Source organism: Eleutherodactylus coqui, chromosome 6 (genome assembly GCF_035609145.1).
Source record: "Eleutherodactylus coqui strain aEleCoq1 chromosome 6, aEleCoq1.hap1, whole genome shotgun sequence".
NCBI classification, from domain to species: Eukaryota; Metazoa; Chordata; class Amphibia; order Anura; family Eleutherodactylidae; genus Eleutherodactylus; species Eleutherodactylus coqui.
In genome coordinates, this window is record NC_089842.1 from 14,413,905 (window position 1) to 14,518,129 (window position 104,225).

A 104,225-nucleotide genomic window follows, 5' to 3' on the forward strand; every position below is an offset into this window, starting at 1 on the left:
AAATTACTGTTCTGAAAGCCACCGGTTTCTCCTTTCATTTTGGGCCCCGTTGTGCATCCAGACGTAAGATTAGGGCCACAATGGGTATGTTTCTGAGCACAGGACAAACAGGGGTATCCATTCTGGGGTGCAAATCCTCATTTTCATGTGTACTATAGAAAAAAGTCCTGTCTTTAAAATGACATATTTGCAAAAATATGAAATTTTAGTTTTTCTCTTCTAAATTGCATTGACTCCTGAAAAAAAAACTGTGGGGTTAAAATACTCATGGCACCCCTCAGTGAATACGTTAAAGGGTGTAGTTTTTAAAATTGGGTCACTTGTGGAGGTATCTATCATTTTGACTCCTATGAGCCTTTCCAATCTTGGATTGGTGTAGGAAAACAAAGTGTTCCTCAAAATGCTGAAAAGTAATGTTTAAATTTGTACGTCTCCTAAATGGTTAAAAAAAAACGAAAGTTTTTCCAATGTATGCGCCCAAAATAAAGTAAATGGATGGAAATATAAATCTTAGCAAAAATTTCTATATTATGTTTGCACATATTTGAGATATTGCAGTTGGAAATGTGAAAAAAATGCCGATTTTTTTTTTTATTTTTTTTTATTTTTTTCAAAATTTTCCCAATTTTGGCGCTTTTAATAAATAAACACATCCTATCGGTCTTTTTTTTCCACCTAAATGAAGTACAACATGTGGCGAAAAAACAATGTCAGAATCGCTTGGATATGCAAAACCTTTCTGGTGTTTTTCCATGCTAAAGTGACACATGTCAGATTTGCAAAATTTGGCCTGGTCATTAAGGCGCAAACAGGCTTGGTCACTAAGGGGTTAAATGCTGAAAATTCAACATGTGTGATTTTTGCGTGTGCAATGACTAAGTATGGTCTCTAGGGAATGTCCAGATCCCGCGACTTGTTATGACAGCGGCGTCAGGTCTGCGCTGCTGTAAACTGTTTACACTGGTCATTCATGGGTTAATACAACTTTAACAATCACAAATGCCAGCACTGACTCGCTGGCACATTGCATTACTCACAGATGGTGGCGGCACTACTTACTGATCGGCCCGCAGGAGACATAGAAGTGACTGAAATTAAAGTGAATTGTTCAGAACTTCAATTCTCCGCGTTTTGTCTAATTTCCAGCCTTCCTTCGCGGCGCGGCGTCTTCGCTGTCCGGCAGTCTACTTTTTCTCGTTTTAAAGGGCGTTTGTCTTTAAAAAAACGCTAGCCGAACATAACTCCCTGCAGCCACCAATTCCTTCGTGTATCCCGATTTTCCATTTTGCTTCGCTTCTTTTGATTCCAGTGCTTGTCACATGATCCGCTGCAACGCGTTTTTACCGTTCACACAGACCTCTCATACATTTCTCAGCTTTTAGCTTCGGCCCAGGCACGAATGCTACGTCACTAATGACCACGCGTTCACAGCCCAGGACGGAGAGCAGAGCTCGCGGCCGTGTTCTACTGTGCGCACATTTGCGTGACCAATCACAGGGGACTTCACTGGCCGGATCCAGAAGTGCCGCCGCACCATTAATGGGGACCAAAGTAAATATACAGCGCGGATCAGTGATATACGGTAAGTGCCACCGAGCTGAGATCCATGTAATTGGGAACATACCTACCTCCTTGAATGTAGGCAGTGCGAGCGCTCCCTTGTGGTGGCGCCGCCGCCCGTTATGTTGCACTCGTGGTTTTGGCGTATAAATACTGATGCAGAATAATGACCAAATCCTGCAGTGTAAAAGGGGCCTTCATTTTTCACAATCCTTGTGTTGGCCGCTCTCATATGTGCTTTTTACCCCGATTACCGTAGCGTAATTGTGGTATAACGCTCTAATTGATTTCAATGGAGTCTCGTAGACCTGCGCTTGATCGCGGCATTTTATAACGCTGCCTTTTCTCTTTTACTGCGTTTAGCGCACCTAGTCCCCCATCACAATGATGGGGTGTGCTACATCCCGCTGTTGGAGGCACGAGTTCCAAAACGAAAGTAAAATAGCGGCGTTTTGCCGCCCGCATGTGTAAGAGTGACCTTAAGCTAACTTCACACTAGCGAGCGTGTTTTCGGGGCGTGAACCCCGCCTCCATATTGCGCTTGCCATCCATGTGAAATCATGTGATAACGGCCGTGTATCATGTAGAGATCCTCCGCTGCGGCTGTCAGCCATGGTGGAGGTCCACTGAGTCTCCCATTCTTTTCATAGGAAGACCTAGCCTGTGGCGCGATGCTGCCGCCAGCCCCATTGCCAAGAATGGGCGGTGTGATGCGAGGGCACGCAGGATGACAGAACGTGCCACGATTTGTTTCCCGCAGCACGGTGCCATGCAGGAAAACATCGCTGTGAACGGGGTCCATATTTGTGCGTCTCACTATGCACAAACCTCATGCAAGTCTATTGCCTGCGTGAAACCGAGCGGGGATTCTGTTATCAGGTTCGCGCTGACTGAACCGCGAGCGGCGCGGCCCCCCCGGACAGGGACGCCTTTTAACTCCGTGTTTTGTTCTGGAATGCTGCTGCATTTCAAAATATACCTGGAAGTTTGAGTCTAGTCATGGCGGCGGCCTCACCCCGCCCACTGCGTGCAGACTGACAGCTCTCTCCCTATACACAAGCAGGGGAAGGAGCTGTCAGTCTTGCAGTGGGCGGGGAGAGGCTGGCACAGCCGGCGGGTCAGGGGGGCAGTGCCAACCCGATGACAGAAGTCCTTGTAAGGTGGTCCTTCAGTTCTGAGACCACATTCGGTTCCAGAATCGTCACGTTGCTGTTCTGTCCGTTGCTGCAGGCTTTTTCAGAAGGCGCCCCGCAGGTAAAATTCTGCAACAGCTCTGCTGTGTATGAACTCGCCCTGAGGCCGGCCTCTCACGGGCATAAGCGTATTTACACGCGCGTTCATGCGGTTTTTACTGCCTATGTGTGCATGCCCCGCCTATAAAAACACGCAAACATGGTGCCATTGATTTCAATGGGCAATTACGTTTAATTTTTGCTGTTTTTGTTTACAACGTGCATGAAAATAGGGCATACTGGGGTTTTTACCTGAACAACGCAAATTTTTGCATCGGGTACGTAAAATACAGAAGCACAATGCATTGGTGTGAATTAGCCCCTAGGCGTATGTTCACACAGCGGGATTCGCAGCGGTAAACTCCGGAGTTGTTTACTGCCGCCAGGAGCAGCGCTTATCTCCACAGATCACTCAGGACTTGTGGTCACCTGCCGCTCTGCCAGCAGTTCCGGGAGGAGCCGCTAGGTGGCGAATTGCAGCGTGATGCCATGAAGGACGCTCTTGCTTGCCTTGTTACCACAGAGAGAGGTGGCAGTCAGGGTGTAGTAAGATGGCGGACGGTGATTACGAGTCGGTGCTGTGTGTGAAGCCGGAAGTTCACGTTTACCGGATCCCACCCCGAGCGTCTAACCGGGGGTACAGGTAAGTGGGGCGCAGGGAGTGCGGCGGAGGCTCTTGGACCGAGGTAACCGGTCTCCTACCTCCACAGAGCGGCGGAATGGCAGCTGGACCAGCCGGCCTGGAGCGGCCGCCTCCGCATCACGGCCCTGGGGAAGATGGCGTACATAAAGCTGGAAGACAAGAACTCAGGTGATGAGAAGACCCCCTGCGGGGTGTAACAATGTCAGCGACACCCCCATGGGTGATAGAGGGGGAGGGGCAGCAGGACCCCCTGCAGGGTATAATATCAGAGGGGGAGGGGCAGCAGGACCCCCTGCAGGGCGTAATATTAGAGGGGGACGGGCAGTAGGACCCCCTGCAGGGTGTAATATCAGAGGGGGACGGGCAGCAGGCCCCCCTGCAGGGTGTAATATCGGGCGGGGGGCAGCAGGACCCCCTGCAGGGTGTAATATCAGAGGGGGACGGGCAGCAGGACCCCCTGCAGGGTGTAATATCGGGCGGGGGGCAGCAGGACCCCCTGCAGGGTGTAATATCAGAGGGGGACGGGCAGCAGACCCCCTGCAGGGTGTAATATCTGAGGGGCAGCAGGACCCCCTGCAGGGTGTAATATCGGAGGGGGAGGGGCAGTAGGACCCTGTATATTATATGGTATAATGCCTGCAGACCGCCGCATCACCCTAATGCGTGTTATCTGGGCACAGACACCGTTGCATCTCCTGAATGAGGTAAAGATGGCGGCTCGGGGTGTGTATACTTTTGCACATTCTCACCTTTCTTCGTCTAGTTGCTTCTTATAAGGATGCAGCCTTAATCTCCGATGTTGGCGTTGTGGTTCCTGATTTCCCCGCTCAGCGCTCCGCGACTCATTAAAATTGTAGGAGGGGCGCCATTTTTTCTGCCCCTGAGCCGAGTCACAGCCGCTTGTTTCTTGATGATATATGGGGGTCAGCGCCCCCTTCAGGCAACAGTCAGCCCTCAGACCCTGATAGTGACACTCAAGGACCTGGGGGCGTATGTAAAGGGGCCCTCCTATAGGACCCCCAGTTACCAGAAGTTAGCGGTGCAGGAAGGGGGAGCACATGGCACCGCGGCGGTGAGACTTGTAATTGCAGGGTTAGCTGGGCAGCATGAGGGCGCACCTGGCACCACAGCAGTGAGATGTGTAATCACAGGGATAGCTGGGCATAAGGAGGGCGCACCTGGCATTGCAGCAGTGAGATGTGTAATCGCAGGGATACGGGGCATGAAAAGGGCGCACCTGGTACCGTAGCGGTGAGACGTGTAATTGCAGGGATAGCGGGGCATGAAGAGTGCACCCCTTTTCCCTCTCTCTGAGCGCTGCCCACTGCCTCGTCCCTCTCTCTGAGCGCTGCCTCGTCCATCTCGCTGCGCGCTGCCCACACTCCATCCAAGTGTCTGTAGTTCTCACCCCGGCCTCTGTCTGCAGGGGAGCTCTTCGCTCAGGCCCCAGTGGAGCAGTTTCCAGGAATCGCTGTGGAAAGTGTCGTTGATTCGAGCCGCTACTTTGTGATCTGCATTGAGGATGAGAACGGTGAGTGCGCGGTGGGCGTTACTTCGTACAGCGATTCTCTTCCATGTCCTATCTGCTCTTTTCCCTTCATCAGGGCGGCGGGCATTCATCGGAGTGGGATTTGCTGATCGCGGAGACGCGTTTGACTTCAATGTGGCTCTACAGGATCACTTCAAGTGAGTCTCAAAGGGGAAATCTATATAATGTTCTTTAATCTGATAGTCTGACAGTCTCTCCAGCACAGAACTGCACCAGAATGAGGAATATCACAACAGGAAAGAAACCAGAGCAGAGATTAATGAGGAAATCCCAGAATATGTGACGATGCGGCACTTGTCAGTTTCCTGCGCTGCAGTGTATAATATATAGCGTCTCTGGATCTTGTATAGTTATTGGACTGATGTGAGATAAAGGAGCCTCTGGAGGGTCCGTGCTTCCCCCTGGCTTCTTGAGTTGTTCTTCTTGTTACATTGTAATCCTTGTAGCAGGATTCTTTGATTTAATCCTGTCCGGGTTTTTCTCCTCCAGGTGGGTGAAGCAGCAGACAGAATTTGCAAAACAAGCTCAGAACCCGGATACTACACCGAAACTGGACCTCGGCTTCAAGGAGGGACAGACCATTAAGATCAACATAGCAGTACGTCTTATAGCGCTCCTACTGGTGTTCTATCAGCTAGGAAAGGCCTTTATCACTTGTCCTCATAGACTCTGAACAGAGAGGCACAAGCTCGATCACCGCTCCGTGCAAGCTCCTCCTCAGCACACAACTATTCGGATCCCCCTGGTCCAGTGATTGGTTGGGGTACTGGCGGTCGGGCTTCCATCATCTATGGGATAGGTGATGTGTATTCTGGGAAAAGTGCCAGCGTCCAGCAGTTTCCTTTTTGGGCTATATAATGCTAAGTCCTCAGCAGGGTCCTTTTTTTTCCCCAAATCAGTTTCGGTATAATGTGATCACTCTGTGATCTCCTGGGTGGCTGGTTTCCCGTGAACTACAGGATTACTTCAGATCCCATCTCCCACCAGGTTCCGCCCTTCTCATTCCTCTGTATGCCTTCCCCTAACGTATACAGTGCCACTGAATATATAACGTCTGCCTTGTGTAAATGACAAGAGCTGCAGTTATAAAGCTTCCCCCGACTCTGTCTATACTGTCTGTGTGTCTCCCATGTATGCCTATGGGATGCAGCATATAATAGATGGGTTTCTTCCTGTCCGTTCTCGCAGGCAGGAAAGCACACGATGAAACAGCATCTCGCAGATGTATGCTGGGGAGTCTGGGATTTAACATAATAGGTGCAGTGTGATGAGACTTCTCCTGTGCGGCAGGAAGCAGACAGCCCTTTAAATCGCACAGTGACACAGGGTAGTACTGCATGCTGAGTCCTATTAAAATGAATGGTTCTCAGCCTGCAGTTCCAATCTGGGCCCGAGCTTTCTAGAGCACAACAGCTAGAAGAGGGACAACACCTTTAATGACTCTAGGTTATTGCATTTCTTCAATTACCTATCTTCGCAGTGTTAGGACGCAGCCTTCCTTCTGGAGTCCATCTTTCATAGTTTCCATTTAACCCTTTGAGTGCCAGCTCTGACAGCTTGTTCCATCTCTTCCCTCAGAACATGAAGAAAAAAGAGGGCGTCCCTGTAGCTGCTAAACCGCGACCTCTGAGCAGTGGACCCAGCCTGCTGCCCCCACCACCAGGCACCAAAGCATCTCACCAGAGCACCTCTCAGCCGGCTGCTGACCCAGGTACTTCGCTTAATGTTGTGCCATAGAGCAACACAGAGAAGATTGACGGTGGAAAGAAACTCCAGTGTCCATATAATAGACCCCTATATCTGTTCTGAGAGAAAACAGAAATATATGATTGTGGCCGGGTTCACATCGAAACTACCGGCCAGAGGTTCCGTCATAGATCCAGTTCAAAATACCGGAAGAAAACGCACCGCATCAGCTCTTTTTCTTTCGTCCAAAAGCTGGTCGGAAAGCTGACGGGACCCCATTATAGCCAATGGGGTCCGTCCGACGCTGCTCATTTCTGTCCAGAGACGGAGCTGTTTGGCCACGGAGAGCTCCCTGAACGGAGCAGGAAAGCAGAACGCCAGGCGTAGTTGTGAAACCACCCTATCCCAGACTTAAAGGGGTATTCTGGGCTTTTACTGTGGATCAACAGTCTGCCACTTGGGATCCCTACTGATTGCGAGGCCTGTTGTTAGTGTAGTGAGCGCTGGAAGCAGATGGCGCTGTCCATTTTGCAACGGCCTGGTTTGGTACTGCAGACATGGCTCCCATAGAATTCAGTTGCAGCTGTCCTGTAGTACCAAACCAGACTGCTCCAATGTTGACAGCTCTACCTGCTTCTAGTGCTGTCTGCACTTACAGCGGGCCCAGTGATCAGCGGGAATCCTGAGCAGCAGACCCCTCCGATCACTTATTGATTACCTATTCTGCGTATGGATCATCAATAGTAGAAGTCTCAGAGAACCCTTTTTAAGTCTAATGCTCAGTATGAGCTCTTTATGTGGAACCTGGCTTCTTCTCTACTGCTTTTCTTGTGGATGGGTACAATATTAGCTGTTCTCCAATGATCTGGAGAATAACCTGTTAGGCCCTTTCACATGGACAGACCAATTGTTTAGATTGCTGCGGTTAGCGAGAATCTGAATGAATGATTGTTTTTCAGTTTGTGCATGCTTTTACACTAAACGATGAATGATAATTCGTTTGTTGTGCAGTTTATGCATGCCTAAAAACTGAACTACCAATCTGCCTATGTAAACGGGCAGTAGTTTATCTATAAACAACTGCTTGTTTTCCGTGAATGGAGGCAGGCGGGGCGGAACGATCCTCGGCCCGCTCCACCTCCATTCACTGAGTGATCGTTGTTCCTGTGTGAAAGTACAGGAACTATCATCGCTAAGATAACCTGTCAAGTATTTACACCTGACAGGTTATACCGTGTAAAAGGACCCTTAGAAGGCACTTGTTAAATAAATCGACATGTGGGCAGCTGGGGTGTACCCGTATGTCTGCTGTGAGGAGAAATCTGGAGTGGACCGTTTGGTTTATGACCCGTCCCATCCTTTGTTCTTCTGGAGATAAGCGGCATCACAGATGTTTGTCAGTAACTTGTTTGATTTACTCTGCTGTAGAGATGTTCATTCTTGTTTCTTCCACTACAGGGCTGCTCTTTGATTTTGGGAGTTTTTCTTCCAGCACAGAACAAGCGTCTTCTACAGACGCTTGGGGAGATTTCACAACGGCTTCAGGGTGAGTTGGATTCACAGTGGATTTACTTTTCAGTCAGTTCTTATCGCCCTTTTACATGTGCAGAGCGTTTACACAAAGACTTTACCACTAGATCGCGGGATTCTCCTCTGCTTCTCGCTCAGCACTTCACCTTCTATGGGAAGCGCTAAGCGGGGAGCATTTACACGGGACAAGAGGCCAGCAATCCAACAATGGCTTTTAAGCTGACTGAAAAGCTTAACAAACTGGACAAATAGTGAGCGATTATCACTCAAATTTGTTCATCTGAACGGACTTTGAGTGATCATCGTTACGTGTAAATGGGGCGTTATACTTGGGATCTGTGACACTGTGGGAGGGGCACTGTACTACTCATTCTTTTGGCCTGGGGCTTCATTATGGTTCCTGATTGGCTCTTCATGTTGGAGGATCTCCTTCTCTTTTCTTTGTAATGCGATTTTTCTCTGTTTTGTTCTCCACAGTTCAGCACCCAGTCAGCCGAGCTCTGGGTGGGTTCAGTTCTGATGGTTCATTCTGGACCTTTGTGCTATCCCTCTGTCGTGGGGGTCATTATCTGATGGGCGAGAGCAGCATTGGAGAATCTTGGATTTTGTGGACATAAGTAATGGTGTAGAGGCTGCACAGCTTCTGGCATCGCTCCTCTGGATTCAGTGATGGATGGCGTCTGATACAGATGGGAGGTTTTCTGTTCACTAACTTCTCTGGGTCGGTATCTCCCATGAAATGCTGCGTCTTCTCTACTCAGATATTGGTGTCTTCTGCTGCTGGGATCAGAATTTGTTTGGGAACCACATGGACCCTACTGGAGGAATGGTGCTCGCTTCTCCTGAGCTGGTGCTCCCGTCTTCTGGACAATCGCATGAGCCCTTTAAACTGTTTACTTAAAAATGGCACAACTCTGGACACAGAACAACCCCTAATCTCATGTGTGACCGGACTCATTCTAGTTTTATTTGGAAGACCTAATCATCTTATTCAGAGGCTATAAGTAGTCGCTGACTAAAACTGCCAGCAGAGAGTTAATCCCCAAAAAAGCAGTAAATGGTATCTCCAGTCTGAAGTTGGGTTTACGCGGTTAGTCGGCCTCTTTTGCTAATATTCTGTTTAGCCTATTAGATCTATCTGTATATGGGAAAGCTGGGTGAAATCCTATATTGTTGCCCTTGTGGATTCTTAATGGGCTGTCACTTCACCTCCCGTGTCTTGGGTTGCAGGAGTACATCCTCAGTTTCTGTATCCCAGGATACTTGGTAATAGCGGCCATGTTGGTAGGCACCCAGCGTTTTTAGAACCCTGAGGAATGACTGGATAGAACTTTTACCAGCTTGACAGTCGCTCTGTATTTTCTGCTGATGGTCCCTCCAGGGGTCTTTTGGCCAGTTGCTGTATCTAGAGTTGTGTACCCCCTGACCTAAGTGCTTGATGTTGGTGCCCCCACATCGCTTTCTGATCCTAGTGCCTTTTTCACCATGTTTGAATGTAGATTGGGGGCTTCTGCCGTCACCCTCCTGATGTGGACACACATGCCCTCCCCGCCGCTCCATGCACGCCTTCACATTTGTATATATTTCCACTCCTCTTCATAGCTTTTGGTGCAATGAAAATTTCCAAAGATTTTAAATGACTTTATGTTTTATTAGAGAATCAGATTATAAAGAGATTTATTTATAGTGAGAGGGTTGGTATAATGTTCCGGGACAGGACAGAAAGGATTTGAGTTTGATGCTGGCAAATCTATGTATTCTTTGCTTCCATCTGGCTTCATTTAGAGTATCGTTTTAGAGGTAAAATCTACAAATGAGTTGCACCATATCTTATACTCTAGTCACATCCAGAGCTGCACTTGTCATTTTGCTATCTCTTTCAGACTGCAAATCCCAGTGCTGTCCCCCTGCTGGTTGACTGTACACGGCTCTCAGCTGTGGGAAATGGTAAAATTTAAAGGGAACCTGTCATAAACTACAAGCAGCATATAGTAAGTTACTGTGCTTTATAGTTCAGGTGACGTGGAGTCCGGAGAGCACTCGCACGGTCCCCCACCCCGTTCTGTAGTGTCGCTCGGCGAAGTTAGCATGCACAGCCAGCATGACTCTCTATGGCGCTGTATGCGTTGACACCCCAGGAACGGGGGACCGGGTGAGTATGAAAAGAGGCTCTCCAGACTCCGTCACCTAAACTATAAGCACAATGACTAAAGGCCCATTTAGGCACAACGATTATCGCTCAAAAGACATCGTTGTCATTTACATCGCAAGATGATCACTCAAACGTTGGGCTCCGGAGGATGCAGAAGACAAGCTGGGGGCCGCTTGTTCTCTGCATACAGCTGTTCCCCGCTCCGAGCGCCCGGCTGTTATACTGGACCGCTCTGTTCTTCATACCCAGCCTGTCATCAGGGAACGGGATACAGTTATAACAATAGTATCAGCTGTATCCCGCTGTGAATCCCTGATAAGGCTTATGGTTGTCATGCTGAAAGACCATGATGAGCGGCGGATTAATGAAAACGGCACAGTGTCAGTGCAGTTACACATAACGATTATCGTTCAAAAGATGGCTTTTGATCGATAATTGTTATGTCTAAATGGGCCTTTAATTTATGGTGCTAATAGTTGACAGGTTTCCTTTAAGTAGGAACCACATGTATGGCCGTTGGGGGTCTCCCTTCCCTCTGACTTGCTCTCCATTGCCTGTTCTATGAAGTCCATCCCTAGTAACAGAGGCCCCAAAACAGAACACAGGAAATGCGTGGGTGCTGTCTAATGCTGCTCATAGAAGTCTACGAAGAGAGACTCTCAGTGATATTCTAGTGTTTGTCATGCAGCTACTGGAATCGCACCTACACTGCTCGGCCCTGGATGTGAGTGCAGTAGAAGACCTGTCACTCAGAATCGGCATTATCAAAGGAAATCAAAAGCCTTCCAAAGTGACTGGAGTAAAGGGCTGTCTGAGAGTTTCCAAAAGGGAAGAGACTGCAGTAAATGTTATAAAGTAAAGAAAAAAAACAATAACTCGCCCATTAAAGGGATTGTCTAGGATTAGAAAATCACGGCTCCTGTCTTCCAGAAACAGAGCTACACCTTTCCATGCGCTGGGTGTGGTGTTGCACATCAGCTCCACTGAAGAGTATAGGTTGAGTTGCACTACCGCACACAACCCACAGCAAGGAGTGGCGCTGCTTTCGGAAGAAAATAGTCATGTTTTTTTCAATTCTAGCCAACCCCTTTAAATTCCCCGCCAGTCTGTTTGCTTCAGGAATGATGTGGCACCTCTTGAGGCCAGTAATTATGTAGAGTGGTAACGTGGATATACGGTCCGACATCACTACAGCAAACTAAACAGACCAGCGGGGGGCAGTGGGGGTCCACAAGTGAGTAACACTTTTTTTTTTTTTTTTTTAATTCTTTGATATTTATTGCAGCTTGTTCCATTGTGTAAACTCCGACACCCCCTCTAACTTGTGATGTGATCATCACAGAAGCCATGTTTGTTGCCCCGGCTGAAGAGCTGACTATCTCTGGAGCGTTCAGTGTCCTCCCTTCTCTTATGTATAACATTCCCATCTTGTATATGGACCATTAATACCAGATCTTCCTTCAGACCAATGAAGTGTCGTTTTTCTGTAGCTGCAGTGATCTCTACTTTCGTGCTTTTACTAATAATCGGGTGATGTTCTGGATTTGCTGATTTTTAGGGCTTTTATCTCTTTTTAATATTTTTGTGAAATTTTATGAAGATTTTCTAATGTTGGAATAAAGTTTTATTTCAGTAACCCTAAGAAGCTGCATCGTCTTTCTCCATTCCTGTGTCAGATTTTCCCTAATGTCGTCTGAGTCATTATCTGGGTGGTTCGGGTGCCGGGTGACCACCACGAAGCGCCAATCCATTGCCCACACATCCTGATTGGCATATACACCTAATATTTATGTGCCTGTGTTTTCTTGTTCCCTCTCTTCAGCTGATCGCCCAGTGTGTCAGTATTCACTGGCATTCTGTATGGGAAGCAGAAAGCTCTGGATGAACAGGCAGAGAATTTCACAAATAAAAACAGAATGTAATAAGAGTTTATATGATGCCGAGGTTCCGTTTAGTTTTTTTTTTACATAACTCTACGAGTTTGTTGTTTGCGCCATCTAGTGTGTTTTATTTTTTTTTGTCTTGCTGTTATTTGTAGTGCTTGTATGATGTGATTCTCTACTAATAAACTGAATCAGCTGTTTATTGGGGGTTACGTAATTCTAAAAATGGCCCATTGAGGGAATATGCCTAATATTATTTAAAGGGGGTTTGCAGGACTAAGGCCTCCTGCACACTGGCGGGTCGGACCCCGCATGCAGGATTCCTGCAGCAGAGTTCGACCCAGTGCCCAGTCGGTGACCCCTGCATACCTGTCCGACGTCTGCTGCGGATGTGCCTGCCGCCACTGGGGAGTGCTGCGTATCCCACTATATTTCTGCAGTGCTCATTGCGGAAGTACTGCGGGACGGACGGCTTCCATTGACTTCATTGGAAGCCGGCCGTGTGTAACCTGCACAAAATCACAGCATGCTGTGATTTCTTCTCCGCGAGCGGAAAAATCGCAATCTATTTCTGCTCGTGGAGATGAAATGGTGTTTTGCCATTGAATGCTATGGGCAGTATTTGCTGCGGAGTCTGGAGGCGTAAGCCTGCCTCCGAGTCTGCAATGCATATACGCCCATGTGCAGGAAGCCTAAGATACTGATGGTTACGAATATAAGATCGGTGGGGTGCGTGGCTCGGGACCCCTGCCAATCAGCTGCTGCACCTGGATGAGCACCACAGCCTCTTCCCTGCATACCGGGCACAGTGCCGTACATCTTGTAGCGTCTGTACCTGATATAGAAGCTCAATCTCATTAACCTGAATGGGACTGAGTTGCTCTCACACCATGGGATGAATGAACAGAAGAGGCCGGTGTGCTTCTTCAATCTGCTGTTTGGCGGGGTTTTGAGGGATTGGCCCCCATCGATCTGATATTGATTCTATGATCAGGGGGGGTCATCAATATCTTAGACCCAGAGAAGGAGAATCTATACAAACCTTAAGGCTGCTCTCACACAGCCCACGGTTTACCACGGCTCCACGCTTACTGCGGTACAACGCCTCCCTTGATTTCAATGGGGCTTTGCAGACCAGAGCTCGAACACCGTTTCTAATGCTGCGATTTTCAAGCGCTGTCTGCTCTGTTTTCCCCCTTTTTAACGCTTCTCTTCACCCATCACAATAATGGGATGTGTTTAAAAAACAAAACAAAACACTGTAACGTGTTCAAACACGGGCGGTTTCGGACGCAGCGTTTTGTGAAAGCACGTGATTTTACTTAAAGCCTTAACGTGCTTTTACTCATAACGATGTGTCATTCCCACAAACGAACAGCGTCTAGGTTCGCTCGTGCAGCCGGTTGTATACAGGCAGATCGTTTAGTCGTTCATTCACTGTACTAGTTAATGACAACAGCTGGTATTTAAACCGAATGATTAATGAGTATAGATGATCGAGTATACTCGCTAAAGGCAATTTCTCGAGCGAGCATTGCCTTTAGCGAGTACCTGCCCGCTCGAGACTGCAGGTTCGGGTGCCGGCAGTGGGCACGGAGCTGCGGGTGAGAGCGGGGCGGAACGGAGGGCAGATCTCTCCCTCCCGCTGACTGCCTCTACTCACCGCTCCCCCACGCCGGCACCCGAACCTTCTGTCTCGAGCGGGGGAGATACTCGCTAAAGGCAATGCTCGCTCGAGCAATTGCCTTTAGAGAGTATACTCGCTCATCTCTATTAATGAGCCAATGATGATTTTTCTGCTTACATGAAATGAACAATAAGTGAATGAATTATCATTCATTGTTCGGTTGTTGGCCGTGAATGATTAGCGTTCAAATTTGAACAATTCAGTGATTTATTTAACTTTTTTTTTAATGATACTCGTTCCATTTAAACGCACCTTAAATCTCGCTATGTAATGTGAATTCTGGGGGTCACTGTCTGGAGGCAGATGATGGATCCTCCTGTTAGTGGGGAGCAATTTTACTTTTATGCAGGTGTTGTGGGGGGCGCTGTTCACCTGGGACTAGTATCTGGCATGCTGGATACTGGGACGCAGACCCGGATCGGTGGCTGGAGAAAGCTAATGTAGTGGTATGACATGAGGCTCCCTGCATCGTTACACATATGTTCTGGGTGATGAACGCTGTAAAGATGGTCAGATTGGGTATCACCCAGCTTTCCTGAATGGATATAAAAAAGAAACACCTTTTTGTAAATACGTTCCCCCAACCTCTTTTTAGAACTAGTTTGGCATTGTATGATAGACGACTGCAGCGTCTGCGCCTTCGGTGCCCTCGGGGTCCATCCTTCAGCGCCGCACCTCCTGCTCGCTGAGTTGAGCAGTTACTTCTCAGGTGTAATGGAGACAATGGAGCGGCGACCGCGTCTGTGACTTAAATTCATGAAGTTCTCTCCTGGCAACATCCTCCACCCCGTCAAACACAGGTTGTGCTGCTGCGGTTGTGTTTACCAGCCGCACAGGGCTCCATGTTAATAAGCTTAGATCCCAGGGATTACTGGGCTTCACTACCTGGTAACCAGGGCGCAGAACAAAAGACCTTAAATTGATTGATTGTGTGCGGGGTGGGGATGACAGCCACCTGCTTCCAAGGAAAGTGACCTGGCCAGACGCACAGAAGCCACCGACTGGCAGGGACCGGGCAGCTGAGATTCCTGCACACAGGTGAGTGGGCTATCGCTGCTGCCCAGAGGGGGCACATGGTTTCACACATCTGCGTTCACAGCACATATAGACGCTTTACTGCAGCATGATGCTGTTATTTGGACACTCTTAAATCATAGACAAAAACTAAAATCGCTGTTCCCATCTATTCAGTGATGAGTTCAGGCCATTGGGGCCAGTATATGTCATCCTAAGCCTCCTAAGTGTAAATGTTGGGAATATTGCTTGACATATGCCACTGTATAGGCAGGCACGTTGCCCATAGACTCCTATGGAAAAAAACAGCACAGTATATAGGTTTTTTCAGGGTGCATGTGCATATATGGCCGGATGCTAGTTGCCCCCGTGCAAAAACCACCGCGCAGCGCTCCTTCGTGAGAACGGACGAGAATAGGAGCGCAGCAATTTTTTCTTTCCAGTTGGATCATTCATCTGCGTGGAAAAAAAAATCTGCTATTATGGAAACACAGCAAATGGCGCTAAAATACAGTCATATAAAGAGGCCCAACGAGCGGCTGCATCTTTCTCATACAGTTCAAAAATACATATATTAGCCCGATGGAGGCCAAAATGACACTTTTTTTTGTCTCCATTGAATGAAAGGAGTCTTATAGATTAGTGTATAAGTGAGGCGCTGTTCTCTTCGTACACGCGACGTAGTGCCTGGTCTACATTCACACTTGGCATCTGTTGGCGGTTTTAGAAGAGTTTCTGAACCGCAAAAAAAACCATCTTTTAGAAACTGGAGTTTTAATGCAGTTTTCTTTTGATAGAGTTCAGAAATGCACCAAAAAATGGCAGGTGTGAGTGTAGCCTTAGACTAGATTCACATGAACATATAGGCATGCGAAAAATAAAACCCATTGTTCGGTCACGCAAAAAAAAAAAACGCAGCATGCTGTATTTTCCTGCGCATTTATGCGGAGGATGAGAGCATTTTGAACTCTTGAAACTATTGGCGATCTCAATGGCTGTTCGCATCGGCGCATGTTTTTTTTTTAAGCACGACTTGAATGAGCAAAATACAGTAAAATACGTTGATGCGTGCAAAAATAGGCAATGCCTATTCTGCAAAAATCCGCACAAATATGCTTATGCTGGTGTGAATCCGGCCTTACTGTGATGTAAACAGGGCCATATTGATGAATTCATGCAGTTCTTGATGTAGCCGCCATGTTGGCTCGCGCAGCCTCCGGCGTTTTACTACATTGATTTCTTTCAGGTTGCACCTTGTCAGAGCGACTTGGCGTAAAGAAACATGGCGGCCGCTCAGAGAACTCGTCCTCCTGTCTGAAGGTTTATCATATGCTCCCAGCAGCTTTAATCTTCACATGACCTATGGCTGCTGGGACTTCTGGTTCAACCCGTCTGTAGTTGAGGGTGACTTGTGCACGGACGCGGCGCTGGATTTAAGGATCTTTTCATTCTGTGCCAGGACAAATAGTAGGATCATGGGTGGGAGGCCATTAAACCTTCCGAGAACAGAGACAACGGCTCTGTTTGCGAACACAATTAGCTGAAGGTTGTCAGTCGTCGCGCTGCTTAGATGTGGCGCAGGGAGGGTTAATAGGGAGCATATAGCACTTCTGTTCCTGTAAGTGGAGGATTAGCGGGTGCGCTGACCGGTCACTGTGGCGTCTGAGCCGCTGCAAGCTCTGATGCTGACGACTCCTTACTGTAACCTCCTGAGTCAAGGTCAAGAGTGCAGTCTAAGGCCACGTTTACGTGGGTGATAAAAGCGGGCAAGTTCTGCGCGCTTGTGAGACGCACAGAGCCCGCGTGTTGTAATTAACCAGAATTTACAAGGGCTGATTTTGCATGAGTGGTTTTTCTCGTAGCAATGTTGCAAGATAGAAACGTCGCAGCGTGCCCTGTATTTGTTTTGGTTGATGGCGTTCATTTTTTCTATGGCTGTAAAAAATAAAATTGCTTCTTCCTCGCATGCTGATGAGCTCTCCCTGCGACCGCGATGCAACCTTTTTTTTTTTTACGGGATGCAGCGATGCAATGCGTTTTTCTTGTCAAACACATCATAATCGCAGGGGGATTACAAGTTTAGAAGCGTGATATCGGTCTCGGGTTTCTTGGATGGATATATCGCGCTCCCTCGTGTAAATTCAGCAAAGTCGCACATGCGCGGTTTATTCATTTCTGTATAGTCCCTTAAGCGGACTATATACAGCCAGCATACGCAGCCATATTATCCCAGGGTGCAGCACACACTGCCGAGTTTTTACATGCAGACACGGACTGTGTGAAAAACTCATGGCGTGCGTTACTCTGATCCGTTTAGCGATTCCAGTCAACAAGGAGAGGAAAAAATGGACGTTGCACACATGCAAAAAACCCAACAAGAATTTGGTTTGGTTCAGTTTGTTTTTTATGCGGATGTGAGAAATGGAGAACGTACAGAGGAAAGAAAAACGGACACGGGCGGAATATGGAGGGCACACAGTGCTGCACATGTATGAAAATGTCTGCTTTTTGCGCATTTTTTTTTTTAATAGGCTGTTTTGAGTGGTACGCTGACTCTCAGGGTCTTGGTGGCCACTGTGCTCTCTGGGTGAGGTCACACGGTGGTGGGACACTGTTCCCCTTGTGTTTGCGGTTGCCATGGTGATGGTTCCCGCCTGTGTTTACAGGTGCTGTTTATCAGATAACAGAATGGCACCTTGTGCTGCACCCAATACAGCCGCCCATCACTACCGACTGGTGACCAACTGGCAGCGCTGACTGCTCTGCTCACAGTGAGCGGCTGCACTCTGCCTGCAGGGGGCACTTGGTCTGTGCATAAAATATTAAAAAACTTGGTGATATACCGTTGCGTTGTGTGCGCCAATATATATATATTAGAAGATATACCGCTGCGCTGCATGGCCACTTTATGCAGTCCTGGAATATATGGTCGCGGCACCGCACTGCTCTGAAAGCTGTCCAAGAAAATCTGTTGCCCATAGCAACCAATCACAGCGCAGCTTTCATTTTACTTCAGCGATTCTTTTTTTCCGTGCGAATGATCTGTTGTGCATCCGTGCGGAAAAACCATTGAATCCGCGATCTCCTGCATTTAAAATTCATTTACGCAATGAAAATTCTGCAGTGGAAATTCACATGCGGAATCGGCGCGGGCCGCGTGATGTGAACGGGCCCAACTGTGCAAAACGTACAGCAAGCAGCGCAGGTAGAACATGTGATAGCGCTCCATTCACAGTGCAGACACGCGATGCTTTTGCGAGCGTTTATACGCCTCCGCTCGTGTACAGGCGCCCTGGCTGCGGGGGCTGATGCCGACTTGCAGGCAGGTTTTAAGCTATTTTCAATTCCGTGACAAAATCGTCCGCCAGTCTGCAGAGTTTACCGCGGCTTGTGATGCATCGTGAGGCCTACGCCGTCCCATGGGAAAGGCCTCTTTGGGGCTCCTGCACGCTGGCGAGGGCGATATCGGGCCCTGATATCGCAGTCCTTCTGAACCCCCTGGATGCGAGGCGTTTTCACATGAAAGCATCCCTGCAGGGGGTCCCGGGGGATCGCCATGTCCTGCCATTCTTTTCAATGCAGTCGGCGCTGCTGCCATTGGCCCCACTGATAACAATAGACGATATCGCAAAAAGGAACAACATGCTGCGATTGTTTTTCACGCAGCGTCGCAGAAGTGAAAACATTGCAAATGAGAATAAAAACCCTGAAAATCATTGGTTTCATAATCATGTGTTTTTCACTTATTCACTCGTTGCGCGGTTTTCCTCGCCAGTGTGAAGGAGCCCTCCTGCAATGTGCCAGTCGGCAGCCATGCAGAATCCGTGGTAGGGAGCCACTTTTTTTTCTCCCACAGTTCTGTAATGGCCGTGCGGCGTACATTCCCACGGGCAGTAATAGGATGCGGGTTCCATGTTGTCTCTGACGTTACGCCGGAGCTGCGATTTACCAGTTTTGCGCCGTGGTAAATGGCCGTGATGTTCTTACAGGTGAAGATAACTATGTAACGCCCCAAAACCGCGTGGCGTGAGCGCTCCCCTGCGGTTGTCGCGTGGGGTGAGCGCTCCCCCGCGGTTGTTGCGCGGGGTGAGCGCTCCCCTGCGGTTGTCGCGCGGGGTGAGCGCTCCCCTGCGGTTGTCGCGCGGGGTGAGCGCTCCCCTGCGGTTGTCACGCGGCGTGAACGCTCGGCTGCGGTTGTCGCGCGGCGTGAACGCTCCCCTGCGGTTTTCGCGCGGCGTGAGCGCTCCCCTGCGGTTGTCGCGCGGCGTGAGCGCTCCCCTGCGGTTGTCGCGCGCTGTGAACGCTCCCCTGCGGTTGTCGCGCGCCGTGAACGCTCCCCTGCGGTTGTCGCGCGCCGTGAACGCTCCCCTGCGGTTGTCGCGCGCCGTGAACGCTCCCCTGCGGTTGTCGCGCGCTGTGAACGCTCCCCTGCGGTTGTCGCGCGCCGTGAACGCTCCCCTGCGGTTGTCGCGCGGCGCCTTGAGGGTTTTTAGCAAAATCGCCGCACAACCGCAGCCGCGATCCAACGGGTTATTGCGGTAAAAATCCGCTATTTGGCCGCATATTCTGAATGGCGCTCAGCCGCGCACAGTTAGGACGGCGCCCCCTTCTGTCACGTCACCGCCGACCCTCCTCCGTGCAGCCGGGCTGGGCGGGCCGCATCCAAGCCGCGGACTTTCCTGGAGCCGCTGCCGGGCAGCATGTGAGGCTGGCGGCCGGTCCGGGGCGAGAACTGCAGGCAGCGGGATGGAGATGTCGGAGCCTGGAAGGTGAGAAGCCGCGGCTCAGACCCCCGGGTACCCCAACATATCTGAGCCCTGGGTACCCCAACATGAGTCCTCAGCAGCTCCTGTACCCTGATATGTCACCCCCCCCCCATGCACCCCGAAATATCCGAGTCCTCAGCAGCTCCATGTACCCTGAAATATCTGATACCCCTTGTGTATCCCAATATACCTGAACCCTTACACCCCTAAATATCGAGCTCCCCTTCTGCACCCCACAATATCTGAGCCCCTCAAGGCCCCCCTTTGTACTACAGTAAGTAGAGGCTGCGTACCCCAGATATGACATGAGGACCCCCAGATCTCTGATCCAATATCAGTGTCAGATCATTGCCCCCCCCCCCCCCCCCCCCCAAGACACCCGGCGCTCCCCCAAACACTGTTACTCTAGAGCCCCCTCGCTCAGCTCCAGGTACCCCAACCTATGAGGAGTGCCGGCTCTATCCCATAGGATTGTAGAGCTGAACCCCAACTCCCTGAGTACCCCAAATTTCCAATTTAATGAATACATCTGCTTCCCCTTCATGCCTTTTAATTGGCTGTTCCACCCTCCAGCAGTAGGGGGCTCCCCGTAGCAGTCTACAGAGGGGCTGCTGGGTGATGGTTGTACCACCTTCCAGCAGTACGGGGCTCCCCATAGCAGTCTACAGAGGGGCTGCTGGGTGATTGTTGTACCACCTTCCAGCAGTAGGGGGCTCCCCATAGCAGTCTACAGAGGGGCTGCTGGGTGATGGTTGTACCACCTTCCAGCAGTAGGGGGCTCCCCATAGCAGTCTACAGATGGGCTGCTGGGTGATGGTTGTACCACCCTCAAGCAGTAAGGGGCTCCCCGTAGCAGTCCACAGATGGGTTGCTGGGTGATGGTTGTACCACCTACCCGCAGTAGGGGGCTCCCCATAGCAGTCCACAGATGGGTTGCTGGGTGATGGTTGTACCACCTACCCGCAGTAGGGGGCTCCCCATAGCAGTCCACAGATGGGCTGCTGGGTGATGGTTGTACCACCTTCCAGCAGTAGGGGGCTCCCCATAGCAGTCCACAGATGGGCTGCTGGGTGATGGTTGTACCACCCTCAAGCAGTAAGGGGCTCCCCGTAGCAGTCCACAGATGGGTTGCTGGGTGATGGTTGTACCACCTACCCGCAGTAGGGGGCTCCCCATAGCAGTCTACAGATGGGTTGCTGGGTGATGGTTGTACCACCTACCCGCAGTAGGGGGCTCCCCATAGCAGTCCACAGATGGGCTGCTAGGTGATGGTTGTTCCATCTGTGGATCGCTTCTCCTGCTGGGATTTGCGCCTTCGCTTGAAGACGATCATTTGAGGCTCAAAATTAGTTTTTGTCATCGGCTAATTCTTTGATTGCAGCATTCACCGTTCTCCCTGTAAAATCTGCAAGAGGAGGGGGGCAGGATTGGGAGAATAGAGAATTAGGGGGCAGGATTGGGAGGATACAGGATTGGGGGTACGAGAGGAGGGGGACAGGATTGGGAGATATGGGATAAGGAGAGGCAGGATTGGGGGGGATATAGGTTTGGGGGGTACAGGAGAAGGGGGACAGGAATAGGGGATACAGGAGAAGGGGGGGCAGGATTGGGAGGCCATAGGAGTGGGGGTACAAGAGGAGGGGAGACAGGATTGGGGGGTACAGGAGGAGGCGGGTCAGGAGTGGGGGATATGGGAAGAGGGGGGACAGGATTGAAGAGTATGGATGGAGGTTAGGCGGGTCAGGAATGGGGGGTACAGGAGGAGGGGGGACAGGAGTGGGGGGTACGGGAAGAGTGCGGAATACGGGAAGAGGGGGGACAGGATTGGGGTGGATGCAACAGATCTTCCCTTATAAAGACAGCACAAAGTCTCCCTGATGATAAGTGAATTCACTGACTTGCGTTAGGACTGATGACTTCCTTTTATAATCCTGACCCCCCTCGGTATTGCCCACTACAGTCACACGTGACCCTAGATGTTTGGAGTTTCCATGGCTACAGTCTCTGGGGGTAACAATGATTCCCCCCAGCTCCTGCAATGTCTCCATTCATTGTGCCCATTGTCTTGGTGTGGAGGGCTCTGGGAGGGGCCGGCCTGACAATCCGGGGGATGAACGAGGAAGGGCCTAAGCAGATTTACTGCTAATCTGAGTGGCTGCACTGTGCACAGGGGGCAGCGAGCCGTGCTGCCCATGGGCGCCTGCTGCCACCTTACTAGGACTTCACTGCAGGACCGCAGCTTCCATCCTTGGAGGCACCTTAGGAGTTGTGGCATCAATGAGTGCAGCAGTAGAGGAAGAGGAGACTCGAGACTCCACTGAGCAGAGGCTGGAGGCTGTGATAGAGGTTGGTGCCCCCTGAGTTATAGGACCACATTGTGGGTGGACATAGTGCCCACCGCCCGCTCTGCTGACAAGCCGTATGGCTGATTCACTTCTGTGCTGTTACGCCCACTTGGGGGTTCATTCTTCTGTAAATGGGGTGCAGTGTGCAGGGGTTTAGTGTAGTACTAATCAGAATTAGTTGTCTTATAAACTGGAGCATAAGATGTGAGGAGTTTTCTTCTGACTGATTGAGCAGCCATGTTGATTTTACATCTCTGGCGCCAAAATGATCGGATCCAATCACACAAAATGTTCTGATTTATAGACAGAATGTATCAGAGGAGTCTTGAGGATGGAGGCGTACCGGACAGGTTAGAGCACTCTGCGCCATCTGTGTACTGGATATATCCGTGTGGACTGTAGGGGATCCGGCTGGACGTTCACTTCAGATCCCCCTATCCAACCGCCGGGAAATGAGAGATAAATGTCCTTAGAAATACACAGGGAACCCCACACTGTCCGCAGCTCGTCATTCAAAGCATTCATCCACAGTCACAGTTCTTATTTCTCCTCCCTCATGTAGGCGCTGTCTGCCCGGGTGCTCGGATCCTCAGAAGAGAAGACTCTCATTCTCCGTGGAGACCCTACTGACCCCCTGCCTACCCGTCTACCAGCTCGTATCCGTAAGATCGTTACCAGGAACCTGAGCCCACCACCCGGCCCTGGTGAGTACCCTGTACCCCTCTCCGAGTCTTGGGGTTACTTCCCTTCTCATACTGTTACGCAGAAGTGATGACTGACACAAAGACACCTTGAATTTGTGGGGTTCAGGGGCATATGAATCAGATCTTATTATATACTGCTATGTATATAGGAAAACATGCTGGACTGGACACATACATGTAGACTACAACTCCCAGCATCCACATACAACTGCTTGCAGTGCATGCTGGAAACTCTAGTGTTAGTTATCTCTTGATACATCATTGAGACCCAGCAGAGATAAGATTATCGGGTTTCATGAGCTGAAACCCCTACTGGTTCTCAGTTCCAGAGACCTCATCTAATACGTAGGGTGGTCCTTCAAGCAGAGCACTACTTCTGGGAGGTGTGTGGTGGTGCCGGGACATTACTGGTTAGTGTAGGTGTTTGACAGCTAGAGTAGTCTTCAGATAGTTCTGCCCTATGTGAAGGTAATGCCGTTTTGACCTGTTGTGTTAAAAAGTAGAAACCCGCATCACAAACTTCAAAATGCCAATAAGGCTCCTGTCCACGGGCGAATTTTCATTGCGTTCCCTGCGGTGATAATCCGGCCGCGGGGAACGCAGTGAACGCTTTCTATAGCGTTGCTATGGAAAGCGTAGCCCCCCTGTCCACGAGCGGAGAATCATAGCGTAGCATGCTGCGATTTGCCACGATTCTCCGCGGTGAGCCTATCTGTCAGATAGGCTCAGTGCGAAGAACCATTAGCTGTCTCCTGCTCCCCGGCGGTGGCTCCTGCAGCGGAGATTCGTCACGGAATATCGCTACGCCTGTGGACAGGCAGCCTAAGTGTTATTCTTTATCTTATATAAATTAAGAGGGATTCCATATATTAAATACATGTAGCGACGTTTTGGACTCAGTTGTCCCTTGTGGAGCTAGAGGAACAGTAGAGGATGATTACACATATCCGTTATCCATGAAGGGGATTCCAATCCCCAGAGGAGCCCACCAGGCATGTATATCAAACATTTCAGGAAATAGTATATATGACTATATGTAATTATCCTCTACTGTTTATCTAGCAAGATAAAAGGACAACAGTTTGAAACATTGCTATATGTCCTCCACATATGGAATCCCTTTTAATAACACTTATTGGCATCTCAATGAAGTCCATATTGCATTTTTCTCCTTCTTCACACGATATATTGCAATTGAGTCTTTAAGAAAGTAAAAGTCCTAAATCCACACAGCAAGTACTAAACAATGACGCTGTAAGTAACAGGTGTGACACTATATTAATGCTGTTGTGATCCTTAGCATTCGCTCTTATCGCTGTGTTCTTGGCTTGCGCAGGTCTCGCTGCAGACATGTCGTCACTTCTCTCTCTACAAGAGGAAAACCGCATCCTACAACAAGAGCTGTCGCGGGTGGAGGATCTCCTGGCGCAGAGTCGGGCAGAGAGAGATGAGTTAGCCATTAAGTACAATGCAATAAGTGAGAGGGTAAGATTGAATTCTGCAGCCATAATATCAGATCTAAATGTTTTCTGCTCGATACTGTGGCTGAAATTTTATTTCTTTAATAACGCTGCAGGATGTATAGTTACATCCTGCATATTCAGGGTGTGTATAGAGGGAGATCGCGGGGCGATCCCGCTCCATACAACGTGGGTACCAGCTGTTTCTTAAAGCCGACATCCGCTCGCAACAGCTCCAATAAGCCGCACCACTTATCGGAGCTGTTAACCTTTTAAATGCTGACGTCAATTCTGACAGTGGCATTTAAATGCCCCGACTGATGTACAGGGGTCCCATACGACTCCTCACGATGAAATCTCGGGTTGTTCTGGCAGCCAGGGGCTTTCTGAAGAGCCCCAGAGCTGCCATTGTAGAGTGCCTATCAAATCGTGATATGATGTAACCCTATGGAATTACATCATACTGCAGGAGCGATCAAAGCATTGCACATTTATAACCACTATGGCTTCTAAAGATGACTAAAGAGATTTAAATGATTTAATGAGATTAAAATTGGTGGCTACGAAACTGACAACACATAAACATACAAGTGCACAAACCGTAATATCCAATGACTTAACTGGTGGAAGCTTGATATAGTAAGTGGAGATCCTCAGCACTCAAGCAGTTCCCTTTTAGGCGAGGTGGAATAAGATGCAAAGCCACTCGACAGGCTTGAACTAAAAAACAAACAAACAATAGTCAAGAGATTTGTAGCAGAGATGTGGCAGGATGAGTGGTGAAATTTTAATAAAACAAAATTTTATTCTTCTGTGAAAAAGGCTGCTTGAGGCCGAAAACATAGTTTTTTTGTTTTTTTTTAAGATCATGGAAGAATAAAATTTTGTTTTATTGAAATTTCACCACTTATGCTGCCACATCTCTGCTACAAATCTCTTAACTGGTGGAAGGTGATTAACTCGAGACAGAACCAATACTTGACCAACAGTTGGGTTTATTACAGTTTTTACTCATCAGAGGAGCAGATTGCATTTGTGACCTCCAAGTATTGGTGAAGTATTTGTTCTGTCTCGAGCTAAACATCTTAGCTGGAAATTGAAACTGCCTTCCAGTATTTTATGTGAAGGTCTTTCCGTTAATTTTCAGACTTCTCTGCCCCAGTGACTTATGTCCCCTATGGAAAAGTCAAAATAAGTTTAAAAAAGTTTTACTAATCATTAAAAAAAATAAAAGGTAATAAAAGTTTTTTGAAAAACTTTTGCCATATTTATAATAAAAATCAAAATAATAAAAAAAAATACATATTAGGTATTGCTGCGTCCATAAAAGTCTGATCTAGCAAAATAACTCATTATTTACCCCGCACGGTGAACATCAGAAAAAAAAAGCGCCAAAATTGCGCTTTTTTTTTTTTTTTGGGGTCACCCTGTCTCCAAGATAAGGTGCAATAAAAAGCAATCAAAAAATCGTATGTATTCAAAAATGGTACGAATAGAAACCAGAGGACATCCTGCAAAAAAATAGCCCTCACACGACAGCGATGGAAAAAGAAAAAAGTTATGGCTGTCAGAAGATGGCGGCAGAAAATATTTAAAAAAAAATTAAATATCTTTGAAAAAAATAAAAGTAGTATATAAATATATATTTGGTATCGTAGTAATTGTACCGACCCATAGAATAAAGTTATCATGTTATTTTTGTTGCAGTGTGTACGCCGTAGCAAAAAGACGCACCCAAGGATGGCAGAATTTTGGGGTTTTTTTTCCATTTCACCCCACTTAGAATTTTTAAAAAGTTTTTCAGTAGATTATATTAGAGATGAGCGAGCATACTCGTCCGAGCTTGATGCTCGTTCGAGTATTAGGGTGCTCGAGATGCTCGTTACTCGAGACGAGCACCACGCGGTACTCGTCTCGATTAAACGAGCACTGACCATTGAATTCAATGGAGCCGGCAATACAGCCGGCTCTATTGAAAGCAATGGGCTGCCGGCATCTAGAAATGTGTAAAAATAAAAAATATATATATACTCACCTGGTCCCGGCAGAACGATGTTAGCCCATTGAATTCAATGGAGCCGGCAATACAGCCGACTCCATTGAAAGCAATGGGCTGCCGGCGATCGCGGGATGAATTGTCGGGAAGGGGTTAAATATATAAGCCCTTCCCTGCAATTCATCCAGAAATGTGTAAAAATAAAAAATATATATATATACTTACCGGGTCCCAGCAGACGGAGTTCAGCGCGGCAGGCTGCAGTTCTCCTGAACTGCTCTGAACAGCTGTGAGTAGTATTCAGCAGCCGGGGATTTAAAATCCCCGTCTGCTGAATGAGATGCCTCTGATTGGTCACAGCCTGACCAATCAGAGGCATCCCTCACTCACACCCATTCATGAATTCATGAATGGGTGAGTGAGGGCTGCCTCTGATTGGCTTAGCGCAGGGACAGCTGAGAGCTGCCCCTGAGCCAATCAGAGGCAGCCCTCACTCACCCATTCATGAATTCATGAATGGGTGTGAGTGAGGGATGCCTCTGATTGGTCAGGCTGTGACCAATCAGAGGCATCTCATTCAGCAGGCGGGGATTTTAAATCCCCGGCTGCTGAATACTAATCACAGCTGTTCAGAGCAGTTCAGGAGAACTGCAGCCTGCCGCGCTGAACTCCGTCTGCCGGGACCAGGTAAGTATATATATATTTTTCATTTTTACACATTTCTGGATGAATTGCAGGGAAGGGCTTATATATTTAACCCCTTCCCGACAATTCATCCCGCGATCGCCGGCAGCCCATTGCTTTCAATGGAGTCGGCTGTATTGCCGGCTCCATTGAATTTAATGGGCTAACATCGTTCTTCTCTGCCACAGCTGTTACAGCTGTGGCAGAGGAGAACGATCTTTACGCTGACAGTGGGGGGGGGGGGGGGTCTCACTCTTGCCGCTATTGTGGCTTAATAGTGGGACCTGGGAACTTGAGATACAGCCCAAAATGTAGCTCCTCGCCTGCCCTATTCGTTTCTATGTCGTTTCCATCACTTTCTTGTGTTTTGCAGATTTTCACAAATGAAAACCTTAGCGAGCATCGGCGATATACAAAAATGCTCGAGTCACCCATTGACTTCAATGGAGTTCGTTACTCGAAACAAACTCTCGAGCATCACTGAAAGTTCGACTCGAGTAACGAGCACCCGAGCATTTTGGTGCTCGCTCATCTCTAGATTATATGTATCATTGAAAAATACAACTCGGCCCGCAAACAAAAATCATCAACTATCGATGTCGATGGATAAAAAAAACAGTTATGACTTTTTAAAAGGGTGGTGGAAAAATCGAAAATGGGAAAAAAAGGTCCGTATCCTTAAGAGGTTAAAGGGGTAATCTGGGCTTTTTTCAAGGTAATCAGTAGTTGATGGATCGGGATCCGTCGCCCGAGGTCCCCATCTGTCAACTGATTGTCCAGCACAGCGGACAGGACGTCTTCGTGAACAGACTGGAGGACGTGGGAGCATCGGCTTGACTTCCATAAAATCTGTGGGATCACTGCTCTTCTATTTCACTTCCTGCTCCCCTTGGTCACCCTGTCTTTAAGAAAAATTTTTACTAAAAAGCGATCGAAAAGTCGTATGTACGCCACAATGGTACAATTAGAAACTACAGGACGTCTCACACAAAATGAGCCCCCGCACAACTAGATTGACGGAAAAATAAAGTTATGGCTGTCAGAAGAAGGTGGCAAAAATAATTTTATGTTTTTCCAAAGATATTAGATTTTTTTAAATGTAGTACATAAAAAATTGCATAAAGTTGATATTGTCAAAATCGAACTGATCCATTGAATAAAGTTATGTCATTTTTGCCACCGTATGTACCCCAAAAGACCCCACCCGCGAAGATGGCAGAATTTCATTTTTTTCCATTTCACTCCACTTAGACCTTCTTTTTTAAAGTTTTTCAGTACGTTAAATAGTACTATTGAAAAACACAAGTCGTTCTGCAATAAATGAGCGCTCAGATATTGATGGACAAATAAGAAAGTTATGATCTTTTTGAAAGCGTATAGGAAAAAAAGAGCTGCGTCCTTAAGGGGTTAAAGTGGTATTACCAGCTTGTAAAGGGATTGCATGTTGTTGGAATATGCAGGGGAACTGCAGCAAGTGCTTGGGGCTGAGGGAAGCACCCTGGTTCAGAATGGTGTCAAATCATAATATAAGTCATAGTCGCCTTACTTATCCAATAACGCTCCTGTTCTGACACTTCCCGAAGTTCCCACTGGTCTCTACTTGTTGGTTCCTCGTGACATGGACATGTGACTGCTGTAGCCAATCGCTGGCTGCAGGGTGACCTTCTGTAATTAGAACAGGAGTGTTGGCGAATCGGTGGTGGTGGTGGTGGTGGTGGTGGTGGGGGGGGGGTATGACTTAAGGTACGTTAAAACAGAATGATTATCGTTCCCAAAATCATCCAATTATTTTAGGGTTTTAGGGCATTTCAGCCTTTCTTTTTAAAAAAATGTAATCGGCCAGACGACCCCTTTAAGGCAAGTCCTAGTGCTATAACCTTCTATGGAGGGGATACCACTTATCAGATCACCTTCATATATACCCTTCGTTTAATTTTTTCACCATTCTCAGGATCTTCGTAAGATTGTAATTAGTCAAGGCAATCCTCTGTAAGCTACAACAAACCTCTGATAGTTTGCTACAGTGTATCAGCCTGGAGCCAAGGCCATTTAAAGGGATGTGTCATCAGAAAATGTTCTATTGTTTAAATCAAGTTTTTATGTAAAACCAAAAGTATTCTGCGTATTTCCCAGAATAGTAACAATCCTCCCAGCATGTGAGGGTTATTTTTAGCCAAGGAGAATGACACAGTAATTCAAATAAACAAATACATAAGCATACATGGGGTTAAAACCCGCTATTTATGTAGGAAGCATGGCTATTAATTCTGACAACACTTCCTACATAAATACAGAATTTAGGGAACCCTATGCCTATTTTACATCATAGACGGAACACAAACCTGTGACGTTCCCCAACATATCGAACAGATAGCACATCTGTGACTGCAGCCTAAAACCAATGCGGAGGAAAGAAGTTGACATAGTTGGGCGCCCACAGCAAGCAGCCACATATCAGCTTTCATTTCACAGTAATAATGCAGTAATATATATATATATATATATAGTGATATGGAGCATGCGGGTATAACCTGGGTATCTCGTGTATGTATGTGTGTGTGTATATATATATATTGTGAGGGATTAGCGTTTAGGATCGGTAGCAACCTGGGCATAAGCAGTCAGAGACAGTGACACATAGGATAAAGTCTTTAGTCCAGGCTTTGCCTGGGTTTATTTCCCAGCAAACAAAAGCAAAATACAGGCCTTAACATCAGGCAAACATAACGTAAATCCTGCTCGTCTGAGCACTTACTATACACGTAGTTTCCCTGTCTACGTACTGGTAAACAAATGGCTCCTGCACACAGCCAGCCAGGACTCTCAGACCTGCAAAGGTCTCAGCTCTCTCAGCCCACATGCTGGGCTAGCCGGGCTCCTGCTCCACAGAGCCCTCTCTCTGGCTCTCAGCCAGATGCTCTCTCTGGCTCTCAGCCAGATGCTCTCTCTGGCTCTCAGCCAGATGCTCTCTCTGGCTCTCAGCCAGATGCTCTCTCTGGCTCTCAGCCAGACGCTTTTTCCCTAGGCCCTGCAGGCCCAGGCTTTATATGGCCTGGTACCAGCCCCACCTGGTACGTGGGAGTGACCATCCCACCCTTCACTTTGGTCACTCCAGGAAAAGCCGGCCCGGATTATGCGGCTTGGAGCCACTTACTTACTACACCGTGTCAGTAACTTAATGCTACTGACACCATACTGCCGGCTTCCTCCACCGAGCCCAGGCTGCTCGGTGGCACGTACCTGGCCAAGTGCTCCCCAAAGCCTCATAGGAGAGCATCCTAGGCGAAATATATATGCCCTCCAGCACTTTGCCGGTCACCTTCTCACAAATATATATATATATATATATATATATATATATATATATATATATATATATATATATATATATATATATATATATATATATATATATATATATGCTGGTATAAGTTATACATCTCAATGTATATAATGACATGGGGCATGCTGGTATAACCTGGGTATCTCGTGTAAGTATGTGTGTGTGTGTGTGTGTGTGTGTATATGTATGTATGTATGTGTGTGTATGTATATATATATATATATATATATATATATATATATATATATATATATATACACACACACACAGCTGGTATAAGTTATACATCTCAATGTATATAGTGACATGGAGCATGCTGGTATAACCTGGGTATCTCCTGTATTTAATTATATGTGTACAGTTGGTATAAGTTATACATCTCCTGTATGTAGTGATATGGAGCATGCTGGTATAACCTGGGTATCTCCTGTATATAATGATACTATATATGTTCAGCTGGTATGAGGTATTCACTGGTAATCTGTGACTCTGTGTGGTTCATCTCCTGCTCTAGGGGGTAGTTTGCAGATACTCTACTCTAATTTGTCCTTTCTCTGGGCTTGTCTCTTGTCCGGGCAGGCAGCGGGCACTGAGGGACGTCCGGCAGGCTGAGACTTGCCCATGGTCGCTCTGTCCAGTGCATGGCTCTCAATGGTGCATTCATAAACCTCATTGTCCCATCATCCGTTCCCACCGGACTGGCCAGGCCCCCAGCAGTGAATGTCACAACCTTTCCATGGTGATCCCCACTGCTGATCAAGCCCCCCTTACGTTGGTGCTTTATACCCTCAGAGCCATCCTCTCAGTTTGTGTAGTGATGACATCGGTAATCATCCATTATAAAGATATAATCCTCGCCTGAGCAGACAGTGGAGCACGTTAGTCCACCCTTAATCAATAGATAGTGACTGACATAGCTCCTCCTTCCTGGTATTGAGAGGTTCTGCAGCAGCTGGTGTGTGTTATGAAGCATAATGTGCCCCCTGCTGTATTACCAAGGAGCTGGTGACCTTTGTAGAGGTATCGTATACATTTACAGTAGGGGCGCTGGGTGTATTATACAAGAACGGGACTGTGACCCCTCGGCTGCAGAGCTTGCAGTTGTCACTCTTGATTGACACTACAACTCCCACCACTATGAGTGACACCTGCATCCTCTGTGGCTGTTGTCCAGCAGTGGCCGATGGGATATGCCAAGTTAATGGTCGCTCTGGTGACAGTTGCCTGGAAATTGGTAAATGTCGTCTATTCAGAGCTGCATGTGTTTCAGAGAATGACAGAAGACAAGGCTGCAGAACAGGCAATATGGTCTGAAAACGGCGTACAATATGGCGGTATCATCGCGGACGTACATACATCGTGCTTTGTGAGCGGAACCTGTCCAGACCCCAGACCAATAGCTCTCATGTACACTGATACGTTGTAACAACCCCACAGCTGTGTGAGCAGGCTTGGTCCAGATAGAATTTCAGCCTCAGTTTTTTAGTTGCAGCTCGAGATCTCATTGATGTCAGTGAATGGGAACATTTTGTTTACAACTAAAGTCTATTAGAAAGTTGTAATGATGAAGCGTTCGGTGCCATGTAGCGTACTGGGTCTGTCCTATACATTATTATAGCATGCGTGCAGTAACGAGAATGATTTCATATATGTGCACAGATCTGACCGTTTCATTGTCATAGACGCTGGCATTATTGTGATATATACTCAGGCACATTGAAGGTACATTTCTGTAGACCTCGTGCCTCGGGGGTATGCTCTGTTCTGTGTCCTTGGGTCTTGGGTTATGTCCAGTTTTGTAGACCTCGTGCCTCGGGGGTATGCTCTGTTCTGTGTCCTTGGCTTATATTCACTTCTGTGAACCTAATATATTGGGGGTTATGTCCAGTTCTGTAGACCTCGGGGGTATGCTCTGTTCTGTGTCCTTGCGGCTTGGGTTATGTCCGGTTTTGTAGACCTCGTGGCTCGGCATAATGCTCTGTTCTGTGTCCTTGCGGCTTGGGTTATGTCCAGTTTTGTAGACCTCGTGCCTCGGGGGTATGCTCTGTTCTGTGTCCTTGCGGCTTGGGTTATGTCCAGATTAGTAGACCTCGTGCCTCAGGGGTATGCTCTGTTCTGTGTCCTTGGGTTATATTCACTTCTGTGAACCTAATATATTGGGGGTTATGTCCAGTTCTGTAGACCTCGGGGGTATGCTCTGTTCTGTGTCCTTGTGGCTTGGGTTATGTCCGGTTCTGTAGACCCTGTGCCTCGGGGGTATGCTCTATTCTGTTTCCTGTTCTATGGACTTGCTATTTGTGTTTACTCTTGCTGTGCCTTGAATTACTGTGGCGCTGTCCGGCACTGCGGCCGCTGTACATTATATCACCGTCCATCTGAATAGTAGGGTAGCGCGCTCAGATACCAGGAGGGGATTTCATGTTTCCCTTGCTGACAATCTCATTATCTCCATCTGTCCGTGCTGAAAGTGAATGGGGTGGAGGGGTGTAATTAGGATGGGGGTGTGCGCTGCAGGTGCTGGGGGTGTAATTAGGATGAGGGATTAGAAGACGGTGCTGTGGGGCTCGCTAGTCTCCTTGTTGCTGGCTTCCATTTAGATGTAAGAATGGAGGAGGAAGAGGAGGAGGCTGGGGCCTTTGTCAGAAGGAGAGTCGATCGGGCAAGTATCCTGATGGGGTGAGAGCCGTGTAGCCGAGGGGTGATGCCTCACAGTAGACGGCATTCTGCGGGTTGTATACTGGGGTGTCACATTAACTGCTGTAGAGCCAGACTGCTCCCCATTATGTATGTAAAGTGCCTGTTTACAATGAAGGGTTAAGAAGTCTCAGCGTCTCCTCACATTCTGTATTATCCAGATTGGGAAGATGCGGACACTGTGAGGAGACGGCTAGATAATGGAGTATGGGACACAGGAGACAGGTGAATGGGAAAGATGGACACTGCAAGGAGAGGCCAGGCGGCAGGGCAGGTGCAGGAAGAGGCCAGGCGGCAGGGCAGGTGCAGGAAGAGGCCAGGCGGCAGGGCAGGTGCAGGAAGAGGCCAGGCGGCAGGGCAGATGCAGGAAGAGGCCAGGCGGCAGGGCAGGTGCAGGAAGAGGCCAGGCGGCAGGGCAGGTGCAGGAAGAGGCCAGGCGGCAGGGCAGGTGCAGGAAGAGGCCAGGCGGCAGGGCAGGTGCAGGAAGAGGCCAGGCGGCAGGGCAGATGCAGGAAGAGGCCAGGCGGCAGGGCAGATGCAGGAAGAGGCCAGGCGGCAGGGCAGGTGCAGGGAGAGGCCAGGCGGCAGGGCAGGTGCAGGGAGAGGCCAGGCGGCAGGGCAGGTGCAGGGAGAGGCCAGGCGGCAGGGCAGGTGCAGGGAGAGGCCAGGCGGCAGGGCAGGTGCAGGGAGAGGCCAGGCGGCAGGGCAGGTGCAGGGAGAGGCCAGGCGGCAGGGCAGGTGCAGGGAGAGGCCAGGCGGCAGGGCAGGTGCAGGGAGAGGCCAGGCGGCAGGGCAAGTGCAGGGAGAGGCCAGGCGGCAGGGCAAGTGCAGGGAGAGGCAGGACTTTGGGGAGCACTTGGGTTTTCTAATATTGGGGTGCAGATGCATTACATTTTTCTGTCTACTGCAGCTAGAAGATTGCCTGCGCCGAAGGGGTCTGGATTCTGTCACGAATGCGGATGTGTGTACCTTGTCATTACATTTTCGGGGGTCATCACAGGCGGGTTTAGTCCCTACTTATTAACATACATGTGCTGTGTATGTCGTATCGCTTGCTTCAGCTGACTTTGCCTCTGTTTGTTGTTGTACAAGCTGGCCCAGCCCCTGTGCTGGCAGTGGGAGGAGCCAAGAAGACCGGCTGCATACGCGGTAGAGTGCAGCAAGCAAAGCCAGGTGTGTAGGCGGCTGGAATGACAATGACAGACTTTCCATCAACTAACAGAACTATACTGGGGGTACGATTACATCCGTGAAGCACCCTCAATCTTCAACAGTGGGGCTTGTAAATGAGGAGTCACATGATATATCACATGATCCCTCTCCGCCAGTCTGCAGCTGGGATGAGGATCATGTGATGGAATAACCATAGGGAACACATCTCTGTCCTGACTGCAGGCTGGCAGCTCTTATTTACACTGATACATTGTAACAAACTGCAGCCTCAGGATGTAAACAGGACAGCAATTCATTGACTGCTTGTAGAGATTTTGGAAATGAAGAATTGAATCACAGAAAGTTGGAGAATGTTCCATTAGATGATTTACATAAAACCGGGAAACCATCATTCACATATTAGCATTGGCCATCGTGAGACCAAGGACTCTGCCATTATCCAGTGACTGGTTGATGCGTTGTTAGCCATGTTGTTGTATACCTAGATCTTATAATTCCTCGTCTATTATATATCAGATAATTTAGTGTCTCCTCTTGGTCTCGGCAGCTTGAGCAGACCCTGCGGCTGGAGACCGGAGAGCGGGAGAGAGATTCCCTGGAGACGCGGAGCCTGGCACAGCAGAATGTGGAGCTGCGGCGGCGGCTGGAGGAGGAGCAGGCCGCGTACAAGCGCAAGCTGCATGCCTATCAGGAGGGACAACAGCGGCAGGCGCAGCTCGTACAGAAGCTTCAGGCCAAGGTAAGTGAGCGACTGCGGGGAACGGTAAATGCAGCTCCTGGTATGAAGAATGGTCTCATCACCATACCCGCTACTGATCTCTCAGTCATGTTCATCTGTTTTACAGGAAGTTGTCTCCTATTATGATCTCCTCTCATTCTTCTGGCAGGTCCTGCAGTACAAGAAGCGGTGCGGAGAGGTGGAGCAGCAACTTCTGGAACGTTCCACAGAACTCGAGCAGGAACGTCTCAGCGTGAGTCTCTGCTAATGGATGAAAGAAAGACATCAGATCCGATCTGTGTAAATAAAAAGGCATTATTGTAGATAGGAAAGATTTAAAAAAAACTTTGTATCCCAATCCAAGATCTCTGCTTGCTGTCAACGAATAGGAAAATTCTTGCCCCAAGTAATCCATTGTAACCCATAAACTGGATGTAATTGATTCCAGTTCACAGCAAGCTGAGATCTTAAAAGTGGAAAGAAAGTTGCTGTGGTTGTCTTTATACAAGAGACGGTGAGTTGTAACACTGCAGCTCCACATTAGAACCATCCATCCAATCTTCATATGATGCGGAGTAATAGATGTTATTTATATCACGACTTCCACCGTTTCTACATAGAGCCGCCTGGAGCTAACGGACTCGCGACTGCGACAGGAGGAGGAGACCAGCAATGAACTAGAGAATGCTCTAATCCGATTGGAGGAGGAACAACAGAGGTAGGAGGCTCCTGCAACCAAGACCAATCAACCAAATAGTCAAATTAAGCTTTTTTTTTATACCATTAATTATAATTACCAATTAGGAATCTGGTTGAAGATTCTGAACTGAAAATACCAAGGGAGGGGGGACATAGAGCATGAGGCTGATATCAGGGAGCAATATCTGCACAGCACATATAGAGAAGGCAGAATTTCAGGATTATAGTCTCTTGCATCATGATTATTTTTGTGATGTCATCGTGATGCTTTTTCTTTTAAACTGTTGCCTCCTTTTATTGCACGCATAGAAGTGCCAGCCTGACCCAGGTGAATGTCATGCTAAGAGAGCAACTGGACCAGGCCAACTCTGCCAACCAGGCACTGAGTGAGGATCTGCGCAAGTTAACAGCTGACTGGACTAAAGCCCGCGATGAGCTGGAGCAGAGAGAGAGTGAGTGGAGGCGCGAGGAGGAGGTAAGTGCGGTGCATGGCCTGTATTATAGGATATAGAAATAGAGCTACACTAATGCTCATTAATTTAAATACATGAATACAATCCATGTGTTTTTCATAGAAATGATTCCTCCTGCTGTTTTAAACACTTTCAACACTTGCAGACATCATTAAACGTGTAAAGGCCCATTTACACGCAACACTTATCCCTCAAAGGTCGTTAAAACAATGGCTTTTGAACTATAATCTTTGTGTGTAAATGATACCATCCAGCACTTTTCGTCCGGACAATAATTTTTAGGTGAGCTTAATGCTGTGTTCTCCACGAAAGCAGGAGATTACATTGTATTCTCTCTGCAGCCCATGAGAGTAAACAGACCGCAGGCTGTTATTTCCATGGGAGCTAGAGATTACATTGTATTCTCTCTGCAGCCCATGAGAGTAAACAGTCCACAGGCTGTTATTTCCATGGGAGCTAGAGATTACATTGTATTCTCTTAGCAGGCCATGGCTTAGCAATAGAGCTAATTGCAGAGCTCAGACCACCTGCTGAGTTCTGCAACAGCTCCTGGAGGTTCATTTGTACGCAAATGAAGGTAATAAAGTACTAATAGGCATTAGTGCCCATTAAGCACCATTTACATGGGACAAATGTCGGGCAAACGGTGCCCGACACTTGTCCCCGCATGTACTCACTCTTGTGCTGTTGCAGAGGAGCAAGTATCGTTGGCTCGCAGCGAGGCGTCTGGAGGAGATTTCACTCTGCGCCCTCACCGCTGAAATCACAGCGGCTGTTCAGTACTAAATGGCTGCTGTTTACACTGAACGATGAGTGATGATCCTGAATGGAGAGGAGCGGGGGAGAGCGGGGAGTGTAAATGGGGCTTTAGTATTTTATGCAAATCGATTGTTAATCTTTCAATCCTTTGAAAGATTATCTTTGCATGTAAATGGGCCTTAAAGTGAATTCTTAAATGATCGAAGGAAGGTGTTATCAGTCGAAAAGTGATCTGCCATAGTCTTTTTGAGAAATTCGGGGCTTAATGTAATCTCTAGCTCCTGTGGAGACAGCAGCCTGTGGTCTGTTTTCTCTCTCTGGCTGCAGAGCGAATACAATTTAATCTCCTCCCATGGAGAACACAGCATGCGGTCTGATTTAGTGTAATTATGCATTGGTCTGATTTAGATCATGTGATCTCTTCCATGTGATAAATAGTGTGAGAATACATTGTGTATCATGTTATGACTAAAGGCTCGTTTAGACGGGACGAATGTCGGGCAAACGATGCCCGATACTCACAGGAGCGAGTATTGTTGCTTCACAGCGGGTCGGCTGCAGGAGATTTCTCTACTCATGCTCCCCCATCCCTCTCCATTGACTTAACATTGTGGTCGTTCAATACTGAACGGCTGCTATTTACACTGAACGATCAGCAATCTGCTCATCGTCCATCGTTTATGCAGCATAAACGATGGACGAGGAGCAGATCACTGATCGCTCAGTGTAAATAGCAGCTGTATAGTACTGAACGGCCGCTATGTTATGTCAATGGAGAGGGGCGGGGGAGCGCAAGGAGAGAAATCTCCTGCAGCCGACCCGCTGTGCAGCAACGATACTAGCTCCCGTGCAGCAGCACGGGGACAAGTGTCGGGCATCGTTTGCCCGACATTCGTCCCATCTAAATAGACCTTAAGGATGCTTCATCTGAAACGCATCGACTGAACTTGTCTCCATATTATCTTTTGCTGGTTTTCCACGTGATGAAATAAACTCCTGGTTTCTATGAATATTCCTGCTGTTGGATTACTTCTATCATTGACAAATTTATCAGTGTGTTCCAAATGGGACGGAAGAAGAAAAGTCTGTCAACCGTCAAATGTCACCTTGTAGCCAGTTGATTGAAGGGATGTGTTGCAGCCCAAAAACTGTTTCTTAAGCCCATTAATAAAAAGAAGAGGCTATTGTGGGCTAAGAAGCACGGGCGCTAGACCACTAGTCAGTAGATGAAGGCTCTTCTCACAGGTGAATTGAAGTTTGAAGTGTTTAAGTCAAAGACGCTAAAGTTTGTTGGACCGGTGAACATGTATTTCCTGCTTGCATTCCATCCACAGTCAAGCATGGAGGAGGTTTCGTTATGGTCTGGGGATGTTTCAGAGGTGTTACAGTTACTTACTAAGAATTGAAGGAATCATAGACTCCCAAGTGCTACCACCACATCCTGGTGCGCCATGGCATCCCTTCTAGTCATGGATGCACACTACAGCAAGATAACGACCCAAAACATCAAAACATACCTCCTGTCTGTGCAAACGTATGTTCAGTCAAAAGAACAACAAGAGGCCTGAAGAACAGAAGACGTAACTAGTATTGTTCATAAAATCGTTCAAACGAGCAAAAGTTAACAATAATCGTTCAGTGTAAATGCGAGCCAACGACCGAACGACGAATGAGAATTGTAGCTTTTTATTCGTCATTCGTTTTCTGCAGGCATAAACATAATCGCCGGCTCATTCGCTTATCGTTCAGTTTAAACAGCGATCGTTCAGTCTCTCTATCCGCTTATACAGGGACTGAATGATTCTTGTTTGAACGAGCCAATGATGCATTTTCCTGATTAGACAGAATCTGCTGTCTAAAAGGACCATTAGCCACCGCTGAGTCCTGACTGCAATCCTGTTACACTCCTTTGTTATCAGCGGGACAGATGTGTTTGAGATGCACAACTTATGAGCTAAAATCATCTTTGGGATTTGCTGCAATCTGAGCTGAAACTTTAGATCACTTGACTTGCTGAGCGCCCGGCGTTTGCACTGCTGTGATCACTGCTAAGCGGGGATTCCTTGATAAGAGAAAAATGTAACGAAATGGAGCCTCAGTTCATTAGAAAACACTAGACCTGAGTAGAAAACATCAATTCACGTTCATCACTAACCTCAGGAGCTGCTTCTGTTCATTTATGGCAAATTGGGTGTTATATATTGAAATTAATGAGCAGTAGTGTCCATATAAGAACCCATGATCTACACCTCCCCTGTGTTATAGCGCTTCTACCTATAATACCAAGTTCATAAGACTTTGTCTGATCTTTCTTTTTCCCCTTTGTCGTCCCCTATAGTCCTTTAATGCCTACTTCAGCAATGAGCACAGTCGCCTGTTGTCACTGTGGAGGCAGGTGGTCGGCTTCCGGAGACATTTCAGTGAGATGAAGACAATGACGGAGAGGTAGGTGTCCGGTGGGCCGGTGTCTGAAGTGGAGGAACTCTTTTTCCATTTATTCTGTGATCTGCAGCTCTCGGTTATGAGAGTCATATAGTGTGACCCCCTTGTCTGTGCAGGGACCTCTCAATGATGCAGAAGGAGTTGTCGCAGTCCTGCCGCTCGCTGCATGCCTCCTGTCTAAATGTGAGCAGTTCCCTTCGCCTGGCCGAGAACAGCGGCGTAGTGGTGGTGGAGAGACAAGCGTTACAACTCGCTCAGCTGGATGAGCAGTTAAAAGACAAAGTGCGAGAAATGATCCAATTACAAGCGGCGTACGACGCAGAGAAAGCGGAGCTCAGCACAAGGTAAATAATGGGCATAGTACTTCTGGGTACGGGGTCTCACTTCAGTGCCCGCCTGGGGCTCTCAGCAGTCCTGGTATAAGCCTGCCTATCTGACGCTCATCTCTATTTACATTACAGGGCAGCGGAGATGAGTAAGGTGATTGAGCGTCTGCAGAACGAGAACATGAACAGGGATCTGCAGATCAGACAACTGCAAGAGCAGGTACTGAAGCCACAGGGGTCCATGAGAGGAGAAGGATGGGAAGAAAGGGTTTAAATCCGAGACCCATTATCAAACTTTACATATAAAACTTAACACAATCTCGAGAATATATGTTAATGCGCTCTTTTACTTAAGTTATATCAGTTCTTATTCTCCACTCACATCCAAAGCTGCATTCACAATCTGCTTGTTTCCTGTTGGCGTTCAGCCTGCAGGATCCCACATCTCCCTGCTGGTTCAGTATCTATACAGAGCATGCTTTATTGTGTATGGTAGGAGATATAATGTCCATAGACAATCCCTGGCCCCACACTGCATTGTGGCTGTGAAGAGGTGAACGACTACTTATTCCGAGGTTCAAGAGTGTGAGGAGCGGGATGTGATTGCGGTTCTTTGACTCTTGCAGGAGAAGAGTTGGATGGAGGAGCGGGTGACGCTCGTAGGAGAAGAGGTGGAAACTCTTAAGTCAGAGAGGGAGATTCTCCAGGAAACTCTGCGGGAGCTCACACAGGTCTGAGATGTGTAGAGGTGTCTGTACTAACGGAGGGTCCATTACTGGGAAGCACATGCAGCCATAGTATGAATGTTTGTAACGTGCACTTATTTGTCCTGAGCCGCCCGGGCTCGGTCCTACTTTTTATTCATTTTTTTTTTTTTATTTTCTGCATAGATCTGCAGCTGTTAACAGAGCCCACGCAGACTAAGGCCGGCTGCACACGACTGGATTTGGATTGCGGAATCCGCGATCACCAGCCACCCAAGAACCGTGGCATTCCACATCCATTAATAAAAATAGAACATTTGCACGTCTGCTCACAGAAGTGAACAGCGATTTGCGATTTCCGTTTGCGAAAAAAAAATCGCAGCATGTTCTATTTTTGTGCGGATTCCGCACAGACGGCTTCCATTGAAGTCAATGGAAGCCGTCTGACCCGCGTCCCCTCCGCATTGCGGAAAGGTCGCAGATTCCATGTCATCTCCTAGTGACGGCGAGGGGGAAAAAAAATTTGTAAAAAAAAAATTCTGTACTCCGCATGTCCGACGGCAACCTGTCTGGACCATCTGCAATACAGATAAATACAGGTACGCACGGACGCCGGCCAGGCACAGGGTCAGTTTCCGCTGCAGGCTCCCACATGCGGAATCCAGCCCGTTTGTTCGTGCGCAGGCGGCCTAACTATCCGGCGGTGGGGCTGCAGCTTTACTAGGGTCTGTGAGCTCATTATAACATTTCAGCATTGTCCTTGTGCCTTTTCTCCCAGGCTGTCCTGAGTGACGCAGACAGTGGTCTTCAGCTCTCTGCCAGTGATAAGACATTTGACCTGGAGAATGAGAGTCCAGGGCTCAGCCTGAGAGGTCTGTCCAGCGGCCTGCGCACTTCCTCTCCCATCCGCCGCCCCTCTCCGCACCGCAGCACCTCTCCAAGACGTAGCGTGTCTCCAGCCTTCCGTGACTCCGCTCTCTCTGCTGTGCATTCTGCTCTCCAGAGGAGACAACTACAGGTCCAGGTATGTTGGGTCACTTTAAGAACAGATAATCTGAATGTAGCAGACCACAGAAAAAAGACATTCCAGGTTAAGCCTGCGCTAAACCCCAACACCACGGTTCCTAGTGCGGTTGTGGTCAGGTTGTGTTTCCCTGCTTGGATGTAATGCAGTTGGTACTGCAGTCCTAAGTATAAACTGCGGCCTCTGGTTGCACATCGGTACAACTTTGCTGCTTACCAGATCCCAGTTTTAATCATTATCATGAGTGAATCCTGGGAGTTTTTGCTGTAACATTGGTTGTTTGCAGGAGCTGCGAGGGCGATTGGAGGCCGGGCAAGACACGGCGAGCACTCTGCGCAAGCAGCTCAGTGACAGCGAGAATGATCGCAGGGTTCTGGAGCAGAAAATCATTCACCTGCAAAAAGATCTGGACATGTCCACTATGAGCAAGGACGATGCAGAGCTGACGATCTCCAGGCTTCGTGGGGGCTTAGAGCAGCTGAACAGGTGAAGACAGACCCTGCCTATGCTGCTGATATAGTCTGTTGTTTCATCCTCTCCTCCAGTGTACTTTATGGTGTGTGTGCGAGTTGCATGAATGTGACACTTCTATTACTGCTCTCGATGTCTCATGTTCACCTCTTTGGCTGCAGTGAGCGGGCTGTCCTGGAGCGCAGCGTCCAGAATCTGCAGGAACAGCTGGAGAAGCAGCATCAAGAGGCGGAAAAACTGCAGCTGGCAAACAGCGACCTTCAGCGTCAGAGAGACATCTTACAGGAGGAGAAGGATGACACCCACCAGGACCGTGACAGAGCCCATCGAGAAGTGGAGAGAGGGTGAGCAGAAGATGGTGTGGGAAGGGTTGTCCAAGTTGTATGTTCTCATTAAAACCCCTCTAAAATGCAGTAACATAACAAATCAGTATATACTCACCTCTCCCCGCTCCTGCGGGTCTTCCCTCCGATGTCATCTGTACAATCTGTCCCAGTCTTTTTACAGGCCGTCACAGGTGCTGCAGCCAATAGTTGAGCTCAGCACTTCATTGCGGAGCTCTGTTGTTGGCTGCAGCGCTTATGAAATCCCATAAACTGGACGGGACTCCAACCTGTAAATTAACAAAGCAGCAGAAGACTGAGCAGCGCCGTGGGATCTAGCGGGAGCGGAGAGAGGTGAGTATATACCGATGTATTCTGTTGCTTCATTTTATTGGGGTTTTACCAATAACCTACAACTCGGACAACCCCTTTAATATGTCTTCAAACAATCCATGCTCTTAGTCACTTAGATTTAATTGTATGGATATCATATTGGACAATGGCACCATGAAGAACTTGTTATAATTTAGACCATTTATCTGTTGCATTTTTCGAGTAGATTTTGCAGAATGTGCATACTACCCGGGTATATTGCATCTCACTGACAGTATAAGTAAATATTCCCTTTGTGTATGGACCAGGGGCCAAACAAAGTAGATTTGGACTCTGGGGCAGGGACTTGGTGTCCAGTACCTTGCAGTGAGACGCTAGGTGCCGGGCATCAGACTACTAAGCATTAACGCACAGTAATCCTGATTTTCAGGCACAAGACCCAGGAGCAGCTGGAGGTGAAACTCTCCGCTATCAGGAAGGAACTGGTCATGGTGAAGGAATCTCTGCATCAGTCCAGCCTGGAGAAGGAGGTTCTGGAAGCAGAGAAGGCGGACATCTCTCAGGCGCTGTCCAAGGTAGGTCCAGCAAAATGTATAGAATGGTGTCATGTAGGCGCTAGAGACGTGATGACGGCTTCTGCAATCACAGGTCAAGAAAAAAAGATGAATTATCTCAATATGTAGGTAGTGACCCGGAGGCCGCGCACCTGTTTACATTATTGAAAATGAATTATTGTATAATCTGTCGTCCGCACACATCTCACTCTCGTCATGGACTCTAAGGCCTCCTGTCCACTGGACAATTATAATTTAAAAATCCGCACGGGTGTCCCGCACGCGTTTTCTGCGGCCATAGGGATGCATTGGACACCCAAAGGTACGGTAAGTAAATACCTGCGGATGTCCTTTTTCCCTGCCGCGCGGATCGCACATGCGGGAAATCACCCGCAGCATGCTCCATTTTCTGCGGGTCTCCGCAGGCTTCCATAGAAGCCTACGGAAGCCATCCGTATCTGCGGCACACCCGCAGCTGAATTTCTGCTCTCCGGCGCGGGAGAGCAAGAGTTAAAAAAGAAAAAGAGTGGACGGCGCATGCGTGCGGCACGCTTCCAGCGTGCCGAGCACATCCGCCGGGCTAAAGAAAGAAGATCCGGCTGCGACGGAGGGAAGATTTGCTGCGTCTGGACAGGTAAGAAAAATCAATTTTCAGGCCTCGTGTCAGCGAGAAAGGAGGGACCTGCTGCGGGATTCTGCATGGAGAATCCGCACGGGCCCAAATTTCCTAGTGGACATGAGGCCTAACTCTTACCTACACTGGTACATTGTAACAAGCTTAGCAGCTGTGTTAGCAGGACTACGATAGGACAGGTTTTCAGTCTCCAGAAGGTTCCCATTCCCTGAGAATAAACAGATCTTGAAAATGTCAAAGATTATTTGAAAATAGCAAAACCTTCCTTTATAAAAGGTTTAAGCTTCATTTGCTTCAGTCTGGACTGGCCCTTTAAATCTGCAGAGACGGTGGTCACAGTCCAGTATAAAAGCGGGGAATGTGGAATTATTTTCCCTCCTGTAAAGTATCTGGCATGATTTACATAAATTGCTGCCTTTTGGTCAAACCTCAAAGACACGTCTTCCTCACTCACCTTTCTTCACCTCTCCACTTAAAGGGGTTTTCTGAGACACAAAAAAATTTATATCGGTTTAAAATGAACAAAAATTGGTATACTCTTACCGGCAGCACCTCGTCTGGCACTGCCGCTCCGATGTTCGCTGCATGGAACCTGGGATAAGCGATGCACGTCACGTGCCATTCGTTGTATGTATGACCACTCAGCCACTTGCAGGCTTTACAGTGATTTTTCTTTGGCCACTTTTGTATGGTACATGACTGCCCACCGCTTTTCCTGGGCTTTGTGTGGCAGGCAGAGGGGCTGCAGCGCTGGACGGGGGAGCCACCAGAATAGGTGAGTATTCAATTTTTGTTCATGTCCTGGAAAACCCCTTTAAATTGCATAATAACTTGGTCCAGTATTATAGACACTAAAAAGTATGTACATTCCCCTCCTCCTTGAACCTTCCAGGCTGAAGCGAACCGGGCAGAACTGGAGCTGGCGCTGAACAGACAGAGGACAGAAGAGGCTTCTCTACGAGACGCATTATCTAAGATGAGTGCATTGAATGAGAGCCTGGCGCAGGACAAGACGGAGCTCAACAGAGTCATTGCTCAGGTGGGGGACTGAGCTGTCATTACTGGGTGACGTCCATTGTGTTGTGTAATGATGTGAGCAGATTAGAGGATGTGTGGGGGAATGTGTCACCGATAGCATTCACAGAACTACTCAGCCCTTCGTGTCAGGCCGAAGCATTAAACCTGGTGAGAAGAGGCATTCAGGGATCTAGCAAAGCGCCTGGGGAAGAGCTGAGCTGATGAGTCTTGTGGTGGTTTGGTCTTTAGGGATGCACTTTGCAGGGAAGTTGTAGATTCTTATAGGGATCTGTTGGAGAGGTAGAGCCTCGAACGTCATAAAGGTGGCTGCAGGACACTCCATTTACTATATTCATTTTGCAGTTGGAACAGGAACGGTCCTCCTTGCAGGGACAGAAGCATGAGGTAGAGCAGGAAAAGACCTCAATCAGGGACGAGCTGGTTCGCTTGGAGCAAGAAAAGCTGGAGCTGGACACGGAGCGCTTTGGGCTGGATAACTCCCTGCAGGCCATGGAGCAGTGCCGGGAGAAACTACTTCTGGAGCTGCAGTCGCTGCGTAAAGAGAAGTCACATCTACAAGAACAGCTGGGGCAGGTAAGAGCAGGGTTATGAGTAGTCCACATACAGAGAGGCCACGTAAGGTTCTACTTAATAAACGGGATTGTGGGTAGTTGGAATACCTGGGTTAGAGGGTGCAGGGAAGTGTATGCTGAGAGGCAGAGGATAAGTAGTGTTCAGATCCCACTTCAAGGCTCCTCCATGTCATTCTCTCTCCACCAGGTGACACGTCACAGGAACAGTCTGAGCGAGGACCTGGTACAGAGCCGCAAGGAGGTGGAGCAGCAAAGCGAAAGTCTCCTCCGCGCCTCCAGAGAGAAAGAGACGCTGATGAAAGATAAAGGCAGCTTAGTGGTCCAGCTTACTGCCTCCGAGAGAGAGAACCGGGCACAGTCGGAGGAGATAGCCGCACTCAGGTACACGCCGCTCCATAGCGCTATCTGAATGGAAGAGCACAGACCTGGTTCTTGGCCTTTCGACTATATAAAGTGAGTTGCCATAAGGCAGCGCTAAACCATACGTTGTGTCCCCATGTAAAGCACAATCTTTATAGAATCTATATACAAAACGCCCAAAACTAACAAAATCTATAAAAACACAGGCGTGATGCTGCGCTGAGCCCCCATTCCCCTCGACGTGTTCCGACAGCAATCTGGCTTCCTCGGGGAACTGGGGTTAATTCCTTAAACAGGTCGGGGGGCGTATAGTGTAATATTTTAGATATGGATTTCATATGCGCTTACTAACACTTGTGGTGTTTGTCGGCAGCAGTAACCCTTTATTTGCTGGTTGGATGTTTTCTCCAGTACTTATAGCAACACATGAGCCCTGTATTGTTATTTAGTTTTGGGTGCTATTGACTCAATAAAGGTTATATTTTAAATGGGGACACAGCTTATGGTTAAGTGTTGGCTTACGGCAACTTGCATTATATGGTTTGAAACTCAGATGTGTCTCAATGGGCTCTCTCCAGTTTTGGTGTACTGGTTCTAGGTCTGTTCCCCATATTATCCCATATTTATACCATATGCTCGGCTGCCATGACTGCGCTTATAGCCTGTGTGGTGTCCTCATGTTGTGCTCTGTGTCCTGATAATTATCAGCCAGTAGGGGGCAGCATCAACATGAACTAGGCTGGCTGTATGTATCTAGGCAGCAAACTAAACACACAGGTAGCAACACAAGCCACCATAGGACTGGCACAGATCAACCTTGGAGCTCCATGGGAGAGGCCAGCTGTAATGAGGGACCCGGATCTCAATCCCTGTCTGTCCCCGCAGGTCAGAGAAGGAGGCGCTGGAGACGGCACTGTTTGATGTTCAGCAGCAGCTTGTGCACACAACAAACCGCAAGGAGCAACTTGAGGGAGAAAACCAGAATCACCGGCTGGCAAAGGAGGCATTGCAAGGTAGAGATCCAGTTATGTATATAGACTACAGCATGTCCTGCACAGGTGAAGCCTGGGTCTGAGTGTCAGCCTTTCAGGTACGGCTATGTATGTGTTCACTAAGGCTCTGTGTAGTAACACACTGGACCCAACAGCATCTCCAGAGTAACCTGAACACGGGGTACATGATTTTTGCTGAAGCCTCAGACATTATAGCGGTGATGATGCTGCATAGTACAAGACAAGTAATATGTCAGGATAGGAATTGATCTCCGGGCTTCTGGACATGACTTGTAGAGCTGGGAATGTACTTCCAGGTGTGGCGCAGGTTTACAGGTGTCGGAGGGACTCCGTGATATGGAGGTCCTTTGTCAGGGACATTAGCGATTGTTATTCCGCAAGTGCAATGTATGAGGCTGGAGAACAGCTGGACTCAGTATGCGATTCGGCTAGTAAAATATCTGCAGCCATTTGTGTTTCCGTGTAATTTGCTGCTTTCAGTGCTGATGACTTCTTGTCTTTGGTTCTCCAGCAGAGATCGGCTCTGTGCGGAGGCAAATGGAGGCTGAGCTTACTAAACTAGAGCGGGACAAAGAGGCTCTGAATCAGCAACTGATCCATGTGGAGAAGGAATCTCAGATCACCCTGAAGAACAAACAGAAAGCTTATGAAGAAGACGTGGAGCGACTGCTGCAGGAAAAGGTGGGTGACTGAGACACCCCCTGACTTCACGGCAGGGACCTATCAGTATTTGGGTTTTCTGCTGTTGTGGGAACTACAGGCACATTGTTAATCTATTGATCAGCGGTGCTGATCAATAAATGATAAATAGATGAGAGTGAAATGCATTGTGTTGTAGGATGCCATCCATGTGGAGCTGCGCTCAGAGAAAGAAGAGTTACTTCGCCGGCTGACACAGGAGCGAGAGGAGCTGTTGGCGCGATACGAGATGGAGCGGGAGGAGCTGAGTGAGGAGATTGCGACGCTGCAGCAAGAGCGAGATGACAGCTTGTTGCAGGCAGAGAGCGAGAAGCAGCAGGTGAGGATGAGAGCAACAAACCTCCCAGTATACTAACGGAAGAGCCTCTGCAAGTAGGGGCTGGGGTAATAGAACGCCACAATATGACCTCAGGCGTCACTTCTCTCATATTTTGTCTTTAGGCCTTATCGCTGAAGGAATCAGAAAAGGCGTCTTTAAGTGAGAAGCTGAGCAACGCACACAATGCATTGGCCGCCCTCAACCTGGAGATGGAGCGACAGAAGCGGGAAAGCCAGTCGAGGCAGGAGCAGGACAGGGTGAGTCAGAGGGACAACTTCTGTTGATGGGGGACACCTCATCCCGTAATCTGTGATCTAATAGACACCACAGCAGACTGGCACTACTGGTGAAGCATGTCACGTGAGACAGATATGGTGTTGCATAGTGAACCTCATTATCCATCAGTTACCTTTATATGATCAGAGAGGTCTGGATAACTATAAGTGGGTGTAAAGGACATTGTTATCCAGGAGTCGGGTTAATCCTAACAGTTCTGATTCACCTGAGCAGAATACGTGATATTTGGGTTCAGCGCTGGTGGTTTGTGACTCTCCTGTGTTATCTGTATGCAATCACTGACTGCACGCTCTGTACCCCAAGAACGCCATCATGTCACTGAACTCCGATCTGAAGAATCTTCGGGTGCAGTATGAAGAATCCCTGGCATCTCATGAGCGAGAGCTAAAGAGTCTCCATGAGCAAATCCGAGAGCTGGGGAAGCAGCGAGAGTCAGCGGTCCGTGAGGTGAGAAACATCTGCTTTGTTTGTGATATCACAGGAAATAAGGATGTATCATGACACGTTCTGCAAATTCGTGTTTCAATTCCAAGCTATATTCAAGTTCTCACTGAGGGTTACTTACGGGGTATCAATGTAGACAATCCTCTGCGAGCTAAACACAGCAGCAGCAAAAATCATCATGCTGTTCTGAGAAGTATTAGGCTTCATCTGTAATAAAGAATGTTTCCATTCAATTACAGCAAGCAGCAATCTTGAAAGGGGTGAGAATCTAGGAACTGAAAGTACATTATAAATTTGCAGAACTTGAGAAGTCCTTTACGCTCACCTACTATAGGTAATATCATTAGTAAATAGCGCCCTCTCTGGTCATTTTTAGGTAGAGGAGCTAAAGACACAGCTGTGTGTCGTAGAGGATGCCAGGGATTCGGTGCGGCGGGAGCTAATTGAAGCTCACCGACGTGTGCGGGAGAATCACGAGGTTATGGAGGTTCACAAGAAGGAAGTCCTGGACCTGCGACGATCTCTCAGTGATGAGTGTAAAGAGAAAGAAGCTGTTCAGAAATCTAATGAGGAACTACGGGGAGCAGTGCGCCGGGCGGAGAGTGAGCGCATCAGGTACCGACTCATTCCTCTTATCATGTGAGATGACTGCAGAGATGCATCTGTGCTGAGAAAATATGCCCTGGTCCTGGACAAACCAAGATGGCCACAGTGCTTCTCTGACTACCACACTGTACATTGGTAGTTTGCTACTATAAGGCACTGCATGCTGCTCTGACCGGCCAGCAATGCTCATATCAGCAGCATGCAGTATCACAGACTATGGAGGCACTACCAATGCAAAGTGTGCATCAGGTAGTCGAAGAAGCAGTTCTGGTAATCTTGGTTTATCCAGGACCGAAGGCTCACTTTCAGTTTACTTTACTTTCACCAGGAGCAATGAGAATACACCACGTCTTCCATCATAACTCCTGTCATGCACTATGTCTCCCATCATATCCCACCATGCACCATAGCCCCTATAATACACAGTATCTGCTATCGTAGACTCGTATACCATGTCTCCCACCATGCACCATAACCCCTATAATACACAGTATCTGCTATCGTAGACTCATATACCATGTCTCCCACCATGCACCATAACCCCTATAATACACAGTATCTGCTATCGTAGACTCATATACCATGTCTCCCACCATGCACCATAACCCCTATAATACACAGTATCTGCTATCGTAGACTCATATACCATGTCTCCCACCATGCACCATAACCCCTATAATACACAGTATCTGCTATCGTAGACTCATATACCATGTCTCCCACCATGCACCATAACCCCTATTATACACAGTATCGGCTATCGTAGACTCATATACCACATCTCCCACCATGCACCATAACCACAATCATACACTATATCTGACATCCTAGACTATATCTCCCTTCACACACTCTACTACAACTCTTCTAGGATCAGTGGAGAATCTTTCTCCGTAGGGGGATGAGGTATGGCGCTTTTTTTCCCATGGTTGCTTACCTTTATTTTCTTGCCGCGCCCTCAGCTTGAAGCGCGCCAACGAGGAGAAGGAGCAGAGGCTTTTAGTGCTGGAAGAGTCTCGAGCTTCTTCAGAAAAGGATGCAACCGATCTGCGCAGCAACTTGAGGGAGTTGGAGCGGTCACGGCTGGAGGCGCGGAGGGAACTGCAGGATCTTCGCAGACAGGTGAGCAGAAAGCGGCTGTGGTAGGTGAAGATGGGAAAGGGACGGTGTGGTGGCCCCAGGAGCCCTGATGTAACCCAGAAGTGGATTCAAGAAGGTGCCATACCTGATTTGTACTATTTAATAATTTTACCCTTGCTTTGCGGAACTACAAATCCCAGCGTGATCCAAGATTTCAGGGTCACTGATCTTTTCAGCCTGCCTTATCTCACCTCTCCTTTTTCTTGCAGCTGAAGATCCTGGATGATGAGGGTTTGAAGCGCAGCCGGGATCTGGCCGAGGTGCAGGCGCGTCTCTCTCTTTGTGAGCAGCGAGAAGAAGAGGCGCGCCGAGACAGCTTCTCTCTGAAACAGAAGCTCATAGAGACAGAGAGCGGCCGCGAAGCTGCCAGGAAAGAGGTGAGCGTGTGTCCCTATGATGTGTGATGAAGGGGCGCTGTACTTGCGGTGACCAACCTTTCCTTCCCCTCTCAGCTCAGTGCTCTCCAGAGTAAGCTGTCTGAGGTGGAGAGCGACTTCGGCCTCCGTGAGAAGGAGCTTCAAGGCAACCTGGAGGAAGCACGCGGCAACGAGAAGAAGCTGCTGGATAACACCCGCAACCTGGAAATCAAGCTCCTAACGTCACAGGAGGAGGTGGCCCAGCTTGGCTTGAAACTGAGCGCCAGCGAGGGCCGTGTGCACGGATTGGAGGCCGAACTGTCCCGGCTCGAAGGGCTGAAGAGGGAAATGGAGTTTAAACTCAGCAGCTTACACTCCGCCCTGAGGAGGACACTGGGAATCGGCCGTGCCGGACGTACACCAAGTCCAGTTGTACGAGGACGCAGTGGCTCCCCCAAAAGGACGTTCTCACCACTGAAAGGTAAATCTAAGTATACAAATAACTCTGAGAAGTGATCATGCAGGCAGATTCCCTCCACATCAGTCTTTTCTTCACCTAGGATTTGACAACACTTACACGACCACCACTGACGGCCGCGGCAGCCCCATTCCTCGCACAGGAAGTCCAGAACGCTCCAAGACCCCAGAAAGGATGACGTCTCCCACACGCGGGGAGCAACTGACTGCAGATATTGACCCTGAGGTGATTCGAACCGCCCTGCGTGATTTTCTTCAGGAACTGCGAGACACTCAGCGAGAAAGGGTAAAAATTAGCTTATATGAAAACTTCTGTTACGGGGATGAGAGGTGTCATTATCGTCATATCTAACTCGTATGAGAACGTCACCAGTGGTTGCTCTGTACAGCAGTGTCTAAGGGGTTAAATAAGGACTGAACCTGTGATCCACTAATCACTGAATCTGTAGGTCTTGTGCTGGACATTCATTGGGTGAAGGTGTAGATGGATCATGTCCGCATATCTGACATAAGGGACATATCTGCGCAATGCATCTGGCAGCACGAGGGGCTCTGGGGACGAGCACATCACCAACCACCGACAACGGGGCCAGTGCTACTAACCAGATGATTGACATCTGAGGGGCATCAACCTCTTCTTAGGCCCTTTTACACTAAACAGTTGTTCCCATTTCACTGGATCATGAGAATCTGAAGATAATCGTTCCGTGTAAACGTTGCCAGTGGCTGAATGACGAACAATAATTCATTTGCTTATTACTCGTCGTTCAGTTTGTGCAAGCATAAAAAGCTAACGACAATTGGGCTGGATAAACAGGCAGTCATTCACTTATGAATGACTACCTGTTTCCTGTAAATGGAGGCGGGTGGCCGGAAGCAATCTCTAGCCCACTTTGCCTGAGTGATTCCCACTTAAAGGGGTTGTCCCGCGCTGAAACGCTTTTTTTTTTTTTTTCAATAGCCCCCCCCGTTCGGCGCGAGACAAACCCGATGCAGGGGTAAAAAAAAACAAAACGTCCAGTACTTACCCGAATCCCCGCGCTCCCGCGACTTCTTACTTACCTTAGTAAGATGGCCGCCGGGATCTTCACCCACGATGCACCGCGGGTCTTCTCCCATGGTGCACCGTGGGCTCTGTGCGCTCCATTGCCGATTCCAGCCTCCTGATTGGCTGGAATCGGCACACGTGACGGGGCGGAGCTACAAGGAGCCGCTCTCCAGCACGAGCGGCCCCATTCGGAAGGGAGAAGACCGGACTGCGCAAGCGCGTCTAATCGGGCGATTAGACGCTGAAATTAGACGGCACCATGGAGACGGGGACGCCAGCAACGGAACAGGTAAGTGAATAACTTCTGTATGGCTCATAATTAATGCACAATGTACATTACAAAGTGCATTAATATGGCCATACAGAAGTGTATAGACCCACTTGCTTTCGCGAGACAACCCCTTTAAGCGCACAACAATCATCCCGTGTAAAAGGACAGTTAATTTAACCATACAGTATTTCTGGTCTGGAGTCTGCGGTGGTGAATCCTTTGTCTTTTCTGTAAGGATGATCTGCGCACCCAAGTGGGGACTGTATCCCGACAGCTGGTGGAGATGGAGGCTGACAAGGATGGAGCAACAACCCGGCTTCAGCAGCTGCAGAAAGTACTGTCAGATGTCGAGGAGGGTGAGAAGACGCTGGGTGCGGGGTTGGGGGGCAGCAGTGCCATGTGAAGGAGAATGTCATGTACAAGGTTTCTGTTCTATAACCTGGAAGTACGTAGTATTGCCCGTAGAGGTACTGCTGTTATCTATTGTCTGATGCATTTTTCAATCCTTTTAAAGGGAAGCGCACTGCAGACGGGAAGCTCAGTAATGTGCAGACCACGCTCATCCTGCAGGAGGAAACGCTGCGGCGCTATGAGCGGGAACGCAAGATGGCGCTGGAAAAATCTGCCAGCCTGGAACGTAGCTTACAGGCATCAGAGAATGAGCACAGGGCGGCTCAGGTAACATCTATAGGGCGGATGTCCACATTTTAAGATTCTGCAGCCAACTGATGATTTATTAGTAAAGGGGTTGCCCAGGACTGCACTACTGACTACCTATCCTCGGGATAGGTTATCATATATAGTTGATCGTCGGGATTCCACTGCTTAGGACCCCCCAACGATCAGCTGTTATCCGGACTGCCGTCAGTGTGCATGGATCCAGAAGCTGACAACTCTGTACACATTGCAGCGGCCTGAGTTGGTATTGCAGGCGCAGCTCCCATTTGAATTCAGTGCAATACCAACCCAGGCAATGGGTACATAGTAGTTGGATTGCAGCCTCGGCTGTACTAATAGTGAGCTGGGTGACCTCTATTCACTGGGGGTCTTTAGCAGCAAACCCTTGTCAATCAACTATTGATAATGTCTCCTAAGGATAGGTCATCAATAGTTCAGACCCGGAAACCCCTTTAAGTCTAATGGGAGCTGTATAAATCTGCATGCAGTGAGCTTTAGGGAGACAGAATGGCACCATGACTTGTGTGCCATGTGAAGGGAAGGAAGCAGAGGTGTTGAAGTGCCGACCATTATAATGTTGAGTTTGGTCAGAAACACTATCTTTTCTCCTAAGGGAGAGCACCTAGACGGTGAGTGAGGAGACTTACAAGGCCATTTACTCTCCTCTGGGTAATATGCAAATAAGGGAGATGAAACAATACCTCCACAGTGCCACCTATTGGTAGGCAGCAGGAATTGAAAGCAAAGTCGGAGCCCATGCACATACATACTTTGCTCTCAATTCCTGGTCATTGTTGCAAGGCTTGTATAAAGAGTCTAACATTTACTTTAGTTATTTCTGCCTTCCAATAGGTGGCACTGTTGAGGTATTGTTCCACTGTTGACCCTTGTCCATAATGTGTTTGGGCAGCATTAAGTCTTATATTTTCTTATAGGCAGTATTCACTTAGTTTTTGCCGCTGAACCTCCCACCCCCACTTTCTTCCCCACCACTTCCCCTTCCCTCCATAGACATAACATGCAGGCTATTGGGATTATAATGGCAGGCAGTAGATTGTTGGTTCCAGTTGGAGTAGTTGCTTTCTTGTATGAGCGGTGCGGATGTATTTATCGTTTATTTATTGTCTTCTCATTTGTGCATCAGGAGAAAGTCAATAAAATGAAAGCAAATGAAGCAAAACTTGACAACGACAAGAGACGTTTGAAGGAAGTGCTCGATGCTGCTGAGAATCGCAATACTAAACTGGAGCTGTCCCGGAGAGGACTGGAGGGCGAGCTGCAGCGGGTCAGACTGGTGCTAGCTGATCGAGAGGCTGAGATGCAAGAAATACAGCAGCGGGCAGAACAGTTGCAGAGACAGGTGAGCAATGCAGATGTAGCAGAGCTGAGTGGTATTACTAGTCTGTATGGGACTGCTAACAACCTGGGTAGTTGTATCACTAGAGAACATCCCCTGTAATCAGAAGACATCAGCAAATGCTCACAGAACTCCAGACAGCATTGTTGGAAATGTAAACTTTATGTAGAAACACCATTAGAGCAGCATAAACGATGAGCTCATCGCTCATCGTTCAGTTTAAATAACGGTCGTTCACTAGTGAACGGCCGCTGTGTTATGTCAATGGAGAGGGGCGGGGGAGTGAGAGGAAAGAAATCTGCTGCCCCCCTGCTGGCCGCTCCGTGAGCGAGCCATCACCAGTAGTTCACGAGTTACAGCACGGAAACACAGGGACAAGTGTCGGGCATTGTTTGCCCCGACAGTCGTCCTGTGTAAACGGACCTTTACTTATCCTGTACTGATCCTGAGTTACATCCTGTATTATACTCCAGAGCTGCACTCACTATTCTGCTGGTGGAGTCACTGTGTACATACATTACTTATCCTGTACTGCTCCTGAGTTACCTCCTGTATTATACTCCAGAGCTGCACTCACTATTCTGCTGGTGGAGTCACTGTGTGCATACGTCACCTTTATTGTACCTATTGCCTTTGTGCTTTCCAGCTGTCAGACAGTGAGGTGAAGATTGGTGCGCTGCAAATGTGTGTCGACCGCCTTAACACTACGCTAGGGAAGGTCCAGGACAGTGAGAACACATTGAAGGAGAGAGTGCAGAGCTTGTCCAGCGCCCTCTCTGAGAGTAACTGCAGCACCAGCTCCTCGCAAGAGAAGATGGGGCAGCTGCAGAAAATGCTGACGACCACCGAGCATGAACGACGCATCCTGCAGGTCAGTCCTTTGTGACCGGAGTGTCTAATGGCTCCTGCACACAATATCAGAGGCTGGTGAATTGAGGTCTCTGTTCCTTCACCAGGAGCGACTGGAAGCGGCGCGGCTCGCTGTGGCCGATGGCAAGAAGCAGAACACTGGGTTAATCGAGCAGATCCAGGAGCTGAGGGATGAACTGACTGAGGGAGAACTGAGCCGTGTGGAGTTGGAAGGACAGGCCCGACAACTGCAGGAGGTCGGTTACCATAGATGATGTTTTATAGGCCTCCATTCCCGATGCCACTGCCGCATATTTTCATTTAGCATTTTGAATTTGAAACCCATTTTTACCACTTTCACAGCTTCTGCGGCAGCGTCAGGAATGTGAAGGCGTTTCTCATCGGAACCTCCAGAAGCTGCAGGAAGAGAGAGATGTGCTGCAGGAGCGGCTGGCCGGGCTGCAGCGTGCTGTGGCTCAACTAGAGGGGGAAAAGCGGGAGATGGAGCGCTCATCCCTGCGCCTTGAGAAGGATAAGAACGCCCTGAAGAAAACACTGGACAAGGTGAGAATAGCAAGAACTACTGCAGTCATCTGTACCCCAAAATCCCACTACTGCTGGAGTGACGACTGATCCGGAATTCCTCCAGAGATGATAATGCCATGGCGACCTTGTCTGGATGGGAATCGCCATCTACATCAATATCCGGCATCTTTCCTGCTGGGAATAGCAGCAGTTATGTGCAGACATTGATGTGGATGTACACCATGTAGGTGACAACACTGCATGACGTAAATCAGAAGGGACATGTCATCAGAGTGCCTCAGTAGTGCAGCCTCAGGCTTTGGGCCAATGAGCTTCAGCTAATCATCTTGGCAATGAGGAAAGTGCTTTACTATGTTTCTGTTCACTATAGGGCCTTCTCTAAATTTCTTCTGGTTTCTCTCCCCTCTTACCCCCCCCCACGAGGACACAGCTATTTTTTTTTCCTCCCCACTTTCAAAAAAATCTCAACTTTTTTATTTTTCGAGTCCTAGAGCTACATGAAGCTTGTTTTTGCATTAGTTGTAGTTTTCAATAGTACCATGTAAAGTATTGAAAAACTTTAAAAAGTTTTTCAAGTATAGTGAAATTTAAAAAAAACCCTCCACAACTGCACCATCTTTGGGGGGTCTTGTTTTTACGGTGTACACATTGTAGCAAAAATGACACAACTTTAGGCTGGGCTCACACAGGTATACCCATGTGACACGCAGTAACTGGCAGGCAATTAATTGCTTTACACTGTTCCGCTCACATTAGTGCGTTGGAATTGTGTAATACGCAAGCGCAAAAGAGAACGCAGCATGTTACGTGAGTCCATTGTTCTCTCTGGGCACACATATACACATGCCCATACGCAATTACATTGCATATGGACAGCATGTATACAGGTTGTGGAAATATAAACAAAAAGCAAAGGTGGGACTGCGCATGACCGCTTGCATGAGATACGCGGTCATGTGCAGCCAGCCAGCTCACTAACAACTCAAAAGCTGAAAAATGCTGCGTGACCCATGTGTGAGCCCGGCCTTAGGCCCAATGTCTACGGACGGATTTAATTTGCGGAACCCACGTGTGAGATCTGCAAATGAAGCCGCCCATAGGGATGCATTAGCATCCGCAAAACTATTAAAAGCATGCGGATGTCATTTTTTCCTGGAAAAAGAATCGCAGCACGCTCTATTTTCTGTGGATTCCCACACAGACTGCTTCCATTGAAGTCAATGGAAGTCGTCCGATCCACGGCACACTTACAGCTGACACTGTGGATGTACCACGGATCCATGGGAAAGCAGGAGTTTTTCTAAAAAAATGCACTGCGCCTGTGTGGTGGGCGTGCCGGCACGCAACCGCTGTGCAGAAGAAAGAAGACACAGGAGACATGCACCGCATCCGGACAGGTAAGAAAACTGTCCATGGCCGCGGGCACTCAGAATCCGTGTGTGCCGTGTACATGTGGCCTTAGTCTGTGGCCTTCACAAGGCCTCTGGCTGCCATGACACCTAACCATCACCCCCCACTCTCATCTCAGGAGGCAATTTGGGACTTCTAGTCACCAATCCGTCCATTTAAATGCAACGCATATAAAAGGTTTTGTCCTCCCTGCAGGTGGAGCGAGAGAAGCTGAAGACAGCAGAGGACACTTTGCGCCTGTCTACGGAGAGGGGACGCTTGGATCGGTCACTGACTGCTGTGGAGCAGGAGCTGGCGGAGGCCCAGAGGCAGGTGCAGGTGCTTGAGGTAAGGAGGAACTCCATATAGACTGCAGTATTCACAGGCCAAGCTCTAGTATTAGGAGGTAGATATGTAGGTAAGTGGATGGGTGCTGAAGGGCCTCTATCTTCCTATTGGTTCATGTCATTTTTTCTCCCCTTCCCCGCTGTCCCATGAAGGTGCAGTTATACAGGGTTAGGCGCAAGATCACATTCAGTCTGGTGAGTGAGGCCTAGGAGTTAGGAAATCTAGAGCTGAGGCGCGCCCCATCTCCGACCATCTTCACCCTTCATCATCTTCTTGTCTTCTGCCCTGATGCTCGCAGGATCAGTGCTCTGAGCTTACTCCTGGCTTTCTGCTTGTACCTTCTCTCCATCGCTCTGTCCTCTCCGCAGCACTGAGTAGATTAGGCCTCATTTACACTTCAGTAACTTTTTGTCTCGCTCAGGAGTGGATTAAAGAAATAGAAGGCAGAAAAGTTTTAGGCCCCATTCATACTTGCATTCGGCTTTTCCTGCACATTTCTGTCTTAAGGCCCATTTACACGGAGTGATGATCGCTCAAAAATCGCTAAAAAGTGATCGTTTGAGCGATAATCGTTGCATCTAAATGCACACCCATCGTGCACTTTTCTACCACTGCTAGCTGATCTTTAGATTCAGTCCAACCTAATTCAGCCTTATCAGCAGTTTTCCATGGGTAGTGCTGATAGCATTGTTTCCCTACTGGAGAGAACAAAGGAACTTGAAACCAGATAAGAGCCCTCAGGCTATTACCTGCTTTCAGCTAAGGCTTCATTTGCACACTTAATTGCTCTTAAGTAGCTACTTAATAGTTTATGCAAAATGACCGCTTAAACTGTCCTTGGAGTGATCATCGCTCCCTGTAAATGGGCCTTTAGGAGCAATAAAGCACAATTAAACGTTTCCGTTTTTTTCCTATTGCTTTCAGTGGAGTTTCAAAATAACATCTTTGTGTTTAGCAGATCCAACAAATGGCTTGAAAAGCAAATGGAAGAAACGGATGTTCATTTTTTAAATTCTATTAAGGAGTCATTGAACGGATCCGCCATAAAGGAGGGGGGGGGAAAGACCCCTAACCGTCCATTCTACTTCAGTTAGTGCATTCTGTTCATCTAAATGAATCTATTAGTAGCGGAACAGAATTGTCGATGTGAATGGGCCCTTGTGTTTTTCTGTGTTCAGGATCCACTTCTGATTTAGGACGAGTTCTGTTTGTTCTGCAGGAAAAACGTCATTACAGTTTTGGATGAAGAGCGCTCATGCTACATTAAACGGCGGTAGCTGCGGCTCTATAAGGGCTAGTACCATGGAGCCGGGAATACAGAATTTACAGCTGTTCTTTCAGTAAGGCTTCTTTCCCACGAGCGCATATCGGACGGCTTTTTTCACAGCTGGCCGATATACTCTACGTTGGGAGAGATTAAACTGGTAAACGGGCGCACAACTCAAACGTTTATGCGCCTGTTCAGACGGCATGGGTCCCAGCGCATATACGTTGAGACTACCATGCTGTCGCCCCTTTTCCCTCCCTTCCCCATCGCAGGCTCACCTCTCTTCTCCGCTCGTTCTTTGCAATGGCAGGGGTCGGAGTTAAGCATTGTCTCGTCCTGTCTCCTCCCATTTCTGGCTATGGACAATGGGCGGGGAGACCCACGTCACACCCCTTCACCGCAGCCAGCAATGGGAGGAGGTGGGACGCTGCGGCGCTTAGCTTTGCCCCCGTACTGCCCCCTCCCATTGCAGAGAGCCAGCGGGGAGGAGAGGACAGGTGAGCCTGCACGCATATTAGCCTTTTAAACCCCACCTCCACACTATTCACAACCTGATTGGTTGTTTGGATTTACTCATTCACGGTGATTGGTTATTTGGGTTGGCTGATTCACGGTGATTGGTTATTTGGGTTGGCTGATTCACGGTGATTGGTTGTTTAGGTTGGCTCGAGTACAGGTGGGGTGCAAAAAGGCTAATATACAGCCTGAACGGGGGGGGAGGGGGGGGGGGGGAGGAGAGCAGAAGGAGGGGAGTTTAGCAGCCACTCCCTCCCACCTGCGTCCATAGGAGCCCATGCAGCGGCTGACGTATTCTGACCCAAAAGATAGTTCCAGGATTAGCTTTTGGGCCCGACGTAAAAACACCCGGCGCTATATTGCCCTGGCCAGGCGCTTTTACGTCTCAGGAATACGGCCATGTGATCTGATGCATTGGAATCAAATGCATCAGATCACAGCGTATATCTGCCGGCCGTGAAAACGGCCAGCTGATATATACGCTTGTGGGGAAGAAGCCTTAGTGTGTGTAGAGCGCAGGAGGGGGGACCAGCGGCAGCAGGGAAGAGATCTGGGATTTGGCTGACCCAGGGAAAGAAAGACATGAATTTTTGTTCATATCACACCCTTCCCCTTCACTCATAGTGAACATTTGCCGTGCGAGTTAAACGTTTTTACAGAAAAAATGTTAATTATTTGCTTTAGATAATGCTTTAAACATTGAAAAAAAAACAAAAAAACCCTACACCTTATTGGTATCATCACATCCATTATCAGCCCGTACTATGATATATTTCATTTACCAAGCACAGTAATTCATGTAAAGGAAAAAAAAAGCAAAACAACGTTTTCTGATCATATTGTTTCCTCAAAACAGAAAAAAATAGTCCTATATATGTCAAAATCTTACCAATAAAAAGACATGAGAAATACTGAAGTGTAAATCCTCTGCTGTACCGATCCTTAATTAGATCATGTACTCTAGTTACATCCAGAGCTGCAGTGACAATCCTGTTGACGAATGCACACTGAGCAGCTTAGATACCATAGTGCCCCGGACTCTGGGTCATCACACCGTTGGGGTGTTTGGGAGCTGCAGTGTTGCTCTCTGGTTTCTGCAGGACATTGTATAGATCCTGGACCAGTAGGGGGCAGCAACGATCTGTCAAGCCTTGCAGTCTGAAATTAAGCTGAAACCAGAATTGTGGCCGCAGCTCTGGAGTACAAGATTACATAGTTACTCAGCGTTAGCTGGAGATTTGTCCTGTGAGGTGAACTCTGGATCCTTTGCTAGATCCTGCCGCCGCTTATCCCGACTCCATCAGCTCCCACCTAGAGCACAGCAGTCCATTGCTTTCTGCCGTATTGCCCGCTCCCTGTATAAGATCCGCTCGTGCGTTGTCAGACCCCGTTCCCCGCTTTTTCTCTCAGGCTCAGATCGCAGACATGGAGCAAACGCATTCTCAGAGCCTGATGGAGACGGCGGCGCGACATCGGCAGGAGCTGCAGCTAGAGATCGAGAGGTTGCGGAGTGCACAGACCCAGGCAGAGCGCACATTGGATGCCAGGGAGAGGGCACATCGCCAGAGGATCAGAGGCCTGGAGGAACAGGTAGAGTCTAAACCTGGGGGGACTACATCTCCCAGCAGGCACGGTCAGGACCTGCATCTCATCTATTCTCTTGCCATCCACAGATCTCCACCCTGAAGGAGCAGCTTCAGCAGGAACTGCGCCGATGCCAGAATCGCTACGCTCCGCCGCCACTGCTCTCGGGGAAATAACACTTCTGGTGCTTAAACTCTGGACCAACTCATCTGCTCTGCACTGACGGCGAGGAGGCGGAGCGCAGGTCACATCTGCGGGGTCCTCGTCACACTCCGAATGTATTTTTTTTTATTTGTGGGAGGGGAACAATTACAGGGCCAAATCTGATGGAAACTGAATCAGGGACTTTGATAGATTTACGATTACTGAACACGTAATGGTGGCTGACCGCCATCTCCACTGTGAAACGCTGGAGCAAAATTTTATATACTTTTTATGTGGAGAAAACCTCTATTTTATTAAAAGCACAAAAAAGAACAAGATGTTTACTGACTATAAACTGAACGAATGCGACTACTCAGCCGCTGCCGGAGGAGATATCAATATCAGCCGCTGCCGCAGGAGATGTCATCAATAGCAGCCGCCGCCGGAGGAGATGTCATCAATATCAGCCGCCGCTGCAGACCAAGGCCTCCATTATCTATGGGATCTGCCACAGTGAGGGGCTCTATAACAGCCCGTGAGTAAGTATCGCACTGATTCAGCAAGACGTCCCATTATTGGGGTACAGTGCCTTCACCTGTTTGTATTAGTATTCTTCTGACTTCAGGGAAACACATCGAGCCTCAAATGAGAAAATGTGGAGTAGTCACTGACAGCAGCCCATCAGATCGCGGCTTTCACTCTCATCTGATTGGCTGCTGTGGACAACTCCACTTCCTGTCTCAGGACATGGTGATATCAGAGCTGAGGTCGGTGTCTTAGATGTCCGCGGTTTTGTACACTTTGTGCCACTGTGATTACTACTGTGATTTTAATAAAATAAGTGTCGTTACCACAGAAAATACTCCGTTCTACTGATCTAAATGTAGTGTAAAAGGTCAGCTCCGCCCCCGGGTGATGACATCACCGATATGACATGATCAGACATGAAATCCGCACACCTTATACTACAGTAACATCATCTATTACTGTTCACAACCAGCCTGTATATCTTGTCTGAGATCAGCTCCGCCCCCTGCTGATGACATCACTCAGTACATGTGCTCAAACATGAGTTCCGCACACCTTATACAACAGGTTGGGTCATCAATAGTGTAAAATTGGACAACCCCTTTAAGTTCAGAATCTTATATACAATAGAAGTAGAATTCATAAATTTTTATGCAACAAAATTCTGTTCTGGTTAGTTTCATATTTTCATCCTTCAGTATTTTTACATTGTGGGCGGTGCCTTCTTCACTTCGGCTCCGCCCCCTACATTTGCCCACATTCAGACTCACCCGCTGCGGGACCTGGTAAAATTCTGCACTTTATTTTTTATACAAAACACATTACAAAAAAATAAAAATAAAAAAGTCAGATTGACACGTCTCATAATGTGAAGCGGATGGTGATTTAGAGGCTACGACAGGAGGGCCGGGGGGGATGGAGGACAGACAGGTGCAGCCCGGTGTGCAGGGAACATGGATGAGGACATACACGGAGCAGCGAGAGGCAGATCATACAGTACACAATGACCGGAGCTCGGGGACCACAGTACACATTGACCCGCTGCCGGCGACTGGCCACAATGTAACCGGAGCCCCAGACCTCTCCGCTGTTGCAGAAACCAGTCCCAAGCAGGGCAGAGTCAATGGGAGTATGGTGGAGCAGTGCAGTGTGCTGGGCTGGTGATTATATGGCAAGGAGAAGTGGACAGAAGGGCGAGAGCCCACGGTGCCCTGACCGTGGCACATACAGTACAATACAGTAAAATATAAGGGAATATAATGCTAGCACCTCCCACCCCATCCAGTAATCGCACTGACTGCGATTGAGGGCCCAGGGTGCCCTCCAGAGGCGGGTAGCTTCTGGTCTTGGTGGCACATCCTCTTCTAACAGCCTCCACAGCTCTTGGTGCACTGAGCGGCTACGGAGTGACACAGCCCGGTAGACGCCACCACTCCGCAGCGGGGAAACCGGTCTCTGCAGAGGTCAGCTGAGGGAAAGAGACAAGCCAGACAACATGGCTATCAGCAAATATACTACATAATACAGAGGCAGCAAAGTCAGTATATGTGTACAGCGAGCTGCCAGGATGACCGAATCACTGGTAACCAAGTCTCATCAGTGGGGGTCAGTTACCACCTAAACCCGAGGGAGAAAAGCCAGCAATGTTGGACATGGAAAATATGAGCGAAAGTACCGACCAGTGTGTCTGAAAGGCCTGGGCACTGGCAAGAGCTGGCACCGGCTATTTCTGTCACTTTGATACACTTTAAAGGACACCCTAGATTTAGGGGTATCGGCTATGCCATCAATGTTACTTCCTGGAATCCCCCTATATGCGTATTAATGAGGAGATCTTTATTTAGGGGTAAATTGGATATAAATCAATGGGAAATAAATTGGTAGGGTATGGTAGATTATTGGGGATGGCCAGTAATCCTCATCACTGATTGGCTGCAGCTGCTCTCACCTCTCAGGAGCTCCTCATGGGCGCAGACGGTACGTACACAGATCTCTTTGTTGATCACATACATACGCCGGAGGCTGAAAAGACAGACGAGTGTCAGGAGCAGAAGGTGGCAGGCAGCAGCACCGTCCCCTGCAGAGCTGGGCCCGCCTCCACACCAGCCCCTGCAGAGCTGGGCCCGCCTCCACACCGCCCCCTGCAGAGCTGGGCCCGCCTCCACACCGCCCCCTGCAGAGCTCCATCACCTACCTGTACAGACAGATCCCGTTCAGACATTGCTTGCAGGGCTTGTGGACAGAGTACAGACGGGTGCAGGGATACTGCTCTTCACGACAATCTGGGAGGAAACACAAATCTACTCAGCACTGCAAACAGCAGAACATTTTTAAAGGTACCTTCACACCAAATTCGCTGCATGCTTCCTGCAACTAAATGCTGCGTATTTACGAGCTGAAATGCTGTGGATTTAACCCTTATACATCAAGGGCTGAAATAGGCTACAGATTTAGAATCCACGATGCCGATTTGTAACGGAAAATTTCCCCTTCAGGTGAGGGAGATTTCAGAAACCTCCTCCACACGGCTTGTACTATAAATGCTGCTGTGGGAATTCTGCAGCATTCGCACCGTGTGACGCCGCCCCCTAAGGACAGTTTGAGAAAAGCGTATTGTAACATGTCCGTAAAACGAATCTGTATTACGGTTGTGTTCCAGATGATATTACAGCCGTATGTCGCCAGTATTTGCCTCCATAAATTTCATTTTCTACTGATCAGTATTTACCCAATAGAAAAGCACAACAATACGGGGGTAAATAAGCAAAAAATAGGTCCTACTGCGTTTTTAAAAGCCAGCCATAAAAAAATATGGTCATGTGAATAGAGATTTACATTCACTCCATGTTATAGCGCACAAAACACGGAGCTGAAACACGCAGGTATGAAAGCGGCCTCAGGGCGCCATTACCCTGCAAAATGCAGTCAGAGAAACGCCCATTGCAGCGGCACCATCGTAGTGATCGCACGCTCCTCTGCTCAGCGGTTTTGCACGTGTATTGGCGTATTTTACTATACTTTTTCCGCCCACAGTGTATATTTATTTATGCAGGATGCACCACTTGAAATGGCTAGTTAGTTCCAGATGTGTTCTTTTTCCAATGGACTCACGCATCATCTTGCATACTGCTCGCATTTGTGCACCTCCCATTGACGTGGGCGCAACTCGCATCGGACAGCACATGCACTCCTATCTATATACTGTCTGATTTACACAGGGCGTATACACATTCATTGGCATGCCCTACTTCCCATCTGTGGTACGGATAAGAATAGGATATGCAATGAGGTTTTTTTTTTCAGAGGGACCGCCAATGGGCATAACCGCATCCATTATAAGGCGGCCGTGCGCCGCTTGTGAATTAACACAGCCTGAAACACCCCAGTGTGCCGGAGGCCTAGGCGTGGGAATTTATAGTCACTGACTGCTAATGAAGCGATTTGTATATCTGCGTTATCCTTTAAGTCATCAGATGTTTTCTCGTAATCTCCCCGGAGAGGATTGGAGTCCCTCCAGCCATCCGTTACGGTCATCCTCCTCCTGCCAGGTCAGACTGTTCCTAAACCCATATACTCTATTGCCAAGGCAGGATAGCCTGCTGTTGCCCCCTGACTAATGTATATAGTTGGACTGATCTACGTGACTCTTACCCAGGGGTCCGGGTTCTGTTGGCTCAGTCTGATAAGCATCTGAAATAGAAGACAGAAGTAAGCGGCCGCTCGTCTCCGCAGTCACAACTACAAGGTTTCACCAAGCACACTATTTCGTCTGCTTACCAAATGTCGGCACCGGGATGACCTCCTGCTGGGTTTGCTGCTGCTGCTGAGGGATGAACTCAAACGGTTCCAGCTCCTGCTGATGATCGGTTTGGGTCACAACGTGGAATCCGGTCTGGACATGCTGGTTCAGCCCCGGCTGCACCACAGACTGATCAGGGAGCACTAGCAGAAACAAAGTGGGTCTGATCACCGGACCATTTCTTACTCGATCTCCAGGTTGCACAAGAGCTGACAATCTAACAACCCAAGACGCCTATCTGCATATATACACATGGGTGAGCGCACTGATGCGCTGGGCATACACGATTGGCCCATGAAGACATATGGCAGCACAAAGCATGGGATCCATGATGAAGCGGTAAGTTGGCTCGCCTCCCTCTGGGCACTTACCATCATAGTCGTAGTAATACGGAGCTTCTGGAAAACAAAGAGAGGAGCAGAAGTGAGACGCGGGAAAAGACTCATCCAGCACACAATACCCGTGACCCCGCCGGGAAGATAACCCACACAGCAAGCAGAGGAGCCGCACGCTGACAGCAGAGGAGGGGAGGCGTTATTTACATTTATCCTATTAATTAGAACCAAATAGTGAATTATTTTCCATTTTTCTAATCTATTATTATTCTCCAATTGCAGATTTTTTTATTCTATTGTCTGCACATGACTCTGGGAGCGGCCATCAGTCTGCAATTCACAGCATTTAGAGAAATGCTTTACAGCAGCTCCATGGGCCATAGAAACAATGGACAGGAGGGGACTCACTGACTTCTATGGAAGAGCGTTAGGCCTCATTCACACAGCATTATGCGTATTTGGTCTGTAAATTATGTGGTGTTTTTAGTGCATATTTGATGCATATGCATTCTTTTAGGCACATGTTGCATCCTTGCAAAAAAAGATGCAAGAGTAAATTAATTTTTCATAAATCGTTTTTCATACTGTCTCCTAGCAACATGCTCAAAGTACACGGCGAACATGCGTATTCACTGAGTATTTTACGCACCCGTAGACTTGAACGGGCGTGTTGCGTGCACAATACACACTAAAATAGGACATGCAATTTTATTAACGCGCAGGAAAAACGCACGTTAGAATGCCACAATGCAAGTCAATGGGATTTATGCTGTGCGTATTATACAGCCATGTCAATGAGCCTTTATGGGTATGCTTTGTGCAGGGGAGGGGGAAGAGGTGAACTGTGACATTACCTATTGTGAATGGTGGATCCTATGTTATCTATATATAGGCATCACCTTTCAGTGTAATCCTGCCTGTGATGATAATGAGACAAGAAGTTTTATCTACAGAACAGGAAGGGTCAGACTATTAGGCCTAGTGGTCAGCGTGAGTACTGCAGGATTTTAGAATTTTTTTTAAATTATAGAACACAACATTGAAAAAAAAGGCAAAATATATGTTTAACCTTAAAAAAAAGGGTAACTTGTATAGCAGGTCATTTCCTGCCAATTTCACACTGCCACTTTGTGTCCAGAAATAGAACCCCTTACGGTTCGTGCTTGGCATTGCAGCTCAGCCCCATTCATGTGAGAACCAGGCCCATGGGCAAGAGGGGCACTGAACCGGGGGAAAGTAAGAACATTCCTTCTAAACCCACACTGCCCCTTTAAATCGTTTACTGTACAATCCAATAATCAAGCGGAATCACTATAGGGTGGAAAGTTCTGTAACTGTCTAATAGACTTGTGGGGGCATTTACAAAAATTTTACACCCAGTTTCAGGTGTAAAAAAAGTTGCAAAATTTTGCACAATGCATGCTTGCACAAAATGTTTGCAGCTTTTGCTGGCCTCTGCTGCCATTCGCCCTCTTCCCGAAAAAGGATCATGGCTTGCTGGAAGAGTGTGGCCACCCCAGACCAGCACATTTATGTATCATATATGGTATAAATTAGAGGAAATCTGTCACGTTCCAATAGCACCATGCGCTAAGTGATATATTTTTTAATACTCGCCCACTCCCGCAATCGCACAGTGTCCCCCACTAAAGTCCGACTCTTCACAGTGCCGAGGTAACATAGTATGTTAGGCTGAAAGAAGGCAACGTCCATCCAGTTCAGCCTGTTTCCACCCCTTCTTGATGATCCAGAGGAAGGCAAAAAAAAAAACCCAGAAGCCAATTTAACCCATTTGGGGGGAAAAAATTCCTTCCCGACTCCATAATGGTAGTCAGACTAATCCCTGGATCTACGCTTAATAGTTCCTACCTGAATGTAAGACCCGGATCAAAAACCCGCTGGTCATCTAATGTCTATATCCTGTAATATCACAGCGCTCTAGAAAGACATCTGGTCCCTTTTAAGCTCCTCTATGGATTTTGCCATCACCACTTCCTCAGGCAGAGAGTTCCACAGTCTAACTGCTCTTACAGTAAAGAATACTTTTCTGTGTTGGTGATGAAACCTTCTTTCTTCTAGACATAGCGGATGCCCTCTCGTTACCGTCGCAGTCCTGGGTATAAACAGATCATGGGAGAGATCCTTGTATTGTCCCCTCATGTATTTATACATAGTTATTTGATCACCCCATAGTCATCTTTTTTCTAGGGTAAATAACCCCAGTTTTGATGCCTCTCTAGGTATTCCAGACCTCTCATTCCGTTTATTAATTTAGTTGCCCTTCTTTGTACCCCCTGAAGCACTTTTTGTCCAAAAATTAGCAACTTTTTTCCTTTTGCGCCGGCCCTACCACCTTTTGTAAAGTGGGCAGGGCTTGTTAGAAAGGGGCATGGCCAATCGTCCTGACAGATTTATTTATGACTAACTTGTTACCCGCGACTTAATCCGCAGGCAATTTGTATTACTCCAATGTCTCTACAGTCCGCCGGGCCTGAGATGCCCCTGGGGTCTCTACGGCTCTAAGAGCAGCTTGCCTTTCAGCTTGTTGCCTCAGCGCAGTCAGCAGATTCTTGGGTTCTAGTCATTTTCGCAGCTCGAGCTCCGCTAGAACTACGTGCTGGATCTGACCTGCGCGGTCTATTAGAAGACCAAAAAGTGGATAGGAAATACGATCAGAAGGAAACCATCTCTTACACCGCTGAAGTAAAATGAAAGCTGCGCTGTGATTGGTTGCTATGGGCAACACATATGTTCTTTAAGATCTCAATCCATGTTAATGTGTCTTTCGTTCAAGTTTTAATCCCGGTAACGCCATGTACGCCTGCCAGCTTAATAATTGCATACGTGCGACCACAACATCTGCCCTCATATGTCTGCCCGTTTGTGTAGGCATAACTTATGGTATGCACCCCCTTCCCGTACGGCGGCAGAGCGGAGGTGCGCCTGCACATCACCAAATAGATCTGTCTTGTCGCGCTCCCTGGAGAACTCTAGATATTTTTGGGATAAGACGTAGCTGATGTCCTTCCTCAAGATGCAAGCCATCTCCCTGCCAAATTTCATCAAAACTGCGATGCTATGCGAGAAATAAATCGCGGCATGTTATATCTTGCTGCGTGATCTCACATTGCAGCCCCATTGCCTTTAATGAGGCTGGCAGCAGCAGAACCGGCTCCATTGAAAACAATGAAAGTAACTCTGCGATCCTCTGCCGCGTCTGTGACCGCCACGCCGGAGGGTCCCTGCAACCCCGAAGTGATGCAAGGTTGTTTTCCCATGAAAACGTCTCGTATCCATGGTGTTCTCACATGGTGGGGAGCGCGATATGGGGGTGGGATTCACGGCCCCATATCGCACTTGCCCATGCAAGGTTAGCCCAAGAGTTTACTCTCGCAGGTGTAATTTCATATTACAGCCCTCAGCTTGGCGTCACAATTGCCAGGCTTAATAAATTTCCCGCAAAGTTTACTAGAAAGTTGCAGAATAAATTTACAAAGGGCTGCGCTGGCCCTTTAAATGCTGTTGATTGAAACAATGTAACATAAGGTCTCTATACTATCATGCAGGAGGGTCACAGCCTCTGGTCAGTAGCCCCAATGGGGTCCCCAACAAATGTTCACACAGGGCGGAAATAGGTAAGGAGTGTCTGCAGCAAACATTCTGCAGAAAATCGTCAACGCAAAAGGCACGTTTAAAAGCCAGATCATTGGATGCAGATTTTGAAAAGGTGGAATCCACCCTGTAAATCTGCTGGATCCAAAATCCGCACCGCAGGTTGATTTCTACACTGATTTTGTGCAGACGTTTTCCCCATTACTGCTACTGTAAATGCCGCAGGTCTTCGTGCAGAGAGTCCGGATGGAGTATCTGCGGCAAATCCGCCCCATGTGGAAATGACCCAAAGCCATTTTAGGAGTCTGTGAGGGGACTCTTCATGGGAGGATGCAGACAGCAGAGTACATCGAGATTTGGGAGAGGCGCTGAAGATGCCGCTATGTTGATTCTTACCTGTGGGGCCATCGTAATGGGAGTTGGGTTCAAACTGTTGAGCCAAAATTCCTGCAAATACAAGGAACAGGTTAGTAAATGACTGCATGTCCCATATACGAGGGGTGCTGATAAGTCTTTGGCTTTGTGTTCTTTTTTTGTTTCTATGGTAACGAATGTTACATCACATGAAAGCCTTATGTGTCTAATATAGGTTTTCAAAATGTTGGGTTTGTAGCTTATGGCAACAGTGATCTCGGCACGCGGGAAAACAAAATGGCGGCGTCTAAGGCGATATTCACCACAAATGAGAGCAGAGGCGTGATAAAATTCATGGTGATATGTCGCAGACAGTGGGGGATCAATGTCCTTCATATTCTACAGTTAAGAACTGGGTGCCACTTCAGCACCAATGATGAGGAACGTCCTGGATGACCGAGAGAGGTTGTTGTTCCAGAGATCATCGATGCTGTGCACAACCTCATACTGGAGAATCGGACAATTTCAGCTAAAGGAATAGCCGACATCATGGGGATTTCTGGTGAACGTGTTTGTGTCATTATCCATGAAGAAGCTATCTGCAAAGTGGGTCCCCAAATGTTTGACAACAGATCAGAAAAGCATCGAGTGAAGACGTCCCGGTCTATTTGTCAGCGTTTCCGGACTGATAAGAACTTCCTGGATCGACTGGTCACTATGGATGAGACCTGGATTTATTTGTATGACCCTGAAACCAAGGAGCAGTCAAGAGTGGAGGCACGGTGGTTCTCCTCGCCCAAAGAAGTTCAGCCACTAAGGTGATGGCGTCTGTGTTCTGGGATAAGGAGGCCGTGCTGCTAGTGGACGACCTTCACAATGGTTCCACCATCAGTGCAAGGTATTACATTAAACTTTTGGACCAATTGAAGGCAGCTCTGAAGGCCAAAAGGCGCAGCAAGCTGTCCAAAGGAATCTTGTTCCTGCAAGACAATGCCTCCGCTCACACTGCACAAGTGACCGCGGCAAAACTGGTGGAGCTAGGCTTCCAGATGGTTGGCCACCCACCTTATTCACCAGATCTAGCTCCCTCCGACTATCATCTGTTTCCAAACCTGAAGAAACACCTCAAGGGGACCAAATTTCACACCATTTCTGATGCCATGGCTGCTATGGATGACTGGTTTGAGGCACAACTGAAATCCTTCTTTCTGCAAGGCTCACAGAACTTGGAATACCGATGTAAGAAGTGTGTTGGCATCAGTGGAGAGGATGTGGAAGAAATGTAGAGTTTCATCTTCCTATCTCGTTTCTTTCTGGGTAAAGCCAAAGACTTATCAGCAGCCCCTCGTACAAGGTATCAGGTCTGAGGAGGGGACAGCGCTGATAGATGAGCTGAGCAGGGCGGCAGCCGCCATGTTGGACATTTCTATAGATAAAGATTGGCCGAGGCAGAGCAACGGTCCGTGACATTGGATGAGTCCTGGGTGGTCATGCTGGGGGCAGAATACGGTCTGGGGGCCGCAGATCTCCCTATGATGTTGGCTGGAGAGTGAGGGGTGGAGGGGCGCAGGACATCACTTACCTTGGACACAGAGGATGAGGAGACAAGCGGCGCGCATGGCTGTAGGAAACGGTCTTATCTGCAACACAAACATGACCAGAATGAATGAGATCTCTGAAGTCGGACTCACCACATGCAGCAACCAATCACCAATCACCATGGAGCCGCGAACACGAGCTGCAAAGCGACTCAAACCGGTGGCTCCTCGGCTGAAGGGTGCTGAGTTGGTGACCGGCTGTCAGATGCTGAGGAGGAACTGTCACGAATTTAAAGGGATTCTCCATGTAAACATATTTCTACATACATACAATTAAAGGACTCGTTCACATCCGCATTTTCCTTCCATTTTTAAACACTTTCTGTATTACTTAGCAGGGAAAAAAAGTGCCGCGGTCTTTGCAAGTTTTTTCGTTAAAATGAAAAAAAAAAAATCGGAAGGCCGACAGAATGGAACGGAGCATAACTGAAAATCCCATTAAAATCACTGGAAGTAAAGAGGAACAGCTTTTTCCGTTTCGGAGAACTGGAAAACAAAATGGCTGATGTGAATGAACCCCAGTGAACTGCAACAGGTAGAGAAAGCCACTTCACGCCCTTCCGAGTCTCCGACTCCCCCCTCTACCAGTTTGGTGTCAATTCTTCCAGTCAAATATTCCAAGAGTTTTTCATTCTTCTGCCTCGTTAGGGAATAAAAGATTTTTTTTTTTAAAACGGCATGCAGTATCTGCGGAAACCAGTGGCGCCTGATGACCCATTGACTATTATGGGCTCCATCTGGTTGGCATGATGGTTTCACTTCACTGGGATATAAAGAAGTAGCGTAACACGCTGCACTATTTTTCCCGGCATTTATGGCAGAAACTATGATGGAATGAAAGATCAGAAGTGCGGACTGAGCCTCAGGCCACAATCACGGCTGCTTCGGAGGCTCCGTTTGAGCTTGTGGCACAGATCCGGAAAAAAATCACTGTCATTGGGGTCCGGCTGGAGACACTTGAATCTGGGCTGGATTTGGAAGCTCCAGTATTTTCATTATTCGGCACAAGAGCAGAGCCGAGCGTTGGAAATCAGCCGAACACCACGGCGCAAGTGTGAACAAGGCCGAACCGCAGCGAGCCCCTACATTATACTGAGGTGCAGCCCTGCCAGGACCCCTCTATATCTCCTACGTAGAACTACAATTCCCAACAGATGGCATGACAATCAGTGGGCACTCACACTGACGGAGACACCAGGGAGAAAAACCCGCGGAACACGCTGATGAAATCATTGGTGTCCTGAGAAAGGACTGGTTGCTCCATGGACAGGAGCCAGCTGCTACCATCACATCCTTCCCGTCTGCAGGCTGCCGCAGCCATCAGATGGCTCTAGCAATTATTCTGGAGCTTCCCTTTAAATCCCAAGGTAAGTGGCCACAAGTAGAGCAGACATTAAAGATTATGTCCACGCACTCCCCTCCCCCGCTCGTTACTCCACATCTCCCATCAGACTCTTGTTCTTGGTGTCTGATCAAAGTTTCAGGAAATCATTACAGACATAATTTGTCATTTTTGCTTCTACTTCAGAGCAGCGAGAAGCCGGGCGACGTGCCCAAAGCCAGAGGGGGTCAGTCAGAGCCGATCAGTGCGCACGGCTGCATCGACTGACCTCCCGCCGCGGCAGGTTGGACAGACACAATGTAAACATCATCTGGATGTAGCCACATTCACAGGAACATCGAAGGGTCCATTCGGAGGCTCCACACGAACATGTTGTACTATTTTATTCAGGAAGCGCCTAAGAGTGCAACTTTAGCCGTACGGATCCCATTATAGTCAATGGGTCCATTTGGCGCTGTTTGGTACCGCCATTCAGTTTAAGCCATTTAGGCAGGGATTCCATTTTCCTGACTCTATAACAAAGCAGGAAAAATGGAAGCCCGAATGCAGAACACGACGAGTGAAGAGACCGATGACGCTGTGCCACCTCGTCACACAAATTAATGATTAGAAGATGGAGTCAAAGATACAACAAACATCACCGCCGCGCAAAATACCAGAAGATGCCAGTTTATATGTAAAATTTATCCATAATTGTTACAATCTAAGAACTAATAACCTGATTACACGGACACTGATGGGGGACTCTCCATGTTAGAGAGGTCTGACTAAATTTGGCTGATGTCACTCAAGATCCAGCGGCTGCTGATATTGTGGCCAGTGATGACATCACACTGTTATCTACCTACTGTATGACATCACTGTAATCTACCTACTGTATGACATCACTGTAATCTACCTACTATACGATATCACTGTAATCTACCTACTGTATGACATCACTGTTATCTACCTACTGTATGACATCACACTGTTATCTACCTACTATACGACATCACTCTGTCATACAATCTTTTTGCAAGTGATGGAAGATCTGAGCTGTATAATTCAAGTCATTACGAGTCAGACTGATGCACATGGGGCGAATTAGGAACCCAAACTGGTCTGGGGAAAAAAAAAGTTACAAAGTAGCCCAATGTTATAGGTGGACCCAGATCAGCAGCAAGTGGGGCGAACTCGAGTAGGCGGGGGTTATCAAACTACCAGCCACAGATATGAAGGTGGTGGGAAGGGAGAAGTCTGTGCAGCATGCATAGCTCGCCACAGCAAACAGTTTCTGACTGCAGGTGTACAATAAAGGGTTTTTTAGGTAAATGACCTCCAAATAGGTCATTACATAGTAACATGTAGTAACATGTTCCCAGTCGGCCCCCATGTGCATCAGTTTGACTCGTAATGACTGTTTGAATTAGTAGTTGATCGTTGGGATCCACTGCTCGTGACCTCTGCTAATCCATCGTTCAGGTGTCTGCTGAAAGCGCCACAACACAGCAAGTTCTCCGACCCCTTGTGGTAGGTGCTGGACGTTGCAGGTATAGCAGTCATTAGGCAATGCATTCAGAACAGCTCAAAAGAATCATAGAATGGTGATGAGTAAGGATGTGGCGCTCACTAGAAGGATACTGAAAAGTGTAGTAGGTGAGTGGTCTTGATTGCCAGGTGAAGACGAGTATTCCTAGGTGCTGTAAACAATCTCATAAGAGAGAGCGGCTAGAGGGAAACTCCGATCATGGCATGAAGGAGGAAGATATAAATGAGATAAAAAGAAAAAAACCTCAGCGCTCGCACCGTAGAATAGGTGGAAATAGAATATACTGAAGGGACTAAAGTTATATCACTTACTTCAGGGAGGCGCCTTTAGGGTAGGCGCCTCCTAATCCAAATAGGCGTATCAAATATGGTACCGATCAGCAATGATGAACAGGTTCCACGATTTTAATAAAACAAGATAAAATATAATACACAACGCGTTTCGGCCGCACGGCCTTTTTCAAGTTTTGAAAGTTTTGAAAAAGGCCGTGCGGCCGAAACGCGTTGTGTATTATATTTTATCTTGTTTTATTAAAATCGTGGAACCTGTTCATCATTGCTGATCGGTACCATATTTGATACGCCTATTTGGATTAGGAGGCGCCTACCCTAAAGGCGCCTCCCTGAAGTAAGTGATATAACTTTAGTCCCTTCAGTATATTCTATTTCCACCTATTCTACGTTGCGAGCGCTGAGGTTTTTTTCTTTTTATCTCAAGAATCATAGAATGGTAGAGTTAGAAGGGACCTCCAGGGTCATCGGGTCCGACCCCCTGCTCAATGCAGGATCACTCATCGCAGACAGATATTTGTCCAGCCTTTGTTTGAACAGTTGCATTGAAGGAAAACTCACTACTTCCTGTGGTAACCTGTTCCACTCATTGATTACCCCTCACTGTCTAATATCTAATTTGTGTCTCCCCCCTTTCAGTTTCATCCCATTGCTTCTAGTCTTTCATTGTGCAGATGAGAATAGGGCTGATCCCTCTGCACTGTGACAGCCCTTCAGATATTTGTAGACAGCTATTAAGTCTCCTCTCAGCCTTCTTTTTTGCAAGCTAAACATTCCCAGATCCTTTAACCGTTCCTCATGGGACATGATTTGCAGACCGCTCACCATCTTGGTAGAGGGGCATAATTACCTCACGTGATCTAGACTCTATGCTTCTCTTAATACATCCCAGAATTGTGTTTGCCTTTTTGGCTGCTGCATCACATTGTTGACTCATGTTCAGTCTATGATCTATTAGTATACCCAAATCTTTTTCACATGTGCTGCTGCTTAGCTCAATTCCTCCCATTCTTATGTGCTTTTTTCATTTTTCTTGCCCAGATGCAGGACTTTGCATTTTTTCTTGTTAAGTACCATTCTTTTAGTCGCCGCCCACTGTGCAAGCTTTTCTAGATCTTTTTGAATACTCCCCCTCTTTTCCCTAGTGTTAGCTATCTCTCCTAGCTTTGTGCCATCAGCAAATTTGATCAGTTTCTCATCAATTTTCTCCTTCAGATCATTTATAAAAATGTTGAACAACACTGGGCCTAGGACAGAGCCTTGTGGTCCCACTTGATACATTCTTCCACTTGGATGTGCAGCCCTTTATGACCACTCTTTGAGTACGATCACTCAGCCAGTTGTGAATCCACCTAACAGTTGCCTTTTCAATCCCATATTTGGTCCTTTTTTCAATAAGTATGGCATGAGATACTTTGTCAAATGCTTTACTAAAGTCAAGATATACTATATCCACTGCATTTCCCTGATCCACCCAGTCGGTGATTCTGTCATAGAAGGAAATTAGATTCATCTGGCATGACTTGCTTGTTACAAACCCATGCTGGCTCTGGTTAATTAGTCCATTTTCATCCAAGTACTTGCATACATGCTGTTTAATAATTTGTTCAAAGATCTTTCCTGGTATAGAAGTCAGGCTCATAGGCCTTTTTTGAAGATAGGGACAACATTTGCCCTTTTCCAATCTCTGGGACTTCTTTTTTTCTCCAGGAATTTTCAAAGATTGAGACTTGAATTCATGTAAGTTAGCTATATGTTCCCTCACCATCTCTCGGCTTATAGACAGCCTGCATTCTTTTATTCCCCCAATAGCACAGGGAAGATCAGTTGATGTTCCATCTACTTTCTGAGAGAAAACAGATACAAAATAGGAATTTAAAATTTTGACCTTCTCAACATCATTCATAACCAATTCACCATTTTCATCTTGTAAGGATCCAATAGCAGCTTTGACTTTTCTTTCGCTTTTGACATACCCCCCAATTCCTTTTTTATTGTTTGTGGCCTTTATTGCAAGCCTCAATTCATTATCAGCTTTAGCTTTTCTGACACTTGCCCTACAGTTTCTGCAGACTGCATTATATTCTTCGCTAGATATTCCCCCCTCTTTCCATTTAACAAACACTGTTAGGTGGATTCAAAATGCTTTGCCTTTTTAAAGCTACAGGGAATAATTCTTTGCTATACTGAGTATACCGGAGATCACACTGCGACGTCCCTCGTGGGTCTAAATAAACAGCCGAATAAGAAAAGTTTCTTTAAAAATTTACACCATTAAAAAATGTAACTGTAAAGAACAATAATAAAACTAAGTACTCGGTTAGACAGGATACCTTCTAGTGGCCAACAAAAAGGAATGTTAACCATTAAAAGTATGATAGCTACAAGACTACTTTGTACTCTACTGGCTAATATGGTACTAAACCCTCCACATACATGCGATATCACTGTAACCATTATGAGACGCAGAATTACCTCCACCGTCACTGAACAAACCCACTATACCAAGACTAACAATACTGTACAAGGGCCAAATAATACCGCCAGACCATGATCACCACCACACCGTTACTGAATAATCACCACTGCAATAGAGCAGTAATACAAAAAACACTATATGAGAGACCTACAGAAGACTCTGTATTAGAGAGACACTGACCAAGAATGGTGACCATGGAAGGAAACCAGAGAGGAAGCCACTGCTGGCCAAAGAAACATGGCAGTCCATCTCTAGTTTACCCGAGACCACTGGGATGTCCCAATGCTTCCGGGAAATTTTCTACGAAAGGATAAAACAAAGGCCGCGCTCCCATGGCCATATGCGCGAAACCCTCAGTGAGTCACGTAGGCTTTTACCGGTGTGGAGCCGGCGGTGAGCCAGCCTGTTGCCTCGAATGGCAGCGATACTATACTGCGCATGACAGCGTATCTCACACACATTGTCACGCACAATCTTCCTGTTCTTTTTTTTGTTTACATATCCCATCCTGTCGCTACGCAAGAGTGTGTATATACGCCGCCAATACGCAATTTTTAATTCGCAACACGCACTTAGAGAACAATGAGCTTGTAATACGCTGCAAAATAGGACATGCTGCGATCTTTTTTGCACTCGCGTATTACGCAATTCCTACACACAAATGTGAGTGAAATAGCCTAAGACAATATATTTGATTGCCTGCGAATTTCTGCATATCACACATGTGAGCCCGGCCCAAAACTGGAAGTCTTTATTACAGAAGTACAACATTTATGAAATTTAAGTTGCCTTCCAAGGACCAATTGTATAGTAAGGGCTTCTTCACATGAGGGTATTTGCGCAGCATATTATATGCTCAATTTTTGCACGCATAATATGCAGTGAATAGAACCTATTGATTTCAATGAGTTCGTTCATATGAGCGTATATTTTCATGCAATGTGCTATTGCGTGAAAAAATATGCAGCATGACCTATTTTGGTGTGTATTACGCACTGCAATAGGCCATTAAAGAGAATGCGCTGGCACACATACATAGTGAATATACACAGGAAACCCCAATAGGGGCCCTAGTAATAATAGAGGTCCCCCCCCCAGTACTAATGGGGCTCCCCTCCCCCCATAGTGGCTCCAGTAGTATTAGTATCCCCCATAATGGCTATAGTAGTAATAAGTGACCCCTATAAAGGATCCAGTAGTAATAAGTTACCTCCATGGTGGCTCCAGTAGTAATAGTGTCCCTTTAATTTGGTCCCAGTAGTAATTAGTGACCCCCATAGTGACTCCAGTATTAATTTGTGACCCCCATAGTGGCTCCAGTAGTATTAGTATCCCTTATATTGGTCCCAGTAGTAATAAGTGACCACCCTTAATGGCTCCAGTAGTAATAAGTGACCCCCATAGTGGCCCTATTAGTAACCGTGACCTCCACAGTGACTTCATAAGTAATAGTTGCCCCTATAGTGGCCCCAGTAGTAATAGTGTCCCCCATTGTGGCCTCAGTAGTAATAATGTACCCCATAGTGGCCCTATTAGCAACAGTGAGCTTCATTGTGCCTCCAGTAATAATAGTGGCCCCCATAGCAGCACCAGTAGAAATATTGGCCCCCATAGCAGCACCAGTAGTAATAGTGCTCCCCATAGTGGCTCCAGCAGTAATAGTATCCCCCATAGCAGCCTCAGTAGTAATAGTGCTTCCCATAGTGGCTCCAGCAGTAGTCGTGACCCCTATATTGGCCTCAGTAGTAATAAGTGGCCCCCATAGTAGTCCCAGTAATAATTGTGACCCCCACCCTCCCATAGTAGTCCTAGTGTCCCTATAGGTCCAGTCCAGCAGCAGTAGTGCAGATTTGTGATTGCTGACCTCTCCTGTCTGCGCTGGGTATAGGATGGCGCACGCAGACGCCGTGGGAGAGAGGTCAGTGGTCAGACTGCACTGCCGGCCTGGACCTGCAGGCTGGGTGAGTGGAATGCTGCACAGACGGTGGGCCACATAAAATGAGGTGGTGGGCTGGATTCAGCCAGCGGGCCTTGTGTTTGAAACATGTGGTCTAAAAGAAAGCTGCTATAGTTGCCCATAGCAACCAATCGCGGCACATCTTTCATTTTACCTCAGCAGTATAAAAAGTGAAAGCTGCGCTGTGATTGGTTGCTATGGGCAATAAAGGCAGATTATCTTTTAGACAGCTCTCATAAAATAGTGGTGCAGGCAAATGTTTTCATGGCACACCCAGTAAAGCAGATTATAATTAACCCCTTGGCAACACACACTGTATGTTCAAACACAAACCTGACAGATGCGATATAACAGATCTGTCCTACATCCATGGCAGCGGTGAAGCCAGGGCCTTAGGCTCTCTGCATCAGCATCATGGCTTTCATCCCGAACATGTAAAAGCGTCCATTAAAGGGAACCTGTCATGAGCTTTGAGCCACATAAACTGTGTTATGGGGCTCAAAGGTGAGGGAACATTGAGTGCGGGGAGTGGTGGACTCTCTGGGCGCCCTGTTCCAGTGCGGCTGCCGTGTGCAGACAGTGTTACTGGTCAGCCATTTTTATGCGCACACGCTTCCAATGGGAGAGCACCGAGCGGGCTGAGAAGAGTCAACTCTGAGGGGACACAACGCAGGAACGGAGCGTCCAGCCAGTATCACACACCGCTCCCCGGACTCCATGTTCCCTCAGCTTTGAGCCTCATCATGTAATTTATAGGGCTCTAAGGTTGTGGAATTTAACCCGACAAACAATCTTTTTTTATAAAATCGACCATTTACAGCAGGTTTACCTAAGGCCTCCCTCACACAGACGTTTTTATCAGCGTTTAGCACTGTCAGAGGCTCCCATTGTTTTCAATGGAGCCTCTCACACAGCCTTAGACAGCCGTTCGCTTGCGGCACTTTCCAGCGCTGCGATTTTCGAGTGGAGTCTGTTGTATCCTTGAAGTCGGATTTAAATTGCCGCGGTTTCAGCAACGCCTGTGTGTGGGAGGCCTAACGAGTTTCAAACACTAACTTTTGCACAGAAGATTTAAAGGGAATCATCACGACACTTGAGCCCCACAAACTACATTACGGGGCTCAAAAGGCGAGGGAACATGGAGTCCGGGGAGCGCTGTATTATACGCACTTATCTTTTTTCAGTCCGTTCTCTGCGTACGTTCAGCCATTCATCTCTATGGGAGAGTGCCGCACAGAGCGGACTGTGTAAATGGGCCGTAAGTTATCTGAAGGTTTGTTTTCCAAAGGATTAGCTTAGCAGATAATGGAGTAACTATGATATGGCTGCTTGCACTTTCCCTGGCTTTGCGTTTACAGGGATTCGTACAACTCACTGTTATGTAGAATCACAGAATGGTAGAGTTGGAAGGGTCCTCCAGGGTCATCGGGGCCAACCCCCTGCTCAGTGCAGGATTCACTAAATCATCCCAGACAGATATCTGCCCAGCCACTGAAGACTTCCATTGAAGCAGAACTCACCACCTCCCGTGGTAACCTGTTCTACTCATTGATCCCCCTCACCGTCTAATATGTAATCTGTGTCTCCTCCATTTCAGTTTCATCCCATTGCTTCTAGTCTTTCCTTGTGCAGATGAGAATAGGGCTAATCCCTCTGCACTGTGACAGCCCTTCAGAAATGTATAGACCGCCATTGTCTCCTCTCAGCCTTCTCTGCTGCAAGCTAAACATTACCAGATCCTTTAACCGTTCTTCATAGGACATGATTTGCAGACTGCTCACCATCTTTGGTAACTATTTTCTGAACTTGCTCCAGTTTGTCTATGTCTTTTTTAAAGTGGGGTGCCCAGAACGGGACACAGTATTCCAGATGAGGTCTGACTACGGAAGAGGAGAGGGGAATAATTACTTCACATGAGCTAGACTCTATGCTTCTCTTAATACATCCCAGAATTGTGTTTGCCTTTTTGACTGCTGCATCACATTGTTGACTCATGTTCAGTCTATGATCTATTAGTATACCCAATTCTTTTTCTACATGTGCTGCTGCTTAGACCAATTCCTCCCATTCTGTATAAGCTTTACAATGTAGACGGTTCCCAGGTCTGTTTTCCTCCACACTACACTTGATTCTGTAGCTTTCGGTACTCCTACTCTCCACTCCAGCAACATTCACTTCAGCAGCATTGCTACACACCTCCTTTCTCGTCCACCTCTCGACGACAACCTCCAACCTCTCTCTAACTCCTCCTTCACTTTCTTTTGCTTCTCGCGCCCTTTCTCACTAAAAACACCTTACATCCTGTCTCGCACTGCTCATTTTCCTGCGAATGTATCTTCTCCTCCCCCCTCTATCAATGAGGGCTTTTCTATAGCAGCAGCCAATCCAGAGCAAGCTGTTACCAGGCAGAATAGTTTAAGCCCGTGAAGAAGGGGGGAGACAGGGTCTCTTCTCCGTGTGATACCTTCTATGTCTTTGTAGGAGTACATAGTCAGGTATTTCAAGACTTATGCTTGTGTGGCTATCCTGTAGGACTCTCTGTGCCACTACACTGTGAGCGGATGTGTGTGCGCCTGCAGCAGCGGCTCCTCTCTTCCCTCTCCTCCTGCTAAACTAAGGAGGAAAGGTCAGGGGAGGAAGATCCCGTGTGCACGCACTGCCGTCAGTGTATGTATTCGGCAGCTGTGCTGCTGAGTGATTACCAGACGGAAAGCTGCAGCACCCCGGCTGTTAATCACTTTAATGGTGACCAGACGTCCCAAAAGCGGGACACATGGCTGTCCCGCTGGGGTCTTGGGGGAAAGCGGGACTGTCCCGCCTAAATCGGGACGTCTGGTCACCTTAGTAAAGGTTTTCCATCTTTAGGCTGGGCAGAATTACCACAGAATTTCTGTGCAGACTTTCCGCATGGAAATTCCGCATGCATTCTTAAGCCTGAGCCTAAGCAGCAAAGTGGACGAGATTTGCAAAAATCTTGTCCACGTGTAAACTGACATGTGGCGCAGAATTCAAATCCGCGACATGTCAATTGTATCGCCGTTACCGCTGTGGGCTCTCTTCTCTCTATGGGGAGAGATTTCCGCAGTGGAATACAGGCAGAAAAGCTGCTTTAAACCTGCGCCAATTGGTGCGGGCTTTAAAGCAGCCTTCTTGCTGCAGAAATCTTGCAGAATTTCCATGCGGTGCCGCTGAAAACATTCCGTGGGATTTCCGTCTGTAGGAACCCGACCTTAAACAGATGTGGGAGCTTCCAGTTTCCTGTCCGGATTGGAGGTGGTCTCTCAGGGGTGCTGTTCTAGGCGAAAGGGACACAATTTGTCACTGAAAGGGGTCAGAAGAGGATGTCAGGAATCCTTCTGACCAATATGCGCCACACAGTCAAGAGCGACTAATACACCGCTGGTGCTCCAACTAATGTGTCCAAACACACAACTCGCCATTCCTTAGCACGGATGGGCTATAACAGCAGACGACCAGTTCCTGCGCCATTGTGTTTAAGAAAAACAGAAAGACGAGACTCCAGGAGGCAAAAGAGCACAAAAACTCTACCCCTGTTAGTAGAAAAACATCTCCTGGTCAGATGGATCCAGATTTCTGTTGCTCAGGCTGATGGGAGGTCAGCCTGAATCGATGACACCTTCCTGTCAGGCTAGTGGCGGAGTAACGGTACGGGGAAGGTGTTCTTGGCGCACCACAGGTCTTCTGATACCTGTTGATGGACTCCACAGTGAATTGCTGCAGTTCTGAAAGCCAAAAAGTGTCCAACACTCTACTAGATGGTGGACTCATACAAGTGACCCTTCAGTGTATGTTTCTTCAGGTGTTCTAGCACTGTTGATGAAGAGACACAAGTAGTCTGGATGCTACTGTGCAACATTTCTATTTCCGCCATTAGCAGGTAACATCTGTACGAGATTATTATTTTCTTAAGGCCCTTTTACACGGAACGATATCGTTCAAACAAACGAAAACTAATGCTAATCGTTCAGTATAAACGCCGCCAATGATCGATCAATCGGTCGCTTCTAGAGATGAGCGAGCGTACTCGGAAAAGCACTACTCGCTCGATTAATTTGCTTTATCCGAGTATCGCTGTGCTCGTCCCTGAAGATTCGGGTGCCGCTGCGGCTGACAGGTGAGTCGCAGCGGGGAGCAGGGGAGAGCGGGCGGGAGAGAGGGAGAGAAAGATCTCCCCTCCGTTCCTCCCCGCTCTCCCCTGCAGCTCCCCGCTCCGTGCCGGCACCCGAATCCTCAGGGACGAGCACAGCGATACTCGGATAAAGCAAATTACTCGAGCGAGTAGTGCTTTTCCGAGTACGCTCGCTCATCTCTAGTCGCTTCTCATTTATTTTGTGCAGGCATAATAATCATCGTTGGCTCGTTCACTAATGGTTCGGTTTAAATACGGATCGTTCATTCACTTATACAGTGAATGTAAATGACTGAATGATTTCTCGTTTGAACGAGCTAGCGATGTATCTGCTGGTATAAACATGGCTGCCGAAGTCCTCGCTGATGATCGCGGAAAAACACGCTTTTTACCGCGGTCTCCATTAATACTATATTAATGGAGACCTTCCGCACGGAAAAACACTGTAAAATAGACCATGCCACCATTTTTTTTCCCGCAGCGTAAATCCGCGGCAGAATCCTGCATGTGAGGACTGAGCCTAATATCTGCGTTATTCCGTTGTGGATTTACGGCGCGGGGAACACGGCATAAATCCGGCCATGGACATTAGCCCTTAGAGCCCTTTTACACGGGCTGATAAACTGTTCAGATCCCTGCATCCAGTGGGAACGGTTATCGCTCAGTATAAATGAACCGACTGAACGACCAATGAGAATTCATTCCCTTCTCATTCATTGATCAGTTTCTGCATGCAGAAGACAGAACAACATATCGGCTGTGTAAACAGGCAGTTATTTATCTATGAACGACTGCCTGTTTACTGTGAATGGAGGTGGGCCAGGATGCCCCCCGGCCGCTCCGCCTCCATTCACTGAGCGATGGTCGTTTCTGTGTTGTTACACAGGAACGATTATCGCTGGGACGACTGTAGGGCATCTGCGCCCAACAGGTCGTCCCGTGTAAAAGGGCCCTTACAGCTACAGGAAACATTTGGTGGAGGCGATTACTGCTAAAGAAGGATCTACAGTTATTAAATTCAAGGGTTCACTTACATTTCTCCCTGCAGTTTGGTGGATTATGAAAGATATAAGATGTGACAGACGGTACAACGGTGTGTGATTACTTACACTGCGCCTGTCTATAGTTGTGACTTCTATAAGAGGAAAAGCACTTCAGTTATATTAAAACCCCTGTTGGCGGCACTCTCTTATCAATGCTTTCCATTGTAGGTCGCCGTCTCCGCAGTCACCGCTGTGCAGGTTTCAACGTGTTGTGTCAGTTAATTTGTGACTGCAGTGCAAGAAAATATATTTCTCTCACTTGTGATTTGCACGAAAGAGCAGCAGCGTGCAGCGATTCGTTTTTTGAGGTCTGAGGGTGCGTATGGTGCCAATATTTATCAAAGACTTACTGCACAATGGAAAGAAAAATGTTGTATGAATGGATAGAGAAGTTTAAGGAAGGTCTTACAAGTGTCAGCCATGAAGGAGGACGCCCGCCCACGTCTGATGACAACGTTGAAGAATTAGACTGATACCTTGAGGAAGGTGAAAGTTTCTTAACCTATTTAGGACCAAGCACAGTAAATTTACGGCGCTTGGTCCTGGGCTTTAAACCCAGGCGATAATAAAAAAAATACAGATGGGGTTTAAAGCCTTTGCTTCTGCAATAAATCAGAAGCATGTCGGGTTGTTAGTAGTTAGTGACAGCTAAGAACCCCTGGGAGAGGGCAGGAGGGGTTTTTAACCCTTTCTGCCTTCTCCTTTCTCTACTACACAGCGCTCAATGAGCACTATGTACTAAAGAGTAAAAGTGAAAATCGTTCTTCCACTACGCAAGCCGGCTGCCGGGATCCCCTGTCACAGCAGAGCTATAGGGTCCTAGCAGACCCTGATCAGGTCTGCCAGTGACTGATGTCACTACAGGGGGATGTTTTCCTTGTAACTGGGGATCCTATAGATACCCCAGCTACAATGGAAAAGTGTCAAATAAAAAAAACCAAAACATGTGACTGTCCCCCAGAGGTTTTATGTGATGTTATGTGGACATAGATAGTAAAAAAATATATATATTACATACATAAGTAAAAACAAATTACACAATAAGATAAAAATATATACATAAAAAAGAAAATAACCTAAAGCCGACACAAACTAAAACTGTCGCTATATGCGCCCTGTAATCCAAAACCATACATATTATATATCAAAACGGCCGAAACAAAATGAGGAACCCATTCTTATACTTTATTTTTTAAATATACTGATTAAAAAGAAAAATAACAATAAATGTTAAAAAAATAAAATCAATAATACAACTAAAAAACTGAAGGTTAAACATAGGGCATTAAAACCACCACATTGGTAAAATCTCTAAAAAGTGTCTGGTCCATAACCCCTTAAGGACTAGGCTGTTTTGTACCTTAAGGACCAGACACTTTTCAGGGATTTTACCCATGTGGTGGTTTAACTGCCCTATTTTTTTTTCCTTAAGCTGCCAAAATTATTTTTGCTGCATTTTTTTTTCTGTGTCATATAGGGTGATATTTTTATATTGTTTTCACTGACTTTTTTCCCGTTTTTAAGTTTTAAAAGATCCCCTGTAGTGACAATAGTCACCGGCAGAGCTGATCAGGGTCTGCTACGAAGGATCAGGGGATCCTGTCGGTCACATGACTGCCGGCTCACATAGTGGAAGTTATACTTTCACTTTTTAGTACATAGCGCTCATTGAGTGCTGTGTACTCGGGAAAGGAGAAGGCAGAAAGGGTTAAAAAACCCTCCTGCCTTCTCTTACGGTTATCAGCTGTCACTAACAGCTGACAACCAGACATGCTCCTGCTTGATTGCAGAAGCAGGGGCTTTAAACCTGCTCCGTATTTTTACAATCGACTGGGTTTAAAGCCTAGGACCAAGAGCCGTAAATTTACAGTGCTTGTTCCTAAATGGGTTAAGGTACAAAACAGCCTGGTTCTTAAAGGGTTAAAAAGAATCATTGCTAGTGACGAGACATGGATTCATCAGTACGAGCCTAAGGGATCATTTACACATAACGATTATTGCTTAAAATTCGTTCAAACAAATGAATTTGAGCGATAATCGTTCAGCGTGAAGGCAAAAAAATAAATAAATCGTTCACTTTTGTTTAGGCTGACTTTTCAGTCAAAACCTGATTAGCGCTCGCTGGCTTTTCATTCCGTGTAAACGCTCACCGTTCAGCACTTCTCTAAGTCTGTCTGTCTAAACGCGCTGCACAAGCGCCAAAGACCTTACCGGTGACATCAGCGCTTGTGCAGTTGTTTTACAGACTGTCAGCCCGTGTAAAAGGGCCTTTAGACGGCGGTGCATTTGTGGCTCGCAGCTCGGCCTAAGGGTCCGTTTACACCAAGCAATACATCTTTCAAACGAATGAATGTCATCAGAGTTCACTCTGAATGAGCCAACGATGTATCTGCTGTATAAACAAACGAGAAATCATTCAATCTTTCACATTTGCAGTATAATGGCCCATTTAGACAACGATTATCGCTCAGGAGCCATCTTTTGAGTAATAATCGTTGCGTCTAAACGCGTGGCTTCGTGCACTGTTCCATCATCTGTGATTTCTAGCAAGCTAGAAAGCACCGATGACTGTTAACATCACTGCACGCTGATTTTCTTGGCGGGTGGCGCTGATAGTATTCTTTCAGCTAGTATCATGCTGGCAGTTCTCAGTGGGACACCATCTGAAAGCTCCGAGAACAATGCAGCTGTTTGCATATACAAAACAGCTGCTTTGTTCTCTGAGCTATCGTAGCGATATACCGCTCCACCTGCATCAACTCTTAGGCTGGGTTCACTCGAGGCGGAATTGCGGTGGAATTTCTGTGCAGATTGTCCGCACAGCAATTCCGCCTGCGCACCTAATCCCGGGATTAGCCAGCAAAGTGGATGCAATTTTTCAAAAATCTTGTCCACACGCTGCGGCCAATCCGTTGTAACCAAGCCACGTGGAAACGGACATGCGGGGCGGAAAATAAAAACACACAGTATGGCAATTCTTTTTTACATTTCCGCATCAGCCTCTCTCCTCTCTATGGGGAAAGGTGGCCGCAGCATAAAAGCAGGCGGCGAAACCGCTCCTAACCCGTGGGATTTGAAGCGGCGCTTATCCTGCTGAAGTCTTGCGGTTTTTGGTGTGGTCATTGTGCGAGATTTCTGTGAGATTTCCATCCCATGTGACTCCAGCCTTAAGCAGCTAATTAGCTACTTAGAGTTATGTAAAGATGATATGTAAAACTGTCACTCAAACTTATCTTTGAGTGTAAATGGGCCTTAAGTGACTGAGAGACGAACGAGCGCCGTTTAAATAGAACGATAAGTGAACAATCCAGTCCTGCATAAAATACATGACAAATGAAAAGTGAAGGACTCATTGGTCGGTCGTTGGCTGCGTTCAGATTGAACGATAATTTGTTCCGTGTAAAAGGGCCTTAAATCATTTTTAGAATGAGAGAACATGAAAGCGTGTGGACAGATAAAGTGGGGAGATTATGTCGAAAAACAATGTATTTGTCTTTTCTGAAAGTGGATTAAAATAATTCTACAATGCGGATAATTTTTGACACCCCCCCCCCCCCCCCCCGTACAATCAGACTACATCATATTAGTAACCGATACAGAAATGCAGGGGTTCACTTACTTTCTCTTGCAACTATTTACCTGCGCCGCACATCTCCTGTATACACATGCAGCGTGTGGCGGACTATATACCCGGATCGTTAGGCGCACATCCTGTTGGGGGTTATACTCCCAGTCTCTGCGGTGGCAATGGAAGTGAAATGTAACAAAGGAAGGAATTTTCTGCCCCCAGAGGAGCTTACAATCTACGGTCCGCGTCACCGCCGGCGCAGACATAACATGATCATGTGTCGGGAATGTAAGCAGTTTACAATATTATCCGGGAAGTTCAGAGGAGCCTGGAGAAAAGCCAGATCCTGCCCGCAGCCCCCGCAACACAGCGAGTTCAGACAAGACCCCCAAGCCCATCACATCAGGAGCCACAGCCGAAGCATGAGGCATCCAGAGCGATAGACCGACCTCAGAGACACAGGCCAATCGTATGGAGGCAACCAGAGGCGTAGATCAACCGCAAAGACACAGCCAAGGCATCCAGAGTCTGAGACTAAGACCGCCTGCACACGAACGGATTCACATTGCGGAATCCGCGGTCAGCACCCGCACCAAATGCCGTCTATAGCATGCTATGGGAGATCGATTCTTCCTGCAATTTGCGATTTCCACTAGTGGACGAAAAATTGCAGCATGCTCTATTTTTGTGCGGTGTCCGCATGGACAGCTTCCGTTGTGGAGAGGTGGCGGGTACCTGCATCATTGCCCAGCGACGATGCGGGAAAAACAAACATTTAAAAAAAAAATCTGTACTGCGCATTACGGACAACGGCTCGCCGCGACTATTCACAGTACAGAACAAGAAGAGAAAAGACATGCCCATGTAGACGCCAACCGGGCACAGGGTCGGATTCCGCTGCCGGCTCACATATGCGGAATCCGACCCATTCGTGTGCAGGAGGCCTAAGGATACGACACAAGTGGCGCCCGACACATCGACATGCATTCTAAATTCTCATCGGTGAGACGGACAAGAAAAGGACAGAAACTACATGAAAAACACTCATAAAAAGTCTGCATGAAAGAAGCGCAGTGGTGTGAGCCGCCTCACTGGATATTACCGATCCGTATGCTGTTCTTGTGTTGTCCGCTTTTTTCATGTCTGACACACGGACAAAAGACTAAAAAGAAATAAAAAATGCTAGTACTTCGGAGGTCTAATCGTAAAAACAACCGAAATATATCCAGAGCCATAGACCAACCATAGGGGCACAACCTCACTGAGGTTCGAGGCACAAGTCAACTGTATCGTCACTCACAGCAACCAATCAGATTGCAGCATGGACACAGCAAGTTTTTACTATCACTCCAATCATACAGCGAAAGACGGATTTGAATGTCGCGGTCACATGATAACCGCCAGTGTTCACGGACGATCAGATATTGGATCACATTTTATATCCTGGTGGCAGTCTTGTTGTAAACGTTTAAACACCGGTCACATGACACAAGATCGCTTGCAGGTAGACACTCCCATACATCACATTTTCCACTTTTTGCTGCCAGACTCAGGGGGTCTCAGGTTTATTTTCTTGACTGCAGGGTCTACGTGCCAAGAGCTGCCAACAAAGAGGAGACGGCACCAGCGCCCGGGATTACAACATCACGATGGAGGAACAGATGGTGGCCCCGAAGACTGTGCAAGCAGACCGCTCACCAATAGTTACTGCTGTTAAAGAGCACCGGTCACCAATAGTTACTGCTGTTAAAGAGCACCGGTCACCAATAGTTACTGCTGTTAAAGAGCACCGGTCACCAATAGTTACTGCTGTTAAAGAGCACCGGTCACCAATAGTTACTGCTGTTAAAGAGCACCGGTCACCAATAGTTACTGCTGTTAAAGAGCACCGGTCACCACCCCGGACACGTCCGTTCTAGTACATACTTGTATCCCCCATAATATAACAATTCTGGAGTGTCTTTTCTTTGATTTTGTATTGTGCCATCCCTCTACTATTCCTCCTGGAAATGTATGAATTAATTGACAACTGGGTGTTACCAGCAAGGAAGGAGTATCCTTACATAAACTACTTTGTCAGCGCTGATTGGACATTATCAGAGACACACACAACTGACAAGAGAAATGGCAACACCCAGTTAATTTATTCATGGATTTCCAGGAATAACAACAGAGGAGCAGCAGAATGCAGAATTATGAGGAAACAAGCTCCACAATTTTCATTTCATGGTAACAAGTACAATATTTACTAAAACAGACTTGTCAGGAGAGGCGACAGGTCCTCTTTAAAGGGACATGATCCCCATTTACATGTTGATATCTGTATGATCAAAGATGCACCAATCCTGACAAAGTGACCCCAAGGTGCCAATCAGGAGGCCAAGATAAGTCAGGCCCGGCTTCTGTTGCCTCACATACTGGACCCTTCCTGTTTCTAAGGAGTATGAAAGAACTGTCATGGTGATGCTTCTTGGCTGAGAGTTCCTTTGTGTTGGACCCAAGCACCCCAGATCCTCCAGGAAATCATTAAAAGGATTGTCCAGCTTTAAACCATTGATGGCCTATCCTCAGCAGATTGGCCGCCGTTCGCTGCCCAGCACCCTAGCAGATTGCCAAGTTTGTATGCTTGTGCATGGAGTTGGTGTGCATGAAGCAGACAGCATCGTTCCCATTGCAGTGGCCAGGCTTGGTATTACAGGCAAAATTTCCCATTGAAGTGAATGGCCTGTAAAACCAGGTCTGGACACTGTAATGGGAACGGTGCTGTCTGCTTCCTGCAGAAATCCGCTCAGTGCACCTGCCCCATGATCAGCTGATCGTACCTAGGAGTCGGATCTCCATCAATCTACTAGGATAGGCCATCAATAGTTTAAAACGGAATAACCCCTTTAAGTATCACAATGGTGGGGAACTCTATGGAGCCGACAGCACCGCCTCAGACTATATCCCCTGTCAGTATCCACCGCAGCTCACAGAACACAAAAGGTGATGGAGGTCATGCAGGATCGCTGCTGCCGCACGCGGTGGGATAGGCATTACATAAGAGCGCTGTTGCTGGCCCAATGGTGGCCCATAGAGTCTCAGACAGCTCAGGGACAACTAGACAGTGAGGAGTCTCAACCTTCTGTGACATCACTGACCAGCGGAGTACTTCAGCACCCCACAATACACCATTGATCCCCAATTATGACTTTGCTTCTGTAGGGGACCAACTAATGTTCAGGACCCCAATCACAGGTGTCCAGGGAGTCTATAGGGTTTACTGCAAGAGATTGCTAGCTCTTGAGTCTTGGTCTCAGAGGTGTCAGGACTGCAGTTCCTTGTGACAACATTGGATAACCAAAAGGTCCTGACAGCTGCTCCTCAGGCCCATAAAGAGCAACTGCGACCTGGTGACTGCCTGGTGCAAGGTGACGTCCAGCTGTAGAAGTGATCACACAGCGCCCCCCAACCCCGACTCCCCTCCTGACAGAGGAAGCCTTTGTTCCCTTCATTTTGTGGTTCATACAGGATGGAAACATCTGGGATTCATCAGCAAAACCCCCCTCTAACCCACCCCATCCAAAATCCAGGACGGCCCTCCCCACTCAGCCCCCCAAGGGGCCACTCCCAGCTCCCACCCCCCTAAATCCCTTTTATACATTTCCAGCTGTGAACAAGGGGGACAAAAGGCGAAAACCAGACAAAGTTACGATTTGGCTGCTGACCAGGAAGACAAACTAATTACATGAGCTGCCTGGTACTAAGAAGCTGGAGGGGAGCAATTATACAGGGACCCCCATCATTCTCTGGGGTGCACTATAATGGGCCCACAAAAAAGCTCCCACCCTGGACCACAGTGGAGTTATGTTGGGGGGTCTATGACCGCCTCCAGGCCCCCGACAATCACAAATAAACCAAAACAACCCTGGACTCCCTGATATCTGACGGTGGGATTAACTCCTTAAAAACAGGACACAGTCATCTAATCACACAGCTGCCGGCCTACCCCAGACATTATGGGGGATCCATTGCACCCCAAAACAGCTATTAAAACTTAATGAAATTGCCCACAATGCACTTGTTTGTCGTACTAAGGGGTTAACCATCCTGATCTGCACTATATAAGAATTATCAGCATGTGTGAATAATTAATGCTCATGCAGATAAGGGGGTGTGGCTAGGCTGGAATTGTTACTATGTGGCACAGAACATCTGCAACATTTATGAAAACTTTCTACATTTTTGTAACAAGAATCAATGAAGTGAGAAACCACAAGGCGGAATGAATGAGCCCTCAGCGCGGAGTCACGGACGCCCTAACTTTTACAGCATTTGGAGCTGCAGAGTTTGGGGGCCCCTGTGCCAGCCTGGGGGTGCTGGGTCTGGTGGGGGGATACAGGGGGTCAGTCTCTTACCACTATGTAGTGCTGCAGGCTCCCGGCTGTCTCTTCTGTCTTGCAGTTCTGTCTTCTCACTATCTGAGGCTCTCACAAGGGGACAAATCCCTACATCCAGCCTGAGCGGCTCCGCAGGGTCCTAAAGAAACAGAGTAGAGTTAGAGCATCAGCCCCTGACTCCCTCTGTGCTGCAGAGCTAACCCTTCAGCTGCCAACAAGCCATTCCTCTTTCCCCTGACAGATACATAGTGATATACATTATTCTGCAGATTATTACACCACTGACCTCTTTATAGAGATCTGCAGAACGTTGCTCTGTACCTGCAGATATTATACTATCCTATTAAAGGTAATTTAATATCTGAGCAAGAATTAGTAGTAGTATTTATTTCCATATGGTAATATTTAGTGGGGCTCCACTGGCCCTAATGACATTGGATACTCTCTGTGGCATACTTGCTACTAATGTCTGATACACTTCAGTTGGTATCTCCCTCCATTCATCCTGCAACCCATCTAGTGAGTTCTCTCAAGGATAGACGCTGTTCATATTTCCTGACCCAATGTTTCAGTTCATCCCATAGATGTTCGGTAGGGTTCCAGTCGGGACTCTGTTCAGTCAGTGGAATCGTGAAGCATCTATATCCTCAAACAAATGTAACACAGCGTTGGATTTGTGACAAGCCGCATTGTCTTGCTGGAAGTATGGCCGACCATTCCCAGAGTATTGCCACATTGTTGGCAGCACATTATTGTCTAGAATGTCATGGTCACCTCCGTGTTCATGGTTCTTGGCAGTATAACCAACAGACCGAGGCCATGCCATGTAAAACATCCCCAGACCATAACAGAACCTCCGCCATACTTAACTGTTGGCCCAACACACTCCGGCATAAGACGTTCCCCAGGATCCTCCGCACACAGGAACGTCCATCTGATCTGCAGATGGAGTAGCGTGATTTGTCCCTTCCATTGCTCAACTGATGACAACGCTCCTTGTACCATTGTAGATGGCCTGATGAATATTCTTTGAGAGAAGACACCAGACATTTGCAGGATGAATGGAGGGAAATACCTGTTAAAGTGTATCAGACGTTAGTAAAAGGTATGCCATTAGGACCAATGGAGCCCCACTAACAGATGGAAATAAATACTACTTTTGATTCTTGCTCAGGTGTCCAATTACTTTTGGTAAGATAGTGCATATCACTGACCTCTCTAATGACCTGCAGAGCATCGCTCTGCTCCCTCAACACCTGACAGATGCATAGAGATATATTCTCCAGATTATTATACTACTTGGGCCAATTTTTGTATCATGCTTAGCGCACTGTGACAAATTTCTTTGTGTTAGGCCTGTTTTACACGGCCAAGAATCTCGCACGAGTTTGGTGCATTGCGAGAGGCACAAAACCCATGAGAATACGAACCGCATTCTTTTGAATTGACTCATATACATGAGCGATTTTCTCTCATCGCATCGCAGCATGTCCTCACGTTTCTTGAAACACATTGCCCATTTCTTAGCCTAATCTCGCGCTCATCCGTGTGTAGGTAGCCTTAATCCATGCCCCCTTCAGCAAGTCACACACCTTTTTTGTTCCCTCACAGAAAGGCCAGTGTCACATGGGTGTAAGCGTATCTATGTGTGCATTTGTATGGTGTATTCGCGCAATGGGCACGTTTTACTGTTCTATTTGCGCATGCAACCATGCTCCCATTCATTGAAATGGGCAATTAGTGTCATTCGTTCAATAAGTGCCCTTTCACTGCAAAAATACCTGGAAAAATAGTGCATGCTGCATATTTTTTTTTTGTGCAAACTAAATATGTTTATTGAAATCAATTTGTTCTAGTCATTGCATATTGCACATGCAACTTTTTGTGCACAATACACTGTGAAATAAGTTTGTGTGAATCCGGCCTAATAATGAACATATATGGCCCCAATACACAAAAGGGGCATCATTACCGAAGTAAAATAAAGAAGCCTATACTCCTCTATCTTGTTTCCCCCTTGCAGCTCCGATTCCAGGTAGTGTGATCACGTGATTGCTGTGGACAATCCCTGACCTTAGTATTAGTATGTCTCCGTCTAGTGATTGGCTGCAGCAATTACATGTTAGATGGCACATGATCACGCCACCTGAAAGTGACAGAGGACCAGTGTGGACCAAGAGGCAGAAGGAGCAAAATGGGCAAACATAGGCTTTTCCATTTCACTCATTCCCAGTTGCCTGTAAGACAAACCCCCAAAATCCGGGACAATTGGGAGACAAGAATGTCCTCGCTAGAGCTGTGCAGAACATCGCTCTGTCCCCTCTACCTCCTGGCAGGTAGATACGTGATGTAATCTGTCGATTATTACACCACTGACCTCTCTAGAGATCTGCAGAGCATTGCACCAACTGTTCAGCGATATCTTGCTTGGTCTTTTGATTTACTTCGATGACCATTGGAATATTTCCTTACTGACTGTAGAAGGTGAATCTTCTATCTTGACATCTCATCATCATTAAGCCTCTCCTGCAATCTTGACATCTCATTAACCCTCCATACGTCACCAGTTGCACCATTACAGGTCTGGAGTTTATAACGTTATAATAAACATTTCAGCTCTGTGGGGGACGTTGCGCCTTATTCTGCCAGGACATTGTGTCCATAATGGAGAATTTTGGATCCATATTTAATTGCTGTTTACAAGATAGGAAACACTTCTGTAAACTTTGACCAGGACTGAGGTTACATGTCCAGATGCTGCGAGCTCTGGGGAGTAATTATACTGTGGGCCCCCAAAACCTGATGTCAACATAAAGTACAGCAGTATCAGAAAACCGCAGAGATCCCGTGTGACTAGTATGATGGAGGATCATAAACTAGTGAGCTATGCTGCCCAATGCCAGGCAGTTGCTGGAAAGCTCAACTGAAAAACTGGAGCCACAGCAGAGGATATCACCTGCTTCTCGGGGTCTTCTGCCCGCATGCCTAAAATACTATTCAGAAAAAATGTTTATTAGAAACGAGGGGGTCATTCATCATAAATATAATACAGTTTGAAGGGGGTTTTCTATGCAAATACTATTGATCACCTATCCTGAGGATAGGTCAAGAGTTGATTGTGCGCCCACTGTCAGCACCACAATACACAGGGGTCGGAGCAAGAAGCTGTTGGCTCCAACACGTGTAGTGGCCGGCGCTTGTAAATGCAGGTGCAGCAGTCATTATTTTACTGAGACCCCAGCCTGCAATTACAAATGCTGGCCACTACACAGTGGTTGGAGCAGTAGCTTCTCTCCAGGCCATGCATTGCAGCGCTTGATAGCTGGCTCCCACTCAGCTTGGGTCTCCAACTGCGAACTCTAGCCTATCAACTATTTATGACCTATCCTTAGCATAGGTCTTCAATGGAATTTGTTTGGAAAACTCCTTTAATAATGGGCTATTACAACCTCTCAGACATGACATACAGGCGGGCTGTCGGCAGTAATAGAGGTTACTGTAATATAAAATGTGCGGACCTCATGTAATTATATCAGTGATGTCATCAGCAGGGGGCGGAGCTGTGATAACTTCTCATTGACAAGATAGTAATGGATCTCAAATGCCTAATAAAGATGTAACACAGCTGCCCAGATGACGCCGTGAGTATAAAGGGCAACAGGAAGTTGTAAATAGTGGAATTACCCCCTCAGGGTATTTGGACATTTTTCTTTGATCCCTGAGGATACGGCTGTGAAGCTCTTTGAAGCAAGACTCTTGTTGTGGTGACTCCACACTGCTGTAACTGCAGGACATGTCAGAACCTGCCTGACTGCTGCGGGATTCCAGACAGGAGACCGAGTCATCTCCAGCACCAAGACACCAAAAGGAGAGCGAGAAACGGCCAAAATCCAGAAATTACAACCAGGAAAAGGTGCTGCTTAATATAAATCACAAAGAAATTGGTTTAACCACAAAATTAAAAATGGTTATAATTAAAAAGACGTCCGAATTAAAATATTACAACATTTAATAAGATTCACATTTGAGAAGATGTAGAATAAAAATATAAGCGCCATCAGTGGGGCCTTCACAACCCTTTGTATCCACTTAGGGTGGACGCCCACTTGCGATTTCTTTCCCTGCGATGCGACAGCGATGATTATAAAACCAATAATTTTCAATGGTTTCATACTCATTTGTGATGTTTCAGCAGAGCTGCGCATCGCAGAGAAGAAATCTGCGATATTGCTCAGTCTTTTCAATGGGGCCAGCGGCAGCAGTACTAGCCCCACTGAAAACATAGGGAGAATATCGCGGACAGCTGTGGCAGGAGTTTCCTTCATCAATGAACAGCTAAGCGCTGCCTGTAATTGGCTGAGCGCTCAGCCAATCAGCACAGCCCTTTCAGGAGGCGGGGACTTTTGAAATCCCACCTGCTGAAAGTGCAGGACAGCAGTGCAGGGGAGCCAGCTGGAGGACGAATCTGAGCGGCGGAGAGGTGAGTAAAGTTTTTTTAGTTTTTTTTAACCAGCAAGGGATGATTTTCAGGGAAGGGCTTTTATATCTCAAGCCCTTCCCCAAAAATTATGCGGCGGGGGTTGCCACAAAACCACTGCTTTCAATGGGGCCGGCGGCAGCGCCGACCCCATTGAAAACAATGGGATAGTATACCGCGGACTTCTGTCACAGCTGTGGCAGAGGATTCCTTCATCCCCGTGGGGATGAAGGAAACTCCTTCCACAGCTGTCACAACTGTGGCAGACGTCCGCGGTATACTCCTATATGTTTTCATTGGGGCTAGCGCTGCTGCCGCTGACCCCATTGAAAACACTGGTGAGATTGCGGGTTTTTTGGGCTGCAAGTCGAGTGTTTTACCTTGCTCTCGCAGCGCAAGAAATAAAAACGCCAGTGGGTGTCCACCCGTAAGGTGATACAGCAGACAATGAAATAGAATGAGAGTAAATATATTAATATCTGAATAGAATCATAGAATGATAGTTGAAAGGGACCTCCAGGGTCATCATGTCCAACCCCCTGCTCAGTGCAGGATCACTAAATCATCCCAGACGGATGTCTGTCCAGCCTCTGAACACTTCCATTGAAGGAGAACTCACCACCTCCCGTAGTAACCTGTTCCACTCATTGATCCCCCTCACTGTCTAATATCTAATCTGTGTCTCCTCCCTTTCAGTTTCATCCCATTGCTTCTAGTCTTTCCTTGTGCAGATGAGAATAGGGCTGATCCCTCTGTACTGTGACAGCCCTTCAGATAATTGTAGACAGCCATTAAGTCTCCTCTTAGCCTTCTTTGCAAGCTCAACATTCCCAGATCCTTTAACTTCCTCATAGGACATGATTTGCAGACCGCTCACCAGCCTGGTAACTCTTCTCTGCATTTGTTCCAGTTTGTCTATGTCTTTATTAAAGTGGGGTGCCCAGAACTGGACCCAGTATTCCAGATGAGGTCTGACTAAGGAAGAGTAGAGGGAGATAATTACCTCATGTGATCTAGACTCTATGCTCCTCTTGAAACACAATTCTGGGATGTATTCTATTTTGGCTGCTGCATCATATTGTTGACTCATATTCAGTATATGATCTATTAGTATACCCAAGTCTTTTTCACATTTCTGCTGCTTAGCTCAATTCCTCCCATTCTGCATGTGTTTTTTATTTTTTATTTTTCCAGATGTAGGACTTTGCAATTCTCCTTGTTAAATACCATTCTGTTAGCCACCGCCCACTGTTCAGGCTTTTCTAGATCTTTTTGCATACTCTCTCTCTTCTCCAGTGTCAACTATCCCTCCTAGGTTTGTGTTGATGGCAAGTTTGATCAGTTTCTCCTCTATTTCTTATTCCAGATCATTTACTAAAATGTTGAACACTAGACCCATGACAGAGCCTTGTTGTACCCCACTTGACACATTCTTCAAATTGGATGTGCAGCCGTTTATGACCACTCTGAGTATAATCACTCAGCCAATTGTGAATCCACCTAGCAGTTGCCTTGTCAATACCATGTTTGGTCATTTTTTTTCAATAAGCATGGTATGAGATACTTTGTCAAATGCTTTACTAAAGTCGAGATATACTATATGTACTAGATATAGTACATTTTCCTAACGAAGCTAGTCGGTTATTCGGTGATAGAAGGAAATTAGATTAGTCTGGCATGACTTGTTTGTTACAAACCCATGCTGACTCTGGTTAATTACTCTATTCTCATCCAAGTACTTGCATACATGCTGTTTAATAATTTGTTCAAAGATCTTTCCTGGTATAGAAGTCAGGCTCACAGGCCTGTAGTTTCCTGGATTCACCTTCTTCCCTTTTTAGAAGATAGGGACAACATTTGCACTTTTCCAGTCTTCTGGGACTTCTGTTCTCCAGGAATTTTCAAAGATTACGGTGACTGGTTCAGCAATTACCTCTGCTGCTTCCTTTAGTATCCTAGGATGTAATTCATCCGGACCTTGAGACTTGAATTTATGTAAATTAGCTTAGTCTTTCCTCACCATCTTTCTGCTTCTAGATAGCCTGCATTCTTTTATTCTTCCAATAGCAGAGGGAAGATTAGTTGATGTTACATCTGCTTTCTGAGAGAAAACAGATACAAAATAGGAATTAAAAAGTTTATCAATAAGTTTAAGACTTTAACCAAATCACCATTTTCAGACTGTAAACCTCCTATAGCATCTTTGACTTTTGTTTTGCTTTTGACATACCCCCAAATCCTCTTTTTATTGCTTTTGGCCTCTGTTGCAAGCCTCACTTTATTATTAGCTTTAGCTTTTCTGACACTTGCTCTACAATTTCTTCAAAACGCATTCTATTCTTCTTTAAGTATTCCCCCCTCTTCCCATTTGATACACGTTAGAACTTTAAACAATTTTCTTCCTTTTTGTGTTCATCCATCCTGGTCTCATTAAATGCTTCCAATTCTTCCTACTTTTAGGGATTGTTAACGATTGTGCTTTGAGAATCTCATTTTGCAAGATTTCCCATCCTTCTTGGACATTTCTGTCCTTAAGAACATCCAGCCATTGGATTCTTCCTACCCTCTTTCGGAGTCCATTAAAATCTGTCTTTCTAAAAATCCAACCTTGAGGTCTGAGTTTTCTCAGGTCTTCCTCCCCCTTTTATCCAAAATTCAAGGACAACATGCTCACTGCCTCCTAAGATCCCAGCCACCCTTACTTCCCCAACCATTCCCTCTCTATTAATAAGAATTAGGTCCAAGATAACAGATCCCCTTGTTTATCTTCCAAAAGGTATAAGAGAAAAGTTGTCAGCAAGAGCAAAGAGAAAGATTCCCAACAAATGTCTGGATCGGTAAAATCTCCCATGATCACTGTGTTGTGCTTTTTTGAGAGCTTGGCCATCTGATGTAGAAAGAGTTCATCCATACCTTCTGCTTGTCCAGGCGGCCTATAGTAAATGCCTACAATGGTGTCCTTTCTGTTGTTCTCTCCTTGTATTCTTACCCAGTTTCTACAGCACTCCCAGCTCTGAAGCTTGAATCTCTGTAGAGATGTATGCTTTCCTAGCATACCTAACAAAAGAGGAGGTTGTGTTGTATTGTCTGTTTCTTATAAATAAGTTGGATGCTTCTACCCTTGTATTCCAATCTCATGCATCACCCCACCAAGTTCCCGTAATGCCTATGACATCATATTTCTCTTCTAGGGAAATTGCTTCTAGTCTTTCCTTGTGCAGATGAGAATAGAGCTGATCCCTCTGCACTGTGACAGCCCTTCAGATATTTGTAGACCGCTTTTAAGTCTCCTCTCAGCCTTCTCTGCTGCAAGCTAAACATTCCCAGATGCTTTAACCGTTCCTCATAGGACATGATTTGCAGACCGCTCACCATCTTGGTAACTCTTCTCTGAACTTGCTCCAGTTTGTCTATGTCTTTTTAAAATCAGAGTGCCCAGAACTGGACACAGTATTCCAGATGAGGTCTGACTAAGGAAGAGTAGACTGGGATAATGACCTCACGTGATCTAGACTCTATGCTTCTCTTAATACATCCCAGAATTGTGTTTGCCTTTTTGGCTGCTGCATCACACTGTTGACTCATGTTCAGTCTATGATCTATTAATATACGGAAGTCTTTTTCACATTTGCTGCTGCTTAGCTCAATTCCTCCCATTCTGTATGTGCTTTTTTTCCCCATTTTTCTTACCCAGATGTAGGACTTTGCATTTCTGCTTGTTAAATATCATTCTGTTAGTCGCCGACCACTGTTCAAACCTGTCTAGATCTTTTTGAATCTTCTCACGCTTCAACAGTGTTAGCCATACCTCCAAGCTTTAGGTAGTTAGCAAACTTGATCAGTTTCCCATTAATTCCCTCCTCCAGATAATTTATAAAATGTTGAACAACACTGGGCCTAGGACAGAGCCTTGTGGTACCCCACTTGATACATTCTTCCAGTTGGAAGTGCAGCCGTTTATGAACACTCCGAGTATGATCACTCAGCCATTTTTTAAATCCACATAAACGTTGCCATGTCAATCCCATATTTGGTAATTTGCTCAATAAGGATATACTATATCAACCGCATTTCACTGATCAAGCCAGTCTGTGATTCTGTCATAGAAGGAAATAAGTCTGGCATGACTTGTTTGTTACAAACCCATGCTGGCTCTGGTTAATTACTCCATTCTCATTCAAGTACTTGCATACATGCTGTTTACATGCATTTGTTCAAAGATCTTTCCCAGTAAAGAAGTCAGACTCACAGGCCTGTAATTTCCCGTGTCCACCTTCATCCCTTTTTTGACAATAGGGAAACCATTTACCCTTTTCCAATCTTCTGGGATGTCTCCTGTTCTCCAGGAATTTTCAAAGATTACAGCGAGTGGTTCATTGGTTACCTCTGCTGCTTCGTTCAGTAGCCTAGGATGCAAATCATCTAGACCCAGAGATAAGAATTCATTAATGTTAGTGTTCCCTCACCATCTCTCTGCTTATACATAGCCTGTATTCTACTAGTTCTTCAATAGCACAAGATTGGTTGAGTTTACTGTTTATTTAGGCCCTCTCCATGGGGTGGAGCCATGATCCTTAGCTACATGTTATATACAGGAGCCTAAAGGCCCATTTACACACAATGATTATCGCTCAAAATTTGTTCAAACGTTGTATTTTGAGCGATAATCGTTGTGTGTAAATGCTACCATCGTTAACTTTTTGACTGGACAATGATTTTTAGTTCAGCATAAGAACCTTTGTTTGGCCGGCCAGGTGATAGCAGGGAACGCACGCTGTGATTCTTCATGGAGGCGCTGATAACATTGTTTTCAGCTGTTGTCCTGCAGGAAAACAACGGAGCTGTATGCAGATAACAGACCACCCACTGTTATCTGTATACAGCAAAGGGAGCTCAATTTAAATGCAAATGAAGCTAATAAGCTACTAATAGACATTAGTGTCCATTAGTAGCTATGCAAAATGATCGCTCAAAACTGTCTTTTGAGCAATCATCTTTGCCTGCAAATGGGTCTTTAGACACGCTCCCCGTCTGCTTATTGGTTCAGGTTGCTGTCCCTCCATCTCTGCCTCTTCTGATAGACTTCTGTCTTTATGCAGTAACCAATCCCAAGCTCAGCAGGAAGGTGGTGCAGAGAAACCATTTCTATTACAGTAAGGACAGAATGATTAGAAAGTATTGAGTACCAAACCACCAGTGAGAAGCTGAATATGCGATAACTGCTACTACACTAAGGAAAATGAGACTTCATAAGGAGGAGTCTGGAAAGTTGCTTTAAAATCGATACATAGTATGTTAGGCTGAAAAAAGCCAAATGTCCATCCAGTAAAACATATTTAACCCCCCCCCCCCCGAATGTTTATCCAGGAGGAAGACAAAATACCCCAATGAGGTCGAAGCCAATTTTCCCCATTTAAGGGGGGGGGGAAAAATTCCTTCCTGACTCCCTTCTGGCCATTCAGAATAATCCCCGGAACACCGACCCATCTCAAGTTTTAGTGGCTTAGGCCGGCTTCACACTGGCGAGAGCGATATCGGGCCGTGATTCATGGCCCAGTACTGCCCTCGGAATCCATGTGAAACCCCTGGAAGGGAGTAGTTTTCACTGCAAGGCTGATGTTTTCCCATTGTTTTCAACGGGGCTAGCCCTGCTGCTACTGTCCCCATTAAAAACATGTGGGAACCCCTGGATGCCAGGCTTTTTCACATGGAAACAGCCTTGCATCACAGCGGAGCTGAAGGGAATTCCTGCCGTGGCTGTCACAGTCACTGCAGAGGATCACGATGTTCTCCATTGATCACACTAGGCAATATTGCAAAAAGGCCATGCTGCGATTTTTTTTCCACACAGCATCGCAGAAGTGAAAACCTCTTAATTGAGAATGAAACCATTGGTTTCATAATCATGCTTTCTCCCTCACTCTCACATTGCGAGAAAGTCGCACGATTTTCTCTCCAGCGTTAAACTGGCCTAACCTAATATTGTAATGCTTTAGAAGGGCAACCAAGCCCCTCTCGTACTTTTTATTGGGTTCACAACTACCACATCCTTAGGCAGAGTTCTGTAGTCTCACTGCTCTTACAGTAAAGAACCCCCTTCTATGTTAGCATAGAAACGTCTTTCCTCTAGCTGTAGAGAGCGCCCCCTTTGTTACTGTCCTGGATATAAATAGGACAATACAGAGATCTCTGCCATCATCTGATATATTTATACATAGTTATTCGGTTGCCCGCCGAACATCTTTTTTCTAAACTAAATAAGCCCAATTTTGATAACCTCTCTGGGTATTGTAGTCCGCACAATCCATCTATTACTTTAGTTGCCCAAGCTCTGATATGTCCTTCTTGAGTACCGATGACAAAAACTGTCCACAATATTCCATGTGTGGTCTGACCAGTGACTTGTAAAGAGGAAGAACAACGTTCTCGTGATGTGCCCCTAGACCTCTTTTGATGCACCCCATGATCCTATTTGCCTTGGTAGCAGCTGCCCGACACGGATTGCTCCAGTTAACCAAAATCCCCAAGTCCTTTTCCAGATCAGCGTTTCCCATTTAGTGTGTAAGGGTGACATGCCTGCCCATGTGCAGAATCTTTCATTTATTAGTGGGGAGTTTACTTTATCACTCTGTATCTCATCTGACATTTCTATTTACTCTGTGGCTTACCATGAGGATAGATCATCAATATTTTTTGCCTGGAAAACCCCTTTAAAGGGGTTGTCCCGCGAAAGCAAGTGGGGTTATACACTTCTGTATGGCCATATTAATGCACTTTGTAATATACATCGTGCATTAATTATGAGCCATACAGAAGTTATTCACTTACCTGTTCCATTGCTAGCGTCCTCGTCTCCATGGTGCCGTCTAATTTCAGCGTCTAATCGCCCGATTAGACGCGCTTGCGCAGTCCGGTCTTCTCCCTTCTGAATCGGGCCGCTCGTGTCGGAGAGCTGCTCCTCGTAGCTCCGCCCCGCCACGTGTGCCGATTCCAGCCAAGCAGGAGGCTGGAATCGGCAATGGAACGCACAGAGCCCATGGTGCACCATGGGAGAAGACCTGCGGTCCACCGTGGGTGAAGATCCCGGCGGCCATCTTCGCAAGGTAAGTAAGAAGTCACCGGAGCGTGGGGATTCGGGTAAGTACTATCCGTTTTTTTTTTTAAAGCCCTGCATCGAGTTTGTCTCGCGCCGAACGGGGGGGCTATTGAAAAAAAAACAAAAACCGTTTCGGCGCGGGACAACCCCTTTAACTTGGGCTGAATCTGCAAATGGATGAGTGTAAAAATAAGCACCAACACCCTAAGACTACATTCACACGAGCGCGAATCTCATGCAATTTTGTGCACTGCAAGACGCGCAAATATGAACTGCATTCTTTTAAATGAAGTCATACACATTAGCGACGTTTTCCCTCACAGCGATGCTGCAAGGTAAAAAAAAAATCTCTGCATGTCCTATTTTTTCGCCTTCCCTCATAATGCATCGGCCACCGTTTTCAATGGGACAGTCAAACACATTGCAGGCCATGCGATGCGCATAAGAGTGCGATGTGAGGTTTCCCATTGAAATAAATGGGAAACACTTACTAATCCTGACGTGTGAAACAAGCGCCGGGAGGATTGCAGTTTCACAGAAGTGATGCGTTTTTTTGTATGAATAACACCTTGCATCCGCGTGTCAAACGCACGTTGACAATCCCGATATTGGCCGGGTTTCTCTGACAGATTTCTCGCTCCCCCGTGTGTATGTAGCTTAAGGGTCAGTTGCCTTAATCTGAACTGTCAGATTCCCATTGGAAAAATCTAATGTGGATCTGACCAAAAAATACATGCGTGAACAAGGCCTAAAACAGGTACCCGATACAAGCATCAGACTGCGAACGTCCACATTATAACTCTGCAGT

At 47.2% G+C, this 104,225-nt stretch overlaps 3 protein-coding genes across 6 annotated transcripts; 2 read left to right on the top strand and 1 right to left on the bottom strand.

Annotated features, from left to right (window-relative positions):
- Positions 1-3,293: 3,293 nt before the first annotated feature.
- On the top strand, positions 3,294-12,435 carry NECAP2 (NECAP endocytosis associated 2). Its single transcript, XM_066606329.1, has 8 exons — positions 3,294-3,435; positions 3,503-3,603; positions 4,862-4,966; positions 5,040-5,121; positions 5,474-5,582; positions 6,563-6,695; positions 8,129-8,216; positions 8,678-12,435. The coding sequence occupies exons 1-8, from the start codon at positions 3,344-3,346 to the stop codon at positions 8,718-8,720; spliced, it is 753 nt and encodes a 250-aa protein (XP_066462426.1). The 5' UTR covers positions 3,294-3,343; the 3' UTR covers positions 8,721-12,435.
- A 2,301-nt stretch (positions 12,436-14,736) lies between these two features.
- CROCC (ciliary rootlet coiled-coil, rootletin) lies at positions 14,737-61,741 on the top strand. Of its 4 annotated transcripts, none has more exons than XM_066606333.1 (37): positions 14,737-14,960; positions 22,610-22,751; positions 24,088-24,236; positions 34,649-34,840; positions 34,989-35,072; positions 35,440-35,537; positions 35,828-35,993; positions 39,089-39,195; positions 39,309-39,536; positions 39,654-39,738; positions 40,145-40,249; positions 41,001-41,246; positions 41,533-41,732; positions 41,879-42,061; positions 42,804-42,948; positions 44,454-44,600; positions 44,942-45,172; positions 45,359-45,552; positions 46,417-46,544; positions 47,056-47,225; positions 47,383-47,562; positions 47,685-47,819; positions 48,163-48,306; positions 48,680-48,918; positions 49,872-50,031; positions 50,259-50,426; positions 50,502-50,886; positions 50,966-51,168; positions 52,437-52,557; positions 52,716-52,879; positions 54,024-54,239; positions 54,883-55,107; positions 55,193-55,342; positions 55,449-55,649; positions 57,237-57,368; positions 60,562-60,741; positions 60,825-61,741. In XM_066606333.1, the coding sequence occupies exons 3-37, from the start codon at positions 24,102-24,104 to the stop codon at positions 60,909-60,911; spliced, it is 5,934 nt and encodes a 1,977-aa protein (XP_066462430.1). In that variant the 5' UTR covers positions 14,737-14,960; positions 22,610-22,751; positions 24,088-24,101; the 3' UTR covers positions 60,912-61,741. The 4 variants fall into 4 exon arrangements, with proteins under 4 accessions (XP_066462430.1, XP_066462431.1, XP_066462427.1 ...); XM_066606334.1 differs by lacking the exon at positions 14,737-14,960 and adding an exon at positions 19,578-19,705; XM_066606330.1 differs by lacking the exon at positions 14,737-14,960 and adding an exon at positions 21,948-22,048.
- Positions 61,742-62,188: 447 nt separating this feature from the next.
- On the bottom strand, positions 62,189-97,180 carry MFAP2 (microfibril associated protein 2). Its single transcript, XM_066609252.1, is given in 12 exon segments — positions 62,189-62,875; positions 63,356-63,429; positions 63,602-63,689; positions 65,059-65,097; positions 65,185-65,349; positions 65,578-65,604; positions 69,550-69,600; positions 71,090-71,147; positions 91,863-91,911; positions 91,913-91,983; positions 94,222-94,276; positions 97,080-97,180. Coding segments are annotated over 12 exon segments (882 nt in total). The 3' UTR covers positions 62,189-62,771.
- Positions 97,181-104,225: the final 7,045 nt, after the last annotated feature.

What these genes read in the sequence shown, in the direction of transcription:
- NECAP2 (XM_066606329.1), top strand. Translation starts at nt 3,344, where the DNA reads ATGGCGGACGGTGATTACGAGTCGGTGCTGTGTGTGAAGCCGGAAGTT. An exon ending in CTGCATTGAGGATGAGAACG is followed by an intron (nt 4,967 to 5,039) that starts GTGAGTGCGCGG and finishes TCCCTTCATCAG; the next exon opens with GGCGGCGGGCATTCATCGGA. An exon ending in TCAGCCGGCTGCTGACCCAG is followed by an intron (nt 6,696 to 8,128) that starts GTACTTCGCTTA and finishes CTTCCACTACAG; the next exon opens with GGCTGCTCTTTGATTTTGGG.
- CROCC (XM_066606330.1), top strand. Translation starts at nt 21,980, where the DNA reads ATGAGTGCAGCAGTAGAGGAAGAGGAGACTCGAGACTCCACTGAGCAG. An exon ending in CATCGAGAAGTGGAGAGAGG is followed by an intron (nt 42,062 to 42,803) that starts GTGAGCAGAAGA and finishes CCTGATTTTCAG; the next exon opens with GCACAAGACCCAGGAGCAGC. An exon ending in CAGAGAGCGAGAAGCAGCAG is followed by an intron (nt 47,563 to 47,684) that starts GTGAGGATGAGA and finishes TTTTGTCTTTAG; the next exon opens with GCCTTATCGCTGAAGGAATC.